This window comes from Macaca nemestrina, chromosome 1 (genome assembly GCF_043159975.1).
Source record: "Macaca nemestrina isolate mMacNem1 chromosome 1, mMacNem.hap1, whole genome shotgun sequence".
Taxonomy (NCBI): Eukaryota; Metazoa; Chordata; class Mammalia; order Primates; family Cercopithecidae; genus Macaca; species Macaca nemestrina.
In genome coordinates this window covers 62192032-62332924 of record NC_092125.1, presented here as the reverse complement: position 1 = coordinate 62332924, position 140893 = coordinate 62192032, and the positions used below count along the sequence as shown (strand labels likewise).

General features: G+C 50.1%; 4 protein-coding genes and 1 long non-coding RNA gene across 21 annotated transcripts; 3 read left to right on the top strand and 2 right to left on the bottom strand.

Moving 5' to 3' along the window:
* Window positions 1-9336: 9336 nt before the first annotated feature.
* LOC105484787 (renin) lies at window positions 9337-19930 on the top strand. The gene is made up of 10 exons (XM_011746734.2): window positions 9337-9483; window positions 12578-12728; window positions 13303-13426; window positions 14077-14195; window positions 15174-15370; window positions 17400-17408; window positions 17967-18086; window positions 18431-18572; window positions 18832-18930; window positions 19572-19930. The coding sequence occupies exons 1-10, from the start codon at window positions 9386-9388 to the stop codon at window positions 19731-19733; spliced, it is 1221 nt and encodes a 406-aa protein (XP_011745036.2). The 5' UTR covers window positions 9337-9385; the 3' UTR covers window positions 19734-19930.
* Window positions 19931-22748: 2818 nt separating this feature from the next.
* LOC105478698 (ethanolamine kinase 2) lies at window positions 22749-43374 on the top strand. Of its 12 annotated transcripts, none has more exons than XM_071078629.1 (9): window positions 22749-23154; window positions 24787-25046; window positions 27994-28116; window positions 33236-33378; window positions 34546-34629; window positions 37575-37720; window positions 40197-40270; window positions 42184-42365; window positions 43289-43374. In XM_071078629.1, the coding sequence occupies exons 1-8, from the start codon at window positions 22897-22899 to the stop codon at window positions 42254-42256; spliced, it is 1161 nt and encodes a 386-aa protein (XP_070934730.1). In that variant the 5' UTR covers window positions 22749-22896; the 3' UTR covers window positions 42257-42365; window positions 43289-43374. The 12 variants fall into 12 exon arrangements, with proteins under 12 accessions (XP_070934730.1, XP_070934736.1, XP_070934711.1 ...); XM_071078635.1 differs by lacking the exon at window positions 43289-43374 and adding an exon at window positions 43066-43198; XM_071078610.1 differs by lacking the exon at window positions 40197-40270.
* LOC105484783 (uncharacterized) lies at window positions 31844-33306 on the bottom strand. Of its 2 annotated transcripts, none has more exons than XR_011612923.1 (3): window positions 33215-33306; window positions 32437-32576; window positions 31844-32052 (listed from the first exon to the last, which is right to left on the bottom strand). It is a non-coding gene; the product is annotated as an uncharacterized lncRNA (long non-coding RNA). The 2 variants fall into 2 exon arrangements; XR_011612924.1 differs by lacking the exon at window positions 33215-33306 and adding an exon at window positions 32678-32803.
* Window positions 43375-43453: 79 nt separating the features above from the next.
* On the bottom strand, window positions 43454-101457 carry LOC105484786 (SRY-box transcription factor 13). Of its 5 annotated transcripts, none has more exons than XM_011746726.2 (14): window positions 100846-101457; window positions 61201-61417; window positions 59905-60016; window positions 59729-59815; window positions 57649-57821; window positions 57137-57205; window positions 56620-56734; window positions 52318-52403; window positions 51904-52066; window positions 51338-51447; window positions 51081-51189; window positions 50525-50668; window positions 49482-49698; window positions 43454-48490 (listed from the first exon to the last, which is right to left on the bottom strand). In XM_011746726.2, exons 2-14 carry the CDS (start codon window positions 61414-61416, stop codon window positions 48214-48216), a joined length of 1878 nt encoding a protein of 625 aa, XP_011745028.1. In that variant the 5' UTR covers window position 61417; window positions 100846-101457; the 3' UTR covers window positions 43454-48213. The 5 variants fall into 5 exon arrangements, with proteins under 5 accessions (XP_011745028.1, XP_011745033.1, XP_011745032.1 ...); XM_011746731.2 differs by having other exon boundaries at window positions 51093-51189; XM_011746730.2 differs by having other exon boundaries at window positions 56620-56731.
* A 31872-nt stretch (window positions 101458-133329) lies between these two features.
* LOC139356607 (putative uncharacterized protein encoded by LINC00303) lies at window positions 133330-136952 on the top strand. Its single transcript, XM_071070809.1, is given in 5 exon segments — window positions 133330-133444; window positions 133834-133944; window positions 134163-134230; window positions 134232-134293; window positions 136333-136952. Coding segments are annotated over 5 exon segments (459 nt in total). The 5' UTR covers window positions 133330-133440; the 3' UTR covers window positions 136547-136952.
* The last annotated feature ends 3941 nt before the right edge of the window (window positions 136953-140893 follow it).

The following is a 140893-nucleotide window of genomic DNA, read 5'->3' as shown; positions in this document are numbered from 1 at the left end:
GCCCCAAACAAAGAGTCAAGCTACCTTTTAAGTATTTCGGCAGGGAGAGGAGGAGGAGGAGAGGGAGGGAGGGAAGGAGGAGGAAAAAAGAGAAAAACTTCTCACCTGGTCCTCATTCTCCTCCAGCTATCACCCTCTTTCCCCTTTTTTACTCCTCCACATTTCAAAATAGCTGCCTACACTATGCTGTCTTCATCTTCTTACTTTCTATCCTAGTCTGTTCAGGCTGCTATGAAAAAATATCATAAACTGGGTAGCTTATAAACCACAGAAACTTATCTCTCAGTTCCGAAGTCTAAGATGTTCAAGATCAATATTGGCAGATTTGGTGTCTGGTTAGGGCCTTTGTCCTGGTTCATGAATGGCATCTTCTTGCTGTGGTTTACATGGTGGAAGGAGAAAAAAGAGCTCCCCTGGGCCCCTTTTTTAAAGGCATTAATCCCATCAGGACTTAATCACCTCTCCAAAGGCTCATCCTCCTAATACTATTATATTGAGGGTTATAATTTCAACCTATGAATTTTGGGGGACACAAATATTCACATCATAGCACTTCCCATCATTCATCAACCCATCCCGTCCCTGTGTGGACTCCCACACCTCTGAATCACCAAAACAGCTCCCACTGACAGCACCAGTGGCCTGCATGTCTCCATTTTAACCCAAGTCTCACCTCACCCTGCAACAGCACCTACCGTGCTCATCATCTCTCCTTAACCAGTCTCTCCCTGCAACTTCAGAGACACCTGCTGCTCTTCTCCTTCCCCTGTGGCCACTCCTTTGGGGTCTCCTCTGCAAATTTCTCCTCTGCTCCTTGTCCATTAAAGCTTAGAGTCCAGGGCTTTCTTGCTGCCCACCTTCTTCCTGGTTAATTTCATTCTTACCTGTCGCATTAATCACCAATTGCAAATAACATATAAAACTTTCACCCAGGTTTATTTATGCACCTGCCATTTGATATCACCCCTGAGACATCTCAAAGGAGATCCATACTCAACAGTTCCTCAAACTCATGGTCTCTCCAACCCTCTTCCCCTTCTGAAATCCTGGTTCTCTTCCATTCACTCTGTGTACCCAGAGTGCCTCCAAAAACCAATCTCTTCCTCACTCTATATCCAATCTGTCACCAAGTCCTGCAGATTCTATTTCCTAAATTTCTCTCAAATCCCTCCAATCTTTCTCATCTTCACCATGCCCACGTACGCTAGTCCAAGCTAGTTCTAGCACCATGACCTCCTAACTGGTATATGCCATGCTACTCTGGACCCATCCCAACTCCTTGCTAGTCCACACTGCAGCTGAAACACATGCAAAACACATCTAATTACATCATTCCCTTCTTCTTCTTCTTCTTTTTTTTTTTTTTTTTTTGAGACAAAATCTTGCTCTTGTTCCCCAGGCTGGAGTGCAATGGCACAATCTTGGCTCACTGGAACCTCCACCTCCTGGGTTCAAGCAATTCTCCTGCCTCAGCCTCCCGAGTAGCTGGGATTACAGGTGCCTGCCACCATGCCCGGCTAATTTTTGTATTTTTACTAGAGACAGGGTTTCACCATGTTGGCCAGGCTGGTCTCGAACTCCAGATGTCAGGTGATCCGCCCACCTTGGCCTCCCAAAGTGCTGGGATTACAGGCGTGAGCCACCACGCCTGGCCCATCATTCCTTTCTTAACCTGTCTGCAAAACATCTAATTACATCATTCCCTTCTTAAGGGGTCAACAGCTTCCTGTGGCTCTTATGGTAAACATAGAACTTCCTAACATGGGATGCAAGAACATTTATGGTTTGACACTCAGCTCATCTATGTACTGGGTTCTGGGCCACACAGCCTAAACTTACAGTCTGACTCTGGCCCTTATTGCCAGTGGGACCCTGGGCAAGTTACCTTCTGAATCCTCTTGTGCCTCAATGTCCTCATCTGTAAAATAGTGATATAACGCTACTACCTCATATGGTTATGTGAGAATTAAGTGCATTAAACACCTAGAGTGGTATCTTGCACATAGTAAGTATTTGATGAGTGTTAGCTCTTTCAGTTCCTGCCTCTGGCCACATCTCTCACCCTACTCTCTCTCATCTCTCTGTTCTAGACATGCTGGCTTTTTTGTTTTTATTGACACCATGCTTCCTCTCTCCACAGGGCCTTTGCATGTTCTGTTCCTGCTGGGACTCTATTTATTTGTCTTCAGCTATTCATTGCCAATGCAGCCTTCAGATCACAATGCAAGTATAATTTTGGGGTTGAGGGGGAGCTTCCTGGAGTTCCCTGACTGGCACTAGTCATCAGCGCTATTTTATATTTATGTATGATGATAATAATCTCTCTCTTCCACAAGACTATGGGATCCATAAACAAGAGCAGAAATTGTGTTTATTTTTGTGAGCTTTGTAACTCCAGCATCTAGCAGAGTGCCTCACATTATAATAAAGGCTTCATGAATATTTGCTAGTAAATGAAAGAAGATTGAAAGAGCAGTTTAGGGGTGCTTCGTAAATGTTCATTTAATCTGACAAGGTACCCCTACCATGAAGGATCTAAAAGTATTCCCCTGTCCCCAAGTAATTCCCCCACTCCCAACCACAGTTCCTGAAAAATCACCACTAGGGTCCATCGTTTGGAAAGGGCCTTATTATCTCTGAGGTCAAAGCACATTAATTATCCAAAACATTAGCCACAGAGATGAGCTCCTCTCATTTCCTGTACTGCCCACAGCTGGTGTAGAGGGCAACACCCTGGAGGCACAGAACATTAGAATATTAGAGTATCAGAACATGAAGACACCCTTGGGGCCATCCAGCCATCTGTTTCACTTTACAGATTTGGAAACTGAGGTCCAAAGAGGGGAAGGGAGGGATTCAATTTCACACAGCAAATTCATGGTAGAATGAAGACTAGGATCCAAGTCCCTGACCACCAACCCAGGGCTCTTTGCACTGCCCATTGCAGTTCACTAGTTCATGCATTTAATAAATATTAAGCACCACTGTGGGCAAAAATCATATTCATACATACATAAAGAACTCTGCTGCAAAAGCAGCTAAGTTGGTGCTCTCATAGAAGGGCTTGTAGCCATGCTGTGGAAGCCTACAGGAGAAAGCAGTCAATTCCAGGCTGAGTCAGGGTCTGCTTCATGGAGGAGGGGGTAATGTTTGAAGTGGACCCTAAAAAATAATCAGGGAAAAGCCAGGATAAGCATCTTAGCCTGAATAAATAGCACCCATCCTGGGATTTGGGGACCAGATGTCTGTTTGGGGAGCTGTCCTTGACTGCTTGTAAAGCTACGGGGAAACAAATGGGGCAGAGAATCAGGACCTAAAAGGAAGTTAGAGCCAAGCAGAAAGAGGAGAATAAGCTGGAAGATCAGCTGCCCTACCTCTATTTGGCAGAAGCTTTCCAAAACCCGGAAGACTGCCCTTCTCTCCCACCATTAGTAGGTCAACAGAGGATAGACAACCCCTCCTCCCCCAGCTCCCTGCTTCCAGAGGATTATGTAACCAAGTCCAAGCTCACACCACTCACCGCACAACAGCAAAGGCAAAGAAAGCAACCCTATTCAGAAAACCAAGAAGATAGTGGACTAGCATCATAAAGAACCATCTGAAGTCGGCATGAGTTTTAGGCTCCTTTTTACATTAAGGGGAGGGGAAGAGGAAGGGGTTGGGATCAAGAGGTGTTTGATGACCACAGACATCTGGATGCCAGCAAGGGTCTGAGAAGGTTGTAAAAGTTCTTTTTCCTAGGTCAGGTCACAATATTCCTATAAATCTTTAAAATAACATTGTTATTTGTCTGTATTCTTCCTTATCTCCTTGTGGGTTAGTTTGGGGAAAAGAACTGTTATCATTTCTTTAAGTTGAACTGCAAGCTAATCTCCTATAATTAGCTGGTCTATGTACAGAGCTAAGCAGAAGCTTTTAACCTAAAGGATATTACCCCTGGAGTTCAGAGGCAAAATGGAGTCAGTCATGCTAAGCTTCCCTCCACTATTTCAATTTCCCCATTGTTAAAGGTTCATCCCACAGTCTTGTGGGACTGGGGACAATGGGACATCATCTCACCTGGCTACTTCCTGTCAAACAGGGTCTACAAGGGGTGACTATGGAATGAAACCATTTGACCTGGCTAAGGAAATATTTCATAGTGCCATTTTTAGGAACAATGATCATGGGCATTTCCCTTTTTGCTTTGATAGTTTTAGTGAGACTTGCACAATCTTTGTTTACACAGTAGATAATAAGTTTTACTAGAATGTAGGCCACCATGACTAAAAGAAGAACATCAAGGCTGAATTTAAGAATGCCTCCCAAGATTACTAGGAATCCAGGAGAATAGGTCTGTAAAGCAGTCTCTGTAAGTGCCCCCAGATTAAGCCTGCTTTGGTGTTCTAAGGTTTGTTAAAGCCAGGTAGCCTGTTGTCTAATTGTATCAATATGGGGCTATAGAGGAGGAATTAAGCTAGCAGCAGGTGGCTAGAGATGCCATTTGGTAAGTAGAAAGTAGGCTTGCAGGCTTGTGGGTTCTTCTTATTGCTTTCATGTAGTGTCTAATGAGGGGCTGCATAAGAAAGAATCATGGGGCCTCTGGGTATGGAGTTATGAATTGGATCCTATGTGTGATTTGAAAAACCAGATTCCATAAATCTAATGCCCAAGAGGCTACATGACTAAAATCATGTGTACAGGAACAACTATAGGATCAGAGTGGTCACATATTGAGCAAGGTTTAAGATGACAAATCCGGCAGTGTAATATGCTAGTGAAAGAGGCAATAGACTGAGAAATCCTAACTGAAAAGTTGTCTTGCCAAGGAAACAAAAATCCCTAAAGGACATGCAAGACACATAGAGGGTACATTTTCATTTTACTTATCTTTTGGTGAAAGAGTAGCTTTCGGTCTTTTAAGTGCTCACAAGCCCACTGTTTTCTGGTTTCTGGGTTAGTGGGGTGTCTTCTGGTGGTGCTGCCTTGACCTGAGTATAATGTGCACATGGCTTTACTCCAGCAAGTTTAACTGAGGAATGTGTGTTCACAAGCAGCTCAAAAACCCTTGTCCACTTGGCAGCAAATTGGTGTTCAGGTCCTTGTTCTTTCCAGGTATTTGGGAGGACCCAATTTCCCAATTGAAAAGGATGTAGGACCACATCTGTTGGATGAGTGGTCCTGCTAGAAGCAAACTCACGAACAGAAGTTAGTATAGTGCCTAGAGTCTTAACATTTGGTAATTGCCAAATCTCTTAAAACATCAGTTGGTTCTCCCACCATGACGGAAACCTAGAATGGGCTACCAGATAATATTTCAAAAGGGCTCAATTTGAACCAACTTGAGGGAGCCACTCAAATCCACAACAGCAAACAGCCACATCTTATCCCAAGTCAAACATTTCTTGATATATTTTGGCAATGCTTCTTTTTAGAGTATGGTTCATCTTTTCTGTTTTTCCCATGGATTGTAGTCTCCAAGATGATAATCTAAAGGTTTCAGGAAGAGACAAGTCACAACACCCCCTCCTGTAGCCATCATAGACAGTCTTCTTTGAATTAAGGTAGGCGGGTATTAACTACAGCATATGTGGCCCCTGTATCAATAAGAAAGTCAGTAAGTCTGTTCCCCACTGTCAATTTTACCCAGGGCTCCTGGGACTATGACAGCAGTTGGCTAAGCATACATATTCAATGTATGTATGTTACAGGAGAAGCTACAAATATTTATGAAGGTGATCCTGACACATGCATATTGTACAAACATGCATGTTACATATGACCCATGTTTGCCTTGAGGTGAAAACATAACATTTAAATGTACTACAATTAGGCCCTGTACATCAAATCAGAACACAAAGGCATGAAAATGCACAATCTCTATAACCAGCCAGAACCAGTTCATGGCCAGCAGTCTTCTTATCAGGAGAAAATTAGTGAAATCAGTCTTTCGTTTAATCAAAGCTATAGTTTGGCTGGTGGAACTGGGGTTCAGTTAGTCAGCATGTATGAACTGGATGAGTTGCAATTGTTTTAATATTGTTTGTCTTAAGGCCAGTGCTTGCTTGGCTGCTAGAGAAAAAGAGAAACCTTGTGTCGTTGAGAATATAACTTATTCTTTAAGTGTAGCGATGCATGACTTAACTCTTGCCTGGCATGGCCTCAGGTCCTGTTTATAATTTGGTATTTTATTGCCATAAAATTTCAGTTATGTCAGTCTTATGACCTCTATTTTAACATTCGTGTTGATTAGTTGTTGTATCTAAACCACAAAAGGGAGAGGGTATAATGAGGTGTCTCTGACTTCTCATCACATTATACCTGAAGACTAAGTTTTTAAGGTTTGTCTGGGGTCCCCTTAGCCAAGAGGGGGGTCATTCTGTCAGTGGGGGGCTTAAGATTGTATTTTTAGTTGACATTCTCCCATTTGGCCAAGATATACCAACGGCAGCATAAATGGCCAAACTTTTATTTGTTCCACATTGTTGCTGGGGGTGTTGTGGCTACCTGCCCCAGGTCCATCATATCCCTTGGTAGGATCCCTGTGGCCAAGGAACTCAAAGCCAAAAGACTTGTATTCAATTAAATGTTTTAGGCCAGATGGTAATGGAGGTGGGCAAGCATTCATTAACCCTTAAAACCTTTTAAATAACGTAAGAGCCAAAACCAAAAGCCAAATAGCAAAGTTACAAAACTGACCTTTCTATAAGTTCTGTGTGTTGAACCATCAGCTGTTTAGGCATCTGTGTACCTATATTTGGAGGATCTGAACTAATTCTACTCCTTAAAAGCAAAATTAGTACATCAAAAAGTGTTTTGTGCCTACCTCTCCCATGATAGTCCTTGGGCCCAGAGGGATTGAATAGTTTTTTAAATCCTGGAGATACTAGGTACAGAGAGAAAGGTAAACCCAATTTCTATAAGCTATAAATAGCTCAAAAAGAAAAAAGGCAGGCCAGGCACAGTGGCTCATGCCTGTAATCCCAGTACTTTGGGAGGCCAAGGCGGGTGGATCATGAGGTCAGGAGATCAAGACCATCCTTGCTAACACGGTGAAACCCTGTCTCTACTAAAAATACAAAAAATTAGCCAGGCATGGTGGCACATGCCTGTAGTCCCAGCTACTCGGGAGACTGAGACAGGAGAATGGTGTGAACCTGGGAGGTGGAGCTTGCAGTGAGCCGAGATCATGCCACTGTACTGCAGCCTGGGTGACAGAGTGAGACTCCATCCAAAAAAAAAAAAAAGGCTTTCTTGACTCTGGAAAACAAAACATGAAGAATTACAACATTTCAAACTTAATTTAGAATTAGATTTTGAGGACATTTATCAAATATGTTAAAGCCTCAAAACATTTGATCAAAACAGAACCACAGGTCTTTTTAAAATAAGTTATTCATTTCACAAAAGTAATAATCCAAAGACTTTAATAGCAATACAGAAAGTTACATGAATATAAAAACTTAACCTTTCTAAAGTTCAGTTTTCCTAAGTAATCAAAAATCTGATGAAGATAACATAAGAATTAGGAATTATCTTGAGAAAATGTAAAATCTTTCCCTTTTTTTTTTTTTTTTTTTTTGGGACAGGGTCTCACTCTGTCATCCAGGTGGAAGTGCAGTGGCACAATCATAACTCACTACAGCCTTGAACTCCTGGACTCAAGTGATCCTCCTGCCTCAGCCTCCCCAGTAGCTAAGACTACAGGCACGCACCACCACAAACAGCTAATTTTTTTTTCAGAGATGGGGTCTTGCTATGTTGCCCAGGCTGGTCTTGAATGAGCTTCAAGTGAGCCTCCTACCTCATCCTCCCAAAGCACTAGGATTACAGGCATGAGTCACTGCTGCCCAGCCTAAAATAATTGTTTTTTAGGCCAGCTATCAAAAACGCAAAGAAAAATTTTCTGTAGTGTGATTGCTTCTCCTTATGGGAAGCCCATTTAGATAACCTGTAACTCAAACCTGATGAAAACAATACTTGAATGTAATCAGACACAGAAAGACTGTTCAAGGCCATGAGTAGCTGAGTCCAAGCTCATATTACTTGCCACACAACAGCCAATAAGTCTAGAGACAAGGTGTTGTGGCAAGGAAAGCTACCTTATTCAGAGAACCAGAAAACCAAGAAGATGGTGGACCATCATCATAAAGAACCATCTGAAGTCAGCACGAATGTTAGGCTGTTTTTTGTATTAAGGGAAGGGGAAGAAGAAGGGGATTGCGATCACGAGGTGACTGATGACCACAGACACCTGGGTGGCAGCAAGGGTCTGAGGAGGTTGTAAAGCTTCCTTTTTCTAGGTCAGGTCACAATGTTCCTATAAATCTTTAACATAACATTGTTATTTGTCTGTATATTTCCTTATCTCCTTGGGGGTTAGTTTGGGGAAAGGAACTGTTACCATCTTTTTAAAGTTGAACTGCAAGCTAAACTCCTATAACTAGCTGGTCTATGTACAGAGTTAAGCAGAAAATTTTAACCTAAAGGATATTACCCCTGGGGGTCAGAGGCAAAATGGAGTCAGTCATGCTAAGTCTCCCTCCACTCTTTTTCTTTTTTGAGATGGAATTTCACTCTTATTGCCCAGGCCGGAGTGCAGTGGCATGATCTCAGCTCACTGCAATCTCCGCCTCCTGGGTTGAAGCAATTCTCTTGCCTCAGCCTCCCAAGTAGCTGAGATTACAGGTGTCCACCACCACACTCAGCTAATTTTTGTAGTTTAGTGGAGATGGGGTTTCACCATGTTGGTCAGGCTGGTCTGGAACTCCTGACCTCAGGTGATCTAACCACCTCAGCCTCCCAAAGTACTGGAACAGGTGTAAGCCACCGTGCCCGGTCCCTCCACTCTTATAATTAAACCAGCTGTTGCGTCTCCCGCCAAGAAACCAATTGTGAAGATTCACCATGTTCTAGACGGGAAAACGGCTGTAGACTGGGAGAGGCCAGTCAGGGACAAAGCCAAAGTTAATATAGAGGATGGAGCTCCTAGGGTATAGGGGTTGGGTCTGGACTAGGGAGCTGGAAACCTAGGTTTTATGCTTGTCCCGGTTTTGACATTGGCCCTGAGCAGTGCTGTTTCTCATCAGCCTCTGCCTGTTCCAGGGGTCACAGGGCCAAGCCAGATAGAGGGTTGCTAGCGTCACTGGACACAAGATTGCTTTCCCACAGCTCCCCTTCCTCCAGCCCCTCTGCTCCACATCCGGAAACCTGGGTACCCTTCACCCACCTAGCTCTGTCCCACAGTGAGATTTATTGCTGGCTGCCCTGCCATCTGCCCCAGGGTAATAAATCAGGGCAGAGCAGAATTGCAATCACCCCAAGCATGGAGTGTATAAAAGGGGAAGGGCTAAGGGAGCCACAGAACCTCAGTGGATCTCAGAGAGAGCCCCAGACTGAGGAAAGGATGGACGGATGGAGAAGAATGCTTCGCTGGGGACTGCTGCTGCTGCTCTGGGGCTCCTGCACCTTCGGTCTCCCGACAGACACCACCACCTTTAAACGGTAATTGGTAACTCAGGCAGAGAAGGGATGGGAGGGGTGCAGGGTTCCCACCTTCCCAACACCCTGACTTTTCCACGTGTGCTGTCATTCAATCCTTACAATCAGCTGGACAGGGAGGTATGGACCTGTTCAGAGAGGTCAGGTGACTTGCCCAATAAATGACACTAGTAGTCAGATCTGGAAGCTGTGTCTTTCGCTTCCTGCCCAGAGCACCATGCTAACTAAGCACTGTAGAGAACTCAGAAGTATTAGGACATGCCCCTTGCCCTTGAGGAGCTCACAGCCTGAATATTAAGAAGTGTATGGGTGGCTGGGCGCTGTGGCTCCTGCCTGTAATCCCAGCCCTTTGGGAGGGCGAGGCAGATCACTTGAGGTCAGGAGTTTGAGACCAGCCTGGCCAACATGGGGAAACCCTGTCTCTACTAAAAATACAAAAATCAGATGGGCGTGGTGGCAGGCACTTGTAATTCCCAGCTACTTGGCAGGCTGAGGCAGGAGAATCGTTTGAGCCTGGGAGGCGGAGGTTGCTGAGCCAAGATCGTGCCACTGCACTCCAGCCTGAGTGACAGAGTGAGACTCCATCTAAGAAAAAAATGGGGGTGGGGGGTGGGGCATGGGTACAGTCTGAGCCACTGCACTCCAGCCTGGGTGATAGAGCCAGATCTTATCTAAAAAAGAAAAAAAAAAAAAGGTTGAAGAAGGGGAATAGACAGCATTTGAGAGAAGGCCTCACAGAGAAAGGGGCTTTCAATCTGGGGACAGCAGATGTGACCAGCAGTCCTGAAGGTAGGAAGGCACATTTTAATCACGGTAATACTTGCTAAGCCTATAAAATGCTTAGGGTGTCACAGGATCTTTTCACATGTCTCATCTCAAGTCATGCCCCCAACAACTCAGCATTCCCACTTTGCAGATGAGGACACTGAGGCTCAGGGAGGTGATATGTAAGAGGCTAAGCCTCAACACACACTGGGCCTTTTGCTTCCCAAACTGCTTTCCCTTGCTCTGAGGCTCTCAGAGAGTAACTGCTGGGTTGTGAGCACTGGGTAAGAGGATGGGTACTTCAAAGCAGCTGCACCCCAGGATAAAGGCAGAGGAAAGTAAAAACATCTTCCCCTGCTGTTATCCAAAAGAGAAAAAGAATGGAATTGGGCAAGGGGTGGAGAGGGAATCCAGCTTTTGAAACAGAATTATAGGAATTTTGCTACCTGCTATGTGCAGAGCATCATGTGAGGCACTTGGGACAGCTGAATGAATGAGCTGCTTCTCAAGGTGAACATGTACATATATATGCTCACAATTTACATGTATTGAGCAGTGGGCACATGGTTTCATCTGCACAGTGACTCTGAGGTAGGTACTACCATTAGGCTCATTTTTAGAGGGTTTAATGGAGACTTAGAAGAGGCCCAGAGAGGTTAGGTAGCTTTCTCAGAATCACACAGGTGGTAAGGGGATTCAGGCATGCCCCCTGCAACCACTGTCTTCACCACCATATGGCACCAGTTCCACATGCTGTACAGTGCAGGCTGTGAGACCCAAGGAAAAACAGAGCAGAGGCCCAAGGGAAGGTGAGGCCAGTGTGGGCTGGAGGCCTTGGGGCAAGCTTCTTGGAGGTGGGTGTACATGTTGGGGCTTGGAGGACTAAAGAACCTGGGGGGAAAAGGAAGGGGAGAAGGAAAGGATTTTCTGAAAAGGAAATGGCAAAAAGTAAAAGTCCAAACCATAGGGAGCTGTGAGTAAATAATGGGAAATGCAACCTCTTTGGGGTCAAACCTCTGACCCTCCATTTTCCCATCTGTAACGTGGGAGTAATAAAATCATCCACCTTATGAAAGCAAATAAAATAATGATTGTGAAAATATTTTGGTAACAGTCAACTGAGATAGGAAGATCACAAATCATTTCTGTTACGATACCATGCTGATAGGCATAAACGTTGCATTCATGTCCATGGGCAAAATGAGAGTAAGTAGAATGCATGGGACGCAGGAAGGATGTAGGAAGGAAAGGGTAGTGTAAGTATAGGAGGACTGGCCGCTGAGAAGAAAGTAGAAGAAAGAGGGAATCTCCCTGTGTATGGGAAAGTCTATTGCAGAGTCAACTTGGGCTTCCATCCTGGGACCTTCCGGTGAACAGCTAGAGACATCTTCCTCTGGGCTTTGGCGAACAGCCTTTACGTCGGGACCCAGGGGGCCCTATATGGGAAATAAGGCCAGTCACATGCTCTGAATCCCTGCTTCAACATTTCTGAGTCACCTTTGTCCCCGTGAGCCTTCATTTTTCTCATCTATAAAATGGATGACAGCTAGCTTGTTGGAGAGCTCTCAGTAGCAACTCAGTAGAGTCAGTTTCCCAGGTCTCTTTCATTCTGCCTCTCAAAGGTGATGGGAAAACATCTGGACAAGAAGCCAAGGGACTGGGACACATCTCTCCAAGGACAAGGTGCATGGTACTCTGAAGATGCTGGCCTCTCTCTATGCCCAACCCAGCTCAGGGGATCCTCTCCACCACAGCCCTGGTTGGGTGCCTGTCCCCTGGTGTCCTGGAGACCTTGCAGCTGCTGTGGGCATCTGCTGCCACCTAGTGGCCTCCCATGGCACTGTCTCCCCACCAGCCCCTAGTTTTGACAGGGGCACTCCCTGGCATTCATCTCTTCAGAGGGAATGTCTGTGCCTATTTCCCGTCTGTCCTCCTGCCAGCTGGAGTTCCTTAAAAGCAGTCATGATCGTTATCTTTCTAGCTCCAGTTTCCAGCACAGTGAGGCACAAAGTAGTTGTTCAGCAGGTGATTATGGAATAAATGAATGAACGGACCAATAAACAAACAGCCTTGTCTAATTAAAATTAGGCAACAGAAGGAAGTCACTTCAGGGTTATTTAATCCGCGGGCAGCTGACTCCTCTAAATTGACTCTTGACAAGAGGTAACTCTTATAAATGCTCCAGAGGCCTTCAGGGACAGAGGTGATTTCCAGGTGACTGGGCTAACATTAAAGGTGGTTGTACTAAAAGCAGGGATTTGGCCTCAGGGACTCTACCGTTATGGTGGGGGTACAGCACTTTTCTATTTTTGCTTCCTCCACCATGAGCCAGGATCTTCCTCAAGAGGATGCCCTCAATCCGAGAAAGCCTGAAGGAACGAGGTGTGGACATGGCCAGACTTGGTCCCGAGTGGAGCCAGCCCATGAAGAGGCTGGCCCTTGGCAACACCACCTCCTCCGTGATCCTCACCAACTACATGGATGTGAGTGCCTGGCCCAGCCCCTCGCTCCCTCCCTCCCTGTCTCTTTTCCCCCACGGACCTAGGGCTTTCTTTGCCACAAGACTCTCCCTTCCTATGCTGTGTTTGACGAAGGCGCTGAGGAACATTCCCATTTTCTGGTTGGAAAGCCTGAGCACAGAAGACAGGAAAGCACTCAGGGGCCATTCAGGGGCAGGGTTAGGTTTGGAACTCAGCCCAGGCCTTAAGCCAGGTGTCACAGGTGGGTGGGAAGGGGTGTGTGACTCAGGTGGAGGTTTCTGTGACCTGGTCCAGCACAGTCTGACAGCTTCCTGCCCCAGTAGATTCTCAAGGGTCAAGTTCGCATCCTGCTTCATTCTCAATGTTTTGATTTCGCCATTTTGTCTTACTAAGATTCCCACTTTCTGGGATGCCATGGGGCGATGCTAAGCCTCCTACCAGTTCCTGCAGGACAGCAGAAACCCCGAGAGGCTATAGGACCTCACCTGGGCGAAATCTTACCCTGACAGCCAAGAGTGAAGCCAGACAAGACCCCAAGACCCTGAGCCCCTCCAGCCCTCTCTTTTTACCCCCACAGACCCAGTACTATGGCGAGATTGGCATCGGCACCCCACCCCAGACCTTCAAAGTCGTCTTTGACACTGGTTCGTCCAACGTTTGGGTGCCCTCCTCCAAGTGCAGCCGTCTCTACACTGCCTGTGGTGAGATCTAAGACCCACAGTGCCTCTCCTCAATCCCCCTGCCCTACTGTGCATGAGCAATCCTGCCCCACACCTAGCTCCCATCCCTCTTGCCACCAAGGGAGTGCCTTCCTCTCTGCCTCTGTACCCACTGACCCTGACACTTAAGGGAGAGAGGAAGATGTCTCCCATTTTTCTGATATAGCCACCAAGGTTTTTAAAAAAAAAAAAAAAAGAAAGAAAGAAAGCTCCAAGAATCCCTGACCACCCAGAAGGCTACTTCCCAGTCTTCCTGAGATTGAGACAGGACTGAATTCTCAAACCCATCCCAGGCACTCGGAACTCTTCCATCCCTAGTCTTAATCAACAACCTCTTACTGGGCACTTACTCTGTGCCCAGCATCTTCTCTGGCGTTATCAGTGTTAGTGATTACTTTACATTCCTTCATTTAGGACAAAATTATCGAGGTATGGGCACATTAGGGGGGCCCAAGAAACCCAGTCCTTGATTGATGAAGCACATATTCCAAGCCTCCTGACCCTAGAGTCACTCGTCCCTGTACCTAAGCTAAGTCCTAAGCCACACCAGCCATACCCACAATGCACCCTGCCTCTGAGTCCCCCTGTCTGGGCCACTCTTGGACAAACCTAAGCCTCTGTCCCCCTGCCAGTGTATCACAAGCTCTTCGATGCTTCGGATTCCTCCAGCTACAAGCACAATGGAACGGAACTCACCCTCCGCTATTCAACAGGGACAGTCAGTGGCTTTCTGAGCCAGGACATCATCACCGTAAGTGGGGTTGCCCTAGGTCATCTGCTCCCAACCCCTTCTGTCCCCAGGCCTCTCCTGACCCTCCAGGGGCCATACCTGCGGGGAGGTGCACTGCAGCCCACTTGGAGCCTGGGGAGCTGAGGAGCACCCTGCTCTGCCACATCTGGCTGTTGCTGCAAAGCAGCAGTACCTATGGGGGAGCAAGCTTGGGCTACAGGCTTAACTGTTGGGTGGTTTATGGACGTTTTTGCATCTGACTTGCACGTAGGGTTGTCGTGAGCCCCATGGCTGCAGTCAAGTAACTTGCCCAAGTTCACCAGCTCTGACTGGGCTACACCCTAGACTAAAATCCAGGGTCAGGGTCAGGCTGAGTTTTAGGGTCAGGCATAGGTTTTAAGGTCACAGTTGAGGTTGACTCTGGGATTCAGGTCAAGTCCTGCTTTTTTTTTTTATTTGGCCCATGACTGACCCTTTCCTCATTCTGGAGTTTCTCAGGCCCTGCTCCATCAGAGTTAGGGGAGGGGCACACATGGGGCCTGACAGAAAATCAGGGTGATTCCTGCCTCCCTCCCTTTTTCTGTGAACTCAGATATAAAGAAGGGAGAAGGGCAAGGTTGGCTGTGCTGAAGAAACCCTCGCCCATGATAAGCGTGGGGGCCAAGACCTAGTCCTGCCGGGCACGAAAGGCGGGCCACTGGGGAGGGGGAGGCGCTCTTGGCAGCTTTCCTTTTGCTGCTTGGCAGGACCACCCTCTCAGCCTCTGCTGTCCAATCCCTGGTCAACTCCAGCTCTCTCTCGGCTCTGTGGCACAGACGTATTGGCATACACATTGGCGTACACAGAGTGTGTGCATGCAGAGTTGAGGAAACACTCTTACCCCAAATTCTGTACCCTGAAGCCTGTGTGGCCCTGGGATCCCTAGTGTGGAAGCCCAGACCAGACTCCAGCCAAGGAGCGGGCAGTGGGCTTGGTCTCCTCTGGTCCTTCCTCCCACAGGTGGGTGGAATCACAGTGACACAGATGTTTGGAGAGGTCACGGAGATGCCTGCCTTACCCTTCATGCTGGCCGAGTTTGATGGGGTTGTGGGCATGGGCTTCATTGAACAGGCCATTGGCAGGGTCACCCCTATCTTCGACAACATCCTCTCCCAAGGGGTGCTAAAAGAGGACGTCTTCTCTTTCTACTACAACAGGTGGGGACTGGGACTCCAGGGGCTGAGGTGGGGGGAGAGGAGGGGAGAAGAGCTGGGGAGTGGAAGGAGAGCCTGGGCCAGAATTGTTAAGCGTTTGTGATTAGATGACCGTCAATCAATATCTAGAGCTGTACTAGCCAATGTGGAAGGCACCATTGAAATTTAAATTAATTCAATACAGTTAAGCATCAATTAAGCATTCAACTGGTGGCTCTTAGTTGCACTAGCCACATGTCAAATGTCTGGCAGCCGCGGTGGCTAGTAACTACGGTTTTGGACAGTGCAGATAGAGAACATTCCCAGCTTGGCAGGACATTCTAATGGACAGTACCACTCTGGAGCAAGAGGAGATGCAAGGTGGGGATGATGGGAAATAAGGGATTACTGTGACCTGGAGCCCTGCCTGTGAGGGCCATGGCTCCTCCCACACAGAGACAGCCAACTTCAGTCATCCATTAGATCCTTCATTTGTTTGCCCACTCATCAGTTCAGTAAATGCTATGTGCCAAGCACTGTGCCAGGCTCTGGGGGTGCAGCAGTGAACACAGTGAACAAGGCAGAATCTGTACTCCCCTACCCACATAGAGCTTACAGGCTAACAGGGAAGACAAGACATATTCCAATGTAATGAGTGTCACAGGCAGGCAGCGAGTGTGGTGCTGAAAACCATGGATGCTTTTCAATTCTAGGCTGAGCTTATGTGCAGCTCAGCCAGCGCTGGGGAAGCTGTTGTCAGCTCTTGAGCAGGGTTGGGCTCTACTCCAAACTGCTGGACTCAGAAAGATGGCATGAGTTGGAGACAAGAGAGCTCGAGGCAAAAGGGGCCAGGTGCAGTGGCTCATGCCTGTAATCCCAGTACTTCGAGAGGCCAAGGCAAGAGGATCGCTTGAGCCCAGGAGTTAAGGCTGCAGTGAACAGTGATTATGCCACTGCACTCCAGCTTAGGCAACAGAGTGAGATCCAGTCTCAGGAAAAAAAAAAAAAAAAGTCAAAAGGGTAAGAACATGAGGCCAGTGGCAAAAAGAATAGAGGAGAGGATCAGAGTTCAGAAAAATCTCACAGTAAAACAGAGAGGAGTCTCTGGTGTGGTGATAGAAAGGGAGGCCTTGAGAAAACACCAATTGGTGGCTCTGCAGTCAGGGGTCGCCTTTAGAAGAGCCATTTTAGAGGAGGTGGGGGCAAGGCCAGATGGCAAGCAGTTAAGAGGTGGATGACGTGGGTATCAGGAAGTGGAGGTCATGAGATGTAGGTTGCCCTGGGACATTCAACAGGGAAGGGAATGGGGGGTGGCGTGGGGGGTGAGATCCAGAAGCAGAAAAGGAAGGGTGGGTGTTTTTAAATGCTAGAGGATGCTCAAGTGATGCCTGTAGGTGGAGGAAGAAGCCAATGGAAAGAAAGAGATTTAAAATGTGGAAAGAAGAGGAGCTAAATGGGGGCACTGGAGTTTGAAGGCCATGAAGGAGATGAGGTTCCAGCAGACAGGAAGAAGCCAGGCTCTGCAGAGGAGAGGGCTGGCTTCTTCCTTTATCTTGGGATGGGAAGGAGGGAACATCCAGAGACATCCTGAAGTATTGAGAGAGAGGCAGTAGGGAATTTGTGCTAGCACATACACATACATTCCGAATTTATAAAAACACAAGTAGTTTGCAGTTGCACAAAATAACATATGCACACCTACACACCCATGCACACATGTGCATGTGTGAATTCCAGTATGAATTCTGGACAAACACATCACACACACATGCACGCCCTGGAGACTAGGCCTACAGTAGTCCCTGAGCCAAGCGCAGTGTGGAGGAAAGGAAGGCGAGGGGAATCAGCTCCAGACGGGGCACCAGGAGCCTGGCTCCAGTCCCCCACTTGTTCACTCATGGACTGGGTAACTTCAGGCAAGTGACTTCGCCTCTTAGTGATTCCATTGCCTGAAGGGCAAAGAGAGTAGATAACACCCACCCTGCCAAACAGCAGGGCTGATGAGGCTGGCAGGAAATGAAGCTTCCTTTCTGCTGTCTCTCTTTCTCTGCAGAGATTCCGAGTAAGGAGACAAAACCCCCACATGGCTGTGACCTTCCAGTACTCCCTGAGCACCTGACCCAGAATTCCACATGCCACCGGCCCAAAACTCGCATCAGCAAGCCCAGCCTCCGCTAGATGCCGAAGTTCTCTGTCCCTCCTTCCTGCTCTCTCCATGCCCCCTGCCCACATCCAACAGCCTCCTCAGGGTCCCCTCCCCTGCACCTGCTCAATCAGCAGCAACCCAAGAGTGAGGGGCGTCCATTTGTGTCTTGTTCACATCCACTCACTGTTCTTGTACCTGCTCCTTTTCTGTGACCTCTCTGGGGATGCTTTTTGGGGAACAGCTGGACTACCCTGGAACAACCTCTGGCTGGGCTTGGGGAGGGGAAGAAAGGCAGAGAAGCAGTATGTTCCGCATGCTTCCCAACGACAGCTCTGAGCCTGGCTGTCTGTCCCATATTCCGCTGCCCTAGAGCCCTCTGTCCTGCCTGGCACACTTGTGCAACCTTCCCCGATTGCCTGAGTTGCTGGGTCCCGGAGGTTATGGGTTTCCAAGAGCTTCTGATCTTTCCTTTAGGAATGCCCAGTCGCTGGGAGGACAGATTGTGCTGGGAGGCAGCGACCCCCAGCATTACGAAGGGAATTTCCACTATATCAACCTCATCAAGACTGGCGTCTGGCAGATTCAAATGAAGGGGTCAGAAATCCTCAACCCTCTCTGGGCTCCAAAAATTGCTGATGTCATTGAGGTTGGGGAGGGTGGGAAGGATAGCGTTACCATCCTGCCCTCTTTCCAAATGCAGCCACTTCTTAAGCACAGCCACCATTTGCTCTCTGCCTGCTCTGTCCAGGCTGGGGAACACAGAAGGGAAGGGCCTGGGGAGAAGTGGTGGAGGGCGACAGTACCTTCCCTCCTCCATTCACTGCCTCAACGGGCCACCACTGTGGCCTCCACCCACCCACCCACACTCAGGAAGGACATGCAGCCTGGAGGTGCCCCATCAGCCTTCTGTCTGTCTGTCTGACTGTGGCCTCCCCCAGGGTGTCTGTGGGGTCATCCACCTTGCTCTGTGAAGACGGCTGCCTGGCATTGGTGGACACTGGTGCATCCTACATCTCAGGTTCTACCAGCTCCATAGAGAAGCTCATGGAGGCCTTGGGGGCCAAGAAGAGGCTGTTCGATGTAAGAAGCCAAAGAGGGAAGGTGCTGCGGGTGGGGGGAGCGCCACCTGGTATCGGCTCACAAATCCCCCAGGCAGATGAGGCCATCTCAGGCCTTTGCTTGTTCACCTCACACTCTCCACACGTGTGGCTGGTCACCCATGGGGCGGGGCACTGTGCCCAACCCTCTCCAGCAGAGAGGCCAGGCCACCAACGTAGGACTCCTCGTCTGCTGAGATGTCTTCCATACTCAAGGAGGCTCCCTTTGCCCCCCACCCCAGTATGTCGTGAAGTGTAACGAGGGCCCTACACTCCCTGACATCTCTTTCCACCTGGGAGGCAAAGAATACACGCTCACCAGCGCGGACTATGTATTTCAGGTGAGGTTCGAGTCGGCCCCCTCGGTGGCAGGGAGGAAGGCTGGACAGAGACCCTCAAAGGGGGACAGATTACAATGCATAGATCATGTTAGAACTGTAGTTCTCAAACTTGGCTGTGCATGTCACCTGGAGAGCTTTGAAAAATCCTGGTACCTGGGCCACATCCCATACCTATTAAATTAGAACCTCTAGAAGTGGCACCTGGGGTTCAGTTTCCCTAGGTGATTCCAATGTGTGGCCATATTTGGGCATCACTGTGCCTGTTCCCTCATGTCCAGTTTCTCATCAAATACTCCCAATAATCCTATGCTCCTATATTCTTATCCTCTTTTCATAATCAGTAGGCTTAGAGAAGTTGAATAACTTGTCTAGGATCAGAAGCTAAGGCAAACTGTAATCTCCTGAAGGAAGCACGGTGCCTGATGTATTGTTTGCCTGGCATCTAGCACAGGGGCTAAACACAGGAGGGGTGCAGTCCACAATGGGGCAAAATGGCCAAGATGTGAGGGAGGCCCAGTGTGGCTAGGGGAGAGATGGAGGTGAGAAGGGGAATGTTGCTGGAGACAGTTGCTAGGGTCAGGCAAGGTGAAAGGAAAACGGTCATGTGCTGGGTATGGAGAAACTCTCCCCCTTCCTGCCAGGAATCCTACAGTAGTAAAAAGCTGTGCACACTGGCCATCCATGCCATGGATATCCCACCACCCACTGGACCCACCTGGGCCCTGGGCGCCACCTTCATCCGAAAGTTCTACACAGAGTTTGATCGGCGTAACAACCGCATTGGCTTCGCCTTGGCCCACTAAGGCCCCCTGCCGCCCAGGCAGGCCCAGCCTTCAGCCCTGGCCCAGAGCGGGAACACTCTCTGAGATGCCCCTCTGCCTGGGCTTATGCCCTCACATGGAGACACTGGATGTGGAGCTCCTGCTGGATGCGTGCCCTGACCCCTGCACCTGCCCTTCCCTGCTTTGAGGCCAAACAGAATAAAGACTTCATGTTCACAGCCTGTCGCATCCGGGTTCACTAGGGTTTAGAACAGAAGGAGGGGCTGCATGATCATGTGTGGACAGGAATGTGACACGGACAAGCTACACATTCGCCTCACACACAGGTTCTTGCATGCAGGGATTGTGCCATCCATCGGCCATCAACAGGACTCAGGTAGAGCTATTTACACAACCTCGGGTGGGAAGTCTGAAGAGAGCCGGAACCAAGCTCCCTCTAGTCCCTCAGGGACCAAGGCCAATGCTGTGGCAGTAGACTGCGGGTCAGAAAGTTCACCCAGCTCACAGAAGCCAGCTCTGAGTTCAGACTGCTCTGCTGAGCATGTCAGCCCTGTCTCTTGTCCCTGCAAAACTCCCCTCAGCTCTCCTTATCCACTGCAGATGCCCCCGCCCTGCCCCATGTAGCCATTTACACAGGCATTCTAAGGCACTACCACCTAAAATCATAGAACACCAGAGATCCAGGCAATACTTCCACTTTACAGGTGGGGAAACTGAGGCCCAGAGAATGGAAGGCCTCGCCCAAGATTACTTGGTTAAGAATCAAGTAGTGAAGAATGCTGAAAGATAGTGAAGAATCAAGACCGGAACCCAGCCTGTCTGACTTGGGTCCTGGAGGCTTTCCGCCTCATCATAAGCAGTTGGTACTGTCATACGTACAGTGCTTCATGCACGCTGGTACGGGGCCACATGCACAAGCACACAGGTGCACACACACTGCTATCCTCCATCCCATCCACCAGGGACTCCTCAGACTGCAGTCTCTTCTCCCATTCTCACTCCTTGGGCTGTCTTCAGGGCCTGTGTAACTTGGGGAATGAGAAATCAGCATGCACCTGGAGCCACTGAAGTCATCACTCTTCACCATAGTTGCTCACCTCTCTTTTGACAGAAAGTCGTGAGGCACTGAATGGCTCAACCAGGCCCTCAGTACCTCTAGGAGCCATCTGCAAGAATCCCTGAGCAGTGCCAAGTGCCAGAGCCTAGGCTTCAGGACCCTGGACTCCCACTTATTCTCCATGTTCCCTTGTCCTGCGCAGCTGTACTTCCTGACTGCAAAGGAAGTGTTGGAGGCCATTGTCTTTTCCAGCTCCATCCTGGAGCTCCACGAACTTAAGAAGGCAGGCATGACTCCCATTATCTCCTTCACTGTCCAATATGGTAGGCACATGTGGCTATTTACACTAAAATTAAAAGTAATTAAAATTGAATAAAATCGGCAGGGCGCGGTGGCTCACACCTATAATCCCAGCACTTTGGGAGGCTGAGGAGGGTGGATTACCTGAGGTCAGGAGTTCAAGACCAACCTGACCAACATGGAGAAACCCCCATCTCTATTAAAAATATAAAATTAGCCAGGCATTGTGGCACATGCCTGTAATCCCAGCTACTCGAGAGGCTGAGGCAGGAGAATCGCTTGAACCCGGGAGGCGGAGGTTGTGGTGAGCAGAGATCGCACCATTGCACTCCAGCAGCCTGGGCAACATGAGCGAAATCCCGTCTCAAAAGAAAAAAAATTGAATAAAATCAACATGGCTAGTGGTCACTGCATTGGACAGCAGATATAGAACATTTTCATCACTGCAGAAGTTCTGCTAGGCACAGCTGGATTCTGGACAGCAATAAGCATAGGAGCCTCGTAGTCAACAGGTTCTGGGATAGGCCAAAGGGATAACTGGGAAAATAGGAAAGGGCCCATTCTCTGAAGGTGCTTTTCTGGGTGGGGCAGTGAGAGACAGTGACTACTGAGATCCCTGAGGCCTCACTACAGCAAACAGGGCTGGCAGCCAACAGAGCCCTGCTCAGGAGTTGGAAGAGAATGACCAAAGGAGAATCTGGCTAGTAGAGGGACTTGCCCCTGAGCCGGCCTCGCCTCTCTCCATGTCTCCTCCCTGCAGCAACTCTGCCCTGGGACACCTTGTCACCCCTTCCCCCTACTTCTCAACCCCCAGCCATCACCACGCCCTGCTTTGGCCCTGCAGCTGTGCCAGGCCTTTAGCTCTCCTCCCCAGGACACACGCAGGGTCTGTCCACTTCACACCCCAAATGCCCAGCAAAGCACTGGGCTCGGGGACACCCACTTGCCTACTACCTGGCCCCATTCACATGCTCTGGATGGGACGGAGGCTTTAACTCAGCCTTGCCCCAATTCCTGCCCAGGAAATGCCCAAACACTCCAACGCCCTGGCTGTTCAGTGGCCTGCCAGGGGACAGCGCAGTCTGCTGGACTGGCACACTCTCACCCCAACGCTATCACCCAATGTTCCCTCTCCAAGGGCTGTGTTTCTGTCGGGGATGGGAGGTTGCCTGGGTGGTGGGTGGAGGCTCTCTGCAGGGAAGGACCTTTGAGATGTAGCAGGGGCCGCCCCTGCAGAGCCATTTCCCGGGGTCCGGGGACTGAGAGACAGAGAGCAGGGGCACAGAGGGGCGAGCCAAGTTGACGTCGTGGGAGCAGCGGATCTCTCTATTCCAGGATGAGATGGGGGCGCGGGACAAGCCCTCCCCCGCCTCCGCCCTAGGCTACCGGGAGAGAGCTGGAGTGTCGCGGCCTCGGAGGCCGGGAAGCCAGCCCCGGCGGGGACCCGAGCGGGGCGGAGCCAGCAGAGGCCCCACCCCCGGCGTCACCGGCCCCCAGGGGGGCGTCGCCCCCATCCAGCGCTCCAGGTAGCGGCGGCCGCAGCTGCCGGCGGTGGCTGGCTGCGCTCCCCAGCGGCCCTCGGGCCGGGGCGGGGGCGGGCCGGGGGCGTTCCCGCGGGCTGCCGCCCGTGATGTCACAATCGCGGCGGGCCGCAGCGCTCCGGGGTCGGCGGTGGGCGGCGGGCCGCGAGCCGGCGATCGAAGCGGGCAGCTCGCGCCTGAGTCATGGACTTCCCCTGGCCCCTCCTCTACCACTCCCACTCCCTCGCCGGGCCCCCCCGCCGGGGCTAGCGTCCGCCGCGGCTCCGAGGGGGTGGGGCTGCTGGGAATGGCTGTGCCCCCTTCGGCCCCTCAGCCGCGAGCGTCCTTTCACCTGAGGAGGCACACGCCTTGCCCGCAGTGCTCATGGGGCATGGAGGAGAAGGCGGCGGCCAGCGCCGGCTGCCGGGAGCCGCCGGGCCCCCCGAGGGCCGCCGCCGTCGCGTACTTCGGCATTTCCGTGGACCCGGACGACATCCTTCCCGGGGCCCTGCGCCTCATTCAGGAGCTGCGGCCGCATTGGAAACCCGAGCAAGTTCGGACCAAGGTAGCGGAGTGGGCGCGGGGCCGAGGATGGGGTCCTGCCAGGGCTGCCAGGGGGATGCGGGGACCCCGTCCTCGCATCCTTCCGGGTGTTGGTCCCAGGGGTGAGCGGCTGCTGCGCAAGAAAGGTTTGGAACGTGGTTGTGTACGGATTTATTTCGTCCCTAAGCAAAACTAGGCTCACACCTCCCTCGGCCCTGCACACGCCCCCCTCCTCCTGGGGCTCTTAGGCACGCCGGGTGGCCACCTGCCCACTGTCGGCATGCTGGGTGTGCGGGCCGCACCCCCGTCGCTGCGTGCTGGTGCCCCTCACTGCCCAGAAGCGCGTACCCAGCCAGCTCTGAAACCTGAGGAAGCGGGAACTTTTAAGAGACCCCCCCACAGCTATACCCCGTGCACTGCTGCCCCTTCTCCACCCCACGGTGGGAGCAAATCCTCCAGGCTCTGAGCTACCCCTGTGTTTCCCAGGAGCCACCCTGTGGAATTCCAGCTAGCACTCAGCTCCTCACCATCGCTGCAGGCTCAGGCTCAGGCTCAGGCTCAGCACCCCCACACAGGCCATCTTCCCCAGCCCCAGCTGGACACAGGTCCCGGGACATACCTGTGAGCAGAGCCACTTACTGAGCCTTAGGCTAACTCCCCAGCCGACTACCTCCAGCCCCGCTGTGGGCTGCCTGTGGAGGAAGGTGCCGAGTGGGGCGCTTGTAGCTTTTGCTGGAATGGTAGCGGCTCCATGCAGATGGGCATTCTGGGGTGGGGTGGGGGCAAAGTTGTGGGGAGGTTCTAAACCAAGTGTGGAGGCTGACAGAACCCGCCCTGGGGGAGGGAGTAGCGTTTTCAAAAGGAAAGGCCCAGTTTGGTATAAGACTGTCAAGACATCAAGCAGGCCTGAGGTTAATTCCAGCACTGACCTAACGTGCCATCTGCCAGTCCCTCCCCTCTCCTGCCTCAGTTTCCCTACCTAGAATTGGTTCAGATGACCTCTAAGGCCCTCCCAGCTCTGTTACATTGTGCTCTACAAATTCTATGGTTCCTTTCTCCTTATCACCCTGCTGCGCAGAGAACCTTGCTCGCAGCCCAGTTGTCTCCTGTCTCTTCCGGTAAGGACCTCTGGCCACTAAAGTCCTGGGATGGGTGCCAACCTCAGTACCCTCCTTGTACCTCCACCACTGGATGGGGCAAGGGGTAGAGCAGAGCCCACTGCCTGGCACAAGGTGAGAGGCAGCTGGTCAGGACATAGTGTTCTGGGCAACTCCCAGCCCTCCCCTGCCACATTCTGGTCCCTGTCGTTTCTTTCCATACTGGGATGGAGGGTAAGAAGTAGGAGGGGGCTTCTACCTCCCAAGTAGTGTGGAAATTTCTCCACTGCCAAATCCCATTCACTAGAGGCAGACCCAGGAGTGTGTGGGAGCTGAACCCACTACCATTTTTTTTCTTGAACTCATAGAGACTGGAGACCCCCAAGGTTGGGGACAGAGTGGAGCATGAGTGACTGGGCTAAAGCACGGGGGGGCTTGGGGTGGCTGTGCTCAGCATTCAAACGAGCACCTCCTGCTGGAGCTACCGAGTCCAGGGGAGAGACCAGAGAGATCCTGCCCCACCTACCCACCCACGCACTGTCCTCTCCCCATGCTAGCGCTTCACGGATGGCATCACCAACAAGCTGGTGGCCTGCTACGTGGAGGAGGACATGCAGGACTGCGTGCTGGTCCGGGTGTATGGGGAGCGGACGGAGCTGCTGGTGGACCGGGAGAATGAGGTCAGAAACTTCCAGCTGCTGCGAGCACACGGCTGTGCCCCCAGACTCTACTGCACCTTCCAGAATGGGCTGTGCTATGAGTACATGCAGGGTGTGGCCCTGGGGCCTGAGCACATCCGTGAGCCCCGGCTTTTCAGGTGAGGAGGGTGCCAGGGCCTCTGTCTCTACTATTCTTCAGGCCTCGGGCTTGGAAATCCTTGGCATGCGGGGTCCATGGTAGAGAGCTGTAAGAGCTGTGAGTTCCCTGAAATTGCATGAAAAAATGCATGTTTATATGCATCGCTCTGCAGAGAGGGGCTGCTGCTTTCTACAGATTTGAAGTGGTGCCTGCTAGAAGGATGAGTTCTGGGGGAGGAAAGGAAGAATTGTGATGAACATGGGAGCAGAGGACCTGGTTCCCTAAGTGCGGTAGAGATCTGCTTCCTGGCACCATGCCTCAAATCTCTGCCCACTCCAAGTCTGACCTGGAAACATCTCAGAGCCTTAGAAACGAAATGTGAGCCAGATCCCCAGGGCACTCAGGGTTTTCTACCTCTGTCTCTGTTTGTCAAGGAAAATGGGCCCTATCCAGGGTACGCATGGTTTTACCTGCCCAGGGAGATGCTATCTCTTCTGCCAGTCTGAGCTCCTTCCGGGTTCCCTGACGAAGTGGGAACCCAGGTTTGGGGAACTGTCAAGGCCTCCTTTCAAAGGCTCACAAGAATCTGTGGCTCCTGGGGAGCCCCTCCCAGTAAATGCTTGGATGTGTAGGGCCCAGGAACTGGACTTTTCCTTCAAGCCCTGGGAATGCTGTGGAGACTGGAAAGGGGGAGGACCAAAGAAGGACCCCTAGCATCTCCCTCTCCTCTGTGCCAAAATAAGGATGGCAAGGAGTGTCCTCCTGCCTCCCTCCAATGCCATGAGCCACATGGAGGGCACCGAGGCTTGAGTGAGGCCCGAGGCAGGCTGGGGTTTACTCCTGACACTGGGACAGTGGCACGGGGGTCTGCCTAGGAGCCTTGGCATCTGCCCAGGCTAATCCAAGGGGAAGGAGGCCTTGCATACTGAGGGGAAGCAAGCCCACCTGGGTGTAGAGCAAGAAGCTTCTTTGCTTCCTCACCTGCCACCCACTTAACCCCAAATGCACCTGGCTCTGTTTGTGCACGCCTTCTGCAGGGACTTAGAAGAAGAGGATCTGAGAGCTCTTCCACCTCCATGCTCATAAGCGGCTGGTCAGGCGGGATATTTGAGTTGTATATTGTAGCTCTGTGTGTGTGTGTGTGTGTGTGTGTGTATGTATGTCTTGAGAGTGTGACAGGCATACAAACCTATGCAGGGGTGTTTGCAGGCTCCAGCTGAACAGTTCCAATAGGACCCAGACTAGAGATGTGAAGTCAGAGTAGGGTACAAGGGACCCTGTCCTGACTTCTGCCACTGCACTCCCCCCAGCTCTCCCTCAGTCTGGTGCATATAAGCTCAGATATTAACAGGTCGTCACCACTCCCAGGATCCCTCTACCTCCGTGTATCCGATGCTGTCACTCATCCTCTCACGCAAACAATTACCATTGTCAAGAAGATTGAAGGTGGATTTAGGTTCCATAAGAAGAACGTGGCACCTGGGGTAGAGCCCAAAATTGGGATAGGTGTAGGAGGTAGGCCCTTCCTTGATAGTTTTCCCAGGATAGACCATCATCCCTCTGGGTGAAGGTGAATGTCTGTGGGGGAGGCCTCCAGGAGCCACCCTCTACATGTTCCCTTGAACCCCACCCCCAACCTCGGCCTGCTGAGGCTTTGTAGCATGAAAATGCTGAGTGTTGAGGTTACTTTCATTGCTATTCCAGACAACGGACCTATTGATATTCAAGAAAACGCTCTGTTCATGCTCTGTTCCGAATCTTCCTTTGGGAAGGGAAGGCCTGAGTCTCAGGTCTCTTTCCCTGCCTTGCCCAAACCCTGGCGGGCTCCCTTCTGCCCCAGGGCCTCTGGCCTTTGAAAGAAAGCACAGCCTTCCTCTCTCACCCACAAGGTTGCTGCCACACCCCTTGTCTCCCACCCTTTAGGAGGTGGGAGTCTTGGGGGCTTCCAGAGGAACCCCAAAACTGCTCTGTTATCCCAATAGGGTATGGCCTGCCTCTTCCCGGGGCCTTGCAAGAGAGAGAATGTCCCTGGAACAGCTTGGTAACAAGGTTTCAAACAGCCAATGCCTTTGTTGTCTTTCCCAGTGATTGTTATTCGAGCAACAGGCAGAGGCTGTATGTTGGAAGGAAGCTGAATGTTGGAGTCTTAGCAGACGGTTGGGGGGTGGGACAGCAGAAGGGAAGACTGGCAGAGGACTGGGAGGGCCTAGCTGAGACACAGGGCCTCAGGCGATGGGGTCTTTATCAAGGCCCTCCTTCTCTGACCGGTCAGTCTTCCACTCACCCCCACCTTCTCCCAGCAACCTTCCCTACCACCACTCCTCTCCTGAGACCTTGGATAATGTCCACAGGAGAACTTGAAAATAGAACGCTGGCTTGTTTTGCGTCCTTGGCACCCAGCCGCCAGCATCAACTCCCTATAGCAGAGGAAGGGGCTGCCCTGGTCCAGCCTGTTTCCCTCCCCACCTTGGCCAGGCTGATAAGAGGCGGGCATTTCTTCCCTGCCTGGCATCACTACCCCCTGATCTCTTGGTGCAAAGTGACCTATGTTCACGTCCCCTGAGAGGATGGATCAGAGTCTGGGGAGAGGAGGGCCCGGCCCACCCCGCCCCCATCCCCAGGTGCCCGTCTGTTCTCAGGAGTTGCTATGGGTACACTGGGGTAGAACAAGGCCACTGACCTGTGACCAACAGCCCCACTGCTCTGCCCTTCTGCTCCCTGAGGCAGCCCCAGCCTGGCACTGGAAAGGGAGCTGCCAGACTAAGGTCTTAATTCATTTTCCTCCCTTGTGCTGAGACCTTCCTTCTGCAGGACCTGTGCTCCTAAGGGACTTGCAATCGTCCCATCCTTGACCTTCTGGCTAGTGCCCTGGTGGGCCTGGAGGGCCCCTATCTGGCCAGCAGGGGATGAGTGGGGAAGGCAATGTCCCAGCACTGATGCTCTACTCTTCCTGTTCCCTGCTGTAGGTTAATCGCCTTAGAAATGGCAAAGATTCATACTATCCACGCCAACGGCAGCCTGCCCAAGCCCACCCTCTGGCACAAGATGTACAATTATTTCACGCTTGTGAAGAACGAGATCAACCCCAGGTACAAAGATCTGGGAGGGTCCAAGGCTGCCTTAATATGATCTCCCTTCCCCATCCTTTTGGCTCCAGCCCACCCTGCTAGGAGGTTTAAGGGCTCAGGTCCCGGGGAGGAGGCTGGGGAGTTTCTCCTGCAGTCCCTTCAGTCCTAGTTGCTAAGCCTCTGTCTCCAAGCAGAGTTGGGCCCGCTGACTAAGGAGCTTAGATGAGCAGTTTTATACCCATGTGCTCATTTCTCCGTCACTCTGTGCTTGTGGCAGGGACCAGGGTTGGGGACAACATTTCCCCATTTTACTTAGAGGATGCTGAAGCTCAGAGACTGAGCTTGGCCCAGTGTTATGGGACTTGTGAAAGGCAGGGCTTCTGTTTCCCAGCCCAGGGCTCTTTCCACCTGCCCTGCCTTCTGAACCATGAGCAGGGCAGGGCCCTCAGAATGAGGTGGGACTGAGCTTAGCAACAGTCAGAAGAACTCAACTCATCAGCTGACAAGCCCTTGGAGACATCAAGGTTCCTGCTACTTCCCAAGACCCCTCTTGTCCCCATGTGCCTTAGGGGACCCTGCCCCCACCTTGCTCAGACTGACAGCTTGCTGCTTCCCTCACTGCTCTTCACAGGAAAGGAGATAGTCCACCCATCCTGACATTGCCCTTCCCCGATAAGACAGAGTTCCCTGAGTTTTCCCTTAAGCACTCTGACCAGCAACCTGAGAGTCCTCCGAGCCTTTAGACACCTGACTCCCCAGCACACCCTGACTGCCGAGGAAAGGATGGAGGCCTGGAGGAAAGCGTGGTGTCTTGCCTTCCTTCCTCCAAAAAAAAGGCAGTAGTGAGTCTCTGCTTCCTTCACGCTCCCTGCTGGGCTTGGCCATCACCCGTCTTCCAAATGTTCATGGGAGTAGGGTGCAGAAGAGGTTTGAGGTGAAGGGTGTGTCTTCTCTCTTCCAATAATAATTAACTCTATCCCCATTTTGAGTATGTCTCTGTCACACGCATGCATGACTTTATCTGCATCATCCCAGCCATGCTTATCTAGCACTGCTTTGGGACTATTTGTCCAAGGTGGCCCAGGCCTGCCCTCTCTTTGACCATGTTCAGACCTTGTATGTCAAATATTCTTTCTGGGACAAGGACCTCCTTTTCCCTTAGGGCTAGAACAGTTCATAGAGAACAGGTACTTCCAACCCTTCAGCCCACAGCTCTTATTTGACAGATGGAAAGCCGAGGCCCAGGGAGGGGATGGGACCTGCCCAAGGTCGCTGATCAGTGGCAGCTTAGCAACTAGAGCCAGGCTTCTGGTGCTCAGACATAATCCTTGATACTGCAGCTTCCTTTGACTGTGCTGTCACTGTGTGACCTTGGGGGTAACCTTATTGGGAGGGAGTAATCCTGGGAGAAGAGCTGGCCCAATCTCTTTGCTCTTGTCACACCTTTGAACCTTGGACAAACCAAGTTGCTTAACTTCTTTGAGCCTCTTTAGGGGATGATCCATGCTCTAAGCTGCCTGAGTGCCCAAAAGCAGAACAATGATGAGCAATCATTTAGACGAGATAAGCACCTGGAGCTCCAGGCATTGCCTAATAACCCTGAATTATTCGATCCTTCATTTCACAGACATTGATTGACTGGAATTTAAAACAATTTAAAAACGAATGTGACACTGGCCCTGCCCTCAAAGAGCTTAAGAGCCATCTAGGTACACAGGACATGCCCATACACAGCTGCAAAATAAGGCAGGGTGTGTAATGTATGCTGGGTATGCTGGGAGTGGGAGAACCAGGGAAAGTTGTCTTGGCAGAGTTGGCATGGCAGAAATGAGCAGGGAGGCTACTCCAACTGGAGGAGATGGCTGGAGCAGGGTTTGCTCCTGAGTGACGAGTAGATGAGGTTGGCTGGAGCAGATCTTTGGGAGGACCTGGGAAGGGTCTAGGGGCAGGGGTGAACTACAGAGTTGGAGCTAGGTGGTAAGGGGCCTTAAATGTCAGGCTAAGTAGCCAAGATTTAATTTAGCAAGTAGTGGGAAGTCATGAAGATGTTTGCGTCAGAGATTCAGGCCAGTAACCTGACCAGGACTGGGCTTTAGGAAGAAAGTCCTCTAGCATCATGAGAGACAGATTGGTGGGGGAGAGTGGATTTGAGGTAGGGAGACCAGTTGGGAGTGATGTAATTAAGTGGACAAGATCTAGGACTAGGATTCCCAAACTTTGAGCATAAGATTCCCCTGAAGTGCCCAACTTTGGAGATCGATTGAGAGGTCTTGCATTTGCACCCTAGGAAACGGCTTTTTTTTTTTTTTTTTTTTTTTTTTGCTCTGTCGCCCAGGCTGGAGTGCAGTGGGATGATCTCGGCTCACCACAACCTCTGTTTCCCAGGCTCAACTGATTCTTCTGCCTCAGCCTCCCAAGTAGCTGGGATTACCGGTGCCCGCCATCATGCCCTGCTAATTTTTGTGTTTTTAGTAGAGACAAGGTTTCGCCATGTTGGCCAGGCTGGTCTTGAACTCCTGGCCTCAAGTGATCCACCTGCCACAGCCTCTTAAAGTGCTGAGATTAAGCCACTGTGCCCTGCCAGGAAGCCACATTTTGATAGGCACCCCAGGTGATTCTGAGGCAAGTGATAGAGGCAAGGGATTGAGGAATATTGCCCTAGGGCAACTTGAGGTGGCGGATGGAGAATAGGATGTGTCGGAGACTTGTGGAAATAGATTCGGTAGCCTCATTGTCGGACACGGATGTGTCCAGAGTGGCTGGGAGAACGTGGGGCGGATAACTGGGTCGGGCATCACGAGGAGATACCGGTGGGTTGGTTGGTGGGAGGGCAAAGGGATAAGCCAGTAAGCTCAAATGCCTAGAAAGAGCCCTGTGGGGAGAAAGTACTCTTGCCTGTCCAGATCTTGACAGCAGAGTAGAGACTGGCCAGGCAGCAGTCCTGATATCAGGAGGAACCCCAAGGCTTCCCTGCAGAGACCTCCAGCCCCCTCCTCCCCTTCCTGCTGGCCCTGGGGCAGAGGAGCAGGAGGAGCAGTTTTTCCTGGGCAGTGTTTCTGGGATGCGGTGGTGGTTATTCTTCTGCCAATTACGCCTTGAAAGAGCCCCGTGGTGGCCAGACTGAAGGTAGCGAAGCTGGCGATGTTTCAAGTGCTCAGGGAGGGAAGCAGAGCAGTGAGGGAGGGCCCGGGGAGATAGAAGGCCAGGATTGTTCCCACAGTAACCATCTGCATGGCCTTGGGGTGGGCAGGGTGGGGTTCAGACTGAGGTCAGGGATAGAGCAGCAGGCATCCTGGATGTCAGAGCCATGTTTTTCAGGCCAGGACCTGAGCAAACCAAAGGAACCCTCCTAATCTCTTTTGATGGTCTCAGTCCAAGAAAAAAATATAAAAGGAATCTTAAAAGGTAGCTTCTTAAGGAGAGCCAGGACTGAAACACATCTTACGCAGACCTGTCAGCACAGATAAACTCCAGGAAGCATGGGGGAGGCCTCCCCCATATCATCCCTCCCAGCAGACTCCCTGGACTCAGAGGGGCCTTTGCAGAGCCTCTGAGGGGCACCCAGGCCATCAGAGAGAGTGCACAGCCCTCACAATTAGGAGACTCCATTCGATTTGGATCCTTGGAGGGGTTGAGGACTACTTTCCCTAGATGAAGAAGTAAAGGATCCAGCAGCACAAGAGGTATCTGGAGGCTGAGAGGAAGTCTCTTTCCTCCCTTGAGCCTCAGTTTCCCCATGGGGCTGGACTAGATGACCTCAGATCTTCTTGAGCTTTGACCTTCTCAAAGCCTGAAAGGGACCCTGTGCTCTCTTCCTTCTCCGGAGGGGACAGAGGAGTGCCTCAGTGGCTGAATACGCTTCCTCATGTTCTGGTCCCTGGGCTGGGTGAGGGAGTGATCGGTCTGTCCTGTGGGAAGGTGAGAGAGGGCCGTCCTCCTCTATGTGCTCTTGCTACCCTGGACAGAGAAACACAAACAGGTGACACAGGAATGGAGATAAAAGCCCAGCCTCCTCCCCTCTGCCCATTGGTGGTTCTAGGTTTTTAAGGACTGTGGTGTTTGGCCTTTTCAGTGTACACAGACCTGTGTGCCTCCTGGGGACCAAAGTTCAGAGCATGCAGGCACAGTGGACCCTCATCAGACTTCCACATGGCCTCTGATAACTTGATTGATTGGCTGATTTCTTCATTCCTCAACATGTGTTTCTTTCAGCAGAAATGGCTGCTGAGTGCATGGGATGGGGGTGGGGCAGGAGGAGAGGTGGACCCATGCATCTTTGTTCATTGCCCCCAAGTTGCACTTGCATGGTCTGGCAGGGGTCTGGGACAAGGGAACACTTACTCATAACTCAAAGTAGAAGGGACGAGTCACTGGGGAGCCACAAAGCAAGCATGCTCTCATTGAAGGCTTTAATGTTCCTTTGACAGTGTAGGAGTGAGCTAAAGAAGCTCTTGGTTTGCTTTCTCATGTGAGCCGATGGTCTGTTTGTGAAATGAGAGGTTAGACCAGACCGTCTCTCTGGTCCTTTCTACCTGTGACATGGTCAGCTGCTGGGGTGAGAGGGGGGCACACCAGGATATACCTCTGCGTCCTCAAGAGAGCTCCGTTGCTCCAGCTCCCTGCCAGGGCACTACTCTTCCTGCCGGGGAGGATCTTTGTGGGACTCAGCTCGACTTAGGGAGCTGCACTTCCTCCTGGGGAGTTTTCCCAGCATCCCAAGAGCAGGTCTGTTTTGCATCTCTCCCCACTGCTCCTTGTTCTTAGTCTGGAATCCCCGAGTCTGGACACTCATTCTCACCTGCCTTGTCCTTTCCCTGTGTCTCTTTCCTTACCCTCCTGTCCATTTCACAAAGTAGCAGGGATGCCCTTAGTCAGTGACTTTATGCCCTGCCTCATGCTTTTATGCCCATGTCTTTATCAGCTTCCTAGTGTAACCAGAGGAGTCAGAAGGGCAGGACACCTCAGTGCCATTTTACAGATGACAAAAGTGAGGGTCTAAGAGATTGGCCTTTTTTCCAAGGCCCCCCCTGCAGTAAGACAGAGGGAGTGATGAGGCTCAAACTCAGGGCTCTTGAGGCCAAGCACCTGCCTGTCTATCAGCCCTCCCTTCACTGGCTACCTTTTTTTTGCAACTGCCCAGCCTTTCTGCAGATGTCCCTAAGGTAGAGGTGTTGGAACAGGAGCTGGCCTGGCTGAAGGAGCATCTGTCCCAGCTGGAGTCCCCTGTGGTGTTTTGTCACAATGATCTGCTCTGCAAGAATATCATCTATGACAGCATCAAAGGTATGGCTTTTCTGGCCCCGGGGCAGTAGCAGGGCTTTGGTTGGTTGGTTAGCTGGCTTCATGGATCTGTTCCTCTGGCTGGCACTTGGACAAGCAAAAGGAGACCTGGATTTAGGTCTTAAGTTAATTTGTAGGAGGGAAGGGGGAAAGGAAATAAAAAATTCCTACTTTGAAAAGTCTGCGCCAAGGGCCAGGCACAGTGGCTCATGCCTATAATCCTAGCACTTTGGGAGGCCAAGGCATGTGAATTGCTTAAGCCCAGGAATTCAAGACCAGCCCAGGCAGTGTGGTGAGACCCTGTCTCTACAAAAAAAAATACACAAAACTTTTCCTGGTTTGGTGGTACATGCCTATAGTCCTAGCTCCTTGGGAGGCTGAGGCAGGAGGATCACTTGAGCCTGGGAGGCGGAGGTTGCCGTGAGCCATGATGGAGCCACTATACTCCAGCCTGGGCAACAGAGCAAGAACCTATTAAAAAAAAAAAAAAAAAAAAAGTCTGGCCAGGCGCGGTGGCTCATGCCTGTAATCCCAGCACTTTGGGAGGTCGAGATCACAAGGTCAGGAGTTCAAGACCAGCCTGGCCAACATGGTGAAACCCTCCCCGTCTCTACTAAAAATACAAAAATTAGCCAGGCATCGTGGCATGCACCTGTAATCCCAGTTACTCAGGAGGCTGAGGCAGAAGAATCGCTTGAACCAGGGAGGCACAGGTTGGAGTGAGCTGAGATCAAGCCACCGTACTCTAGCCTGGGCGACAGAGCGAGACTCTGTCTCAAAACAAAAAGACAAAACCAAACAAAAAAAGTCTGTAAAGAAAGAGAGAGAGAACGAACACCTCCTGGTGTTGCTGATGAGAGCATCACCCCAGGGGGTATTAATACTTAGCTTTATTCCTGATCCTTAGCCATGCTGAGGACAGCTGTCTTTAGATGAGGAGAGCCTGAAGATCCAGCTGTGTGAGAGGGACACTGGGAACTAGGAAGGGCAGATGGATGGATGGATGGAAAGAAGTAGCTTAGAAGACTGCTGCAGTGATGGGGTTGGGCAGGGTTGCTGCAGAGGCTGGCATCACTCAGTGGGTGCATCCCAGAGGTCTGCAGAAGCTTGACCAGGCTCTGTTGCCAGATCTCCTGGGCCAACTCTCATCGACTCTCCTCTACTTCATAGGTCACGTGCGGTTCATTGACTATGAATATGCTGGCTACAACTACCAAGCTTTTGACATTGGCAACCATTTCAACGAGTTTGCAGGTGAGAGGGGCATTACTACAGTCATGTGCTTTGTAGTGGTGTTTCAGTCAATGACGGACCGCATATAGATGGTGGTCCTATGAGATTACTGTATATTTACGGTAATAGATACCATTTTTTTTTTTTTTGAGACGGAGTCTTGCTCTGTCGCCCAGGCTGAAGGCTGGAGTGCAGTGGCGTGATCTCAGCTCACTGCAAGCTCTGCCCCCCAGGTTCACACCGATCTCCTGCCTCAGCCTCCCATGTAGCTGGGACTAGAGGCACCCGCATAGGTACCATATTTTTACTGTACCTTTTCTATGTTTGGATAAGTTTAGATACATAAATACTTAGCATTGTGTTACAGTTACCTACAGTATTCAGTACAGTAACATGCTGTACAGGTTTGTAGCCCAGGAGCAATACCATGCAGCCTAGGTGTGTAGTAGGCTGTCCCATCTAGGTTTGTGTAAGTACACTCTGATGATCACACAAAATCACCCGATGGTGCATTTCTCAGAAGGTATCCCTGTCATTAGGCAATACAGGACTAGATTTGACCAATGTTCAAAGCACCCTCTTTAGGGTGGGGACCAGGGCCAGGGTATGGGGAGGGTGGAGGCTAGATAGCTCTTGTCCTCCAAAATATCACAGCTTGAGGGGTTAAGGCACAGCCTGCTCTTAGAGAGTTCCAAGTCTCATTGGGGGAAGCAGGACTCACATACACACAGCAGACCTCTCCTAGCCCATATGGCACTTTGGTACAAATTAGGAAAATGTGACCTCTGTAGGATCCTGAAGATACTCAGCTTGGTACATGAATTAGAAAAAGACCCCTTCCTCCAGGTCGACACAGCTTAGACGATTGCTGCAGCTTGGCCAGCACAGCACAGGATGACTTCAGCCTCCACTCCTTTGTCCAAGCTCCTTTATGCCCAGTACAATTGTACATGGGGGCCTTACATGCAGACAAGGAGCAGAACAAGCTACAAGTAGCTGTTTGCCTGGTGGCCTGATGAGAATCATCTAAGTAGAATCTAAGTATGTGCTATGTAATTTGACTCCCTAAGTTCAGTTTCTGGCTTTGCTGCTTATTGGCTGTGTGACCCTTGGGCAGTTTATTTACCCTCTCTGTGCCCCTATAAAATGGAGATGATGATAGTACCCACCTCATAGTGTTGATATGAGACACACACACACACATATGTGTGACACATACTAGGCATTGTATTGGCGTTTGCTGCTGTGATTAGACTGGGAAGCTTTCCGGGAGTGGGGATGGGAGAGGCAGGATGGGGGGTGATTCCTAGGGGTGGGCAGGTGCTCTATAAAGGCATAGTATGCACAATGGAACCATCTGTGTAGAGGAAGCAGGGCAGGATTTTCCAGCTTGAGGGTTAATTAGATGGGACCGAGGAGGCAACTCACATGGGACAGAGCTGGACACTGGGGCTGGAGAGCTGTCCCCAGACTAGCACGGTGAGGTGTTCCCATGATGGGGTGAGGCCCTGTGGCTCAGGATAGGAGAGGCATGCCCAGGCCAACTGGAGAGCCACTGTCCAGCCCCATCAGGCCAATTGTGTTCCTTCTGGAACCCCAGGTGATCAATCTGTCGAGCAATGATTATACCTGAGAGTACCCCTAGGAACCCCCAGGGCGATGGAGCCTCAGCTGGGCAGAGCAGGTGATCCTCGGGGTGTGGCATGGAGCAGAGGCTGGCACTGGCAGGGCCCTGGGTCTGGGAATTCTTGGCTGCCAGGCTCACTGGCCTTTCCACAAGGGATAATTCTTAAGCATTTTAAGTCCTCCTCGCCCACGGCACAGAGCAAAGTCCAACTGGAATTTCTCCAAAGGGGTAGATTGCAGCCTGCTCCCAAGTTGAGAATGGAGGAGGAAGAACCTAGCCTGGGGGAAGGGAGAGAGCTGGGGAGATCCCGACCTGGGGAGAGGGGCCTCATGGCTGCGCAGGAGTGAGGAAGACACAGTTCTGGGCATTGGGAGATGGAGTTCCAGCCCTCACTCTGCCTCTAACCACCATATGACCTTGGGTACATTTCTTCTCCTCTCTGGGCCTCCGTTTCTACATCTGTTCCAGGAGATTCTTTTCTAGCCACACTCCTGGAGCCTCAGGAGACTGCATATGTTTCTCCAGGGATATAAAGGAAGCTTGAGAAGGACAAGAAGAAGAGGAAGGAGGGAACCCTGGAGAAGGTGGCCCAGTCCTGGTCCTCCTGTCTTAAACCACTTCTTTCTGTACCAGCTTTGAAGCTGTGGTTTCTTCCACCATGCCCGGGATGAGCTGGTGGTACTGGGCTGGCAGCTGGAGGGCTATGGCGGGGCTGGAAGGAACCAGAGCCATCCGATCCATGGGTTCCCAGCCTGGCTACACATCAGAGCCATCTAGGGAACTGGACTGGGGTGGGGGTGCTCTCCAGGTGATGTTTTTAAATAGCCTCTTAACACCAGGAAGCCATATTTGATATCCCTACATGAAGTCCCTTCATTTGATAAATGAAGAAATTTCGGCCAGTGATAGGAAAGGGTTCCCCCTAAGGCTAACAAGGTTAGCATAAGACCTAGGGCTAGTAATGCTGATCCAGTGCTTTTCACTGAGGGCCTCCTGCACATGGTCATTTTTGTGCAGGGGTTGGGAGAGACAGTGGTGCTGTCTTGAGGGGTTCCCGTCACTCCCAAGACAGTGTCTTGCCCCTTAACCAGTCTGCCTCTCTCTCTCTGCTTTCCTCAATCCCACAGAAGCAGTGCTCCTAGCTGGGATGGGGTAGACCCCACACTAGCTGAGTTTCATACTCAAAGAAGCTGCCTTCTCAGGGCCGCCTCTTTAGGCACAGCCCCACAGGTCAAAGGAGATGGGAGTTTGAGGGGAGAAGGGAACACCTACCGAGCTTGAGGAGACCCTAGGTGGGCTCATCTCCAAGCAACTTGTGTCTGGCCTGCCTCCCCATCAGGCGTGAATGAGGTGGATTACTGCCTGTACCCGGCGCGGGAGACCCAGCTGCAGTGGCTGCGCTACTACCTGCAGGCACAAAAGGGGATGGCCGTGACCCCCAGGGAGGTGGAAAGGCTCTACGTGCAAGTCAACAAGTTTGCCCTGGTGAGTGCCTTGTGACTAGGGCTGGCACAGGAAAGGAATCAGCAGGAGGGACTGGTGACCCAACTAGCCTCCTACCCAGAGCCCAAGGTCAGGTGAGAGCCTGGGGACACCCATCCCCAGCCCCTGACCCCACCCTAGAGGTGAAGCCTGGTAAGAGCTGTCTTAGGCAGCCCTTAATACTTGATGCCCTGTTCCCTGCTCCCCAAGCCCCACCAAGTCTAGGCTCTCTCCTTTCTAGAGAAATACTTCCAAGAAATATCCTAGCGTCCTATGTTAGCAATTCCCTTGTTTGAATAAGTAGTTCTTTCTACTGTCTAACCTCAGCCCTTCATGTTGCAGTTAAATTCATCCATATATATACTCTTTTTTTTTTTTTTTTTTTTTTTGAGGCAGAGTCTCACTCTTGTTGACCAGGCTGGAGAGCAATGGCACTATCTCGGCTCACTGCAACCTCTGCCTCTCAGGTTCAAGCCATTCTCCTGCGCTCAGCCTCCCAAGTAACTGGGATTACAGGCATGTACCACCACACCCAGCTAGTTTTTTTGTATTTTTAGTAGAGACAGGGTTTCACAATGTTGGCCAGGCTGGTCTTGAACTCCTGACCTCAGGTGATTAGCCCACCTCTGCCTCCCAAAGTGTTGGGATTATAGGAGTGAACCACTGCGCCCGGCATACATACATACATATATATTGTGTGTATATATATATATGTATATATACTTTTTTTGAGATAGGGTCCCACTCTGTTATCCAGGCTGGAGCACAGTGACACAATCGTAGCTCACTGCTGCCTTAAACTCCCAGGCTCAAGCGATCCTCCCACCTCAGCCTCCTGAGTAGCTAGGATTACAGGTGTGTGCCACCACGCCTGGCTAATTTCTTTGAACTTATTGTAGAGATAGGGTATTGCTATGTTGCCCAGGCTGGTCTCTAATTCCTGGCCTCAAATGATCCTCCCACCTCAGCCTTCCGAGTAGCTAAGGTTATAGGCGTGAGCTACCATAACCTTTAGAGAAGATAGAGAATGTCAAGCTCTAATCCTTCTTTGTAACTACCTCCACTGACTCAGCACTCTAAGTAAACTTTTCCCGACAGGCTCTTCCTGCTCAAATGACTGTGCTGTCAGTTCTCAATTTTGAATGCCCCTTATCCAAGGTGCTGGTTCATGCCAAGTCTCCACTGGTGTGTGCCCAGGGGTTCCTAACTAGCCTCATTAATGTCAGCTGTGCATAAGAAGACAAGGCAGCTGCTTTGAATTTCACAGTACAGAAGAGAGCTAAATACAATCTTTACTTTTCTGTAATTTCAGAATCCCTATTCTGTTTTCCTCACTGAGTCTACATTAGGTTCTTCCTCCTCAGTCTTTAGACTTTAAGACCTTAAGAACAAGCCTTCCTCTTGCTAAGTTTTTTAGTGATCATTCATATGTGCTAGCTTATCTATGCCCCTTTTAAGGAATGGAAAGGAAATAAAGTGGAGGGAGGTACTTTGTAGCCAACCCCTGAGTGAGGAAGACTCTGGGATGGGGTGGGAATGGGATGGGAGAGCCACAAGGGTTGGGGGACGCACATGGGAAAGCGATGGCATCACTAGTGTTTGTTCAGGGGTAGACAGGAACCACAGCTCCCTGGCTTGATTTTATTTTAGATTCAGAGGTCCACATGCAGGTTTGCTATATAGGTAACCTGCCTGTCACCGGGGTTTGGTGTACAGATTGTTCCATCACCCAGGTAATAAGCATAGTGTGACAGGTAGTTTTTTGATCCTCACCCTCCTCCCACCCAATCCCTGGCTTCTTGAGCCTGAGGTGACCTGGGCCTGGTGGGTACCTCTAGCCACAAGGAAAGCACAGTTTGATGCTTAGCAAATGCCCAGACTTGGGGAATTCTTGTTTCCATATCTAGGTTCATTTTCCAACCTAACCAGCCTCCCAGTAGAAGAGAGGAAAAGGCGTGGAGGAGGTTAGTGTAGGGATCTTCCAGCAGACATGTGGCCAGGGCACTGCTGCCCATCACTCTTCCTTCCCTGCACCTTCCTGAAGAGCACCAGTCCCCACTGGCCATTAGGCATAAGCTCTGGCTTAGGGGTTCATCTCGGCCTGGATACCTTGGCCTTGAAGACTCCAAGAGATCTCCCTGGGTAGGGAAGAGACCAGAGGTGGAATGTGGGTCCTGCTTAGGTTGTGGGAACCCCCCAAAATTCCTCACTACTGACTACCTGCCTTAGGGTTGGTAAACATTCGGGCCTTGGTAGAACTGGCTCTGCCCCCCCTTTCTCTAGAAGGAGTGGAGGCTCCCAATGCTGTGCAGTGACTTGGCCTCCAGAATTTCCCCAGCTTGTGCTAGGGAGACCCCATCACATCTCTTCCAGGGTCCTAGCTGTGTGTCTTCCACAATGACTGCATCCCTCCAGCGCTGTAGAGTTGGAAACAGGCATGGGGAGATTGCCAGGCTGACCCTCTCTGGTCTGTTTCCAGGCGTCTCACTTCTTCTGGGCTCTCTGGGCCCTCATCCAGAACCAGTACTCCACCATCCACTTTGATTTCCTCAGGTGAGTGCAGGGGGTGATGGGGGGGCGTGGAGAAAAGGGAGAGCCTTGGTTGAGCCCAGGGTGTGGGCAAAGTACAGCCCAGGCAGAATGCCCAGAGTCCGCTCCCTTGCTCTGCTGACTTGCCCCCGTTCTAGCTCATTTCCAGTGGGGCCGCTATCCCCAGGGGATGCCAGGAAAGTACCACTCTGAAAAGAGAAGTGTCACATCCTCCCTGTTCCTCACAGGAGGTCTGCTAGTCCCCACCAAATCCTGCTGCCTACTCCACTCCCTGCCCTGCTGCCAGCGCACCTATCCACGGAGCCTGGTGGTAGATGCAATCGTTGAAAATCAGTCTGAACAATCGCAGATCCTACCTCGTTTTAACAGCAGAGAGGACAGAGGTCCAGAGCGCAGAAGTGACTTGCTGAAGCCATGCAGTGGTTAAGTGTTTGCCATGCTGCCTTCTGGTTGGGCGACAGACCCAGCTACTCCTTCAGTGGCTCCTAGTGATATATAGGGACTGTAGCTAGCTGCTGCTTGTGTATTGATGATTCAGGGAGTCCCTGTCCTGTGACGTTCCTATGTCCCTAAGGGCCAGGAATCATTTCTCCATTCTGATCCAGGGCCTTGCCCTTCTCCTTCTCACCCACCTTCAGCTGAAAGGGAATCACTAGCCTGGTTTCAAAGTGTTCACAACTATTAGAGAAATGCAAATGAAAAGCATAGTGAGATGTCGCCTCACACCCATTAGGATGGCTGCTATTAAAAAACAGAAGATAATAATTGTTGGTAAGGATGTGCAGGAATTGAAACCTTTCTGCACCATTGGTGGGAATGTAAAATGGTGAGCTACTATGGAAAACAGTAGGGTGGTTCCTCAAAAATAAAAATATAAGAACCGTATGATCCAGCAATCGCATTTCTGGGTGGGTAGCCAAAATAATTGAAAGCAAACTCTCAGAGAAATATTTATATACCTATGTTCACAGCAACATTATTCTTGGCACAGTAGCCAAGAGATGGAAGCAACCCGGATGTCTGCCAACAGATGAATGAATGAATAAAATACGGTCTATACATACGATAGAATATTACTCAGCCTTAAAAACGAAGGAAATCGTGTCACTTGCTACAACATGGATGAATCTTGAGGACATTATGCTAAATAAGCCAGTCATGAAAAGACAAATATGGTTCTATAAGAGATAACTAAAGCGGTCAAATCCATAGAAACCAGAATTGTTGCCAGGGGGTGGGGAGAGGGAGCAATGGAGAGTATCGCTTAATAGGTCTGGTTTCGGTTGTCCAGAAGGAAAAAGTTGTAGATATTCATTTGCACAGCAATATGTATATAAGAACTGTAAAACCAAAACTCCAAACAAGCATGTTTGTGGAAGGGTTTCTCTAGTCTGATCTAAAAAGAAAAAAAAAATGTAGTTGCAATAAAAAAAAAAAAAAAAAATAGGCTGGGCGCAGTGGCTCATGCCTGTATTCCCAGTAATTTGGGAGGCCATGGCGGGCAGATTGCTTGAGCTCAGGAGTTCGAGATCAGCCTGGGCAACATGGTGAAACCCCATCTCTACAAAAAATACAAAAATTAACCAGGTGTGGTGGCGTGCACCTGTAATCCCAGTTATTCTGGAGGCTAAGTGGAAGGATCATCAGAGCCCGGGAGGCAGAGTTTGCAGTGAGCCAAGATCATGCCATTGCACTCCAGCCTGGGTGACAGAGCCAGACCCTGTCTCAAAACAAATAAATATTAAACATTTAAAAAGAAGCAAAAGAAATAATAATACTAACCAGTCTGGGTTAGGGTTGATCTGCTCAGACTTAGATAGGCCTAGAGCCACTGAGAAACTTTATGATGTGAGCACCCCCAGCAGGGCCCACCTGGCTTTCTTCCTCACACCCAGCTTCCTTCTGTCTTCCCCCAGGTACGCAGTGATCCGATTCAACCAGTACTTCAAGGTGAAGCCTCAAGTGTCAGCCTTGGAGATGCCAAAGTGACCAGCCACCCCATCCCTCCCCTACCCATCCGTCTGGCCAGACCTGTTCCCCAGAGCTCAATTCTGCGCTCTGGGGTCCACACCCTTGGACAAGGTGGGAGAGGGGACAGGTGGGTGTCCAGGGAGAAGGCTCTGTCCCTGCCGCCAGCCCCCAGTGGTTGCCACTGAAGACCTCATTCTCCTGTCTGGAGGGGCTGATAGGACCCCCTTCTGGGGGTCCCCTTCACCCCACCAGGCTTGGGAGGAAGTGCCTGCAGCCAGGTCCTGGACCATAACCACCCCTGGGAAACACATCATTCCCAGCCTCAGGCCCTGCTGGAATTGGGGCTGCCTTATATGTGTGTTTACCCCTTCCTGGCCTGGGGAAGGAGGCGGGGAGGGCTCCTTTCTACCTCCAGTGCCCTGAGCCTCCAGTCCGTCTCCCCCTGCATGCCCCACGTGGGAGGTGCTGAGCTCCAAACCAGCATCACACCAACTCTGACACATGGATGTACATATCTTGGTGACGGGTGGGGGCCAAGAATTGAGCATGACATCTTCCCCAGCAGCCACCTCATCTGAGACCCCTCACCTTCCCCAAACCAGATCCAATCAAACCTCACCCCGAGGAAACATGCTCCCCAACGTGCTCTCCTGTGCTTCTGTTTTGTCCCCCTGCTGAGGGGACAGGAGAGGGAGTGGTGAGGCCCTGGACCTCCAGAGCCTGGCTCTGCTTCGCGCTGTGGCTTGGTCAGAGGGGACGTGGCCAAGGGTGAGGTGGCCAAAACCAGAACCAGCAGTCTCCTGCCTTGTTCCCTCCCTGGCCCTCAGGCCCTCCTTCCAGGGATGTGTCTCCAGCTCTACTTTATGTCCTGAAGCTGACCCAAGGTCTTCCTATCTGGGAATGCCTAGTGGGAGCCAAGAGGATGGGGTGGGGGCCAGGGCCCCCCAGGGTCCAGCGTGGGAGAGCCTGGGCAGGATCCCATCAGAAAGGTGCTGACTCAGCTGGTTGCCCGGACACTCAACAGCCTCCACCTCCTTTCTGCCCTCACAGCTCCTGGGGCCTTCCTGGCTCTGGCCCAGAAAGTGATTCATTTGTAAATTATCATGGTTTTCTGCATTAAAATGCTCATTTCCGGACTGCTGTGTCTGAGTGACAATGGTGAGGAACTGACCCCTGCGTGGGGGCTGAGGGGTGCTGTAACCCCTCCTGATGTCCACCTGGGCTTCATGCTGAAGTCAAGGTAGCCACCTGCACACATCCTCCTGTGCACCTAGCTCCGAAGGCTCTGGGCAGGGCCCCTATTTCTCTCACTCAGCTTCTCTGCCTTTGACTCTCTTGGTAGAACCTACCAGTCAAACCTGGTAAAGCGCTGCTTAGAGGGAACTAGGCTGTGGATTACAAGGACTTTGGCTGACTCGGGACATGAACCAGTGACATCCTAAAAAGAAGTGCTCAGGACATCTTTCTGGGTCATCTCTGGCTCCCAGCTGTCGGTGGGGTGGGGAAGGGGCTGCTCTGCCTGAGAACAGGCAGGAGTGATTTCTGGAACCAATCCGTCACTTTCTCAGAAGGCCAGAGGGAAGGAAGAGCAGAAACTCAAAGATGAGAAGGAGGCACCCCTCTTAGCAGCCCAGTCACTCCGGCTGTACTTCCCAGGCTGTGCACCAGGCAGCAGCTGCTCCAGGACTGCCCCCCTGCCAGTAAGTGCCCAGTGCCCTTAGGGGCAGCAGAGGCAACAGCAGCAGCAGCCTGCCAGGTGGACTCTGGTTGTTTGGCTTTTGCCTGCAAAAAGCACCCTGGTGCCATGGCAACCACTGGAGCTGGCACCTTCAAGGTCATGGTGATCCAGCATAGCCAGGCCTTCTATGGGCAGCAGCCTTGGGGGTTACCAGTGGGGGGGACATGGGCGAAAGAGGTGCCCAGACATAGGGATGGTGCCAAGGCTGGTCAAGTAGGGGCTCCCTGGGGGTCACCCGTGGGGTCAGGTGGTCACAGCCACGACCTGTCTGGACTAAACAGCAGTGTCCCCGCTCCTTGTTCCTCTCCGAGCCACCTCTGGAATTGAGGGCAGAATTAACACTGTGAAGCCAGCTTTGTTTCCAGCCTCCTGGGCCTTGATGCTGTTGCGCTGGAGACAAGTGTCCTACTGGTGAGTAGGGAATGGCTGGGACAGAGCCCCCCCCAAGTATTATCCTGTGCCCCTAAGGCCCTGGCCACCATCTGCATGGGAAGGAATTAACAGCAGCCATCATCCCACTGCTGCCTCTAAGAAGGTATTCTCATTCCCCCAGCCCTCCGGCGGAGTGAGCTGGTGTGGTGGCAGGGAACACAATCCTGTCCCCCAAAGACTGCGAGTTCCTCCTTCGCTCCTTTCACTGCCACCCCAGGCTAACCAGCACTCCTGCCCTCCTGGCTGAACACCGGGCCTGGGAGCCTCCCAAGTGTGATCTGGGCTCCACCCCCTCGGGCCCCTTCCAAGACTCTTAGCAAAGAGCTCTAGTTAAAGGACACCCGGGCATATCCATCTTCCCAACGGGCTCTGCCCCACGGTCTCTGCCGGAGACGCACGGAAGGGACGAACTTGTGGCCCAGCTTTCCCGGTAATGACCACGCCACTCTGCTCCTGGCCTCTGCAACCACCTGGCCCCATCCTGCCTCTCATGGGACAGGGGGTGGGGCTCCATGGCCCGCTACTGTGTCTCAGCAGATGGAATAAGGCAGGCAAGACAAGAGCACTTGGAGAAGGGAAGAGGAACTCAGGACCGACAGGTGGGAATGAGCCAGGTTAGGAGAGTCTTGAGACTGGCAGGACCTGGTTTGGAAAAGTGGAGGAGGCCGAGGGCCGAGGGCGGAGCGGGGAGGGGATAGACAGTGGGAGGTGCAATGAGCAGCTCTCCATCGTGACCACCAGGGGGCAGGCGCCACCGCCAGCTCCTCCTCCCACATCTGCCTGCATCTTTTCCAGATATGGCGTGAGGAGGGAAAAGGAGAGGAGGCTCTGAGAACCTGGGCTGGGGAAAAAACAGCCAGCCAGCATCCAGGACGCTCCGCAGACCAAATGGCTGGGCGCTTAATTCTTGGGCAGTCTCTATTCCACACCCTCCCAACTTTGTAGTCCTAGAATCGACCACACCTGCCCTCTCTCACCACTACCCTCTCCAATCTAGAAATCCCTCCACCAGGACTCAAGAGCTTGAGGACTTCCCGAGTTGGGAAGTTCACTCTTATTTGTGGAAAAGGTGTTCTTTATGTCAAGACAGCCTTGAACCTCATCCAAGAGCTGAAGTTCTGCCTCATGAGCTTTGTGGAATACTACTTTGCCCACCTGGCAGCTTTGGAGAAAGCAATCCTGTCCTTTCTGTCCAACTCTGTCTTGTTTTCTAGAGGAAACATGCCTGACCCTTCTGAAGACTCCTCTAAGGACAATGTCCACCAGGATCCCTCCTGTGCTCCTCCATGTGGGGTGCCTGCTTTGGGGCCCCTCCATTGTGAGGCCAGACTTCCCTAGTGACGAGGTGAGGTAGGGCATGCTGCCCCTGGGACTAGGTCTGTGTGGGGTTCACTGGACCATCACCTCCCTTGTTGTGAACACAAACCTCTATTAATTCAGCCCAAGTCCAACTCTTCCACAAGAACTGCCATTCGGTTTTGCTGTCCCCACTCTATACTGATGGGATTAATTTTTCACCACAAGATTTGTCTCTCTAAAGCCTGGTTAATATGCATTTTTGAGGCATTTCAGTCCGTCATCCGGCCCTTGCAGGCCTATTACTTCTCCCAATGTGATAACTAGGTCTGAAGTGTTCATTCAAAGCATGTGTCATGGAGAGCCTGAAGCATTATCATTAGAGACCCTGCTTCATTAATTAGCATTGTGGGGGCCTCAGCTGGGCTTCAGGGTAAACCTTTGTGAGCCCTTTTCTGAGAAAAGGATCCACAGCTTTCATTAGAGTCTCAAAGGGCTCCTTCTCTGAATAAGAACCAGGTATAAGGTTTAATCTTGTTGTTAGATGAGGACAATGAGGCCCCAAAGGAGAGACCTGGCTCCCACTCCCCAACCCCAGCCATGTGGCCAGTTCTAGGGAGACCCTGAGCTTCCTGACTCCTATTACAGTGCTCTTACTATTGCCTTCTTAGGATCCGGGTGGCCTCACCTCCTCAAGGTAGGGGCATTCAGTGTGGGCTCTGTGGTCACTCAGGTCACTCACAGACCTGGCCTGGGATTCCCTTGCATGAAGCCGATTCCTACGAAGCCCCAGGCCTGAAGCTTTTGCAGGCTGCCACCAGGGGACAGTGGTGCCCAGGCTGGTGGCGTATTTAGGAATTCTGGACTTAAGCCAGCCTCCCTCCTCCCCTGCACAAGGGCCAGATTCTGAAATGATCTGTCTTTATTATGTCATCAGAAAACAAAAAAATCCCCCGAGTGTAAACAGGAGAAATGTGCTGGTTAAGTTACTCATCATTATCTTATTATTAACAAAATAAAGCACTATCTATGTTTACAGTCATAAAAAAAGAAACAGCCTGGAGAGAAGTGGGGGCTTTGAAGATGAAGAGAAGACGGGGGCAGACACAGACTCCACATCTGGCCCTGTGGGATTTGGGGTTCCCATACTGATCCGTGGGCTGTTTAGATCTTTAGAGTTAGGTGACAATGGGATTTGATTTCCTTAGGGAACAAACTTTGTGAAACCAATCAGAGGCTGAGATCCAGTCCCCAGTATAGAGTGGGGGAGGGGACAGCCGGCAGGTGAGGAGCAGGGCTGGGTGGGAGAGGCTGAAGCCCAGGAGTCTTCTCCACCTCTTCCAAGAATGGGGAGCCCCCCGCCCTGTGCTCATGAGGGAGGAATAAAGACCAGCTGCCATGGAGAGCCCCTCTCCAGGGCCTCTGACGCTGGCAGGAAGGGGAGCACCATCAATCCTCCTGTCCCGACTCCCTCATGGGATCAGGTTGGGACCAGGGGCGGGGGCACCAGGACAAAGCCCCTTGGAGGCCGAGGCACATTCCCATGCTGATCAGAGCTAAAAATGGCTCCGTGGGAACTGACTGGCAGAGCCAGGGAGGGAGTGAAGGGGAGGGCAGGAGGAGGTCAGGGAGGCTGATGAGCCCAGGGCAGACCAGGGGCCTACACAGACCCAGAGAATCTAGAGGGCAAAGGGAGCACGGACAGACACCAAGAAAGAGAGAAATAAAGGGCCTTGCAGAGAGACAAGGCCAGAGAGAGACAGAAATGCACACAAGGAAACACAGAACCTGAGACACCCAGACTGACAAAGAGGTAGCAATTTGGGGACAAAGAGAAGCACAGAAAGAGGCTCCCGGAGAAGAAGGAGTGGCATCGAGAGACACACCCACAGGAACTCAGCAACAGTGCCTGGCACGTAGTGGGCACTCAATAAATATCTTGTGCAATGAATGAACAGATGAAACACACACACGTGCACACGCACACACACAGCAGCCAGAGGCGCAACGGGCTTGGCAGAGATGAAAACAGCAAGGGACAGCCAGACCCTTTCGCACAAAGTGCAAAGCGATCCTGGTGATAGACGAGCAGTCTGGGGGAGTGTGGGGGGGGTGTTGGTCCCACAGTGGCTGGTCCAGCCAGGACAAGAATGGAAACAAAGCATGTGACCCCAGGGAGACAGGTCAGTAGCCGCCATACCCCAGGTGAATAGACCTGCAAGAGAGGAGAGTCACACAGTGTCCCCTGGCCATGAGCCCTAAAGGCTGAGGTGCTCAGCCAGCTCAGCCCATGGCCATATTGCAGTTCCTGCCCACCCAGGCCAACAGCTCCTCAGGAAGGGAGGGCACCTCTCCCCTCATGAATGTATCTACAAGTGCACAGCTTTGCCCATCTCTGGGGCATGAACAAGTCCAAGTACCAACATAGTCTTAGGTTGGCTGGCTGTGCCCATCGGGTTGGGACGAGGTCTTCCCCAGAGGAGAAGGGGCCGGGCCCACCCAGCCAGGATCAGTCTGTGAGCACCACCAACTCCCCATCGCTCTTCTCTTCGCCCTCCGAGTCCTCGTCCTCGCTGTACCGGTACATCTCGCCATCAGCCACCGAGTGCCTGTCATCTGCGCCCTCGCCCTCCTCTCGGAGGCTGCAGGTGTTGACGATCACAGGCATGTTGGGGTCCAGGCTACGAGGGACATAGTGCTCCACCAGTGGCTGTGCCAGCGGCATGCCTGCCGCCCGAGGGTACAGGACATCCGAGGAGCTCATCTGCACCTGGCCAGCCTGCGGGCTGTGGGGCAGAGAAGGGGCATGGTGACGGATGCACACTTGATTCAACCCCAAACCCATCTCCCCTCCAAGCCTCCTCAAAGTGTGCACTCCCACTCCACACACTCTTGACTGTGACTTATATACCCTGCCCCCAGCCTGCTTTCTGATGGCCAGATTCACTGAACCTACAACCCTGCAGATGACCTGCAGACCCAGGGCCATAGATGTGTTCAACAGACAATATTCTTGGAGGATCATGTTCGAATCCAGTTTTTAGAAACTGTGTATTTTGTTTTCTTTACTTATATTTAGAGACAGAGTCATGCTGTGTCACCCATGCTGGAGAACAGTGTGCAATCACAGCTGACTGCAGTGTCAGCCTCTCAGGCTCAAGTGATCCTCCTGCCTCAGCCTCCCGAGTAGCTGGGACTACAGGTGTGCACCACCACACCAGGCTAATTTTATTTAAAGATGAGATTTCACTACGTTGCCCAGGCTGGTCCCAAACTCCTGAGCTCAAGGGATCCTCCTGCCTCAGCCTCCCAAAGTGCTGGCATTACAGGTGTGTGTCACCACACCAGGTAGAAATTGTATATTTTAAATGCCCTGGGAGATGTCCTGTTTAAAGGAATAGACTAGGGTGCTTGCTTTAGTCAAGTCAGGAACCTTTCTGTGTGATGAATACTTTTATTTCTAGCACCTTTGAATTTCTATTGAGTTCACTGGCAGTGGGATCTACAGGCACTTTCTCCAGGTCCATGTGGCCAGTCCTCCAGTCACATTCCTATATCCTCAGCCACTGAGTAGTCACCACAGTCACATACATAGCCATACACAGTCGAGTCGCACGTGCAGGCTCAACTACACACAGATAACACACACACATAGGCATCCACACAGCACCCCTGGGGTCACACACAAAGGCAGGCCACACACTGACACCCAGCCACTTATGAGAGCTACGCATGCACACACAGTCTCCTGGCTGCCTGTGGCAGGGGCCTGCTCACGGGATCACGTAGCTCTGGCGGGCATCCTGACGCCGGGTCCTCATCAGGGCCTTGTACTCCCCCACACGCAGCCGCTTGCCCTCCACGATGCAGGTGCGCTTAGGCCGTGGCTTGTACTTGTAGTCAGGATACTTCTCCAGGTGCTGCCGGCTCAGCCGTGCCTGTTCCTCATAGTAGGGCTGCTTCTCCTGGTTGGTCATGGACTTCCAGCGAGATCCTGACCCAACCCCCCAGGGGCAGGCAGTCAGTGCTGGGCTGTGCTGACCACCCCAAGCCCCATGCAGGACCTGAGAAGATCTTGGTCCCCAAGTAGGTCCACAAGATAATATATGTGCAAGCACTCAGCAAGGGCCTGGCCCGATATGGGTGCTCCTTGGACGTTGGGCAAATGAATGAATGAAGTTAGCCTGTATAGGGGTATCCAATTGCCAGCTTACGACTCAGTATCCACCCATGTTCCTAACAATGCAGCAACTTCCTTGAGCCTCTCTGGCCTGCCTGATTTTCATAAACAAAAGAGCAGCCACCTCCGGCCTTCAACAACCCAGACAGGCTCCCTGCTCAGGGCAAAATACCTGATGTCTCAGTCGACAAGAGTCCTGCCCTGCGCTGACACCACAGGAGCCTCAGTCTTGAAAACAACTGCCCCCTCGAGCCCCATCTGCCCTGCCCGACGTCCCTCTGTGGCCACAAGTAAGGACATGTAACTAAAAAAAATCTTTCTAGTGACAGCCCAGAACACTAGTCTCTCCTGTTTTCTGCCAGAGCAAGGGTCTGGACAAACATTTAGATCACGAGTACTAAAGAATGTAAACACACACACACATTCCTTGAGTTCTTGAGGACAGATGCTACCAAACACGTCAGTGGTAAGACCCCAGGACCCAGCTGCCCTCACATCCCCAGCAACTCCTGCACCCTTATCATCAGATTCTACTGGAGTCCAACACAGTATGGAACATCACCAGGCACGCCCTAAATAGACCCAGCTGGCTCCCGCAACCAGGTCATACTGAACCATGGCCCCAGCCACTGGCCCTTACCAAGGATCTTGCTGATGCTGGAGTTGTGCATGTCTGGGAAGGCTTGCAGGATCTTCCTCCGCTCGTCCTTGGCCCACACCATGAAGGCGTTCATGGGCCTCTTGATGTGGCTGCTGTTTCGGGACTCGGGGAAGTGGCGGGAGCCTGGGAGACAGGAGTGAAGTCAGCCAGGCAGCCTGTCTGGGATCCCAAGAGTGCCCCAGGGCCAGCAGAGAGACGTCCCCTACTTGACCAGCAGGAGGCACTGAGGAGGCTCCCACAGCAGTCAGCCAAGGAGGAGCAAGGCAGGAGCAGATGGGGCAGAAGAAACAGCAAGTCATCAGCAGAGGCCCAAGAAAATCACAGCGGTACGGCCTCAAGAGAGAGCAGAAACTCAGCAGCCACAAAACTTAGGAAAGCAGACTCAGAGACAGAGCCAACAGACACATAATGGGACAGCGGAGGCACACACACCTCGAAAGGACCCAACAGACCAAGGGAGGGAAGAGATCAGAGGCAGACACAGCCTGTCCTGGCAGGATACAGAGTTGGGCCCTCCTGCCCATCAGCCCCGCACCTGAGCCCTCACCATCCATGTCACAGCTCAGCATGGCTTCCTCCAGTGGGTGCACGCAGCCGTCTTCCAGCCGCTCCTTGGCTGGGGATGAGTCCAGGCTGATGAGGTCCTAGATTGACAGGGGCAACCTGACATCAGCCTCTGCTGCATCACCCCACTCCTCTCCCTGCTCCTCTCTTGGTGGCCTCAGACTGTGTCTTCCACCCCTGGCCACCATTTGTTGCTGCCTCCAGGTTCAGGGGAGTGGGGGACCTTACCTTACGGAAGGGGGTGTTGGGGGAGCCTTCCAAGGCCCCACTGTGGCTGTGCAGCAGCTGCCGAGCATCCTGGATGGCTTTGGTGACAGCATCCCCTTCACCAAGGAAGCCTGTGGGAGAGGGCAGAAGGGACGGAAGAGAAGCGAGAGAAGCTGAGGGCATCAGCCCAGTGTGAGTCCAAATTCCATCAGCCTCCCGCCATGCCACTCCCATGAGGCACCTGAGTTACTGTTCCCTCCTGTCCTTCCGCGGGGCGGCTGCATTGCACGTCCTCAAGGGGATGCCACTTACACTGGCTATTTGTTGTGCATGTCAATAGACTAGAAATGAGAATCGTACCCCCTGGAACTGTGCGACTCTGGCCTGAATCCCTGATGCTTGGAACACCCAGAGAGATTATGATGAGGGAGAGGAGGAAAGGGATCTTCTGCTAAGAGCAAGTCTAACGCCTTGTTTGATAAAATCTGGAACCCAGGGAGGAGAAGGGACCTGCTCAAGGTCACATCATGCCGCTGGCCCTCCCCTAAAGAGGGCTGAGGGACAAGTGCAGGCAGCAGGAGGCTTACCCAGAGGCAGGCTCGGGGGGCTGGACTGCAGGTCCCGCGTGGGGCCTCCATGGCTGGGGGGGCGGGGCGCACAGTTGCTCATCTTCAGGCTTGGGGAGCTGGAGGTGTTGGGCAGCTCAGGAGCCTTGGGCTTGGCTGTGAGGTTCAGGGGCTGGGAGGGCTCCTGAGGGAGACCCGGCAGGTCAGAGGATGACAGACACCAAAGGAGACTCCCACAGCAGGACAGAGAGGAAGGGAGGTGAGCATACCCAGAACACACAAGGAGATGGACAGAAAAGCGGGCGCAGAAGGAGCAGGTGAACAAGAACACAGGATGCCAGGGCTCACCAGTCCACACCCCGCAGTCCCCTAACACGGCAGCCGGCCGTCATAAGCTCGAGAGGGAGCCCCAGGCCGGTGGGTAAAGGGCGGTACCTGCAGGGGGTGGTGGGCGGCCATGGCCCCAGGCCTCTTCACCACTGGGGCAGGGGGGCTGTGCAGCAGCTGCAGCGGATACTCCACTATGGAAAAGGCGGCAAGGAGAAAAGTCCTGGATGAGCACAGAACAGCAGACACCCTGCTTGACGAGGTCCCAGCACCACAAGGTGGGCAATAGCTCGGAGCTGGGCCAGCTTGGTTCCAACCACTGCCCTCCCCAGCCCCAAAGCACTGCTGGGTGGCTCCTATCCCCTCACCCCACACTGCCCCTCTGCACGCTGACTGGTATCTTCAGCGGGTTCCCGCCCTTCCCAACTCACTCTAAATAGAGTTTCCCAGATTCTAGAGTCCCATCCAATGGCACAATGAGAGAGGGTACACCATCTATTCATCCAACAGCTACTTTTATTTTGTACCTACTGGGCACAGGGCACAAAAGCGGCTGCCTGTTGTGTAGAACGTCTCATGTGTATCATCTCACAATAATACATTGTATGTGATATGTAACGGGCTGAATACATCATCATCCCATTTTACAGAAAAGAAATGAAAACCTTAGAAGTCAAATGGGGCCAGGTGTGGTGGCTCACGCCTAGCACTTTGGGAAGCTGAGGTGGGAAGACTGTTTGAGGCCAAGAATTTAAGACCAATCTGGCCAACATAGCAAGACCCCCATATCTATTATGAAGAATTTAAGCCAGGTGCAGTGGCTCATGCCTGTAATCCTAGCACTTTGGGAGGCCAAGGTGAGTGGATCACAAGGTCAGGAGTTCAAGACCAGCCTGACCAGCATGACCAACAAGGTAAAACCCCATCCCTACTAAAAATACAAAAATTAGCTGGGCATGGTGGCAAGCGCCTGTGATCCCAGATATTCAGGAGGCTGAGGCAGGAGAATCACTTGAACCCAGGAGGCGGAGGTTGCAGTGAGCTGAGATCACACAACTGCACTCCAGCCTGAAAGACAGAGTAAGACTCTGTTTCAAAAAAAAAAATTTTAAATTTTCAAAACTAAAAAAATAAAAAGAAGAAGAAAAATGTGTTGCCCACAGAGCTACGAAATGGCAGCATCAGGATTTGAACCCAGGACCTCTAGACTCCACAGCCTTTCCTTCTCCTTGACATGGCACTCCTACCTACCCTATCTCACTCCCAGGCCCAGCATCCAGGTGGAGAGGTGGAGAGATAGGCCACATGTAGAAATCACGAAGTGCATGGCAGGTGGTGATGAGAGCCACACAGGCAGAACACCAGTGAACTCTGCTCCAGCGGGGTAACTAGAGCAGGCTCCCTGTGGGAGCCGAGGTGTGCGCTAGTGCCTGCAGCATGGGCAGGATTCGGGCAGGTGGAGATGGGGTGGTGGCGTGTGTGAGGGTGAGCTGTGAGGAATGAGGCCGGCCATGAGGGCCGGGTTGGCTCCCAGGCCCTTGAAGGCCGAGGTCAGGAGTGTGGAGCCCATGCTGTGGGTACAGAGCACCGTGTAAGGTTTGTGAGCTAGGGAGGGCCACTGTTTGCAGTCAGCTTTTGCAAGGGACCTTGCTTGCTTAGTTTCTGGAGCAAACAAAGAGGGAGGCAGCCGTGCCAGTCCCAGGCTCCCACACCTTATTTACTGCCTCACTTGCCCAGAAAGCAGTTGAGGGCCCTATCCCTGACCGGATCACTGTCCCCTTGCTTCCACGGCTCTCCTCCACATTCATGGGGAGTTGCAATGGTTTGGAATTACCCCGTCCTCCACCTTCAACCTTCTCCACTCCACATTCCCCCAGCTAACTGGAAACTTCCACATTGGGCCTGTCTTAGTCCACTCAGGCTGTTGAAACAAAGTGCCATAAACTGGACAGCTTACAGACCTCAGAAATTCATTCCTCAGTTCTGAAGGGGAATTTGCTTCAGAATGAATTATACCTTGAGTCTTACCTATAACTGATTTGAGATTTATTATTATTTTTGTCGGTTATGCGACAGGGCCTCACTCTGTCTCTGTATGTCTCGCTCTGTCTCCCAAGAGGGTATACAGTGGTGCAATCGTAGCTCACTACAGCCTTGTCCCCCTGGGCTCATGCAATCCTCCTGCCTCAGCCTCCCAAGTAGCTGGGACCACAGGCACAGGCCACCATGCTGGGCTTTTTTTTTTTTCTGTAGTGACAGGGTCTCACTTTGTTGCCCACGCTGGTCTTGAACTCCTGGCATCAAGCAGTCCTCCTGCCTCAGCCTCCCAAAGTGCTGGGATTATAGACATGAATCACTGCGCCCAGCCTAGGTGAGATTAGATGAGGCTCTGGACTTGAAACTTTTGAACTGATGCTGGAACAAGTTAAGATTTGGGTGCCTATTGGGATGGAATGAATTGCATTTTGCATATGACTAGAAAATGACCTGGGGAGAGTCTGGGGCAGGATGCTATGGTCTGAATGTTTGTGCCCCTCTATGTTGAAATCTAATTCCCAATGTGATAGAATTAGGATGTGGGACCTTTGGGGGGTGACTGGGTCATGAGGGTGGAGCCCTCAGGAATGAGATTGGAGGCCTGAGGGAGCCTGTTTACCCCTTTCACCACCTGAGGACACAGTGAGAGACGCCATCTGTGAACCAGAAAGTCGGCCCTCACCAGACACCGAATATGCTGGCTTCATGATCTTGAAATTCCCAGCCCCCAGAACTGTATGTGAGGAATAAACGTCTGTTGTTTATGAGCCACCCAGTCCATGGTGTCTTTTTACAGCCCCTGAATGGATGAAGATGGGGCCTGGCTTTCTCAGTCCTTCGTGTTTCCCCTTCACACCACCCTACAGTGCCCGGCCAAAACCACGCAGGAGCGGAGAGCGGGTGGGACTGAGCAGTCTACCCAAGCCCACAGCCTACAGGCCTCAGGGAATTTCCTCTTCTGTCTCTTTCTCACCTGTGGAACAGGGACGATGAACTAGCACAGGTTGCCTTTAAAGCTGTCCACACTCCTGGGGTAATTATGGGCAGCGTCTCTGCCCTGTCCCCATAACTCTCTGTCACTGCCCTAGTTCAGGTATCATCCCCTATTACTAGAATCACCTCAGCAGGTCCTGCTTCTGGCCTCCACTCCCTACTCCTCAAAGCCAGAATGACACACTCACTACTCTAACGTTCACATGCACCCACGGCCTAGAAAATAAATCCCAGACTCCATGCTCCGTCCCCAACTGCCCTGCACCATCAGGTCCCACACCCTTGTCTGACACATGGCCAGTCTGCTGAATTTCAGTGATGGGGTGACATGGTGTAGGCAGGGGCAAGAGTGTGACATGGCCAGAGTGACATGGTGTAGGCAGGGGCAAGAGTGTGAAGATAGGAATCGTGGCTGTTAGAATTTGGGAGATGTTGGCTCATGCCCATAATCCCAGCACTTTGGGAGGCTGAGGCGGGAGGATCACTTGAGGTCAGGAGACCAGCCTGGGCAACATGGCGAGACTTTGTCTCTACTAAAAATACAAAAATTAGCCAGGCATAGTGGTGTGCACCTGTAATTCCAGCCACTCGGGAGGCTGAGGCAGGAGAATTGCTTGAACATGGGAGGCGGAGGTTGCAGCAGTGGGCTGAGATTACACCATTGCACTCCAGAGCCCAGGTGACAGAACAAGTGAGACTCTGTCTCTCAAAACACAAACAAACAAACAAAAAAGAATTTGGGAGATTTATAAACCCCAGTTAATATTCCAGATTTTTTTTTTTAAAATGGAGTCTCGCTCTGTCACCCAGATTGGAGTGCAGTGGTGCAATCTCAGTTCACTGCAACCTCCACTTCCCAGGTTCAAGCGTTTCTCCTGCCTCAGACTTCTGAGTAGCTGGGACTACAAGCATGCACCACCATACCCAGCTAATTTTTGTATTTTTAGTAAAGATGGGGTTTCACCATGTTGGCCAGGCTGGCCCCAAACTCCTGACCTCAAGTGATCCACCCATTTTGGCCTCCCAAAGTGCTGGGATTACAGGCGTGAGCCACCGTACCCGGCAATATTCCAGATATTAATATTCTGGCACAGTAAATATACTCGAATTGGGGAGACTAGACCTGGATTGCTACATCATTTTACATCTGGAAAGGGCTTTATGGTTTTTCAGTGTGCTATTTCTTTTCATTCTCCCAGTGAAGTTCAGTGAAATTCAGCAAGATTCAGAAAAAGAGGATTATTCTTCCACCAGACAGATCCAAAACTGAGGCCCAGGAAGTTCACATAGCAAATTAATGGATGAGAGTCGCTCCAGGGCGCTTTCCCTGACCTCAGGACAGGTTGGCTGCCATGCTGGAACCTCCCTTCTCTCACTCACCTGGTTTGCAGGGAATGGGCTGAATGGGTAAGGCCAGCTGGGAGTCGGGGGTGACAGGCAGAGGTTGGTGGCTTGGGGGGAAGGCTGGGATCATGACATAAGGCATGTTAACCTGCTGAAGGCAAAGAAACGCTGTGTGAGTCCCCAGGGACCCAAAGAGCTACCCAACTATGGTCAGCCTATGACACAGAGAATGGACCCATGGACAAGAGGCACAGGGGATAAAGCAGGGACAGTTTTCTAAAGGATCCCACTGACCCTAGGCCACCTCTGTGGGCCCCTGTCTACCTGCCCTCAGATCTCAGCTGGGGAGGAAGACAGGCCGGGCTCCTCCCTCAAATCAGGGAAGGAAGACAGGTTGGAGGCTAGAACAGAAATAACCCTCCTCGGGTCAAGCCTGAGTGATTCTGCTCTGGTGCTTTAACTCGGTGCACATCCCCTGTCCCCAGCACCCTCCAGGCTGGTGTCAACTCCCTCAACCACCTCCCATGCCTCTCTGGGTCTCCCTTCCGGTTACCTGGATCTGCTGCTGAAGGAGGTTGATCTTATGCTGCTGCTGAATCAGCTGCTGCTGCTGCTTTGCAATCTGGGAGAGGGAAAGAGTGGGCAGAGGGGGTCACGGACATTAGCCCTGGGGCCCAGAGCCTGCCCAGCCCTAACCACGCCCTGCTTTCTACAGTGGGGCAAACCGCGGAGTGGGGTGCCAGTAGGGAGCAGAGCAGTCAGCCCTCAGAATTGGTTCTCCTTTTGTAGGAAGCTCATCCCTCCCTCCAGGACCAGGAGGCTGGGTAGGAAGTTGCAAGCTGCTCTTCCTGCAGAGTCCCTTTCATACCCTCCTACCCTGACCCCGCACAAGGGCTCATGAATCAGTCCAGGTGGGAATCCTACAGCCCCTGGCCATAGACCCTGCCCCGCCTGCCCCCAGGCCCCAGCTTGCACTGGTGAGGCCTGCCCCTAAGGCACCCTTCTCTAGGTCCTGACACACTCCTTTTCCTGGAAAGAAAGCCACACCCACCGAACAGGACCTACCTGCTCCTGCTGCTGCCGGGCAAGCTCCATCTGCTGCTGCTGCTTCTCAAACAGCATGGCAGCCATGTTCTTCTGCTCCGAGTGGGCTGTCAGGAGCTGGTCCCGCAGGGTGGACAGCTGGTGGATCATGACCAGAAGCTGGAGCTCCTTCTCTGCTAGGCTCTCTTGGGTCCCTGCTCCACAGTGAAACAGCCCCCATTGAGACTTTTTATTTGTTCATCTGTACATCCATCCATCTATCCACCCATCTATCAAAAACTTATTGAGCAATTGCTATGTCCCAGGACCATTAGGGGCTGAGCCACAGAGATGATGACACAAGATGCTTGCCTTGAAGGGGGTTCTTCATGTTGCTACCTGGCAACTACTAGCCTAGAAGTTCTCCCCTATTAGCCACGAATTCCAGGCCCCCTGAAAATGCTGACAGTGGGACGTCTCAGCCCCAGAGCCCTGGGCCTCTTGAATGTCCTCGAGTGCTCAGCACCACACAGGGTCAGGGCGGACAACCATCCCATCAGAGGGATCCAGTGGGACACACTCCGGCTTTGAAGCAAGACAGCTCTGGGGTCAATTCCCATTTCCACCCGTGCTGCCTCTGAGCTGTTAGGCAAGTTACCAATTTCTCTGCACTTTAGGGTTTTTAGAGTCTGTTAAGTGGGCATAATAACAGTCACTTCAGAGGGTTACTGTGAGGGATAAATGAGCTAATAGAGGTCAGGTTTGGTGGCTCACGCCTATAATCCCAGCACTTTAGGAGGCCAAGGCAGGTGGATCACTTGAGGTCAGGAGTTCAAGACCAGCCTGAACAACACGGTAAAACTCCATCTCTATAAAAATGCAAAAATTAGCTGGGTGTGGTGGCACATGCCTGTAATCCCAACTACTCGGGAGACTGAGGCAGGAGAAGTGCTTGAACCCAGGAGACGAAGTTTGCAGTGAGCCAAGATCGCACCACTATATTCCAGCCTGGGCAACAGAGCCAGCTGTCTCCAGGAAAAAAAAAAAAAAAAAAAAAGAAGCACTAACATATACAAAGCTCTTAGTCCAGGATCTGGAACGTGGTCCTCAACCAATAAATGTTAGTGCTTCCCTGACCTCCAGTTTTGCTCCTGTCTGATGCAGCAGTTTATTCCTGAGTGCCTGGCCACAGACCTTTTTTTTCCTTTTTTCTTTTTTTTTTTTAAACATTGGAATCACTCAGGGATCCTTTGAGAAGTATAGAGGCCCAGGCCCCTACCATGCCCCAGGGTTCCCATTCAATAGGTGGGGGTGGAGCCTGAGCATCTCTATGGTTTTAAAGTTCCCTCTGTGGGTGTGATGGATGACAATGCAAAAATGATCATTCTGGCTGGGTGCGGTGGGTGGCTCATGTCTGCAGTTCCAGCAATTTGAGATGCCAAGGTGGGAGGACTGCCTGAGCCCATGGGGTCTGAGACCAGCCTGGGCAACATAGTAAGACGACATCATCTCTACTAAAAAATATATAAAAATTAGCCTGGCTTGGTGGCAGGTGCCTGTGTTCCCAGCTACTCAGGGGTCTGAGATGGGAGGATCACTCAGGAGGTTGAGGCTGCAGTGAGTCAAGATTGTGCCTCTGCACTCCAGCCTGGGCAACATAAGGAGACGGTATCTCCAAAACCCCCCCCCCAAAAAAAAGCAAAAACAAAACAAAAAAATCACTCTAAGGAACCCAAGCCCATTAATCACTACTTCTCATTCACTTAGTGAGGTCCAACTGACCTAGAATTAATTAGAGTGAAAGGGAACTTTCTGCTCATGTTGCGGTTAGACCTGGGAAGTGGCAATGACATGCCTGAAGTCACAAGGGTGCCTGGTGAGAGCCCAGATTCAGAGTCATGGGATTTGATTCCTACCAGGCCTCTCCTGCATGGGATGAGTGAGACCTAATGCTTGGGGCCCCCAGGCGAGGGATGGTGATGACCCCTAAGGCCAGGCAGGAGCCAGATGGCACAGGACAGGTATGAGGGTACCAAGAACTGCCCTACAGAGCCAGGCTGCATGACCAGACCAGAAGAGAGATGGGGTTCAAACATCTCCCCCACCCCCGACAGGCCTTCACCTTTGACATCTTTGGCTTCCATAGAGTTCCTTCCTAGAAACCTCTCCTTCCAGTCACTGGACAACAGCTTCTCGATGGCTGGCACCACTGGAAGACAGCAAAGGGGTGAGGAATAACCGTCTTAACAACACCTTCCTGCCTCAGGCTTCTGCTTCTAACTAGGGCAGACATCCTACCTTCTTTCAAATTTCGGTTGAAGTCCAGCTTCTCCTGGCTTCCAGAGGCAGCCTCCGACGCTCCTGGTCTCTTGGGTTCCGGGGACCCATTACCCTCTGGAGAGCTACAGTCCTGCAAGACATACTGAATTGTCACCATCACCCCCAGGAGAAGGGGACAGGCTGCAGGGAGGGCTGGGAACCCCAAAGATGTGTACCCTGAGGGATCCCAGCCCTATCCAGGTCCTACTTCTCCATTCAGTAGGCCCCTTTGACCTCTACCTGCCCAAGCTTTGTTTAGGAAAAGAACAGAAGATTTCAAAACAAAAGACCTGGGTTTCAGTCTAGGCTCAGTGACTCACACAATGCTTGATCCCACACAAGTCCCTCAACTGCTCTGAACCTGACTTCCCTCTTTTGAAAATGGAAATATTAATACCTCCTCTGTCACAGGATTGTTGCTGGGATCAAGGGAGTTAATGCATGTGAATGAGGTTTGCCATTGCAATCAGGGGCCAAAAGTCACCTACTAATTATTACTCCCTTGAACACACCCACTACACCAGCAGGGCTGCAAAGGGGAGCAGGCAGGGGCTGGCAAAAGTTACTCAAACTCCCCACTGCCTGCCTCACTCCTCTCATCAAAGTCCTCCCCATTCTTTAAGGCCTAGCTTGAGGCTCTACTTCTCCAGGAAGTCTTCCTCGATCACCAGTGCCCCCACCCTCCAACACCCTCCTCCAGGCTGGATTCTTTCTTAGAGCCCATAACTCTCCTCATTTTCACTTATTTGGATTTTAATTATATGTTACCTTTTTACATCTCCTATATGAAATCAGAATTTGTAGCAGTTGCAAGAATCCTTATTAATCATGTAGCTCAATTCTCTTGTTTTAAGGGTGAAGAACCGTATCATCTTTAACAGTGACCTAATTCTTGCTTGGGTAATTAGGTTGATTTTCCCAAATCACCTGAAAAAGCTGGTAGATGACTTTTAAGCCAGACTTTAGCATGTGTGTTCTATCTCCCCATCTAGTCCTCAGAAACAAGGACTGGGTCACACATAGGTGAACAGTCACTATCAAGAGAGTGAGTGAGTGCAGGCGTGAATCCAGGTCCTGCTCTGATAGGTGACTCTGCTTCCAGCCTCAGACTGAACTTGGCAGTGCCTCCCTGCTTCCCTGCACAGCGTCTTACCCCTATGATCACCATTTCTGCCTGTATCTGCTGCCATCTAGGGGAGTGGGCCTGCCCAGTCTAGCAGAGAGCCCAGGTACAGCGCATGGGTGTGAGGATGGAGGCAGGGCGGGAACACTGACCCAGGAGCCCCTGAAAACCTGGGCTGGAGCTTGGGGGTCAGCACTATCCTGAGAGGCCCGGGCTGGGTCTCCAGGCTGAGGTTCAGCGGCAGTGGCTGAGCCCTGGGGGGCCTCATGGCAAGGCTCTTTCTTCTCCTCTGACTTGATGGTGCAGTTCACCATGGTGCCAACGCCATCCAGGGCCAGCTGGGCAGAGATGGGGCTCCTCATGGACATCCTGGGGGAGGGACAGAGTGAGCTGAGGTGAGTCCCCGGTCATAAACTTCCGCCCAGAGGCAGTGATCCTACTGTTTGCTCCCCTGACCCCACCCAAGTGCCTCCTGGTGCCCATCACACGGGCACACTCACGGAAAGGGCAAGCCTACTTATGAACCCACAGAAAAAAATCAGCAAAGGCTCTTGTATCCCTCATGCTTTTTTGTTTTTTGCTTTTTAAACAAAAAGTTCTAGAGAAAAGTGGGCCCATGCTTCCGCACGCGCTGCCTGTGTAATGCTGGGACTACAGGACTAGTGGACTGACCAGCCCAACTAACGAGGCCAGATACTGACTGGCTGTCTCTGAGCCCAACAGAGTTGGGAAGAGAGAGAGAGAGAGAGAGAGAGAGAGAGAGAGACAGTGCGCATCTGTCTGTGTATGTTTGTATGTATACAAATGCTTCCCTGCCCCGACTCCCTCACTCTGTTACCTAGTCTGGAGTGCAGGGGTACGATCTCAGCTTACTGCAACCTCTGCCTCCTGGGTTCAAGTGATTCTCCTGCCTCAGCCTCCCGAGTAGCTGGAATTACCACGCACCACCATCCCCAACTAATATTTGTGTTTTTAGTAGATATGGGGTTTTGCCATGTTGGCCAAGCTGGTCTCCAACTTCTGACCTCAGGTGATCTGCCCACCTCGGCCTCCCAAAGTGCTGGAATTACAGGCGTAAGCCACCATGCCCAGCCTACAAATGCATTTTTATAATTAGTTTCCAAAACTTAAAAGTCAAGAGATAGCACATAAAAATCTAAATTTGAACTTCTAGCTCAATTGTCGTTGTGGCAAATATTGGCTGGAATTGAGTAATGGGTATTTCTTATGGACAGGCCAGTCTACCTTAGCCTCTACACTCCTACTACTCCCCAAAAAGGAAACCAAGTATTAACTATATAAGACATATAGTCTTCTATATATAAGACATATAGTCGTCTTCTTACAGTGGAGACAAGGTAAAAGTAAATGATTTCTTACTTCATGCATCTATCAAAAGGGGGGAAATAGCCAGGTATGGTGGTTCATGCCTGTAATCCCAGTTACTCAAGAGGCTGAGGAAGGGGCATCACTTGAGGTCAGGTGTTTGAAGACAGTCTGGACAACCTAGTGAGACTCCCATCTCTTTAAATAAAAAAAAGGGGGGGGGTGGACAGAGGGGAATAACAGACTGAGATGATTGGCTTTACAAAAAATATTTTCCAATATCTAGCTAGAATCTCTCATTTAGAGTATGGCCACTATAGGCATTTGAGTTTGCAGTTCCTAGTTTAAGCACCTGGTATACCTGGCAGACCCTCTTGAGACTCTGCACCTGCTGTTCCTTTCCTGTCACATCACTGCCTGGGACATCTGAGGAGCTGAGCAATCGTAGCATCTCAGGGAGTGGTTTCCAGGGGTCATGCCAGGCTTGGGCAGAGCAGCAGATGCCTATCCTCCAAAGTCACTGGGGCACGCATCTAGAGATGCGCTCTGGAGTCTAGTGGGAACACACAGCAGGTTCCAGCTACGCATGGGTCCTGCCTCAGCTACTGACTAGCCCAGTGACCTAAGGCAAGTTGCTTAGCTGCTCTGTACTTCAAGTTTCCTCACCTGTAAAATGAGCATAGTAAGAGTCCCTACTCTACAGGGCGGCCATAAGAACTAGGAGTTGATATTTATATGGTACTTAGAACAGTTCGTGGCACCAGTAAGCACTGATCTGGTGTTTTGTTGTTTTCTTGTGTATTACATTTCCAAATACCATCACATGATCTGGTGTTTGTTAAACCACTACTAGTTGGAATGCAGTATAAGGACCAGCAGCTTCAGTATGCCTTGGGGGCTTGAGAGGCAAAGTCACGGGTCCCGCCCACCAGAATCTCTGGGAGTAGGCCCTCCAGGTGATTCTGATATGCACGAGTTAGAAAAGCACTGTTAAATAATTTTTAAAATTTTTTTTTTGCATGGAGATTAGATGTTTGTAAGGTATGTAAGGCTAGGATTAGGAGGTATGTAAGGCTAAAATCAGATATAGTAAAAATATCCCTACAGTAAAAAATTCCTTAAACATCCCAGGCGCAGTATGGTATTTAAATATTGCATCAACTATGTATGGATGCATTTGGATAGATTGCATCAACTCTGTAAAATGTTTGTTATGTATTATGAAACATGTATTGTATATAATAGAGTACATGTAGAGTATTTTAAATAAGTAAATATTATAATTGAATAAAATATATACAATCAGTCCTCTGTATCATAGGTTCCACATCCATGGACTCAACCAACCTCAGATCGAAAATATTTAAAAAAGAAATTTCATCTGTCCTGGGCATGTAGACTTGTCATTATTCCCTAGACAATACAGGGCAAAAACTATTTACATATGATTTATATTATATTAGGTATTATAAATAATCTAGAGGCACAGGGGCTTATGCCTGTAATCTCAACACTTTGAGATGCTGAGGTGGGAGGATTGCTTGAGGCCAGGAATATTGTATTTTTTTTGTAGAGACAGGGTCTTGCTATGCTGCCCATGAGCCTGAGCAACATAGCAAGACCCTGCCTCTACAAAAGAATACGAAATTTAGCTGGGGGTGGCATGCGCCTGTAGTCCTAGCTACTCAGGAGGGTGAGGCTGGAGGATTCGCTTGAGGCCAGCAGTTTGAAGCTGCCAAAATTAAGCCACCGCACTCCACTCAGGGTGACAGAGTAAGACCCTATCTCAAAAATAATAACAACTGGCCGGACGTGTTGGTTCATGCCTGTAATTCCAGCACTTTGGGAGGCCGAGGTGGGTGGAGCACCTGAAGTCGGGAGCTCAAGACCAGCCTGACCAACATGGAGAAACCCCGTCTCTACTAAAAATACAAAATTAGGCAGGCATGGTGGTGCATGCCTGTAATCCCAGCTACTCAGGAAGCTGAGGCAGGAGTATTGCTTGAACCTGGGAGGCGGAGGTTGTGGTGAGCAGAGATGGCACCATTGCACTCCAGCCTGGGCAACAAGAGTGAAACTCTTGTCTCAAAAATAATAATAATGATAATAATAACAATAAATAAAAATAAGGTATACGGAAGGATGTGCATAAGTTATATGCAAATACTATGCCGTTCTATATCAGGGACTTGAACATCAGCACATTTTGGTACCTTTGGGGGTCCTGAAACCAACCATCTCAGATACAGTGGGATGACTAGACAGTCTTACATCACTTAATAGCATAAACATGTTCTGAGAAATGCATCACCAGGCAATTTCTTTGTTATTCAAACCTCATAGAGTATGTTTACACAAACCTAGATGGTACAGCCTACTCCACACCTCGGCTGGATGGTATAGCCTATTGCTCCCAGGCTACAAACCTGTACAGCATGTTACGTACTGAATACTGTAGGCAATTGTAATGCAATGGTTAAATATTTGTGTATCCAAACATCCAAATATAGAAAAGCTATAGCAAAAATACAGTAGTAGAATCTTGCAGGACCACCGTCCTACATGTGTTCGGTCGTTGATGGAGACGTTGGTGGGAAGGCAGCGCATGAGTGCATGTGTATTTGATTTGATTTCACCTTGCCGATCAGATCAGACTCTCCTGCTCACCCACTTTCAAAGTGTAGGGTTCCCCAGGGGCTGGGCCCCAGGATAGGGCACTGCAGAGAGGGGCCTCCCTGACCGTAAGAAGAAAGGCCCCATCCCACCTAGATGCAGAGAAGAGAAGAGACCCCGGCCCAGCTCGCTCTGCGGTCCCCTCCTGCAGCCCAGGGGCCTGGAGAGCGTCCAGGAAGCAGGCGGCTCAGCCCATCCGGGCACCGGGAGGGGCTCAGAGCCAGGCCGAGAGCAGGGGGGTGAGAAGTGGGAGTGGGCGCAGTCGGGGAGGGGGTTTTATCCTGAAGCCGAAGGCAGCAATTACATAACAAACAAACCCTGGGCTCAAGCTGTGAATTAATCAAACCGCTGAAAATAAAACCTTCCTCTCAGGAACTTCAGACAAAAGAAATGAAAACAACCAGGCTGGCTGGAAAATAAAAGGCAGCAGCACTGAATGGGGGACAAAAGGAAGCCAGACAATAGGGTGTTGGACAAAAGCAATAAAGCCAAAGGAAGTGTGACAGGCGCACAATGCGGGCCTGTGGGCCTCTGATCCGTCGGCTCTGCACCACCTCACTCACACCCACCGCGGGCACAGGCCGGCCACCGGGTCCCTCCTCACTCCAGACTTGGGTCCTAAGGGTCTCTCCTTCATTCTGTCCCAACTTCAGGGGCTTCCAGCTCCTACCTCGAAGCCTTCCTGCCGCAGCCCAGAAATCCCAGCAGCAGCCGCAGCCTCCGGGAGCATGGTCAGATGAGCGGGACACAAAAGTCCAAGGTCTCCCCAGTTGGGGATGGTGAACAACCATCCATCCCTGGAGCTGATGGTGGAGGCAAAGGAGGCCATCATCTGTCCTAATTAACCCTAGGACTGCACGGCCCAAGATTGCAGCCACTTGCCACACGTGGCTACTAAGCACTTATAATGCAGCCAGTCCCAACGGAAATGTGCTGTGAGCATCAAACCCACCCCAGGTTTCGAAGGCTTAGTACACAGAATAGAATGTAACTAAGAATAGAATTCTTAGTACACAGAATAAAATAGCTCATTAATAATGGTTACTGATTACAAGTTGAAATTCTTTCTGGATAAGTTGGGTTAGAGAAAATACATCACTAAAATTCATTTCACCTATTTCTTTTTATACTTTTTTATGTAGCTACTAGCAAATATTACACATGCAATTCCCATTATATTTCTGTTGGACAGCGCTGCATTAGGACACCTCCTCCCTTTGAGCTTTTACACACACTTAGCCTCCATGGTCCCTCCAGCCAGGCACCATGGATCACCCTTATATTAGGGAGCCTGTCTCCTGGCCCTCTCAGCGGCCTACCCTGGCCTCCAGCACAAAGACAATGGCTCCTGGTGACCAGCCAAGCCAGCTTAGAGGTGTCAGTCTGTTCACTAGGGCTTGGTGCCCACCAGATAACCCTGCCCAGACAAGGGCCCTTCCATCCTCACAGGTGTCTGGCTCAACGGCAGGTGCTGGGCACTGGCCCTTAGTTGGTAATCCTCTGGGCCCACTTGTCTGTGAAAAGGCAACAGCCCAGGCGCAGTGCCACCCCGCCCCCACTGGAGAGCATCTCTGGGTCTCACCTTTGGGGGAGAGGGTCCCTGGGTACCTCTTTTACCTCCCTCTCCCCCTCCCCAAGCACAGGTCTGCTTGAGAAGAGCAGCTCCTTTCCCTGCCCTGTCTGGTCTTAAGGGAACCAAGCCCCAGCCTGCCATGGCCCAGAAAGAGCAGGTGTCTCTGTGAAGAGCATCAGTGCCAGGCTCCAGATCCTATAACCATCCCAGAGAGGGGAGTGACGGCCCCATGATCAACTGGATAAGGGAGGAAAGGGAGCGCGATGGAAAGAGAGGGGTCGTGATGTGGTCACTGCTCTGTCACTCTGCAGCTGGGGGTCTCTGCACAGTCTGTTTCACCCCTGCAAGCTGTGTCTGTAAAACAAGGGTCCTGGAGGGAGTCAGGGGACAACTTGGAAGACCCACAGGGTTTGAATCCAACAACCTGGGTTTAAATTCCTGCCCTGCCACAGGCTAACATGTGTGAACCTAGTCAAGTTAATTAACCTCCCTTAGCCTGTCTCCTCATCCTTACAATGAGCACAATAACCCATATCGCACTGGTGTCCATGAAGATTAAATAATACAGGGTGAATATCTATCTACAAGTTGTGCACAGTCCAAGATGCTCTGAGAGTCAAGTGGTTGAGAGAAAAGACTCTAGAGTCAGATAGACTTGGGTACCTTTGAATCCCAACTCTGACCAATCATTGCTGTGCAACCTTGGGCAAGTAACTTAACTTCTCTGCGCCCATTTCCTCCTCAGTAAAATGGGAATAAGAAACTCAACGTGGAGAGATGAATCTTCTGTTGACAACACCAGACCCTATCAGAGTGCCTATTTTACAATCTCATGGCACTTTGAACTTGACCTTAAAAGTATTTGTCACAGTTGGTAATGATACCTTTACACACTTAATTTATTTTGGAGTCGCCAGGCGCGGTGGCTCATGGCTGTACTCCCAGCACTTTGGGAAGCTGAGGCAGGCAGATCATCTGAGGTCAGGAGTTTGAGATCAGCTTGACCAACATGGTGAAACCCTGACTCTAGTAAAAACACAAAATTAGCCAGGTGTGTAATCCCAGGTACTTGGGAGGCTGAGGCAGGAGAATCGCTTGAACCTGTGAAGCAGAAGTTGTAGTCAGTTGAGATCGCGCCACTGCACTCCAGCCTGGGCAACAACAGCGAAAACTCGGTCTCAAGAAAAAAAAAAAATTATTTTGGATTCACCCAGTAGCCAAAAATGTACCTGTTTCTGCTCATCATTGTAGCTCCAGAGCCTAGCACAGTGCCTGAAACACAGTAGGTGCTCAATAAATATTCTTAGAATGACAAGAGAGTGACAAAGAGTTCAGCAGCACAGCACAAAGCAGGTCTGGATGCTTAACAGGTGATGGATACTGCTACGACTATTAGACAGCTCCTGCTCTCTCAGGCTTTTCTCCCACACCCAATTATCCTCTGCTGTCTCTTCCTTGGGTCTAAGTTCTTCCTTGTGAGTTTCCTAAATACCCCAAGCAGCAAAGTGAGTCCATTTCCTTTTCTTTTTACCTTGGGTCAGATAAGAAACAGTTTCCATACTTTTTAGATTTAAAGACCCCGTTGGAGTCCACCCTTAAGTCTCCCTTTAGACTTTGCAGAAACTAAAATAATCCCTCAAGTTCCTTTACTCCTTTGTTACACAGCATGCTCCTTGCTTCAGTGATTTTCCATGTGGCTCCGCAGGAGGTTTTAAGGTCAGTAACCTCAAACTCCGCTGTCCCAAAATGCCCAGAAGCCAGAGAACCCTGGGTCCACAGGATACAGGCATTACTGGGCTCCCTCGGTTTCCACCCTAGTCTGATGCCTTGTGGTCAGAGGCCACAAGTCCATAGGGTAGCCCATCAGCCCCTCGCTCGGATGGAAGTGCTCCTGTGTGCCCGGTTTCCTCTCTTGCCCAACCTTAACACATTTTACAAACAGAGAAACTGAGGTCAGGAGATGTCGAGTTCACACAGCTTTTTGGGCAGCACTGCTTCAAGACTATATAGAATGGCCGGGCGTGGTGGCTCATACCTGTAATCCCAGCACTTTGGGAGGCCGAGGCGGGTGGATCACCTGAGTTCGGGAGTTCAAGACCAGCCTGGCCAACACGGTAAAACCCCATCTCCACCAAAAATACAAAAATTAGCCAGGCATGGTGGTGCACGCCTGTAATCCCAGCTACTCAGGAGGCTGAGGCAGGAGAATCGCTCGAACCCAGGAGGCGGAGGTTGCAGTGAGCCGAGATCGCACTGCTGCACTCCAGCCTGGGTGACTGAGTGAGACTCTGTCTCAAAAACAAACAAACAAACAAAAAAAGACTGTATAGAGTCAGAGGCCGTCAGCCAGCTGGGGCGCTGAGCAGCATCTCCGCTCTGCCCTCCCTTCCTTCTCAGGAACCCACCTCACAATCCCTCTTCCGTTCTTCTTCCTCCTTGGTCTTATCTCACCCAAGCGAGCATCCTTAAGAAGTGAAGACCGCGAAGGAGAAGGCTCCAGCCATCTTCACCCTTGACACGCAGAGCCTTGAGTCTCAGCTGGTGCCTGCCAGGCCCTGGGGCCCCCAAATCCAGCACCTGGGACAAGGTATAGAGAGGCACCTGCCTCCAAGGAGCGACAGTGGCTCAAAGCATGGCCCTTATATGACAAAGCCCGCTGCAGGTGCCAATCCTCTTCCTTTCTCCTCCCCACAACCAGCCCCGTCACGGCCCCTCTGACCCCCACCAACCCACAGGTGCACACACACCTAGCCCCTTTCTGCCCCAAACAAATCACCAGCCACTTCCTCTTCTAACCAGTCAACCACCGACCCTGTTGGATTGGAATCAAAGGAGTTTTTACTGTCAGCCCTTCCTCCCTCCACAACGACAGTCTTCCCCCCCACAAAAAATATCTAGATGAAGATAAAGATAGAGATAAATTCCAGTCATCGTAGCATGACGGGTGACTCAGACGCTGGGGTACAGGAAGCCTGAACAGACAGGCAGACCCTCTGAGAGGGCCAATGGCTACACTTCCCCACTGGGCACACACTAAGCCCCCTCCACTGCTGGCTCCCACTCCCAAGCTTGCCCTGAGTGGGTGGTGCCAAGGGGCATCACCAGGGAAAGAGATCCATGCAGCAGGGGTGGGGCAGGGCTTGAGTCCCAGGGGAATGCCACTTCCTCTGAAAGCCTCCAGAGAGCTGAGAACCTCAGGCTGCCCTAAACAATAGCCCAAGGCGTGGGTGCCCAGAACAGTGCCCCGGTGCCACATCCTGCCATTCTTCTCACAGACCACACCCTGCCACCCTTCCTGGCTACACCCGATCCTATCTCTAATGTTTACTCAGAGCTGGGAGCTGGACTGGCTGCAGGCTTGGGACAAAGCTTTCCTAAGAGTCCCTCTCTCCCTTTCCAGCCTCTGTGGGCCCTGGGGGGGATCAGATCCAGGGCACGGCCAGTCTGGTCTAGCCCAGCTCAGGGGGGCCACAGCCAACACTCCCTCAGCTGTTTCCCGGTTGGCCAGGGTGGCCAGGGTGGCATTCACCTGGTAGAGCGGCCAACACCAGACAGCGGCTGGGTAAACTCCCAAGCATGGGAGAAGAGGTGCTTCCCTGCAGCGCCCCAGGGACAGAATCACAGTCCAGCCTGAGCTTCTGTGGCTGCCGGGACTCAGCTGACCCTGGCCCAAGGGCACAAAGGAAAGCAGTGGCCAGGGAGAGACTATAGCTGTGATGTTCCCACCTGGTCCTCAGGCCTTGGAGGCATCTGAGTCTTCTCCCAACCCAGTGAGTGGGTCGAGAAAGAGACAGATGGGGCTGCTTAAAAGCGCCGCTGGGGCTCCCAGTGTGATGTGGGCCTCCAGAAGGCCCAAACTGAAAAGAGGTCAACAGTGTCTCCAGGAGGCCCCTCTCTGGAGGCCTTCCTGCCTCTAGGACCTGAGCCTGTCTCCAGGTTCTCCTGCACCCCAACAGTGCTAGAAGGCAGGGACAGGCCTTATCCTTGTCTCCCAATGGCAAGGCCAAGCCTGTGTCCTGGACAGGTGAGCACCTCTGGCTTCCTGCAGGGACAGTGCTCATCCTAGGGCCAGGAGATGCAGAAATTGTGCAGCTGAGGCTGACTGGCCATGTCAAAGGCCCCTTGGGGGATAGCCCTGAATATTGACCAAAGGAATGGGAGGCAAAAAGCAAGCATGCAGTGGTACAGCACTTACTTGGCTGCAAACACTAAGTGAAAGGCTCTTCATTCACATCCCTGCTTAATCCTCACAAGAACACTACAAAGACTAAGGCTCAGAGGGCTAGAACGCCCTACTCAGGGCCCAGTAGAAGTAGCATTTGAACTCAGGCCTCACTGATGTCTAAATCCACATCGTTTCATTTATCCGCTGATGCCCTGGCCACTCTCCTCAGCGCGAAATAACAGGCTCTGGTCCAGCAAAGATAGAATGGCCACTGTCTTCACCTCTTATAGGACTGCGGTTTTTTTTGACTTGAGTCATGGCCAAGGAAAACCTAGGCAAAAGAAACCCAGGCAGCTCTGGGAACTTAGGGAAAAGACTTCACCTCTCAAAACTTCCATTCTTCATGTGTAAAAGAGAGATTCCAAGAACTATTTTGTAAGTAAGAGATAAGGTATAATTATAGAATCTGGTACAGAATATACGTTCAGGGAAGGAGGTAAGGAGAGAGAGCCCTAAAGGAGGAAGGAGTCCCTCTCCCTCCCTACCCTCAAGGGCAAGGGGGAGAAGGACTGGCAGCCTATTCTCCTCCCCAGCCAGCCCACCTCTTCTGGAGGCAGGTGGGTGGGTGTGATGACCCAGCATTGCTGGGAGGCATCCTGGTGTGGCTAATGGAAAAAGGACTTTGTCACATGGACCTGTGTCTGAAGACTAGCTCTGTTACGTACCACTAGATGTGTGACCATGAGGAAGTTTCAGTTTCTCTATCTCTAAAATGGAACAAATAATACCTACCCCATAGAGGTAGAGAAGACTGAATATGACGGTGTTTGTGAAAATCAAAAAAATGTTTGCTCCCTGACCCACCGCCCCCCCCTTCCCCCGCATGGTCAAACAGGCAGAAGACGTGCACCTGCGGAACACCGGGGCCCGCCACCCTCTTCCTCCTCCATCTGCTCCATGTAGGGCTCCCTCCCTAGCCTAGGTTATCAGTTTTCTGAATGCCCTGTTGATGTCCCCAACCACCCTGGAAGCCCCAGCAGGTGCCCCACAGTGCAAACAGGCGGAAAGGCTACAAATCTGCCAAGGAAGCCCCACATTCGCAGCGCCACCGCTTATCTGGCCAAGCCACGGTGCCTTCCCTTCCTCGACTGATGACACAAAAGCTCTGCAGAACTCATGAGCTCCCTCATTTCCTCTGGAGCCCACGAGGGTGAAGTGCTATTCCATTAACCCTTGCAGCCTTCTGCCAACCCCAGAGGGAGAGGAAGGTGGGTACTACAGGGATGACCACAGACAGGGGAAAGGACAAGTGCAACCAGTCTGCAAACAGCCATCTTTACCTGCCAGGCTGATGAAATCTCACCTTTGCCAAACACTCCTTCTCCCAGTACTGGGGTAGGCGGGGCAGCATTGGCTTCTGCTTGGTGACAAGTCTAAGCCATGTAGACTAAGCCCTCACAGTACGTGGTGAAATGAGGCTCCGGAAGACACGCAGAATTGGTTCAAACCCAGTATCCCTCTTAACTAGCCAAGTAGTTTAACTCTCTCAGCCTCACCATGTTGCCCAGGCTGGTCCTGAACTCCTGGGCTCAAATGACGCTCCTGTCTTTATTTATAACTGGGACAAATAGTAATATATACTCACTAGTGAGGTTTCAAAGAGTAAACAAGACAACACAGGCAAAGCCCAGTGCCTGGCACACAGCCGTACTGAACAACCGTAATGGACATTTTATCATTGTCATCTAGATTAGGAGGTGAAGGGTGGAAAAGTGGGAAGCCACTGGGTTCTAGGTAACCCAGTGAATACTTGAGACTTAACCTCTTCACACCTCAGATTCATTGTCTGAAATGGGGGCTAATAATACCTCCTCTCATGCTTGCTGGAGAACTGATAAGTTATTATATAGAAAATACTTAGCACAATGTCTGGCACAAAGCAGACTGGCACTTAGTATTGTGGTAGCTAAATGAAGGACTATGCTTCCAGCCAGACCATTCAGCCCCAAACCAGTATGTTTCCAAGGCCTCCTGCCACCTTTTTTTTTTTTTTTTATAAAGATGGAATCTCACTATGTTGCCCAGGCTGGTCTTGAACACCTGGGCTTCCTGCCTCAGCCTCCCAAAATGCTAGGATTACAGGCGTGAGCCACCGCGCCCAGCCATCTAAGGCCCTTCTTAAATGTATTTCAAATATCAGCCTCTATGCATCTGTGAGCCCATAGCCCACTCCCAAAATGAGCACTTCCACACAGCATCCTGGCATCCCAAGGGCTCAGGAAAGGTTTCTCTCCCTCTTCCCACCGCAGGCACCCAACTCACTGCAGAGGCAGGAGAAATGGGTCCACGATCCAGATGGGTAAGTGGTACAAGAAAGGAAGAGGAGTCAGTACATTTCATTCACCAGGAAAGCCACCAGGCAGTGTTGACAGGCGCACAGCCTTGAATGCAAATAGTCAGCAAACATACTTCGGCCTCGTCCTCTCCTCCCTGGGATTGTCTCCCTAACGCTCCAGAAAACAATATATACCTTGACAGAAGGTCTAGGGGCTCCCTAAGAGATTCAAGCATCTAGCTCCCAGCTTGGGCAGCCCTTGAGGAGGTGAGCAGCAGCCCTGCGATCACGGTGGCCAAGGCCCCAAGCCAGACTGGCACACCAGCTTCCCGCTGGCGCAGCCCGCTTAAGCCTATGGTGTCGCCCACCCCAGGGGTTCTAGGTGGGACAACACTCGTGCCTCATGTAAGCCTAATCACCACTAGCTCCCCTAACACAAGCTCGCTCATCGGACACCCCATTTTAGCAGCTCTTGCTCAGGCAGCATTCATTCTTCCAGTGAACAAAGTGTTCCATTCTTTTTCTCTCCAAAGGCTGCACTTCCTCTCCCATTATCTACCCTATTGTCAGACAAGCCTGCCACTAAAGCAAGATTTCTTCTTTCATTTTGTTATTTTCATGGTCCTCTTTATTTGTGGGTGGCTGTTTGTTTTTCCTGGCTTTGGTGCCTTTTCAAAAAGGGCAGGGAAGCAAAGGGAGAGAAGTAGCTTAGTCTCTGTTTTCATCTACAATGTTCATCAAACAATCCCCAAAGCAGCCAGCTTTCACCCCAATCTGCCCAGAACCCCGCTTTCCATCACCAGCACCCTTTGGAAACTGAGGCAGGGCCACCTCAACCAAGACTTGGCCAAGGGGTGAGATGAAATACGACCTAGGAAGGGATCCTGACACATGGAACCCACAATACTAATAATAGTAAAATGAATAATGGTGACATTCAAGATTATTTAGCAAGGGAATCATGGGCACTGACCAATCCACTGAGGCTCTTGGGACAATCAGATGAATTGGCAGTTGCCAGCCACAAACAACTGGCTGAGTCACACTGGTATGTGGCGAAAGACCCCAATTATGGCTAACTATTTTTTAGAGATGGGGTCTTACTCTGTCACCCAGGCTGGAGTACAGTGGCACAATCACAGCTCACTACAGCCTCTCAACCTCCCAGGATCAAGTAATCCTCCCACCTCAGCCTCCTAAGTAGCTGGAACTACAGGTGCATGCCATCATGCCCAGCTAATTTATTTTTTGTAGCGACAGGGTCTTGCTATGTTGCCCAGACTGGTCTTGAACTCCTGGCCTCAAGCTATCCTCCCGCCTTGGCCTCTCAAAATGCTGAGGTTATAGGCATAAGCCACCATGCCCGGCCTATGACTAACGTTTATTGAGCTTTTACTGTGTGCCAAGCACTGTTTGAATCACTTTTACTTATATTAATTCATTTAATCTTTATAATAATCATCTGAAGTAGATCATATTATCATCTCTACTTTACAGATGAAAAACTTGAGATGCTGGCTGGATGCAGTGGCACACACCTGTAATCCCAGCACTTTGGGAGGCCAAAGTGGGGGAATTGTTTGAGCCCAAGAGTTTGAGACCAGTCTGGGCAACATGATAAAACCCCATCTCTACAAAAAATACAAAAATTTGCCAGGCGTGGTGAGGCATGCCTGTACCCCAAGCTACTCAGAAGGATGGCTTGAGTACAGGAGGCTGGGGCTGCAGTGAGCCATGATCATGCCACTGCACTTGAGCCTAAGCTACAGAGACCCTGTCTTAAAAAAAAAAAAAAAAAAAAAGCCAGAAAAAGAAAAAGAAACTGAGACACCAACATGATTTGAGCCCAGGCAGTCTAGCGTTAGAATCCACCTCTCAACCAGACCATAGGAATCAACGACTTATAAGCTAAGCATAATCTATAAGGATTTAGCCTTTTAATTCCTTCATTAGTCTTATGAGATAGCTACTATGAGGACACAGAGGTGTAAGGAGCCATTGCCCAAGGTCATAGCCAGTGAGTAGTGACCAAGAAACTGAACCCAGAGACTGGCTAATGAGTCTCCTCTTTTAAGTGTTGGATTATACTGGCTTCTCTTCTACTAGTCAGAGGTCCCAAGAGTCATGGAAGGTTATCTCCTGGAGTCCCCACCCTCCCACCTCTGCTGGGCCAGTGCTGCTCCCACGATGGAAGTCAAGGGAACCAGGCCCTTTGCCCTGGTACAGATGATGCAAGGGAAGTAATAGTCAACCTGGGGCAGGAAAACCCCTGGTTTCACAGGCTACAAGCTTCGCTCACTCCTGCCAGCTATGCCAAGGGACCAGGTGAACATGGGTGAGAAGCTCAATGGAGCCTGCCTGCGCCACTTGCAGACACAAGGTGACTCAAAGCCAGAGTCCTACCCACAGTATCTTCCCCATGAATGAGGTTTCTCGTGAACAAAGGGCAGCATTCTGGAGGGCTCCGGGCTGCCCAGACCCTGACTCCCCTTACATTCATCACCCGTCTGTATTCTGGCCAGTCCTCCCCACCACCTATGCCCACATCTCCCGGTTAGCTTCGCATTCATTCCTGAACTTTCAATAGCATCAGGCAGAGCTGAGTGTTTAGTAGACCCTGGCAACACATATGCCTAATGAATAGTTGTAGTCACTCTTATTTTATCAGTTTTTTCCTAAATATAAAAGGAGTGTGTGCTTACCATAGAAAATCTGCAAAAAAAAAAAATTTTTTTTTTTTTTGCTCTGTCGCACAGGCTGGAGTGCAGTGGCACCATCTCAGCTCACTACAACCTCTCTGCCTCCTGGGTTCAAGCAATTCTCCTGCCTCAGCCTCCCGAATAGCTGGGATTATAGGCATGCACCTCCACGCCCGGCTAATTTTGTATTTTTAGTAGAGACGGGGTTTCTCCATGTTGGTCAGGCTAGTTTCGAACTCCCGACCTCAGGTGATCTGCCCACCTCAGGCTCCCAAAGTGCTGGGATTACAGGCATGAGCCACTGCGCCTGGCCCCAGCTAATTTTTGTATTTTTAGTAGAGACAGGGTTTCACCATGTTGGCCAGGCTGGTCTTGATCTCCTGAGCTCAAGTGATCCAACCTCCTCCGCCTCCCAAAGTGCTGGGATTACAGGCGTGAGCCACCGCGTCCAACCAATCTGCAAAATTTAAAATAACATAAAGAAAGCAGGTTGGGCAATGATGACTCACATCTGTAATCCCAGCACTTTGGAAGGTTGAGGTGGGTGGACTGCTTGAGCTCAGGAGTTTGAGATCACCCTAGGCAACATGGCGAAGTCCCATCTCTACAAAAAATATGAAAAAATTCCCCAGGTGTGGTGGCACACACCTGTAGTCCCAGCTACTAAGGAGGCTAAGGTGGGAGGATCACTTGAGGTTGAGGCTGCAGTGAGCCATGATCACGCCACTGCACTCCAGCCTGGGCAACAGAGCAGGATCCTGTCTCCAAAAATAAATTTAAATTTAAATTTAAAAATAAGAAAACAATTTTAAAAATCACCCATTTCACATCCAGGAGGTGGCCACTGATCACAGTTTGGCCTATTTCTATCAAACCTTTTTTTCTGAAGGTGGTTTTGTTTTTCACTCATAAGCAAGATTTTTTTTGTTTTTGTTTTTGTTTGTTGTTGTTTTTTTGAGAAGGAGTTTCGCTTTTGTTGCCCAGGCTGGAATGCAATGGTGCAATCTTGGCTCACTGCAACCTCCACCTTCTGGGTTCAAGTAATTCTCCTGCCTCAGCCTCCTGAGTAGCTGGGATTACAGGCATGTGCCACCAAGCCCAGCTAATTTTGTATTTTTAGTAGCGGTGAGGTTTCTCCATGTTGGTCGGGCTAGTCTCAAACTCCCAAGCTCAGGCGATCCACCCGCCTCGGCCTCCCAAAGTGCTGGGATTACAGGCATGAGCCACTGCGCCCGGCCTCATAAGCAAGTTTTATATTTATTTTCTCCCCCTTAATAGTACATCAGCAGTTTTCACGTTACCAAAAACTGGGTATTAAAAATTATTTGTAAAGCCGTATTTAATGGCTGCACATCTCCCACTCTATGGCTGCATCATGATTTCCTTTATCCCCATGCCCCATGGTTGAAATGATTCAACTCTTTCAATTTCACATTACTGAAACCTCCTCCTGACCCCTAGGGACGTCCACCCTCCCAACACCTCTGCCAGGTCACAGCCACTCTGCTGCTGTGACAGGAGGGAAGGCAGGGCCCCTAACAGTCAGTGGACCTCGCCTGCCCTCTCTTGATGGGCTGGAGACAAAGGGGTTTAGGACAGAGAATGGAAGCCAGGACGGGGCTAGAAAGCCTGGGCCCAAGGGCCTCTGCAATGCCGCCGCACGTATCTGTGTTTCTCCGGCCTTGACTTCCCCTTAAAAGATAAAGAGCACAATGGATTTTCACTTCACACCCAACAGGATGGCTATTATCCAAAAAAAGAAGGACAAAGAAGAAAAAGAAAAGAAAGAGCAGGAGGAGAATTGGCAAGGATGTAGAGAATTTCTGATGGGAATGTAAAATGAAAAGTGGTGTAGCTGCTATGAAAAACAGATGGAAGCCTGGGCAACATGGTGAAACCTCATCTCTACAGAAAATACAAAAATTAGCTGGACGTGGTGGCTCACGCCTATAATCCCAGCACTTTGGGAGGCTGAGGCGGGTGGATCACGAGGTCAGGAGTTCAAGACCAGCCTGGCCAACATGGTGAAATCCTGTGTCTACTAAAAATACAAAAATTAGCCAGGTGTGGTGGCACCTGCCTGTAATCCCAGGTACTTGGGAGGCTGATGCATGAGAATTGCTTGAGCCCAGGAGGTGGAGGCTGCAGTGAGCCGACATCCCACCACTGCACTCTAACCTGGGCGACAGAGCAAGACTCTGTCTCAAAAATAAATAAACACAAAAATTAGCTGGGCATGGTGGCATACACCTGTGGTCTCAGCTACTTGGGAGACTGAGGTGGGAGGATCGCTTGAGCCTGGGAGGTTGATGCTGCAGTGAGCTGTGATCATGCCACTGTACTCCAACCTGGGAGACGGAGTGAGACCCTGTGGAAAGAAAGAAAGAGAAAGAAAGAAAGAGAGAAAGAGAGAAAGAGAGAAAGAGAGGAAGGAAGGAAGGAAAGAAGGAAGGAAGGAAGGAACGAAGGAAGGAAGGAAGGAAGGAAGGAAGGAAGGAAGGAAGGAAGGAAGGAAGGAAGGAAGGAAGGAAGGAAGGGAGGGAGGGAAGGAGGATAGAAGGAAAGAAGGAAAGAAAAGAAAAATAGGATGGCGGCTCCTCAAGAAATTAGATACAGAATTACCATATGATCCAGCAATTCCAATTCTGGGGATGTACCCCCAGAACTCATAGCAATATTACTCACAACAGCCAAAATGGGAAACAACTGAAGTGTCCATCAATGGATGAATGAATCAACACAGTAGGATATATACATGCAATGGAATATCATCGGCCCTAAGCTGGAAGGCAATCTTGACACATCTATGATGTAGACAAATATTGAAGACATTATGTTAACTGAAATTAGCCAGTCACAAAAGGTCAAATATTATATGAGTCTACTTATGTGAGGTACTTAGAATAGCTAAATTCATAGAGACAGAAAGTGGAATAGAGTTACAGGGGCTGGAGTGAGAGAGGAAGGGGAAGCTATTGTTTAATGGGAACAGAGTTTCAGTTTGGGAAGATGAAAAAGTTTCATGGACAGATGGTGGTGATGGTTGCAAAACAATGTGAATGGACTTAATGCCTCTGAACTACACATTTAAAAACTGTAAATTTTACATTATGTCTACTTTAATCCAATTTTTTTAAAAATGGAGAGAACAAAAAACTGCTAATAAGTTATGCTTTCAGGGCATCTTTAATCTGCAAATGGGCAGAGGCGAGACCATAAACACAGCCTCATCGACTGGCGAGGGGACACCATGGGGGCAGCAGGGCTGGGGAACGGCTGCCTTGGGAGAACCTGTGTTCACAAGGCCATAATTAACATCCCTAATTGAAGTGTCTAGAAGCAGCGAGACCCAGACAGTGCCAGACCTGCCCGACCAACTAGAAGGCCTTCCCTCACTACCTCTAGAAACAATTAAAGGCTTCCGTGCACAACCCAGAGACAAGGTGTATTTAGGATTTCTCAGCAGAGAGTTAAAGGGACCCGGACGACAAGAAGATAGGGATAGAGGGAGAGATTCAGTCTTCCCCTAAAATCAGTTCCTCGACTTTCCTGGAAATTCTTTCCCGTCGGACGTCCATCTTAGAGTTGGCGGTTTCAAGGCAAGCACTGAGCTGACGCCTGTTTCCAGAACAGCTCTGCCCCTGCCTTGCCGTACAACCCTGGGAGACCTACTGTACGGCTCAGGACCCGTGGAAGAAGGTTTACTCCTGCTGCCCTCCCCGCCTGGAGAGGACACAGCACAGTGGTCCAGACCGAAGCTCTAAACCAGAAGGTCTGTGCTCATAGAAGGGAGTGGCAAGACGGAGGCCACCTGGGGAGAGGAAGAGGACTGGGCAGCCTTCCCAGTTTGCAGGGACTCATCCATTTGAGGTCACAGATGCTGGCTTCTGTGGGCCACCCAAGCCATCCTTTTCCTTTTCAATGAATGACAGGCAAGCCCCAAAGTCCCACTAGCCCTACGGTTCATTTGATGCTTCCATTTTCTGATTTGGTGCTTTACTGGCAAACATTATCCCAATTCCCACTTAACCAACAACACATCACAGGGTTTGCTGTGTCTACAGGAGCTGCCCGTGCTCCATGGTGTGATTAAGAGTGCAGGCCGAGCTGACGGCAGCCCACCCCAAGGGAGCCTTGGGAATTTTCTGTGGAGACTGAGAAAGCCACCGGCATCTTTGTTCACCTCTGTCCAAAGAGGGAGACAGATGAGCATCCCTTCCTGGCCCTCTCTCTGCCTCCATTGGGCCATTAGAGCTCCCTGCAGTGCTTCCCTTCCCCCACTGCCTGCAGACCTGACCCAAGGGAAGGGGGTCAACAACGGGGTCACTGAAGGCGCCCAGCTCAAAAACAGCTCAGTTGCTTAGGAAGAATTTAACCCTGTCCCTCCTGGCTCATGACTCTTCACCTTCACAGATCTACCTGTATGGAGGGGAAAAAATAATTGCAGAGAGGGTCTAGAAGGGCCCAGGTGAGAGGTCTGTGGTGTGTGCCAAGGAAAAAGCAGAGGGCTCGAGTTTGAGCGTCAACTCTGCCACAAACTCAATGTACGATCCTGGGCTCATCTGATTTCTCTGAGCCTCATCTTTCCCATCCGTAAACTGGAAGTCAAAACACACGCACCAGATCCCTAGGAGACTCGGCATACTTATTTTCTAAATGTCAACGCCCTTTACACACTTGGTTTGTAAAGCCCCATACATGTGTAAGGATTCTGATGCCTTTAACTCACTACGGGGCCTGGGACAAACCACCCAGCCTTTCAGGTCTCAGTTTTTCCATTTGCATATGGAATGAATTATTACTTCTTCTCTGAGAGACAAAAGTATAGGTAGGGGAGGGCTCCCAGGACTTTAACGCAATGGAAATAAAAGTGTTGCTAAGCTTCTGACTTCCATGTTCGAGTTGTAGCCCAGGGCAGGCCACATACGGAAGCTCCTCATCAGAAAGATGATGACAGTGCCTGCTATTTGCTGAGTGGTAACAACAAGCTAAACACTTCACAGATATTTTCTGCAGGGACAAAACCCATTGTATAGATGAGGAAACTGAGGCTTACTTGAAGACAGAATTCCACTTACGGTATGCCTGACTCCAAAGTTCCAAACCATAGCACAAGATATTTGAGAAGAGGTTACTTTCCACAGACACTCCAAACCCCAATTAACCCTCTCCGCCTGCTGGAGCTGGGTGCCAAGGGGACAGCCACATGGTCAGGGGAGGGGTGCCCCCCACACCCATGCCACCGCCCTCACTTCCTCTCAGGCCCTGCAGGCATCATCCTGAGCACCCAGGGTCCAAAGGTCAGGTGCAGGCTGTTTATTATTATAAATTGCAATTCACCCACAGTTGGGTTTTGTGAATGCGTTTTGTGAATGCAGTAGCTTCATGCCTCAAAGCAGTCCCTCAAAACTGTATGTAAATTCCATAGGTTTCACAGAAATCAATCCTATGTAGTGTAGAACTGTCCCCTTAGTGACCAGTTAGGGTGGGAAGAAAAGGCAGTGTGCTCTCAGCCAGACTCTCATTTCAGTCACACCTGGGAACGCCCTACCTACAGCTAGCACGTGAGAAACAGTTTCTTTCCTTCTCTGGGCTGATCCCTGGGGCCAGCATGGCGAAGTCCATGCCCCAGTCCACCTCCCCCATGTCCCCACATCCCCATGCTGATACACTTGGGACACCAGCTCTCACCCTTGCTTCTTTGACTGAATGGGGGTCACTCCAATAACAGAATAACCACAGCAACAAATAGCAAGGGCAGCCAACACCTGGATAAGATTCCCACGCACTATTCTAGACACTTCTCATGTGACCCTTTTAATGTTCTCTCTTCTCAAGTGAGAGCATCGTGATTAATGGCATTTCACAGTTAGGAAGCGGAAACACAGAGAAGCTAAGTAACTTGACCCATGCTGCACAGCGAATCTGCAAGTAGCAACCATAGGAGGTGTTACAGGAGACAGTGCCTGTCCCCACCACACACCAGGAAGCTGCTTCCCCTCCTTTCCCAGACCCCACAGAGGCCATGCCCATGACCCTAGGAGGAGCGGCCCCCCAAGTCCAAGTAGGCCCAGGAGAGCTGAACTGTCCCCACCCCAGGACAGACTTCAACAACCACCACCACAGCGACCATCACACTAATATCAGCTCCCACTTACCAGAGCCTTTGATAGTCCAGGTCCTATACTAAGGGCCATAATATATACATCACTTCATTAAATCCTTTTAATCTCACAAAGTAGGTGTTATTTTTTTTCCCACTTTGTAGGTGAGAAAACTAGGGTTTAAGAAGGTTCTGAGGCCACAAGTGGTGGCTCACACTTGTAATTCAAGCACTTTGGGAGGTCAAGTCAGGAGGATTGCTTGAGCCTAGGAGGTTAAGGCTGCAGTGGGCCATGACCATGCCACTGCACTCCAGCCTGAGCGACAGAGCAAAACCTTGTCTCAAAAAAAAAAGTTCTGGGCCAGGTGTGGTGGGCCCACACCTGTAATCCAGCACACTTCAGGAGACCAAGGTGGACTTTGAAGACTAGCCTGGGCAACATAGCAAGACCTTGTTTCTACAAAAAAGCTTAAAAATTAGCCGTGTGTAGTAGCACGCGCCTAAGTCACAACTAGAATCACTTGAGCCCAGGAGCTCAAGGCTGCAGTGAGCTAGCGTCGTGCCACTGCACTCCAGCCTGGGCAAAGAAACAAAGAGAGAAAGAAAAAAAGTGAAAAAGAGAAGGAAAAGGAAGGAAAGAAAAAAGAAGATAGAAAGAAAGGCAGACCGAAAGAGAACGAAAGAAAGCATGAACTAATGAACGAACGAAAGAAAGGAAAGAAACAAAGAAAGAAAGAGCCAAAGCTAAGAAAGAGGCGGCTCACGCCTATGATCCCAGCACTTTGGGAGCTCAGGTGGGAGGGCTGCTTGAGCTCAGGAGTACAAGACCAGCCTGTGCAATATAGTGAGACCCCCATCTAAAACACACACACACACACACACACACACACACACACACAGAAAAAGAAAAAAGTTCTGTTATTTGCCAGAAATCACAGGGCTCAGAAGCAGAGCCAGGACTCAAACCCCAGTCTGATTTCACCTTGCCCCCAGCCTTCCGACCCAAGGCTACAGAGATGGGAAAGAGGCTTTGTTCCAACAATGAGCTGTTTCACCTCCCCAGACAGCATCTCTGAGGGTGGGGTCTGATCCCCTCACCCCTAGCCTTGCCCAGTGCCTTTCACACAATGAGGTCTTGGTAAAGCTTATCCACTGGATGAGTATCTCATTCATTCAAAAATATACCAAACCATTGGTTTTAAAAAGACATCTAGAGAGCAATATTCCTTGATCCTGAACAATGTAAGCATGCCCATGCTGGAAACTGCTCGTGCTGGATATCCCAGGAAAGCTGGCCACACTGATTCGTTTGGGTCCCAGTGGGACCAAAGCCGTGAGCAGCACTGGTCAGGGCAGACAAGGAAAAACGACTTGTCTTTTTCCCAGGGTGGCAGCCCTGGGAACCCACTAGCCCTGGGAGGGAAGGGAAAGTTGTCTCAGTTACCAGGCAGTTCAATACGGAAGGCAGCAAAAACGTCTTTGAATGGAAAGGAAAAGAACAGGGTTCTGTTGGAATTTTTTGCAGGACAATGAGAGAGCAGCTTCAGCCTGAATGAATGAGCCACCCATTCTGAAAGTTCTCTGACAGATCCTCTGGTTCCCCATTGTCAACAAAGTCCTAGCTCCTCGGCCTGTGTCCAAGGTTCCTTCTGACATGGATGGTCTCCGCCTAACTGCAATCTAAACTAACACCATCCCTTCCCACCCCAGAGAGGCTCCTCTGCCTCTGTAAGTCACCAGTGTTCCTTACAGCACCTAGTACAAAGGTGCCCTACAGATGCTCATCAGCAGAACACTGGGTCCAGAATCCATGCTCAACACACACTTACCAAATTCCCCCATGCTGAATCGAATCTGAGTTCATCCTTTCCTGAACCTCTGGCAAGAGTCTTGAGCTTGGCCGGGTATGGTGGCTCATGTCTGTAATCTCAGCACTTTGGGAGGCCGAGGTGGGTGGATCACTTGAGGCCAGGAGTTCAAGACCAGCCTGGTCAACATAGTGAAACCCTGTCTCTACTAAAAATACAAAAAAGTTAGCCGGGTATCGTGGCACACACCTGTAATCCCAGCTACTTGGGAGGCCGAGGCAGGAGAATCACTTGAACCCTGGAGGCGGAGGTTGCAGTCATGCCACTACACTCCAGCCTGGACGACAGAGTGAGACTACATCTCAAAAAAAACAGTCTTGAGCTAGTCAGGAAGGAGGCTGTCAACCCAGAGAACAGAGGACAAGTAACCAGCCTCAGGGTTAAGTGGCCACCAGCTCGGTGTGGAGGATAACAATAGTTCAAACCTCACAGCTGGAAACTAGGCCCATGATCTCCCTGCCTAACACCCTCTCTCCCCGACTGCCCAACACACACATTCTCTGTGCTGGCTCTTCCTAGAGTCCCACCAGAGCTTCTTATCCTTCCAGTGAATCTGCCCTTCAACAACCATCCAATGGCACCCAGCTTGGAGATGTGGCTGGGATGCAAAAAATCACTACTGAAGGGTTCACTCTCCTCTAAGCAGCCTGGGCTCTCACCAGAGGCCCAGCCATAAGGCAGAGGCCCCGGGGGCTTCAGGCACCACCATCCTGGTCGGACAGAGTTCCTCCTACTAGAGTTCCCTGCTGTCTGGCACCATGGCCCTCTGCGCAATGCTGGCCCCTTGAAGACTAGATGATGTAGCTATGTCTAGTCAAAGCCACAGTTGGGAAGAGAATGAGGGAAAATGGGAAGAATGAGACCAACTTACGTGACAAGTGGATGGAGGTAAGGGACGCACCTCCAGGAATGGGGACCAGTGATGAGCCCTGGGCAATGTGGAGGCCAGCTCAGTGGAGGGGGTGCCACAGGTGTTGCCCCTGCCCTCTCTTCCGGGACCCCCTGCACCCACACAGCCCTGGTGCCCGCAGGGCTCTATCTACTGCCCTGATCTCACAGCCGCCAAGTGAAATTCCACCAGCTCAGCACTTTTGCAGAGAGGGGGTTGTTTTGCTTTTGCACCATTCTTTCCACAGGGTGGCCGCCTTGCCTGCTACCCCTCTTCCAGGGTCCCCTCACACAGCTGCTCCCCTGTTACTCGGAGCGATCTCCCCAGGCCCCACTGCCTCAAGAAACTACGATTTTGTTCCAAGCATCACTGCCCTGACCTCATTTCACACAGAGAAATCTGGAGCCTGAGGCCCGGCGGGCATGAGAGTGGGAGGGAAGCCCATTCACCCTGCTCCCCAGGGCTGTCTGGGCTCGCATGGGAATGCCATGCCGTCTAGAGGAGCGCCTCCCCACGCAGGGCTGGGCTCAAAATGCCCTGTGCTAAAACCGTCCTCTAGCACAGGCCAAGACACCACACACTCAGTCATAAAATTGTTGATCTGCTCCTCTTTCCTGTCCAGCCTCTTCCCCACCCCACCCCCATGCATCTTCCCCCAACACTGGAGAACAGAATGTGCTTGGCTGGAGACCCGGATGTAATAAATTGCTAGTAACAGAGACTCAATCTGAAAAACAAATTAATACAAGGCCTAGCTCTTCCTTTCTGCTCCTCTCATTCTCAACACTGTTTCCTGCAAGGCCAAGCAGAGAAAGAAATGCCTCCCTGGTCACAGTCGCTGAGAGGGAAATCAATTCCTCCCACCCTCGGGACCACCAGAGGCTCCCCTCAACCCACCAGCATCTCCCTTCATGAGCTCAAAAGCCAGGTCCCGAGAAGCCTGCACGGTATGTATTTGTCTGAACTCTAATTGAGCTTTTGCTTCACATTTAATGGGCACCTGCTGACTGCCAGGCATGGTGCCCTGATCCCTGACTAGGCGAGGTGGTGGCCGCTGGGGTGGGGTGAGGAGGGGAGGCTGGGCCTGTGCATCCAGCTCTCTGTGCTAAGCCCAGAGAGGTCAGGTCTGATCTCATCTGATCAGACCAGTTCGACAGCAGGAAGGACCCCTACCCCACACTGACTGTTCCCAGTCACCTACCCCTCTGTCCGGGAGTGGGGGTAATGGAACAAGAGTAAGAAGACACAGACAGGCACAAAAAGGCAGAACCAGCCATCTCTGGAAAGAACAAGAGTAAAAGGCAAATCTGAATGTGCCTGGGGATAGATTATAAAATGATGCTTAGCGTACTGGTTATATGCAAATAGCATGTAAATATGGACAAAGCCCCTGGAAAAATCTGAGTGTCCCCGCTGCTCTTTCTGCCTCGCTCTGTTTCTTACTTGGGCAGTTTCCAAGGCTCCAAAGGGAGTCATCTGACCACCTGGCCAGGAGAACCCAGAGTAGTGTCCCCAGCCTAATCGACCAGCATCCCCTTTACACCAATGCCTCTCCTTGGTGTCAGCCCACCTTGTGGCTATCTGAGAAACATGACCTCAGGGGAAGAAGAGAAAACAGGGCTAAGTCCAGAGCCAAGGTGGGAAGTGAGGGAGGAGAAAGTAAATGAGGGCCCTATAAGCACACATCCTTCCAGATCCAGTCTCAGGATGGTTCCCTGTGACTGTCAGGAGACCCAGTGGGCTCCAGACATTGCTCGATGCCCCGGCCCTTCCCATCACCAGTTCCCCAAAACCAATGGCAAGACACTAGGGCAGGAGGCCAGGGGACTCTGAAGCAAGATCTCAGTGTGGGTTGTCACTTGTTCTGAACATACTGCATAGACCAGCCTCATTCCTGCAGATCCACAGCCAGGTGGGACTCTGGAAGCCCCACCACCTAGATGGTTCCCAATTCCCTTATCTGCCAAATTTGAGGATTAGATGCTCCCTGCCCTTCCGAACTAGGTTTTATGAGGTACCCCTGAGACAAGCCCCACAGAAGCATCCCGTGCGGGGCTGTGGGAAAGTGTCTGACTCTACATCTGAGCTTTTAAACTGCAGCAAAAACTGCCAGTGTGGTTGTCATCACCCTCATCTAACTCCATTTCCAGCGAACCAGAATTCTTATTTTATATCAAGAGGACTCAAAATGCTCCCTTCCCAAGTTGCTGATGGGGGAAGTGAGGCTCCAAGTGGCTAAGTGGCAGCCCTGAGGGTATATAGGCCATTAGCAGTAGAAGCTAGACCAGGGCCTGTGTGCCCTCAGGGCTGTCAGTCAGCGGTAGAAGCACCGGCCCCAGCAACCCCCCCCCCCCCGGAAACACCAGCACAGCCAGAAAGGGGAGATGTCAGGGAGCCCCCATAAGAAAAGGTGGGACAGAAGGCCCTACCGCCTCATGCGCAGGGAGCAGCCCCTGGGAAACTACAGGAAGGTCCTGGAACAGACAGTTGCAGCCACCATGGAGTCAGGCTCCCTCCTCTTCAGTCCAGTAGGGTCCAGCTGGTGCCCCTGGGAAGGCGGGCACCTGACCCCTCTGTATAAGGCAAGCAGTCCTAGGCCTCTCAGCCTGACTTATCTACCCAGGTGATGGGCAGCCTGGCCCTTTTGCGTCTGCAGAAGTCATGGAAGGAGAAAGACCATTGTCTCCTTGTTACAGATCTAGAGACCAAGGCCCAGACAGGCTTCGGACATGCGCCAGATCACAGAGGGACCTAAATAGCTACCATTAACTGTGCACCCAGCACACATCTTTCTCTAACCGGTACCATCAGCCTGCCACAAGGGAGAACCATTATCCCATTTTATGGATAAAGAAAACATGGCTCAAAGAAATTAGAAATTAAATGGCTCCACATCTGGTAGGCTGCACAGGCCCTCCACACCTGGCCCAGGCCACCCCTCCAGCTGTGCTCACAACCATATACTTCAGGCACACACTCATACTTTCACACCTCACATGGTGTCTCTGCCTAGAAGGCACTTCCTACATTCTTTCTTTCTTTCTTCCTTTTTGAGACAGAGTCTCACTCTGTCACCCAGGCTGGAGTAGCTGAGACTACAGGCGCCCGTCACCACGCCCGGCTAATTTTGTTTTTGTATTTTTAGTAGAGACGGGGTTTCACCGTGTTAGCCAGGATGGTCTCAATCTCCTGACCTCGTGATCTGCCCGCCTCGGCCTCCCAAAGTGCTGGGATTACAGGCGTGAGCCACCATGCCTGGCTCTTTTTTTTTTTTAACATGCACTTTCTGCTTTTGTAATTCCCACATTCTTGACCAGCAAACTCTTATATCTCACTCAAAACTCAGCCTAGATGTCCTTTATAAGTCCCTTCCAAACAATCGTAGAAGAGTTCATTATTTCTCCAGGGCATCCTAGAGACCTTGGACATCACTGGTGTCTAGTACTTAACCAACCTGCCATTATTTGTTTACCTCTCTACCCGCCAGGCTCTGACTAGATTTGAGTCCTTAATATGCTCTCAGGAAGAGGGACAATAGCAGGCATCTTTTAAATGGTCCTTACTATATGTCGGGCACTGTTTTACATCCTTTCTCTATACTTTACATCTTTACATTTCACCATCACAATAGCCCCATGAGCCTGCGGCAGGTACAGTTGCTATCATCTCTATGGTTAGGTTAGATTTCTTACCCAAGATCACACAGACAGCCTGGCTCCAGAAGCTGCCTGTCTGTCTATACTGGTACTGTATTATTCTCCATGTCCTCCCCAGTTCCTAGTGCAGTGGCTGGCACACAGTAGGTGCTCTGTAAAGGTCTGCTTTAGAAATAGGTGAGCAGGAAGGAGGGTTGCCACACCCCGGCCACCTCCTGCCCTAAATCCCACCTGGAATCCCTTAGGTCTCACCCTAGCTTCCATCACTCCTGACGTTCACCACATCTTTCTTCCCCAAAGCCCCAGATGCTTTCCCATCTCCCATCCATTTCACGTTTGGGTGTCCCAGGGGGAAGAGATCTTGCTGTCTTTCCAGCAAGGAAACTGAGACAAACAGAGACCTCAGAGCTAGTGGATTCGCTCAGAGGCAGATTTCCTGCCTCTCGGGCTAATGCGCCCCACCCCCACATGGTCCGGTCTCACCTCTGTCTCAAGCAAGAACAACAAACTCTGAGAGGCAGGGGGTGAATCTGGAAGACAGCACCCCCTTGCTGACCAGGTCACTGATCTCTGGGCGGGGTCTGAGAGGAGGGAGGAGGGGGGCGGCTCCCTGGGGCCAGGAAGGAGGAGACAAGAGGCCCTTTGTGTCTACAGAGCTCCTGAGACACCTGTTCTCGCCTCCTGCCTGCCTGTGGCCTCCCTCCCGGCCCAGCCTGTGTGCGGCCTTGTTTATCCTGCAGCCCTGGCAGCTAGGCCCAGCCTGCTCCCAGCGTGGGGCTCCAGCAGCCCCTGCCAGCACCTGCCTGGTCCTGGCAGCCCTGGAGGCTGCTGGCCAAGCACAATCACCCTGCTGTTGACACAGTTGTTGATTTTCGGGAGGGTAGGGAGGGACAGGAGGAGAGAGGCAGCAATGGCATTTAATGCCAGCCTGGCTAATTTGCAGTTGGCCCTAGCAATCCTGCACCCCCCACAGCTGCCTGCGAGAGGCTTGGGGTTTCAATCCCCCAGCAGCTTGGGCCACACACCACACAGTGCCCAAGTCCCGCTTGAACCCACAGCACCACACCACAGGCAGCCCCCATCCCCAGGGCCCCCATAGGCAGGGCCCCCATGTATGTTAGTGCACACCAAAACCCTCCTCCCCTGTGCTGGCACACACAACTTGTAGCTGAATAAGGCCCCTGAGCTCTGGGAGCCCCTGGCCACCTTGTCTTCAAATGCCCAGTACTCACTCTCCCCGCAAAGTCATAGTGTGCCCGGGTCCTTGGTGAGGAATAGGACCATCTGATATGCCCTTAGAGGCCCAGGTGGGGCTGCTGGGAGATGTGGAGGGGACCTGCACTTATGACCTTCTCCTCCCTCTGACCTGTTCTCTCCCCCCACCCTCCAGGTCTTTATGTTATGTCTTTCAGGGAACTTTCCCTGGTTGCCCAAATCTGGTGTGGGCGCTCCCGAAGCATCCTGCCCTGTCCCTCCCTCCCCTCGGTTTGTCAGTACCGGTATCAGTTACTTACTTCACTTTCTCAAAGCTGTGTAAGGGCTGTGCTGGCCTCATGGTCTTTCAGCCCCAGCCCAGGGTGGCCCGGCATAGCCACAAGGCAGGTGCTCCCTACATACCTGCCTCAGGGACGGAGGACCGGAGAAGGCCCCTACAGGCCCCAACATCCATTCCATCTCCACCCCAAGTTCCTGCTTTTCAATCACCTCTTGGATTAGTAAGGCCCCGTGGCTGCTTAAAAGGCCAATGTGCTTCTGGAGTTACCTGTTAATCTGTCCATGCACCTAGATTGGTAAAGCTAACTAGCCAAGCTATCTCCTTAGAGATCAAGGAGCACGGATCCTGAAGGGCAAGGAATGGATGAATTTAGATGGTGGGAGGTGGAGAGAGAAGGCAGGGATATAGAGAAGACCCTGTGAGTTGAGGAACAGAAGAAGGGCCTGGGGCAGGGGTTGCTATCAGGTGAGGCAGAAACTTCCCCTCTTCCCCATGTGCCTCCTTTCAGTCTTACATGCCCCATCTGAGAGCTCCTAAACCCCATCAGTCCTGGCTCCGCAGTCAGGAGGTCCCTTACACCTGTGGCCAATTGGCCCAAGAGGGCTCAGGCTCAATAAAGGGTGTCAACGGTCCAACAGACCCTCTCTAAACTGCCAAACACACCAACACTCACACACAACCCCCCTTCCCCCCCCAACACACACACACAATTCTGGTTCTCCAAACTTCAAGTTAATCAGTGCCCAGAAAAGGGCAACACAGATAGCCAAAATCAGTCCCAAATGGAGAGTGCCACCATGGTGAGGAGTATGGATCTAAGGTCAGGTGAACCCAGTAGAAGAAAAGGGGAATTTACATTACGAAAACCAAAGGTTCCTGATGCTTTCAGCCAGTTCCAACAGGCCGTTGTGTACAGTTGTACAGACCGTGCATTGCACAACTCTAAGACAGGCCCATTCACCTAGACTTGTAACCCATTTCAAGGATTCTCTGGCCGAGAGCAGTCAAGTCCATCCCTTGTCTACCTCAGATATGAAAGAGAAAGCCCTGTTGCTACCCACCTCTACCTAAGTCAAGATTTGACACAGGTCCCCTTCCTCTGTTCTCTGACCCTGTTTCCTGTTCTGGTCCCTAGGAGTTTACTGACTAAGGTACCTTACCCAACTAAGAGGAGAGGCCTCCTCTCCCTGCCCCACCAGCCCCAGTTAGGGAGCCCACCATTGAGTCTTTCTCAACCACTCTTCTCTTCCTCAGCTCCTTGCCCTGGCCAGACACTGCCATATTAAGTGCTCCTGGGCAAGGGGGATGGCTGGGGTTCCATGATTGCCCTGGAAACCAAGTTGATAGCAAAAGGAGGGAAGGGGGTGATAGCCTACTACCGGCCCTCCCCAGATATACTGGGATTAAAACCCCAACCTGCTTGGGGCACCGGAAGCTGTGGAGCTGTTCTGCTTCTTCCTTTTTCTTCCATTCTACTCTCCCTTCCTTCTTGACATCTGTCTAATGTCCCCACTGTCTCCCTGGAGTTCTCAGAGGCCCCGCCTGGTTCCCACGGGTCGGAAGCGCCTGGTCGGGGTCTCAAGAGCACAGGCCCCTACCTGTCTGCACACATAAACACATACACCACACCTGGCCCTCCACACACACACTCATCACACTCACAGATACACACATCACACTCAGTCCTCCACAAACGCACACACACCTGGCCCTCCACACACACACACACACACCACTCACATTACAATCACACACACATCACACTTAGCCACCTCTCCCCACCACATACACACACCCCACCAGCAGCCGAGAAACAAGGAGCCACACAAGCCTGAGAAATGGCAGGGACTGAAGGGGCCACTCCCTCTGCTTTCAAGAGCACCCTATTCAAGCCCCACTGCCCTCACCCCACCTGCCTGAGTGCCGGCTGTACCTGCACACAGGCTTCCTTCCACCCCTCCTCATTACCTTTTATTCCCCCTTCTTTCCCCACCCTACCCCACCCTCCTGGAACAGGCCCGAACCAAAACCTCACAGGGATGGTTGAGTGACTTCAGACTCCAGTAGGGCTGGAGGGTGGGGAGAGGTTGTTCGCGTGAGGGTGAGGGACCTCACACCCCGCACAGGCTGAGGGCTGAGACAGAAAACCCTCCTCACCCTCCACTCTGAGGAATGCCAGGTCCTGCCTTGTGTGGCCAGGCAAGAGTTAATGCTTTTAAGTCAGTGTGAAGGCAGCTCACGCCAAGGCTCCCCTCCCTGTCTGGCCTTTCCTAGGCCCCAGGGCCAAAGCAGGAGGCCCCATGAGTCCCGGGCAACCCCCCCACCCCTGCCCCCAGAGCCCGCCAGGGGGTCCATGGGGCCCACTCAGTTGTCATCGTGAAAGGGCATCAGCCCAGTCTGACACATTTCCACAACCACTCCTCCTGCCAGATCCCTCTTAGCACTGGTCAAGCCGTGCCTCCTCTTGGTCTTCCGTGGAAACAAACACGATGACATTTCTGTTTCACTATCTAGCAATATTAGATGTATTTTAAATCCTTTTCATCCTGATGACAAAGGTGCTACACATTGTTGTATTACTTTTAGAGACTACAGAAATAAGAAAATGAATATGAGCCACGATCTTTGAAAAAAAAAAAAGAAGTCATGGCCGGGCACGGTGGCTCACGCCTGTAATCCCAGCACTTTGGGAGGCCAAGGCGGGCGGATCACCTGAGGTCTGGAATTCGAGACCAGCCTGATCAACACAGAGAAATCCCGTCTCTATTAAAAATACAAAAAATTAGCCGGGCATGGTAGCGCATGCCTGTAATCCCAGCTACTCCGGAGGCTGAGGCAGGAGAATCGCTTAAACCTGGGAGGTGGAGGTTGCTGTGAGCCGAGATGGCCCTATTGCACACACCAGCCTGGCCAACAAGAGCAAAACTCCGTTTCAAAAAAAAAAAAAGAGGCCAACAAAGAATATTGACCACCCCCAGCTACAGGAGCTGGAGTTAGAGCTGCTCTGCCTGCTGCACCTCCTCTAACTCAGCACCTGTCCCGCATGCTGGACTTACAAGAAAACCTTCAAATGGCTAGTCCTGGACCCCCACAGCACCTGCCTTTCTCTGCACCAACTCAGCACAGGACCTGAGTCTGCATCGGGGCACCATCAGCCATACCTGGGAGCAGGCCCTGCCCCCAGATTCCTCACCCCCTTTGTTGGGGGATGGGAGGGGGCGGGACCAAGGTCCTCTGGGAACTAGTTCTCACCCCATCTTGTTCCACAGGCTGCACATTCCATTCTCAGTCAAGCAGGGGGCGGGGACTGGGGGAGGTAAGGCAGAGGGGAGGAGAACAGTCTGGCCTCCTCTGGGGCGGATCCCCCAGGGAGCTCTGGGCTTGGCAGGCAGGGATTAGGACCAAAACCACCAGAGCGGGAGGGGAGCCAGGAGGGCTCCTGCCCAGTCTGTGGCCCCTTCTCTCTCCTCTCAAGCCAAAACACTGACACCCTAGCTTGGACATGTCCCCGGAAGACACAGGGGGACAATGTCGGGGGGTAACACTAATACCCTTCCCCCCAACCCTGCCCCAATCCCTGGGGCAGTTTATGGGGCTTCATGCCAAGGCTATTTAAATGCTAAGGCCACCATTGCGGGGAGAGTGGAGGGAACTGAATTCCAAATTTGATGACTTCCCAGTGTCAGACTTCCTGTGACCAAAAGGGTGTGGGTATCAAAAGCTATTTGGGAAGAAAGGTGGCAGCTGGAGATACTGTCCCCACTTCTAACTTCTTTTCCTCTACTGTGCCATACACATTCCTTTCCCCCCAAAAAAACACCCCTGGCTGAAGCCCTCAACATGTGGGTACAGATCTCGGGACGTCTCCTAGCGTGGCACATCCTGTGTACACTCAGCACTCTGAGATACCAGGCCACACACACAACACATCCTGGGGCTTTGGTTTGCCCATGGATGACCTCAGGAGGAGGCAGAGGAAACCTCAGCCACTTCCTCCTCACCTCACAGCCTCTAGGAGGTCTGACCACTGCTGCTGTTCCATCTGAGACCATTGAGATCCTCCCTGACAGCACCACAATGTGCTCCTGCCAGGAGTGAGCAGGGAGGCAGGCCTCAGGGCCTCCTTCACAAAAGACGCAGTCCATGGAAGGAGAGGGGTCTTCCAAAAGCAAGAAGGACCTCCTGCCACCCACTAAGGCAGGAGAGCCACCTGGAGTAGCAGGTTGTAGCTACAAGGTTCTATGCTGTGAGGCCAGGCTTGGTGGTTCTCACCTGTAATCCCAGCACTTTGAGAGGCTGAGGTGGGCGGATCACCTGAGGTCAGGAGTTTGAGATCAGCCATGGCCAACACAGTGAAACCCCATCTCTCCTAAAAATACAAAAATTAGCCAGGCATGGTGGCGCACGCCTGTAATCTCAGCTACTCAGGAGACGGAGGCAGAATTGCTTGAATCCAGAAGGCGGAGGTTGCAGTGAGCCAAGATTGCACCACTGCACTCAGGCCTGGGAGGCAGGGCAAGATTCTGTCTCAAAAAAAAAAAAAAAAAAGGTTCTAATGCTGTGGACTACACAGACTGGGCAGATTTTTTTTTTTTTTTTTTTTTTTTTGGGACAGAGTCTTGCTCTGACACCCAGGCTGAAGTGCAGTGGTGGAGTGATCTAGGCCCCAGGTTCACACCATTCTTCTGCCTCCGCCTCCCCAGCAGCTGGGACTACAGGTGCACACCGCCACACCCGGCTACTTTTTTTGTATTTTTAGTAGAGACAGGGTTCCACCGTGTTAGCCAGAATGGTCTCGATCTCCTGACCTCGTGATCCGCCCACCTCAGTCTCCCAAAGTGCTGGGATTACAGGCGCGAGCCACCGCGCCTGGCTCAGAAATCTTTTCCTAGGGGAGCTGCAAAGGCTTCATCATCATGGGGCTTTAAGTTGGGTCCATGGCATACAAGTGCTCTTAGGAGGGAACTACCGTATCACTGCTCCTCCGAGAAAGTATTTACATTTTTTAAAGAGCAGTCACTCTTGATCAGAGAAGCTGACGGAGGTCGGAGGAACCCTGCTGAGCTGGCCTGCAGCAATCTTTGAACCAAGTCTTCCCAAGAACTAAGGAAAGGCCAGTCAAAAGGCAGGCAGTCACCGAGGCAAAGACCACCATCCAGAGCATGCCTTCCTGCTTCGGGGCAGGGAGCTGACAGGAGAGGGAAAGCAATCCTCCATGGGTCTAGTTCCCCATCTGGTAAAAGGCATTGTGATGGCCTCCCTGGCTGACACATCCGGGTTCCAGAAAGGGGACTAGCAAAGGGTGAGGACCGCAACGAGTTCAGGCAGGAGCGAGCCCTCTTAAGCAAACACTGAGCACAAAAATAACTCCCATTCAAAGCACGATTTACTGTGTGCCTGGCCGGCCCTCCCAGCACAGAGCCCTTTTCAAACACTCAGCTTCACCCCTGAATGTGGCTGGGGGAGGGGGCTCAGGAGCACAGCTGCATTTGAATTCCACTTTTTCCGGTGGTGTCAGCTTCCTGGAGACTTACCCAGGGGAGCTGCCCAATAAGGACCAATCTCAAAGCACCCCCAGAGAGGAGAAAACCTTTGTAGTTTCCAGTGTCAGCCTCTCAAGGGCAAGGACACCTAGATCCCTTGGTGGAATAGGCCTAGCTCAACCAACACTTGTCTGGTAATAGCAAACCCCAGCTTACTATTCGTGGAGCGCTGTTGCTATAGACATCATCAGCCATTAGCCTCCCAACAGTTCTAAGAGGAAGGTATTGGCCGGGGGCGGTGGCTTGCGTCTGTAATCCCAGCACTTTGGGAGGCCGAGGTGGGCAGATCACCTGAGGTCAGGAGTCCAAGACCAGCCTGGCCAACATGGCAAAACCTCGTCTCTACTAAAAATACAAAAATTAGCCGGGCGTCATGGCACGTGCCTGTAGTCCCAGCAACTCAGGAGGCTGAGGCAGGAGAATCACTTCAACCTGGGAGGCGGAGGTTGCAGTGAGCTGAGATTACACACTGCATGATGAGTGAGACTCTGTTGCCAAAAAAAAAAAAAAAACATTAGCCGGACGTGGTGGTGGGTGCCTGTAATCCCAGCTACTCAAGAGGCTGAGGCAGAAGAATCACTTGAACCTGGGAGGCAGAGGTTGCAGTGAGCCGAGATCGCGCCATTTGCACTCCAGCCCAGGCAACAAAATCGAAATTCCATCTCCAAAAAAAAAAAAAAGGAAGGTATTATCACTGTTACCGTCCCATTTCACAGGAGGGAAAACAGAGGCTCGGAGATGTTATGGGACAAATATTTCTCCTGACCCTAAATCCTTCTCACTGTGGATGTGTTTTCCTAAGTCTACCAATTACCACAGTAGCAAAATGTCCACTATGGGACTCTCCCACCAGAAGGAATGACGGGGATAAGGGTGCAGGTGGAACGTGGGGTATTTTCCAGAGCCGAGGCAGCACTGAACATCATCCATGACTGACCCTGGCACTCTTGATCACAAAATCTGAGTTGGAGGTGGAAAGCCCTCCCCAAGCAAGTCTAATCCAAGTCATCAAGTCAGCCTCCTAACTTGCCTGATTCCATCCTTGCTCTCCTTGAAGCTCTTCACTACTTAGCAGCCAAAGTGATCTCTCTGTTGTACATATTTTTCACTTATGAAAGTAATTTGGCCGGGTGCTGTGGCTCACACCTAGAATCCCAGCACTTTGGGAGGCCGAGGATGGTGGGATCATTTGAGGTCAGGAGTTCGAGACCAGCCAAACCAACATAGTGAAATACTGTCTCTACTAAAAATACAAAAAAATTAGCCAGGTGTGGTGGCACACACCTGTAGTCCCAGCTACTCAGGAGGCTGAGGCAGGAGAATCACTTGAACTCGGCAGGTGGAGGTTACAGTGAGCCAAGATCACACCACTGCACTCCAGCCTGGGCGACAGAGTGAGAGTCCATCTCAAAACAAACAAACAAACAAGCAAACAAATAAAAATAATTCATGACCATTGTAGAAAAGTAAAAAAACAAATGGGAGATAAGGAAATTAAAACCATCCATATGTCTAGGATCCAGAGCTAACCTCTTGTAAATATTCTGATGCATCCTCCCAGATTCCGTCCATGCGTGTGTGCACGATGGCCATGTGTACACTTGCAATTCTCTGTACAAGACTAAGACTGTACTCTGCAGTTTTATATCCTGATTTTGTCACTTCTTATGTAATTTTCCAGGTTATAAACTGCTATTAACCACGTTTTGGGGAGGTTTTGGGGGTATGGTTTGTATACCCACCCGGTACTAAATTCAGAAAGGACGAAAGGTCTACAGAAAAAACAATCTTTTCTCCATCCCATCCCTCAGCCACCATTTCCCTCCCTTGGGGCAACTAGTCCCAAATAATCTTTTAAAATCATGGAGCAGATCATGTCACTCCCCTACTTAAAACTCTCTGATGGCTTGCCATCACCCTGCAATAAAATCCAGGCTCCTAATCAGTCTTACTCTCTGGCTCTCCTCTGATTTCTCTGATTTCTCCAGTCTCTCCTCTCCAGCCACATAGCTGTTGCCCCTGTTCTGGCCTTAGGGGGTTTCATTTGCTATTCCCTCTGCCTGCAATCCCCCATCTCCAGGTCTTTATGTAGCTGGCTCCTCACCCTTCAAGGCCTGGGCTGAGCTGTCCTCTCCCCCAGGTGGCCTTCACTGGCCTCCCAATCTAGGGCCACCACTGCCTGACCTACGTATGTTTTCTATCACATCACCCTGTGGTATTTCTTTCACATGGCATGTCATAGTCTGATAGTCTTGGTTACTTAAAATTATTTACTGTCTGTCTCCCCACAATAGAAAGACGCCTCTTTGAAGGCAGGCACGCTGCCTGTCTTGTTCTCCCCTGTTATCCCACTGCGTAGCACAGGCCCTGGCACATAGCAGGTGGTCAACAATTTCTGTTGAAGGAGTGAATGGGGTGACTGCAGTGTCAGTTGTCATAACTAAAAACTGCCAATTGCAGGATCGCCAACACGAAGAAGCAACCTTCTGGCCATCCCCCACATGCCTGGGGTGGAGGTTGGAGGGTCTGAGAAAGGAGGACAGGAGCCTGTTGTCCAAGGCAGTGTGGCTGGACAGCAGCACCCTGTTCTTCCTCCTGGTTCCTCAGCTCACCCCTTACCTCTGCTATGCATTTGCAGAATCCCAAATCAGACAAGGAACTTATGACAAACCCAAATTCCTAGAAAATCCTCCAACTGCAAGTGGAAAGTTGGAGGTGACACTTTTGCCCCTCACCCCAAATCCCACATCCAGTCTACCCAGGCAGCTGTGCTATTCCATGTTTCCAGGTGAGTCCAGCAGCAGGAGACACAGACGCTACCCAGGGAGCAGGGCTCCTCCTGGGACAGTCCCAGCCCATCCCACCTGATTCTTCCCCTGGGCCCCTGACACTTGGGCTCTTCTCTCTAGAAATTCACCCAGCCCCAGAGACACAAATGCACATCCAATCCTGATCCAGCAGCCCAGGCTGAGGATGCTCAAGGGACACCCTTTTGGAGACACTTCCTTCCTGGGACCTGATTTCCATGGAGAGAACACTGCAGTTGAGCCAAGATTGATTTTTAAGAATGAGGAAGGGAGGGAATGAAATGCTTTCACGAAAATTGTGAAGGGAGGGAGAAAGGAAGGAAACAAGAAACAAGAAAAAAGACTCAAGAAGATGGCAGTAGACAAGGAATAAGAAGGATAAGTTTGATCTGAGGGGCTGGAATCAGGAAAGGGTGGGAGAGAGTACAAGATCTCCTCGTCTCCAGAAGTGGGCGATATTATAATCGATTCGTTGAGCACAAACGCCAAGTGCTCTTCTGGGCTCTGTACAAGGTCAGTTAAATAATAATGGCAATAACAGCTAATATTTATCTAGCACTTATTATGTACCAGGCACTGTTCTCAGTTTCACTTTATTAAGGCTTTTAATCCTCAAGTCAACCCCTTGAAGCGTTCATATTAACCCTATTTTGTGGCTGAGGAAACTGAGGCACAGAGGTTAAGTTAAATTGCCCACAGCCACACCGCCAGGGGCATCCGGGATCTAACTCCAGCTCCAGGACTCTTAACCACTAGGCTATATTTGGCCCTCAATGATCCAGGTAGGTGGGTCCCTACCCTCCTGGAGATCATGCCTTCCAAACCAGTATCTCCCAAACGATCACGACATGCCAGTTTCAAAGATGGCTGCTTACTCTACCCATTTCGCATGCGGGAAAGTCCGAACCCACGCTGCCCATCGATAGGGGAACTGGAATCCAAATGTGCTGAATCCCAGCATCTTGCGAGGTGCTTTCTAATGAAGCACAGTAGAAACAGGGGTCAGCCTCAGGCCCTGACTCCCGACTGCGCCGAGGCGCGGATTACGGAGTCGGGGAGCCTGGGAGCCGGGGAGCGGGAGAAAAGGAGCTAGCGGGCTGGCGCCGCGTCGGACGGGTCCGAAAACAGAACCGCGGAAGGCAGGGAGACCGCCCCAAGCCCAGGGCAGAGAGCAGAGGGCAGAGAGCGGCCTGGCTCGACGGAGAGCGCCGCCCGGCCAGAACCAAGCTTGCCTCCCAGGACTGCGAAACGAACAGACTTATGCACCCATCTTTGAAACCGGCATGTCGTGATCGTTTGGGGGATACCGGTTTGGAAGGCATGAACTCCGGGAAGTAGGGACCCACCTACTTGGACTACTGAGAGCCAAGTACAGCCTAGTGGTCAAGAGCCAGCAGCATCGTCTCTGGCCGTCTTTGGCCAGACCCCTTCGCCAGCGCCAGCGCCGAGGCGTCCTGCCCGGAAATTCCCAGAGAGTCAAAGCAAACTTCCCAGGAAAACTCTTCGGCTTCCTCCAAGCCTCTGTCACCGTGGCGGCTGCCAAGAGCGCCAGCGGAGTCTTTGCAGCTGCCGCGGGCCCTCCAGGGCGGGAGCCGCCGCTCCAGCGTTCGGGGTCCTCCCGGAAAGGTCCAGGGCTGAAGTTCAAAATTCACTTCCCGCCCAGGCCCGGCTCACTGCCCCGCCCGGTACTCTCCGGCAACCCCCACGTCTCTTGCCTTCTCCAGCTCCAGTTAGTCCTGGAGCGCCTCCAGCCTGAAGACCCATGCGGGCAGCTGGGCGAATCCCGCGGGCGATCCCTGCGCGCCTGGGGACTGGAAGCAGCCAGAGCAGGCGCACACACACAACCTTGTGTGTGCGTGTGTGTTTACGTACGGAACGCGCGGGGTGGGAAAACAATGGCGAGCCGCTGGGAACTGAGTGACTACCCGCTCCGCATCTCCCTACCTCTAGGCGCGATCAGCGTTTGCAGCGGAATCGGGATGAAAAGGCTCACCTACGATATCCCAGGGCGGGAGGTGTGGGTAGTAAAAAGCAGCCTGGGGTGGGGGTGGGGGTGGGACGGGAGCAGCCGGAGCAGAAAACAAACAGGATGCGGCGCCAGTCTGGTCCGCTGGGGAACGACCCTGAAACCGCGGTAAGGGGCGCGCGTCTGTCCCCCAGCACCCCACGCAACCATGGCGGAGGAGCTCTGCGCCTCGTCGCAGGCACCTGAGCCCCACGCAGGACGCGCGCAGGTCGCCTCGGCTTCCCACTGAGAAATCCTTGAACTAGGCGCATAGTCGGGCTAATGAGAAAGACATAGTCCTCTGCGGTCGGCGAGGAGCGGGTTGAGGGTGCACCCTAAGCTCGACCCGCGTGGTGAACGCGCGCGCGCGCACACACACACACACACAAACACACACACACACACACAGCCACGCACTGCCTTACAGGCTGCCACCCCTTTCCACAAGGACCCAAGTCGGCCAGGGAGGAGCCGCCTCTGCCCAGGGTTGTTGGGGGTAGGTGAGGGTCCGTCCCTCCTCGAAAAACTTTGCACGGGGTGGAAACTCGCAGGGAAGAGAGCCGGTGGCTGCCCAGAAACGTAGGGGCGCAAGTGTCAAACTTCAGCGGGCTGGGGAGATGGGCGCGACGGCGCGATCATGGCGCGGAGGGGTGCACTTACTACTCAGCCAGGCGCGGGGCTCGGGGCTCGGGGCTCGCGGCTCCGCGCTCCTGCTCCAACTCCGTGCGGTCCTCGCGGCTGGCAGCCTACGCTTCCCGCTCACATGCCCCCGCGACGCCGCGGGCGGGCCGGGTTGGTGAGGCTGGGCTGGGAGGGGGCACGCCCCCCGCCGTCGGCCGGGGAGTAGCTGCGGACCCACGGCCACCCTGGGTCCGCGCCCCACGGGGGGCCGCCGTCCCGGGCGGCGAGCTTGGTTCCGGCCGGGCGGCGCCCTCTCCACCGAGCCAGGCCGCTCTCTGCCCTCTGCCCTCTGCCCTGGGTTTGCGGCCGTCTCCCTGCCTTCCGCGGTCCTGCTCCGCCACTAGTCCGACGCGCAGCCGGCCGGCCCGCCCTGCTCTCCGGCTCTCCGGCTATCCGGCTCCACGCTCAGCGCCTCGGCTTGGTTCCGAGTCAGGGCCTACGAGGCTGACCGCTGAGCTCTGGGCTCAGACCCGGGCTCGCCGGTTCTGGACCCGGGTTCCAGGACCCGTGCTCACACAGTTCAATTCCAAGCCGGGACTGGAGCAGGGCGCTCGCTGCTCGCCGCTGCGAGGCTACTGGACAGCCTAGAGGAGAAAGAGGGAGGGAGACTGAGAGCGCGCAGGGGGAGGGGGGAGGAGGGAGGGAGGGAGGGTGGGGACATGCAGAAGAAGGGAGGGACAGAGTTTCCTCCTCCTCCCTGCAGCCGGGTCCATCCAGGCATCAACAGCTGGAAACCTCTGTTGGAAAGGAGAAAGCTTAAGGTTTCCGGGCGGCGGTGGAGGGTGGAGGTGGAGTGAGGGGGTGTAGAGAAGAGAAGAAAGAAGGATTCTGCCCGCTCCCACTGCCCAGGTATGCAGATCGCTACAGAGAATCTTCACTCCTTGAAGCTAGACCTAAGAAGTTACTGGTCCAACTCCAAGCCTCCTAGCCCCTCCAGACAGATAGCCTGAACTCGGGGTTTTTAAATAACCCATTTCTCTGGGAACCTGATCTCGGCCGGGCGCGGTGGCTCACGCCTGTAATCCCAGCAATTTGGGAGGCCGAGGCGGGCGGATCACTAGGTCAGGAGATCGAGACAATCCTGGCTAATATGGTGAAACCCCGTCTCTACTAAAAATACAAAAAATTAGCCGGGCGTGATGGCACGCGCCTGTAACACCCGTACTCGGAAGGCTAAGGCAGGAGAATCGCTTGAACCCGGGAGTCAGAGGTTGCAGTGAGCCAAGATCGAGCCATTGCACTCCAGCCTGGGCGACAGAGCGAGACTCGGCTCAAAAAACAAACAAACAAACAAGCAAACAAAAAACCTGATCTCACCTGTAGCTAGATGGATTCCTGATATCTCCAACCACTCCCTAATCCTGTCATTTGCAGCCTCTCATATAAATCTCTTATTTTCTCCTGTCCCATTATATGGGAGGGTGGGGGAGAATACAGAGTTGGTTTCGGTTCATTCAACATATTTATCAAATGTCCACATGTGACCGGGCGCGGTGGCTCATGCCTTTAATCCCAGCACTTTGGGAGGCCAAGGCAGGGTATCACCTGAGGTTAGGAGTTTGAGACCAGCCTGGTGAAACCCCCTCTCTACTAAAAATACAAAAATTAGCCAGGTGTGGTGGTGCATGCCTGTAACTCCAACTACTGGAGAGGCTGAGGCAGAAGAATTGCTTGAACCTGGGAGGCGGAGGTTGCAGTGAGTGGAGAACGCACCACCGCACTCCAGCCTGGGCAACAGAGTGAGACTCCATCTCCAAAAAAAAAAAACATCTACATATGCCTGGCTTACCTGAGTGCTGGGGACACGAAGACAAATGAGACAGTGTCCTTCCCTTTCTGGATTCTGATTTTGTAAAGGAATGGGTGAATATACCATTGCAGTGAAGTGGAGAGGGCTAAGATAGGGCAGGCAAATGGGCACAGGGCCACCAAAGACACTGGGGTATGGGGACTGGAACCAGAGTCTTCTTGGGGGAGGTGGCATCTGAAATGGGTCTTGGAAGGACCTGTGGGTGTAGGGCAGATTAAGAGTGACAATCATGGACCTACTAAGAAGTCTATGCCCACAGTGTGGGTGGCCAGTGTGTTCAAAGGTGATGGTCAGCAAGGCTCTCAAGGCCTTCTAAGGACTCATCCTTGCCCACTGCTTTGCCTGGCTAACTCCTTTCATCTTTTAGGTCTCAGCCTAGACATCAACTTTCCCTGAAGCCTTTCTTGATGGCCATATCTGGGCCAGGTGCCCCATCTGTGGGCTCTGGAAAAATCCCCACTTGTAGATAATATGGTAACCATTCATTTGTCTGTCTGCCCTGCTGGACTGTAAGCTCCGCAAGGGCAGGGATGTATCTCTCCAGTGTGCCTAGCCAGGGATTGAGAAAGAGCATAAATACTTATTGATCAATACTTGTTGATGGAAGGAAATGGGGAGCCACTGAAGGATTCTAAGCAAGGCCTCAGATGCCATCAATCTAGCTGGAGATAGGAAGGAGGCCAGTGACCAGACAATAACAGTGACCAGGGTAAAAATGATGCAGGCCTGAGCTAAGCTGGGAGTAGGAGGAATGGAAAGGAGAAAACAGGTGGGTGTAAGAGAGTGGGAGAAGCCAACATTAAGGGCCTGATGTTTGGGATAACTATGGATGAAGCCATCCTAGAAACCATGAAAGGGTTACCCAAGTTGCCAGATGTAGTGGCTCATGCATGTAATCCCAGCACTTTGGAAGTCCGAGGCAGGCGGATCACCTGAGGTCAGGAGTTTGAAACCAGTCTGACCAACATGGAGAAACCCAGTCTCTACTAAAAATACAAAATTAGCCGGGCGTGGTGGTGCATGCCTGTAATCCCAGCTAATCGGGAGGCTGAGGCAGGAGAATTGCTTGAACCCCAGGAGGCAGAGGTTAAGGTGAGCTAAGATCGCGCCACTGCACTCCAGCCTGGGCAACAAGAGCGAAACTCCGTCTCAAAAAAAAAAAAAAAAAGAAAAGGTTACCCAAGTGCCACCAAGACTTTCCTCCTCCCAGACAACATGCCTGTGTTTTCCATGTATCTGGTTGTTTTTCTCTGGCCCCTGATCATCTTCACGGAGGCAGCTTGACCGTGGGTCCCTCCCTGTAGCTGTCCTTAGTAACAGCAGATTGAGAGAGGAAGAGCAAAGATCAGCCCTTCCAAACACTGCCACCAAATTAAGGTATAAAGTGTCTCCCTACTGGGTCTTAGACACAATACTATTTTCCTATATGATATCTACTTGTACCTTATCCCAATTCTGTGAGGTTGGTGTCATCCCCATTTTATTTTATTTTTTAATTTAATTTAATTCCATCTCTTTGCAAGTCCCTGAGTACCTGGAATCCCATTCTAGAGATGAGAAAAATGAAGCTCCAGTTAGTGGTAAGAGGAAGTTATCTGATTGAAGATTCTAGATTTTCTCTACTACCGCACCATTTCCCAGGAACAACTATCAAATGTACACGATTTAACTCAGTCAGCCTCTCCTTGAAACACTCACTTCATGAGTCCACAAGTCTCCTGAGTCCTCCCACCTCACTGGCTGCTCTTTCCCAGCCACCCTTGTTTATGTTCCCTCCTCCATTCTGGTCTCCAGGTGGGCATTCCCTGTGGGCTCTCTCCTGCACCCCATTTTCCTCCTACCACCTCTCCCTAGGTAAAATTTTGTCCTTTTCCATAGCTTTAAGTACCAACTATGTGGTGATGATTCTCCAAATTATTTAATATCCAAGACTATTATCCAACCACACACTTGATGTTTCTACTCAAGGGCCTCACAGGCATTGTAACCATAATGGGCCCACTGCCTGAGGGCCTGCAAGTCAATACACCAACTACCAGGGTTGCAACAGAAAAAAAATTTTAAACGCAAGGCTGAACAAGGAAAGGAGAGAAAACCTCAATTCTGCTTCTCCAAAGAGTTGGGGGCTAGGGATTTTAAGGGGTCTGGAGTGGGCCGAGGTATGGGGATCACTGTGGATGAGTTGAAGAGTACGGAGAGTCAGGGAGATGAAGAAACTGCATTCTCATGCTGATTACTGTCCTCCGTGAGGGTCTTCCAACTGGTGGCATCAGCCATTCTGCTGGAACTCAAGAGCTAAAAACATCTTAAGCAAATCTTAAACAAAAGCCTTATGATTCCAACGTCAGTGATCCTATCTATAGGAACAATGGGGATGCAAATCGATTCTTCAACAAAAGCCTTATGATTCTAACATCAGAAGTCCTATCTATAGGAACAATGGGGATGTAAATGGTCAGTATCTGGACTTTTAGCAACAAGGAAGTGCGTCAAAGTGCAACCTAATTAATGCTTTTTCTTTCTTTCTTTCTTTTTTGAGACAGGATCTTGCTCTGTCACCCAGGCTGGAGTGTACTGGTGAAGTCACGGCTCACTGCAGTCTCAACCTCCTGGGTTCAAGGGATCCTTCCACCTCAGCCTCCCAAGTAGCTGGGACTACATATACAGGCATGAGCCACCCTGCCTGGCTTATTGTTTTTCTTTTTGTGTAGAGACAAGGTCGCGCTATGTTGCCCAGGCTAATCTCAAATTCCTGGGCTCAAGTGATCCTCTCACCTTGGCCTCCCAGAGTACTGGGATTACAGGTGTGAGCCACCGCACTTGCTCATTAAGGTTAAATTATAACTGTATTTCTGTCCAGAACCTAGCGTGTATTACTTGCTAACCCTGTGAGGATGGCTTCCACATCCTAACCCTGACATTGAACCTTTAACCATCATCCCCAACCCAGTACCATCTTCTTTCCCATCCAGTAAATGGCATCACCACTTACCTAATGGCTCAAGTCAAAAACCTAGCCATCATTTATGATTGTTTTTTGCTCATCTAATCAATTTAGTGAGTCATTGGCCTATCTCCAAAAATATATCCCAATCCATCCATTCCTCTGTCTTTACCACCCCACCCTAGTCCAGGCCACCATTACCTACCGCTCAGATAGACTACAACAGTCTCACCTGCAGTGACATCATTTCACTGAGGCTGCTTATATCTGCATGACTATAATATTTGTTCCAGAAATTTCTTCCCCAGGAAGGTAAGAATGTAAACCAGTAAATAACTTCATTATTTCCTTCAGGAACTTCCTGAAAATCAATTTATCTGAACAATAGACTGCTCAAACAGCCCTCTTCTTGGAACAACAGTTTGCTTAACTGGGCAAACTAGTAGCTTATCAAACAATTGTTTATTCTTCAAGACCCTCCCTTCACCATGTCCTCCAATCCTAAACTGTTACAAATTTTGCCAAATCCCAATCAGATCCCCATATTGAAAGATCTGCCTTGAACTAGACTTCAAATCCTATAAAAATCTTTACACCTGGAAAGTTCTTCCCCAAACCCTCCTCTTCCTAAAGTGGGCACCTTTTCACCCTCTTGTCTCTTCTCATCTCCCCCTTTCCTGCCATATAAAATCATCCTCTACCCCATCCCACCTTTATTCTGTTTCTCAGTCCTGTTTGCTTCCTTCATAGCACTTACCACAGTTGCACTTATTTTATCTGTTTTCTTGTATTTTTCTTTTTCTTTTTCTTTTCTTTTTTTTTTTTTTTTTTTTTTGGTGACAGAGTTTCTCTCTGTCACTCTGGCTGGAGTGCAGTGGTGCGATCTCTATTCACCACAACCTCCGCTTCCTGGGCTCAAGCAATTCTCCTGCCTTAGCCTCCTGAGTAGCTGGTATTATAGGCGCACGCCACTACCGCCTGGCTAATTTTTGTACTTTTAGTAAAGACGGAGTTTCACCATGTTGGCCGGGCTGGTCTTAAACTCCTGGCCTCAAATGATTCACCCACCTCGGCCTCCCAAAGTGCTGGGATTACAGGCGTAAGCCACCGTGCCTGGCTTCTTGTATTTTTCCTGCTTCCCTTTAGACTGTAGGCTCTGTGAGGGGGGACCTTGTCTGCTCTAGTCTCCGTTTAATGTCCAGAATACCTGCTGAAGGAAAGACTCTGCTTGGCTTCCGGGAGTGGGGGCTCCGAGGGCTCCCCTCTGATTTGTGTGTGGCCATAGCCTGAAACACAGGTGGGGGTTGCGGTGCCCAGATGTGCTGGGTTTCTGATTTTCCCTTTAACCTCCAAGGTTAGAGACAAGGTGTAAAATGCAAATGCCCTTGGGAGAGATAATAAAATAATTAAATTCACAAAATGGTGTGAATTACTTTCCTCAAGCACCAGGGTGAAAGCTCTGAGAGAAAAAGCAAGAGCCCACGGGTTGACAACAGGAAGAAGCATAGTGAAATCCTGGTCTCACTGCTCTGCTTCAAGACGGTCCTGCCTGTTCCCTCACCCACCCCCACCTAACCCAGGGCCATTTTCCCTGCAAAGCTTAGAAACAGGGTGCTTGTAGGTCGGGTCAGTCACGTCAGGATAGGCCCAGCCTCATGAGGTTTGTCTGGTACCAACTCTTCATCCTTCTGTCTGAGCAAGTGCTTTTCCACATCTCTATAGCTAGAGATGTGAGTCAGAGGTGCCCCACTCAGGGGATCTTGCACCATGGCACAGCCCGTGGGGCTTCTTCTCAGAGGCAAGCACTGCCTTCAGGCTGACCTGAGGTGGGCTTCTACCCACTTCTACTTGGGCTTTTCTAGGGAGTCACACTCAGGTATGGAGCCCATCAAGAAAGTAACAGATTAAGTCACAGCTGTTTCATTTGCCTATCAGAATCTGACAGTACAAGATCTGGAAGGAATCGGCCTTCCAGAACCATCTCCTCTAGCTCCCTCTTTGTGCAATAGAGAAGACTGAGGCACAAGGAGGAGGGATAGCTCACTCCAGCCTGCACACTACACACGGGACTCCCTGAAGCTATCAGCCGCTCTGTGAAGACCGGGACAGTTCCTTTCACAGATGAGGAAAAAGACACTCAGAGAGGGGAGGGAAATTTCCCAAGACCACGCAGTGAAGGGGCACCATCGGACATCTGAACCCAGGTTTTCTGGTCCTCAGATCCATGCTTTGTCCAGCATACCATGCTGCCTTGCTGCTTTTGGGATTTTCTGGTCCTTGGAATCTGAAACATATAATAAACAGCAGCTGAGTAGTATTCCGTACCCTAGATTCTAGCCTAGACCCTAGAAGTAGAAGCAGCTCTCTGCTTTCCATATGCCAGTCAGCCTCCTGTTTCTTTTTTTTTTTTTTTTTGAGACGGAGTCTTGCTCTGTTGCCCAGGCTGGAGTGCAGTGGCGCGATCTCGGCTCACTGCAAGCTCCGCCTCCCAGGTTCACGCTATTCTCCTGCCTCAGCCTCCCGAGTAGCTGGGACTACAGGCGCCCGCCACCTCGCCCGGCTAGTTTTTTGTATTTTTTAGTAGAGACGGGGTTTCACCGTGTTAGCCAGGATGGTCTTGATCTCCTGACCTCGTGATCCGCCCGTCTCGGCCTCCCAAAGTGCTGGGATTACAGGCTTGAGCCACCGCGCCCGGCCCAGCCTCCTGTTTGAGTGGCAGACTTTCTCCCAAGGACAGAGGACCCAACCCATACCACCACTCCTTAACATGCAGGCGCAGAAACATGCAGGGACCCCACTCAGTGTGTGGGTTCAGCTAATGTTGGTGACTTGAGTCCTTTTTACACATACACACACACACACAGACACACACACGCACACTTCTAGAGCTTTTCCACTCCATCTTCATGTGTTCAGCTGCCACAGGAAATGAGCTTGGGAAGAGGGCTGGAGTAGTCATTCTCACCTCCAGGGCTAGTGCACACTCTCTGTGAATGTAATTATCTGGAGTCCTAAGTGTAGGGCCAACAATCAGGCCGCATGTCTTCCTGATCTACTTGGAATGGGGGCAATGCAAAGACAGGGCCACTTCCCCCTGCGAGGACGCCCACATGCGTGTGAATACGCACAATAGTGGTTTTTTTTCATTCTCTTCTGTCTCTTCCCACAGAGAGGGGCCACTGGGCCCCACCAGAAAAGGCAGGTGATTGAGGGAGGGAGGAAAAGACATGCGGAAGGTGCTTCCCTCCCAGAAGTCTGCGCCATTTAGAAAATCCTGAGGCCGTCTCCTCAGTCTCTTTTCCTCCCCATAACTACCACCTGGCTCACAGTGTCCCACACTCACCCCCAAACTTTTTTTAAAGCCCTATTTCCTGCCCTGAGGAGACCTAGATCCCCATCCTGGGAGGGACTGGCGACAATGAACAAAGGCACCATGGAGTAAAGACAATTAACAATCCAGAAAAGAGGGGAAAGAGAGGCTTTGTTCTGGTCTCCATGGCAACAGTGGGGTGGGGGAGAGGGGAGGATGAAGGAGGAGGAGGAAGAGAAGGGGCATCCAGAGAGGCTGATACTTTCACTTTCCTTTCATCCCTCCCCTCTCCGCCCCTTTGGGTTTCTGCCAGGGATCCCAAAGGAAACAGGGTTGGGACAGGCCAAGTCTGAAGGCTAGAGATTAGAGGTGGGCAACTCCAAGATTCATGCCTTAGTTGAGAACTCACTGAGGAGTTAAGGCTAGACAGGAAGCTCTGGGGACTGAATCAAAGGTATTTGAGCTCTTCCTCCTCTTTTTCCAAAAGGCTTACCTTGTGCCCAAGAACTGTACCCAAAGATTAAGTGTCTGCCCTGGATGGACACCTCACGGTCAAAAAACTTGGTCGCTTCTGCATCCCTTCTCATTAGGATGTGGTGAAAAGTGAAGACAGGACTGTCTACACAGCTTGCAGGATCCGGTACAAAATAAAATGTTCCAAAATTAGTCCGGTGGCTCACACCTGTAATCTCAGCACTTTGGGAGGTTGAGATGGGTGGATCACTTGAGGCCAGGAGTTCAAGACCAGCTGGCCAACATGGTGAAACCCCATCTCTACTAAAAATACAAAAATTACCCTGGCATAGTGGCATACACCTGTAGTCCCAGCAACTTGGGAGGCTGAGGAGAAGAATCGCTTGAACCCAAGAGGTGGAGATTGTGCCACTGCACTCCAGCCTGGGCGACAGCGACCCGTGAGACCCTGTCTCAAAAAAAGAAGCAAGAAGGAAGGTAGGAAGGAAGGAAGGAAGGAAGGAAGGAAGGAAGGAAGGAAGGAAGGAAGGAAGGAAGGAAGGAGAGAAAGAGAAAAGTAAGGAAGAAAGAAAGATAAAAAAAGAAAGAGAAGAAAGAAAAGAAAAAAGAAAAGAGGGAGGGAAGGAGGGAAGGAAGGAAGGAAGAAGAGAAAGAAAGAGAAAAGAAAGAAATAAAAAGGAAGAAAGAAAGATGAAAGAGAAAGAAAGAAAGAAAGAAAGAAAAAGAAAGAAAGAAAGAGAAAGAAAGAAAGAAAGAAAGGGAAAGAAAGAAAAGAGAAGAGAAAGGGAAGGAGGGAAGGAAGGAAGGAAGGAAGGGAAAAGAAGGAAATGTTCCAAAATTGTTAAGAATTTCAAGATGGCAAAAGCAGAGCACCAAGTGCAGGGCCCTCTGAGCACAGTGTACAGGTTGCACATCCATAAAGCCAGCCCTGTCAGGAGGAGCTTGGGGCTGGGCTCTGTCTGCCTGCTCAATGTGTGTGTGCGTGCGTGTGTGTGTGTGAGAGAGAGAGAGAGAGACCTCTCCACTGCACACATTTCTGAGTGTGCGCTATGGTCTAGATGATGGTGTCCCCTCAAATTCATGTGTTGAAACTTAATCCCCACTGGGATCCCATTAAGATGTGAGACCTTAGAGGGGTGATTAGGTCATGAAAGCGGACTCCTCATGAATGAGATTAGTGCCCTTATGAAAGAGGCTTGAGGGAGCTGTTTGCCCCTTCAACCATGTGGAGGACACAGATGGTGCCAGCTAGGAAGACTGGGCCCTCCTAAGACCCTGAATCTGCCAGCATCTTGATCTCAGACTTTCTGGCTTCTAGAATTTTGAACAATACCTTTCTGTTGTTTATAAATTACCTAGTCTAAGGTGTTTTGTTAACAGCCTAAATGGATTAAGATATTCACTTTTGAAGCAAGAGAGAAACCAAGTACAGAAAACCCATTCCCAAGAGTAGGGTGTTCTAGTAACCAGTGTTGACCAGCTATCCCAGGCTTCCCTCTTTGGAAAAGGCAGAAGACGGTGAGATGTACAAAGCTCCAAAATCCTGCTGAAGAACTATCAGGTTTCTATCCTAGGGGATTTAGAAAACACCTTCAATCTCACAAGGTGTTGCTCCCAGGAGCAGAAGTTTCTTGGCATGAGCAGCCAAGCACATCAGGCCTGGCCTCGTGGGTAGGCCTCTTCATTAGCCATAGGAGAACAGACCTCCAGAACATTTCTTGCTCTCAGCAAACCTAACATCATAAGAGAAAATGGGTTAGGGACTCTGGAGACCTGTCCTTCTAGGGCTCAGCCTCACTGCCCTGTGGGTCCAAGTGAAATAAAAAATATTACTCAGAAACTAAAATCAAGGGGGAAAAAAAGTCAGTTGTGTCGGAGGCCCCAAATCAGGCAAGAAAGAGGTCAGAGATCCTGCTTTCTGCCCTCACCTCTCTGCCCAAAGGGATCCTCCCAGGGACTTCTTACAGGGTTGCTGTTATGGGCTGAATTCTGTCCTCCTCTACTCCTCAAATTCACGTGTTCTAACTCTCAGCACCTTAGAATGTGATCGTATTTGGAGACAGGGTCTTTACAGAGGTAATTAAATTAAAACCGGATCATGAGAGTGGGTCCAAATCCAATGTGACTGGTGTCCTTATAAGATGGTATTTGGATGCAGAGACATACAAAGAGATGCTGATGCGAAGAGTCACAGACAGAAGACAGTCATGTACAAGCTAAGCAGAGAGGCCTGGAACAGGTATTTCCCCCAGAAAGAACCAACCTGCTTACACCTTGACCATGGATTTCTACTCTCTAGAATGTGAGAAAATAAATTTCTGTTGTTTAAGCCACCCTGTCTATAACAGTTTGTTAGGGGAACCCTAGCAAATTAATATGTAGAGACTTAAATGCTGGGAGGTCTGCATAGCCTTCGGTTGCCTGGACTCAAAGAATGCATCTGAATGAGGGATATGTTTGTACTTATATTGCAGCATTATTTTAACTTGAAGCAAAATTGATCTATTACTCCCTTCCCTCATAGCTCAGTCTTTTAAATTTTTTATTTCTTTTGGTATTGGTTGAATACATTTTATTGTTTTAATCCCTTTAGTCTTTTTATTTTTCTGGTTTTAATGATTTTACTTATCTCAGTCATTTTTAATCTCTGTTTTGTCTTTCTTCTAGCTATTTTATACTATTTTCTTTGATCTCATCTTATCTTCTAGATTTATTGTTATTGTATTATCTTTTTATTCCACATCTTTTATTTCTAACCTTTGCCTTGTCATGTCTTTGTTCTATCTTTTAATGTCTTTTTAGCTTATTTGGTTTATTTTTAGTTCATATTATCACTTTATTGCCTGCCGCCCTCTTTTTTTTTAACTGTTTTTACCATCTTTTTTATTTCTTCTTAGTTTACTTTATCTTTTTATTGACTGTTGTATTAGCTTCCATTTTTTACTGTTTTCAATTCTCTCTGCTTATTAAATGCAGAGGCTGGAAACACAGCCCTCAGGGGAGAGCTTTGAGGCTAACCCAGGCCCCAAGTGGAGGAGGAGGCTGGATGCCCTCTCTGCCTTCTGGAGTGGGCCCTCCCAACCACCCCTTCTGGACGCTCCATTTGCACCAAAGCTGGCCCCTCCTGTCTATAAGGATTAATCTGTGTAATATAAGAGATCTTGGGGAAAAACTCCATCAGGAAGATACGTATTGTGAAAACCCATCTGAACTGCTGGAACAGCCTGGCTTTCTCACATCATATGCCATTGAATTGCTCTGTGTGCATCTGAAATGTACCATCACTGGACATTAGACCAAACCTATAAAAAGAGCATATTACTTGTCAGGGTGGGTGTGGTAGGTAGGAAATTTCACTTTGGGAAGAGCTCTCAACATACCTCTTTAGGTTTAATTTTACCAACAACAATAACAGGAACACAGTGGAAGGCCTGGTACGGTGGCTCACACCTGTAATCCCAGCACTTTGGGAGGCTGAGGAGGGTGGATCATAACGTCAAGAGATCAAGACCATCCTGGCCAACATGGTGAAACCCCGTCTCTACTGAAAATACAAAAATTAGCCTGGCGTGGTTGTGCTGTAGTCCCAGCTACTGGGGAGACTGAGGCAGGAGAATCACTTGAGCCCAGGAGGCGGAGGTTGCAGTGAGCCAAGATTGTGCCACTGCTTTCTTGCCTGGAGACAGAGTGAGAGTCCATCTCAAAAAAAAAAAAAAAAAAAAAAAAAAACTAAAACAAACAAACAGAATACAGTGGACTGTGGACTGAATCCTAGCAGCACAAGTTTTTGGGAGGAAGCGCAGTGAAGTATTTTCTGGAATTCTTCTTACATCTAGCTGCCTCTCATTTATTCATTCACCTGATAAATATGTGTTGGAACCCTCCTATATGCCAAAGCTCTGCTAGGCAAGGAAGACAAAGTACTGACCAAAAAGAGTGAAGCTCCTTGCTATAACATAAGTCTAATAAAAGGATGTTTATCTATTACCAATCTTATTTGCCTTCCTTTAGGCAAGATTACAGGAGGTTCTTATGTCATAGATTGGTAATTGTCCCCAGGTATCTGTTTTTTCCTTCTAGAATAATTTAAGTCTTAGCTAAGAAAATAATGATAAGTTAAAAGGTTGCATATAGCCGGGTGCGGTGGCTCACGCCTATAATCCCAGCACTTTGGGAGGCCAAGGCAGGTGGATCACTGAAGTTGGGAGTTCGAGACCAGTCTGACCAACATGGAGAAACCCTGTCTCTACTAAAAACACAAAATTAGCCAGGTGTGGTGGTGCATGCCTGTAATCCCAGCTACTTGGGAGGCCGAGGCAGGAGAACCGCTTGAACCCGGAAGGTGAAGGTTGTGGTGAGCCAAGATATCCTAGCCTCCCTTGCAGCTAAGTACGGCCATGTCTCTAGGTTCTGCCCTATAGGAACGTAAGCAAAGGGCTACTTGCTTCCTGGTTTGGCCCTATAGGACCTAAACAGAGGGATGCATACTTCCTGGTTCTACTCTATAGGACCTGAGCATAGGGATATATGCAACTTCCTGGTTATGGCCGTTAAAGGAAAGGGTATATTCTGCCCATTCTCTCTTTCTCCCTTCTGCTGGCTGGAATGCAGGCATGGTGGCTGGAGCTATAGCTGGTATCCTAAGCCAAAAACTGAGAAAAGGGCGTTGAAAATGGGTGAGGGCCAGGCACAGTGGCTCATGTCTGTAATCCCAGTAGTCTGGGAGGCAGAGAAGGGTGGATCACTTGAGGTCAGGAGTTCAAAACTAGCCTGGCCAACATGTCAAAATCCTGTCATTACTAAAAATACAAAAATTAACTGGGTGTGATGGCGTGCACCTGTAGTCCCAGCTACTCAGGAGGCTGAGGCAGAAGAAATGCATGAATCTGGGAGGTGGAGATTGCAGTGAGCTGAGATCGATGCCACTGCACCACTCCAGCTTGGGCGACAGAGCGAGACTCTGTCTCAAAAAGAAAAAAAAAAAAAAAGAAAAGAAAAAAGAAAAGAAAAGAAAATGGGTGAGGAATCTGGGTTCCTGATACCATGGAGCCTCCATAAAGCCCTGTAGTGCTTATTTTTGGACAATTACCTGAGAGACAAATAAACGGCTATCTTGTGTAATCCACTGTGACATTGGCCTTTGTTACTGCACCTGAATCAGTTCTCTTTGACATGTAGTTCTCCCTGAAAAAATCTTCTTTTATTTTGAGAGCCAAGGAGTACATGGCAATCCTTAAATCATATCCTTCTAGAAAATAATTAGATATATCCCTGCTGGGTATGTAGGGCTCTGTAGGTAAGAGCCCTTCCTTGTCACCAGGGTGCATGATGGTGGGTGATCTTCCACACTTCATAGCTCGGCCTCTGAGTCTGCACAAGCCTGCTGATTGTGTTCTGTTCTCTTCAGTCTCAGAAAAATTAGCAGGGTTCTTAGCACCTGTCCAACTTTTTTTTTGTTTTTGTTTTTTTTTGTTTTTTGAGACAGCCTCGTGCTGTTGCCCAGGCTGGAGTGCAGTGGCACGATCTTGGCTCACTGCAACCTTGGCCTCCCAGATTCAAGCGATTTTCCTGCCTCAGCCTTTCAAGTAGCTGGGATTACAGACGTGTACCACCATGCCTAGCTAATTTTTGTATTTTTAGTAGAGATGGGGTTTCACCCTCTTGGCCAGGCTGGTCTCGAACTCCTGTTCTTAAGTGATCCACCTGCCTTGACCCCCCAAAGTGTTGGGATTACAGGTATAAGTCACTTGGCCTACAGGTTCCCACTTTAAATATATTTTTCATGACAGACTAGCTATGCAAGCTGAAGAATCTATTCTGTTAAAAGCCAACTTTCATCAATGAAATCTATACCAATAGCCATATGACCCCTGCACCCCCAATCAACAACATGATTCCTTTCCAAATCTTCAATAATTGGCTTAGAACTCCAAGTTAGCCCTTGAAATGTTTACTTCCACACTACCCAGTTACATTTTCAGGGATTTCTTCAGCTGTCGAAGGTAACTCCCAGAGCCCTGCCCCTCTGCAGACAGAGGTTGTCTGCAGATTCCTCCACCACAGAATACTCTGTTGAACCTAACACTGTGAATTTGGCCTTGCTCTTTTACTCAGTAAGATGACAATAGCTCCTCATCCCCCACTCACCTCTGTCTTATTCATGGCTACATCCCAGTCTCTAGAATAAGCAATGTAAAAGTCATACTCCTGCATAATTCCAAACTGTCAAAGGATACATCCTTCCAGAAGATTTTTTTTTTTTTTTTTTTTTTTGAGACAGAGTCTTGACCTGTTGCCCAAGCTAAAGTGCAATGGCATGATCTGGGCTCACTGCAACCTCCATCTCCCAGGTTCAAGTGATTCTCCTGCCTCAGCCTCCTGAGTAGCTGGGACTACAGGCACGTGCCACCACGCCTGGCTTATTTTTGTATCTTAATAGAGACGGGGTTTCACCATGTTGGCCAGGCTGGTCTCAAACTCTTGACCTTGTGATCCGCCTGCCTTGGCCTCCAAAGTGCTGGGATTACAGGCGTGAGCCACCTCGGCCGGCCGACAATTTTTTGAAGTTGCCTTCTAATATCTAAGATATTTCTCCCAGCAAGGGACTGGATTGGGTTCTCAATAAAAACTCCCATTACTTTTTTTTGCTTGTTTGTTTTCTTTTCTTTTTTTAACTGCATATGTGTAGGTCTAACCATTATTTTTTATTTTAGTATATAATAGTACAATATCTTTAAAGGGGACAAGATTCTAGAAAATAATTTCATTTCTAAGAATTAGGACTTTTTCCTTACAGTTCTGTGTAGAAAATGAGGCAAAGATGGATTGACCATTTTAATCTCAATGCCACTAAACTTCCAGATTTTTTTTTCCAACTGATTCTTGTTTATTATTGTAACTTAAAATAAGAGAATCGAGGCATGCTGCTAACTTCAGATATTATCCAGTGATTTTTTAAAAATTTTTCTGCCTATAAAAGTTAACTCTTTTTTTTCTTTTAAATATACTTTAAGTTCTAGGGTACATGTGCACATCGTGCAGGTTTGTTACATAAGTACACTTGTGCCATGTTGGTGTGCTGCACCCATCAACTCGTCAGCACCCATCAACTCGTCATTTACATCAGGTATAACTCCCAATGCCATCCCTCTCCCCACCCGCCTCCCCATAATAGGTCTTGGTGTGTGATGTTCCCCTTCCCCAGTCCAAGTGATCTCATTGTTCAATTCCCACCTATAAGTGATAACATGCGGTGTTTGGTTTTCTGTTCTTGTGATAGTTTGCTGAGAATGATGGTTTCCAGCTGCATCCATATCCCTACAAAGGACACAAACTCATCCTTTTTTATGGCTGCATAGTATTCCATGGTGTATATGTGCCACATTTTCTTAATCCAGTCTGTCAACTTCCAGATTCTTAAAATTGTAGTCAGCCCACAAAGATATCTGTGGTACTAAATCTCCAGGATGGCCCCCAGTGATCCCCCTCTTGGTGTTCATGTCCTTACTCTTGAGTAATCCCTTTCCATTTCCATTGAGTGTGGGCTGGACTTTGTGACTCACTTCTTTTTTTTTTTTTTTTTTTTTTTTGAGATGGAGTCTTGCTTTGTTGCCCAGGCTAGAGTGTAATGGCACGATCTCGGCTCACTGCAACCTCCGCCTCCCGGGTTCAAGCAGTTCTCCTGCCTTAGCCTCCTGATTAGCTGGGATTACAGGTGCCCGCCACCACACCCGTCTAATTTTTGTATTTTTAGTAGAGACGGGGTTTCACTTTGTTGGTCAGGCTGGTCTCAAACTCCTGATCTCAAGTGATCCACTCTCCTCGGCCTCCCAAAGGAGGCTGGGATTACAGGAGTGAGCCACTGTGCCCAGCTATGACTCACTTCTAATGAATAGAATAAGGCAGAAGTTACAATGTGGGATGAACCAGGTCATAAAATGCAAAGTGGCATTTCAATCATTTGCTGTGGGGTAAGCTGCGCACCATATCAAGCAGCTCTGTAGAAAGACCCACATGGCAAGGAACTGAGGCCTCCCGCCCACAGCAAGGTGAGTGAGCTTGGAATAAGATCCTCTAGGCCCAGACAAGTCTTCAGAGACTGCAACCCCAGCCAATAGTTTCATGAAAAACCTCATGAGAGACCCTGAACCAGAATCACTCAGCTAAGCCACTCCCAAATTCCTGACCCACAGAAACTGTGTAAGATGAAAAATATTTATGAAGTCACTAAGTTTTGGGGTAACTTGTTATGCAGCAATAGATAAGGAGAGAATAGAAAAGGATGTCAATATCGCTAAGCTAACTCTATAGCTTCTTTTTTGTTTATTTGTTTGTTTGAGATGGAGTCTTGCTCTGTCACCCAGGCTGGAGTGCAGTGGTGCGATCTAGGCTCCCTGCAACCTCTGCCTCCGGGTTCAAGTGATTCTCCTGCCTCCGCCTCCCCAAGTAGCTGGGACTACAGGTGCACACTACCACGCCCAGCTAATCTTTGTGTTTCTGGTGGAGACAGGGTTTCGCCATGTTGGCCGGGCTGGTCTTGAACTCCTGACCTCAGGTGATCCGCCCACCTCAGCCTCCCAAAATGCTGGGATTACAAGCGTGAGCCACCTCTCCTGGCCGATAACTCTACAGCTTCTAAATATATTTACCGTCTACGGATGAGATCAGCCACTTGCAAAATAGAAAATCAATAAATGGGAATCTGAGAGAATATTTATTCTCTGGAAAGCATGATTGAATCATCTGCATAATCTGTGTTTTCCCAATCCTCATAGACACTGAATTAGCTAATTGATTAATTGGTGGCTGCTTGAGACTTGCATTGCTTTCCATTGGCCTTATTTAGACAAATTTTTAGTAGATTCACAAAGCTCTTTCTGGAGTGAAAAAGTTATTTGCCTGGTGGACCTATTTTAAATGTCTTCTTTGAAGTCTTCCCTGAGCATCCCCTGCCCCCATCCTCATCTTCACATCATCCATCAGAGTTTGAATCACTTTCTCAGTGCTTTCATGGCACTCTGAGACTACCTTTGCTATGGCACTTGTCACTGCATTGACTGAGAACTTGCTACTTCCCTCATTAGGTTGGAAGATTTTTGAAAGCAAAGGCTGCAATTTATTCATCCTTGGTCTTAGAACAGCCACTGGTCCGTAGTATAAGCTCAACAAATATATCTAACATGAATGAATAAGAACATATTAATGAAGAAAGGAATGAATACATGAATAAATGAATTGATCATAGATGAAAGCTAAGTGGCCGGAGGAAAACCACTTCCGCCTCTGAATTTCTGTTCACCTATGAAATGAAAGGGGTGGACAAAATTGTGTCTAAGATCCCTTTTAACTCAAACCTTCTGTGATTTATGATTGGAGATGGGAATAGAAGCCTATGCCCTTCTATGGCCTTCAAAAAGCAATACTAGGAATAAAATGATAAAGATAAGAGTGGAAATCAGTGAAATAATAAACAGACCAACAATAAAGAAAAACAATGAAAGCAAAGGCTGTTTCCCTGAGAAGATCAATAAAATTGATAAACCTCTAGCTAGATTGATCAACAACAAAAGAGGAAAGACGAAAATACCAATATCAGGAATGAAGGGTTGGGAACATATCACTTCAGATCCTACAGACATAAAAAGGATTAAAAGGATTAAAAAGGAGTATTATTAACAACTTTATAGAATAAATTTGGCAACTTAGATAAAATGGACAAATTACTTGAAACACATACATTACCAGAACTGGCCCAAGAAGAAATAGAAAATCTGAATAGCCTTCTATATATTAAAGACTTGAAGCAGTAATTTTTAAAAACTGACAAAATTCTATCAAACACTTAAAGGTGAAATAATCCTAATCATACATCAATTATTTCAGAAAACAGAGAAAGAAGGAACATTTCCCAATTCATTTTTATGAGTCCAGTATTACCCTGATACCACAACCAAAGATATTATAAGGAGGCTGGGTATGGTGGCTCACTCCTATAATTCCAGTGCTTTGGGAGGCCTAGGTGGGCAGATCACATGAGATCAGGAGTTCGAGACCAGCCTGGCCAACATGTAGAAATCCTGTCTCCATCCACTAAAAAACACAAAAATTAGCCAGGTGTGCTTTGGGAGGCCGAGGCGGGCAGATCACCTGAGGTCGGGAGTTCAAGACCAACCTGACCAACATGGAGAAACCCCACCTCTACGAAAACTACAGCTACTCAGAAGGCTGAGGCAGGAGAATCACTTGAACCCAGGAGGTGGAGGTTGCAGTGGACAGAGATCGCACCATTGCACTCCAGCCTGGGCGATAGAGAGAGACTCTGTCTCAGAAAAAAAAAGAAAAGATAGTTTTGGCCGAAAGGGGTGGCCCATACCCATAATCCCAGCAATTTAGGAGGCCCAGGTGGAAGGATTGCTTGAGTCCAGGCATTTGAGACCAGCCTGGGCAACATAGTGAAACCCCATTTCTATTTAAGAAAAAAGCTTTTTTAAAGTTAAATTAAAAGAAAAAGACATTTCTTCCTTTATTAGCTGTATGCCCCACATTTCTATATTACCCCACTTGGTCTTGATGTATTATTTGTTTGTGTATCGTGCGGTTCTATTTGCAGAAATTTTGTTAAAGCTTTTATGCTGACATTCATGAGGAGCATTAGTCCACAGTTTTCTTTCCTTCTAATTTTTTTTTTTTTTTTTTTTTTGAGATGGAGTCTTGTTCTGTTGCCCAGGCTGGAGTGTAGTGGTGCAATCTCAGCTCACTGCAACTGCTGCCTCCCAGATTCAAGCAATTCTCCTGTCTCAGCCTCCCAAGTAGCTAGGATCACAGGCATACATCACCACACCTGGCTAATTTTTTTTTTTTTTTTTTTTCAGACAGAGTTTTGCTCTTGTTGTCCAGGCTGGAGTGCAATGGCACAATCTCAGCTCACTGCAACCTCCTCCCGGGTTCAAGTGATTCTTCTGCCACAGCCTTCTGAGTAGCTGGGATTACAGGCATGTGCCACCATGCCCAGCTAATTTTTGTATCTTTGGTAGAGATGGGTTTCACCATATTGGCCAGGCTGGTCTGGAACTCCTGACCTCAGGTGATCCACCTGCCTCAGCTTCCCAAAGTGTTGGGATTACAGGTGCGAGCCACCACACCAAGCCCAATGTGGCTTCTTTATAATGTTGATGAGGAAAATAAATCAGTTCCAGATAGAAGCCATTGTCTGCGTGGAGATTGCACATTCTCTGCATGTTTTCATGAGTTTTTCCAGGTACTCCGGTTTCCTCCCACATTCCAAAGATGTGCACAATGAGGTTAATTAGTGTGTCTAAATGACCCCAGTCTGTGTGAGTGTAGGGGTGTGTGTGAGTGAACCCTGTGATGGAATGGCAACCTGTCCATGGCTGATTCCCACCTGATGCTCTGAGCTGCTGCGACAGGGTCCAGCTGCCTGCAGCCCTGAACTGGAATAAGCAGGTTGGAAAATGAATGAATGAATATAAATTATTGTAAAATAAAAATTCATCCAGTCTATGACAATTATAAACATGCATGACAATAAATGATGCAGTTCTAAAGCACACAGTAAGCCTGAAATATTTGTTATTTTTTTTGTGTGTTTTTTTTTTTGTTTTTTTTTTTTTGAGATGGAGTCTCATTCTGTCACCCAGGCTGGAGAGAAATGGCGTGGTCTCGGTTCACTGCAATCTCTGCCTCTCAGGTTCAAGTGATTCTCCCACCTCAGCCTCCCAAGTAGGTGGGACTACAGGCACATGCCACCACACCTGGCTAATTTTTGTATTTTTAGTAGAGACAGTGTTTCACTATGTCTGCCAGGCTGGTCTCAAACTCCTGACCTTATGATCCATCCACCTTGGCCTCCCAAAGTGCTGGGATTACAGGCGTGAGCCACCGCACCCGGCCTTATTTGTTTTTTAACGGTGTGGTAGTTGGAGATGCTCCCTAGAATTTTTGCTTTTCACTTATTCCTTGATTTAACCCACTACCGCTATAGCTGCCATCACTCACTGATTCACCAAATATTGGGTAAATAATTATCTTACTTGTTTTTATTGACCTTTCTTTTATATTTTTAAAATTTTTTACAAGATAACATCTAATTTTTAAATGTCTTACTATTTTTTATTCTTACAAACATCATCATTATTATTATTTTGAGACCGAGTCTCACTCTGTCACCCATGCTGGAGTGCAGTGGCAGAATCTTAGCTCACTGAAACCTCCACCTGCCAGGTTCACACAATTCTCCTGCCTCAGCTACCCGAGTAGCTGGGATTACAAGTGTGCACCACTGTGCCTGGCTGATTTTGTATTTTTGGCAGAGATGGGGTTTCACCATGTTGGCGAGGCTGGTTTCAAACTCCTGACCTCAAGTGATCTGCCTGCCTCAGCCTCCCAAAGTGCTGGGATTACAGGTGTGAGCCACTGCTCCCAGCCCTACAAGCATTATTATTATTATTATTATTATTAGAGACAGGGTCTCACTCTGTCACCCAGGCTGGAGTGCAGTGCAATGGTGTGATCATAACTCACTGCAGCCTCGAACTCTTGGCCTCAAGCCATCCTGCTGTCTCAGCTTCCTGAATAGCTAGAACTACAGGTGCGCATTACCATATCCAGCCAATTTTTAATTTTTTTTTGTAGAGGTGAGTTCTTCCTCAGGCTGGTTTTGAACTTCTGGCCTCAAGTGATCTCCTTGGCCTCCCAAAGTGCTGGGTTACAGGCAAGAGCTACTAACTACTCCTGGCCCTAATCTTTTTTAAATATTTGTATAACTCACATTTATTTCAATATTTAATATTAGAAGTGTTGGTCAGGTGCAGTAGGTCACACAGAAACACCCTCACAGACACACCCAAACATGCTTTATCAGGTTTCTAGGTACCCTTAATCTTGTCAAGTTGACACCTAAAATAACCCATCAAATAGGAAGACTCAATATTGTTCAAATGTTAATTCTCCTAAAACTGATCTATAGATTCAATGCAATCCCAATACTAATTACCCAGTAATTTCTGCAGAAATTGACAAGCTAATTCTAAAATTTATGTGGAAACTCAAAGGGCCTAGGATATGCAAAGCCATCTTGACAAAGAAGAGCAAAGCAGGATTCATATCACCTGACTTCAAGACCTACTGTACAGCTACAGTAATCAAGTCAAGTATGATATTGGCATAAGGGTGGACACACAGATCAATAAAGCAGAACAGAGTCCAGAAATAGATCCACACATGTTTTGTCAATTGATTTTTTACAAATGTGCCAGAGTAGTTTAAAGAGGAAAGGATATCTTTTCAACAAATGATACTAGAACAACTATATAGTCTTATGGAAAAAAAATATACCTTGACTCCTACCTCGTAATACACACAAAAATAAACTAGAAAAGGATCACAGAACTAAAAATAAAAGCTAAAATGATAACATTCTAAAAGAAAACATAAAAAAATTTTTTCTGACTTTGGGGTAGGCGGTGGTTTCTTAGGACACCACAAGCATTCACTATAGAAGAAATAATAAGCCTGACTCTGTTGAAATTTGAATCTTCTGCTCTTCACATTTTTAGAAAATGAAAAGAGGCCAGGCATGGGAGCACGAATCTGTAGTCCTAGCTACTAGGGAGGTTGAGGTGGGAGGATTGCTTGAGCCCAGGGGTTGGAGGCTGCCATGAGCTATGATTATACCACTGCACTCCAGCCTGGGGGACAGACTGAGACTCTGCCTCTAAAAAAAAGAAAACAAAACAAAAAAAAAAAACAGGGAAGTCAGGCTAGGTGCAGAGGCTCATGCCTGTAATCCCAGCACTTTGAGAGGTGGAAGCAGGTGGATTACCTGTGGTCAGGAGTTCAAGAACAGCCTGGCAACGGCCGGGCGCGGTGGCTCAAGCCTGTAATCCCAGCACTTTGGGAGGCCGAGACGGGCGGATCACGAGGTCAGGAGATCGAGACCATCCTGGCTAACACAGTGAAACCCCGTCTCTACTAAAAATACAAAAACTTAGCCGGGCGAGGTGGCAGGCGCCTGTAGTCCCAGCTACTCGGGAGGCTGAGGCAGGAGAATGGCGTGAACCCGGGAGGCGGAGCTTGCAGTGAGCTGAGATCCGGCCACTGCACTCCAGCCTGGGTGACAGAGCGAGACTCCGTCTCAAAAAAAAAAAAAAAAAAAAAAAAAAAAAGAACAGCCTGGCCAACATGGTGAAACCCCGTCTCTACTAAAAATACCAAAATTAGCCAGGTGTGGTAGCACATGTCTGTAATCCCAGCTACTTGGGAGGCTGAGGCAGGAGAATCGCCTGAACCCAGGAGGCAGAGGTGGCAATGAGTCGAGATAGCGCCATTGCACTCCAGCCTGGGTAACAGAGCGAGATTCTGTCTCAAAAAAACACAAAAAACAAAAACAAAAAAACAGGGAAGTCACAGGTCACAGCCTGGGAGAAATATTTACAATGTGGATGTCAGACAAAGAATTCGTATCCAGAATATATAAAGAACACTTATAATTCAATGAAAAGAAGACAAATAATCCAATTGTTTTGTTTTGTTTTATTGAGACAGAATCTCACTCTGTCACCCAGGCTGGAATGCAGTGGCATGATCTCAGCTCATTGCAACCACTGACTCCCGGGTTCAAGCAATTTTCCTGTCTCAGCTTCCCAAGTAGCTGGGATTACAGGCGTGTGCCATCACACCTGGCTAATTTTTGTATTTTTAGTAGAGATGGGGTTTCACCATGTGGGCCAGGCTGGTCGAAAACTCCTTACCTCAATTGATCTGCCCATCTCAGCCTCCCAAAGTGTTGGAATTACAGGCATGAGCCACCACACCCTGCCAACCCAACTGTTTTTAATGGACAAAAGATTTGAACAGTCATTTCACCAAAAAAGATATATGAATGACAAATAGGCACATTAAACATCACTAATTATCAAGGAAATGCAAATTAAACCCACAATGAGACTTTACTACACTCCCAGTAGAATGATTAAAGTAAAAAAGATGGAAGCCAGGCACAGTGACTAAGGCCTGTAATCCCAGCACTTTGGGAGGCCAAGGCAGGAAGATCGCCTGAGCCCAGGAATTCGAGACCAGCCTGGGCAACGTAGGGAGACCCCATCTCTACAAAAATTTAAAAAATAGCCAGCCTTGGTGACACGAGCCTGTGGTCTCAGCTACTTGGCAGGCTGAGACAGGAGGATCGCTTGAGCCTGGAAGGTTGAGGTCGCAGTGAGCTGTGGTCACACTACTGCACTCAAGCCTGGGTGACAGAGCAAGAGCCCGCCCCAAAATAACACAGGAACACTAAACCAAACACCGCATGTTCTCACAAGCAGGAGCTGAACAATGAGAACACATGGACACAAGGAGAGGAACAACACACACTGAGGCCTGTTGGTGGGCAGGGGGAGGGAGAGCATCAGGATAAATAGCTAATGCAAGCAGGGATTAATACTTAGGCAGTGGCCAAGCACAGTGGCTCAAGGCTGTAATCCCAGCACTTTGGGAGGCCCAGGTGGGAGGATCACGAGGTCAGGAGTTTGAGAACAGCCTGGCCAACATGGTGAAACCCTGTCTCTACTAAAAATACAAAAAATAGCTAGGTGTGGTGGCAGGCGCCTGTAATCCCAGCTACTGAGGAGGCTGAGGCAGGAGAATCGCTTGAACCCGGGAGGCGGAGGTTGCAGTGAGCCGAGATCCATGTCACTGCACTCCAGCCTGGGTAACAGCAAGATTCTGTCTCAGAAAAACAAACAAACAAACAAACAAAAAACCTAGGCAATGGGTTGACAGGTGCAGCAAACCACCATGGCACAGGTTTACCTGTGTAACAAACCTGCACATCCTGCAGTTGTATCCCGCAACTTTAAATTAAATTAAATTAATTTTTTTTTTTTTTCAAAAAAAGAGCCTGCCTCAAAGAAAGAAAAGAAAAAAGATGGCTAATACCAAGAGTGCACAAAGATGTAGAGCAACTGGAACTCTTGTAAGTTTCTGGGGGTGCATGAAATGCTGCAAACACTTCGAAAAATAGTTTGGCAATTTCTTTCTTTCTTCTCTTTTTCTTTTCTTTTTCTTTTTTCTTTTCTTTTCTTTTTTTTTTTTTTTTGAGACAGCGTCTCATTCTGTCACCCAGGCTAGAGTGCAGTGGCACGATCTCGGATCAGTGTGGCCTCGACCTCCTGGGCTCAAGCAATCCTCCCACCTCAGCCTCCCAAGTATCTGGGACCACAGGTGCACACCCCCATGCCTGGCTAATGTTTTTTTAATTTTAAAAAACTTTAGTAGAGACCAGGTCCCACTATGTTGCCCAGGCTGGTCACTAACTCCTGAGATCAAGCAATTCTTCCACCTCAGCCTCCCAAAGTGCTGGGATTACAGGTGTGAGCCACTGCACCCAGCCACAATTTCTTATAAAGTTAACATACACTTACCACAAGATCCAACAATTCCCCTACTAGATATGTACCCAAGACAAATGAAAATACGTATCCACAAAGACTTTTTTTTTTTTTTTTTTTTTTTTTGAGACAGAGTCTCGCTCTGTCACCTAGGCTGGAGTGCAGTGGCGCAATCTCAGCTCACTGCGACTTCTGCCTCCGGGGTTCAAGCAATTCTCCTTGCCTCAGCCTCTTGAGTAGCTGGGATTACAGGAGCCTGTCACCACACCTGGCTGATTTCTGTATTTTTTAGTAGAGACAGGGTTTTGCCATGTTGGCCAGTCTGGTCTTGAACTTGTGACCTCAGGTGATCCGCTCACCTTGGCCACTCAAAGTGCTGGGATTACAAGCGTGAGCCACTGTGCCCAGCCACATCCACAAAGACTTGTACACAAATGTTGAAGGAAGCTTTCTTCATCACAGCCCCAAACTGAAAACAATCAAAACGTCCACCGACAGGTGAATGAATAAACAAACTGTGGTATAGCTACGCAATGGAATCTACTTGATGATAAAAAGAAACGCACTACTGATACATGCAACAACTGAGGAAAGCCACACACAAAAGAGCCCATATTCTATGCATTCATTTACATGAAAATCTCAAATTTGCAAAACTATTCAATAGTGACAGAAACCAGATCAGTGGTTGCCTGTGGCCAGTAGCTATGGAGAGACTGGCTGCAATGATGCAGGAGGGAACTTTTACAGAAATGTTTTATATCTAGATTGTGTGTTGTTTACATGGGTTTATATACATATTTGTAAAAACTCATTGAACTGTATACTTGAATCTGGTATATTTCGGCCAGGCGTGGTGGCTTATGTCTGTAATCCCAGTGCTTTGGGAGGCCAAGGAGGGAGGATTGCTTGAGGCCAGGAGTTCAAGACTAACCTGGGCAATATAGCGAGACCCCTTCACACACACACACACACACACACACACACACACACACACACACACACACACACAAAAGAAAATTAGCTGGGTATGGTGGCATATACCTGTAGTCCTAAGTACTCAGGAGGCTGAGGCAGGAGGATGGCTTGAGGCAAGGAAGTGAGGCTGCAGTGAGCTATAGTCATACCACTGCACTCCAGCCTCGCTGACAGAGTGAGATGCTATCTCCAATGAAATAAAATAAAAATGATGCATTTTTATTTCCTATTTTATTTTATATTTAACTCAATAAAGTTAATCTAAAAAGAAAGGCAGTGCTGCTTTTTCCTACACTGAGGGTTTGTAGTTTGAGGCTGTTTTTTGTGTCTCATCCTTTTATCCCTTCAGCATATTTCTTTTATTTTATTATTCTTATTTTTATTTTTATTTTTATTTTGAGAATGAATCTCACTCTGCCTCCCAGGCTGGATTGTAGTGGCGAGATCTTGGCTCACTACAACCTCTGCCTTTAGGGTTCAAGTGATTCTCCTGCCTCAGCCTCCCAAGTAGCTGGAATTACAGGTGTCTGCCCCCAGACCTCGCTAATTTTAGTATTTTTAGTAGAAACGGGGTTTCGCCATGTTGGCCAGGCTGCTCTCGAATCCCTGACCTCGGGTGATCCACTCACCTCGGCCTCCCAAACTGTTGGGATTATAGGCATGAGCCACTGTGCCTGGCCTTTCCACATATTTCTAACATCTTTTACTCCACAGCCATCTCATAGCAGGGGCTCCTTCCTCTGTGAAAGATCTCTTTTCCAGGATGTCCTCCCCAGTTCCCACGTCCTCAACCAGGACCTTTCTCCGTCAGCCTCCACAATCCAGAGCTCCTGTATCCCCTCCCAGCAAGCTCTATGGATAAGCTGTCTGCGCTTCCCTGGGTGAGGGCTCAGGGCCAAAGCTGAGCAGACTTAGCAAATTGTGTTTAGCTGATGTAGAATTGGCCCTCAACTAAATACATCATCAGCCCCAGCTCTTGCTGGGTCTTGGCAAGAGCGAGAGACTACACACAGAGTCTCTGGCACCCTTGCCTTCCTACCTTAACACTTCTCATCTTGTAGAGCACCAGGGCCAGCTTTTCCCTGGCCTGTGCATGAGGTTCCACAAATCTGGCCTAGGCCTCTTGGTCTCTACCCTACCCTGAATTCCGTCCCCTTTTCAGATCCTAGCTCGCTCTGACACAAGTTCTCTCCCTCCCCTAAGACATCATTCCATCTAAGGAATTCCAAGTAGAGACTTTGAAAACAGAGAAATCCAGGGTGGTGGCGATTCTGGTATAGGCCTCCTGATAACCCACTTTGAGGGGGGACCCAGCTGAATGCCTATTATAATTCCTTGAGAAAGAAAACCTGGGCTGCCAGAATTTCTCCCCCACCAAGTGGGGTACTCTTTGCGAGGCTCGGTGAGCTCATTGCTCACATTACTGATAGGCTTACCCTTGCTGCTACTCAGTCCCTCCCTGGGGATAAAATGCATGAATACTTTGGGGCCTAGGGAGCAATCCTAGCCAAATAGAGAGAAAGGGTGCCAGGAAAGCCAGGGAGCTTGGTTAGGACCTCAGGTCCGCATTTGTTTCTAGAGTCTTCTTTGCATCCCTGTTCCAGGGAAAGACTGAGGCATGGAATTCAGATGCACAGCAAAGGCCACAGGACTCCTGGCCAGGGACTGTGGGGATCTGGACAGTAGCATCCTTAGGGGAGCTATAGCTCTTTGCCCTGGCTTCTTGACCTCCTGCTTTTGGAAGGCAAAGAGGATGCAACTACCCTGGTCATGGGAATGGCTGGACCCCTCTGACTTGGAGACAATGGCTGGGCCAGAGCACGTGGGCGAGCCTAGGAGGCTGGCTCGGGTCTGCGGCTTCCTGGGAGGAAGTGAGGCATTGTTTCTTGGGCTGTGCGGGCCTGCTGGAACTCCAGCACAATACAGGGAGCGGTGGGTGCCAGGTCTAGCCCACCGACAATCGGGAACTTGTTTATTGCTTTAATGACCCCATGTTGGATCCACCTGGAAATAGACCTGCTAATGAGCAGAGACAGAGCTGGCACAGCCCCAAGGGAAGCCTGTCGGGCCAGCTACCCTGGAGGCGCTATGGGTGTGTGGTCTGAGACTAGGAGAGCTGGGAAGTGGAGACCTGGGTTCTGTCTGGGAAAACCACAGGGAGATCTCATGCTTCTCCACTGCTACCCACCTCTTGTTGTGGGTTACAAGAAGGTGAAGTGCGGGAAGGGGTGTGGGGCTGAGAATTCAAGGCATAGTCCATCTGCCCATTCCAGCCTTTGCTCCCAACTGCTGGTGGCCTTGGACAAGCTGTCTACACTTCCTGGGCCTTATGTCCTCATCTTTCAGGAAGGGATACCAACATCATTCCTGCTGTCTCCCCACTTCCCCAGGGTGTTGGAAGGATAAGGTAAGATCAGACACAGTAACTGCTTTGAACTCCTTGGAAGAAAAAAACCCTTTTAGACATCAAGGCTTTACACTGTTTGCTTCTTTCCCCTGTGGCTGGAGCCTGGGAGCTTGGAGAGGGATGGAGTGTCTGGGACTTGGTTTTCCTAGACTGTTGATCAGACACCTGCCAGGGACTGAGACGAAATTAAAACTTCCCCTGCATCAAGAACATCTGAGAGCCAAGAGCGGGCACTTGGGAGGGGGCAATAATGTGTTGGAGCCAGCCCATGACAGCTCACAGGAGCTCAGGAATGTTAAATCCACTGGTAGCTTGCAATTGGCTATTGTAGGAGTTTTTATTTCATAGATATCAGCAAACTCTACAAATCAAGGCTTGCTTTCTTTATTTGCTTCCTTCCTTCCTCCCTTCCTTCGTTCCTTCCTTCCTTTCTCCTTCCTTCTTCCTTCTTTCCTTTCTGCTTCCTTTCTTCTTCCTTTGTTCCTTTCTCCTTCCTTCCTTTCTCCTTCCTTCCTTCCTTCCTTCCTTCCTTTCTTCCTTCCTTCCTTCCTTTCTTCCTTCCTTCCTTCCTTCCTTCCTTCCTTCCTTCCTTCCTTCCTTCCTTCCTTCTCTCTCTCTCTCTCTCTTTCTTTCTCCCTCTCTCTCTCTTTCTCTTTCTTTTTCTTGAGAACTGGGACAGGATGTGTAGAAGACTGTGGCCCCACACTCCCTACCTAGGTCTCACCAAGCAGTCCCAACCAGGTGTGGCTTATTTGCCCTTTGAACACAGACCCCAGGAGATTGGAGGCCTCAGCAGTTGAGAAAATGGCCTCACTCCATGCAATAGTGGGACAGGAGTGGCCGTGAGATAGACGGAGGGTGCTGGAATCCAGTCCTAGGAAGAATTGGTCTCTGCTGCACCATACTGAGTTCTGAAGGTCAGGAAGCCAAACCGAAGCTCCAGCCAGGTGCTGAGTGTTTCTTTGCCCTGGTTCAAACACAGCAGTGAGTGGAGGGTCTGGGGTTGGAAGATGAAGGGAATGGGGTGAGACCACGAGGTGAACATATCAGGCATCTATGAGGACACTCTCATAGGAGCAGAACTCAGACATCCTAGGAAGTATTTAAGGAACTGCTTGCTTGCTTGTGTTTTGGGGGTTTGTTTTTAATCCAGGAAGTTTCTTTACAGGCTGAAAAGAGGTGGCCATCATCGATTCTGCTGAAGGCCTCTGGCATGGCAGGCCAGGGAGTGGGGGTGGGGGGCTGACATTGTGAGGCAGAAGGAGGAAGCTGCCAGTGACCTGGGATAGGTCAAGGCGACAGCTCTGGGCCCAGAAGCCAGGATACCCGGGTTCTAGTTCTGGCTGTGCCAGGCGATACAGGGCAAATCGCTCCCTCTCTCGCATCTCATCTGTACTCTGCAATCATCCATAGGTGATCTCTAGGGGCCCTGGCAGCATTGATGTTCTCTGACAGTTTATCTTTACTGCTCTTTGGTTTCTCTTATCAATGCCCCTACACCTATGGTGTGGCACATAAGGGCTTGAGGTCTTGTTATTGACTGAAAGTTTGTGTCTCCACCCCCTAAATTCATGTGTTGAAACTTCGATCCCCAGTGTGATGGTATTAGGAGATGGGGCCTTTGGGAGGTGATTAGGTTTAGATGAGGTCATGAGGGAGAGCCTCTAGGATTGGATTAGTGTTCTTATAAGAAGAGCCAGAGGCTGAGCGCAGTGGCTCACACCTGTAATCTCAGCACTTTGGGAAACCGAGGTGGGTGGATCACCTGAGGTCCGGAGTTTGAGACCAGTCTGGCCAACAGGGTGAAACCCCGTCTCTACAAAAGTATAAAAATTAGCTGGGGTTGATGGCAGGTGCTTCTAATCCTAGCCACTCAGGAGGCTGAGGCAGAAGAATCACTTGAACCTGGGAGGTGGAGGTTGTAGTGAGCTGGGATTGTGCCACTGCACTCCAGCCTGGGTGAGAGAGTGAGACTCTGTCTCAAAAAAAAGAAAGAAAGAAAGAAAGAAAGAAAGAAAGAAAGAAAGAAAGAAAGAAAGAAAGAAAGAAAGAAAGAAAGAAAGAAAGAAAGAAAGAAAGAAAGAAGAAGGAAGGAAGGAAGGAAGGAAGGAAGGAAGGAAGGAAGGAAGGAAGGAAGGAAGGAAAGAAAGAAAGAAAGAAAGAAAGAAAGAAAGAAAGAAAGAAAGAAAGAAAGAAAGAAAGAAAGAAGAGCCAGAGACCAGAGCCCTTTCTCCCTCTCTCCTTCATGATGTGAGGATGCAGCAAGGAGGCACAGCTTCTATCTGCAAGCCAGGAAGTAGGCCCTCACCAGAAACCAAATCTGCTCCCATCTTGAACTTCCCAACCTCCAGAGCTGCGAGGAATAAATGTCTGCTGTTTAAGCCACCTAGTCTATGGTATTATTTTTGACAGGTGTGCTTCCCTGTTCCTAGGAGATTTCTACATGCGGCATAGCCCGTCTTTCACAGTTAAAGGCATTTGCTCTGGAACTCAGGCAGTCCTGGTCTCAAATCTTGACCCTTGCCTCTTGCTAGCTGTGTAACCTAAGGTAATATGGTTTGGCTGTGTCCCCACCCAAATCTCAAATTGTAGTTCCCATAATTCCCACGTGTCATGGGAGGGACCCAATGGGAGGTAATTGAATCATGGGGATGGCTTTTTTCTGTGCTGTTCTCATGATAGTGAATAAATCTCTCACAAGATCTGATGGTTTTCTAAAGGGGAGTTCCCCTGCACATGCTCTCTCTTGCCTGCCACCCTGTAAGATGTGACTTTCTCCTCTTTCACCTTCCACCATGATTGTGAAGCTTCCCAGCCATGTGGAACTGTGAGTCCATTAAACTTTTTTTTTTTTTTTTAATACATTACCCAGTCTCAGGTATTAGCAGCATGAGAATAGACTAATACGTAGGGAATATTCACTTCTCTGCTCCTCCTGCCTCACCTGAAAAATAAGAGTGTTTGCAGTGCCCACTACCCAGGGTTCCTGGAGGACCAAGTAAGATAATTGGTGTAAATCCTTGGCACAGATTTGGGACACAGCAGGTGTGCAGCCACGTTGGCTGTGGTTATTCCATCATTCTGAGGATGCCACCACTCTGCTTTCTAGAGGAAGGTGTTGTGGCAGTCCCAGGAAGGACCTGCTGCCTAAGAGAGGTGGGGGACCTGGAATCCCCTCACCAGGGGAGGCTGTGTGTCTCCAGGCAGTCCTACCAGGGGATTTCAACCCAGCAAGTGAAAGTCACAACCCCCCAGAGGAGCCCCATTTTGTCACAGTGAAACTGCACAACTGATCTGAAGGGGAGAGTCAGGGAACTCAGGTTCTGACTCGGACTTGGCAAGTCCCTTAGCTGTGCTCGTTCTTACTTCTCTTGTTTATGAAGTCGGGCTCATCTCTGCCCTGCCTCATAGCCCAGGACAAATGAGGTCATGCTGACAAGCAAAATGAAATCAGTAAAAATCTTTTAAAGGACTCTACAAAAATAAAACGAATTATTATCACAAATCATAATAGAATTAATCTACATGGCCCAGAGCAGCCCTTTGAGATTTATTTGTGGGTAGTAGAACTTCTCTTTCCTTTTCTTTTCCAGGGAGGTTTTTTCCAGCAGGCCCCTCTGCACCTTGGGGACAGAGTGGAGCTGAATGTCCCATGTAACTCACAGTCCTGTCTTCCACCCTCCCACTCATCCCTCCACTGGGAAATCTCAATGTATTTTTAGGGAACCTCATTGCTCCCGCCCCTGTTTCCTTTCCAGGGTATGCCTGGGAAAGTTCTTAGGAACTCATGAACGGAGTCTGCTGTAAGGACGCTCTCTTTGGCCTGGGCTTTGGTCCCGGCCCACTTCCCCAGGAGGGCTGAGATGCCCGGTAGCAGTGAAGAGGAGAGTGAGAAAAATCCATGTGACCTGTCAGGGAGGGGCAGCTGCCAGAGGCCCCTAAGGAGGGAGAATGAGTAAACAGCCCAGCCACCGTCCCCAGTCCCCCTGTTCCACTTGGGTGCAGGCAGTTCAGCTTCAGAAAGCTGGGGGTGGGGCAGGTGGGTGACACATGCTCCTCTGGGAGTGGGATAAATAATCTTCAGCTGCAACAATAAAGATCAATTATGACCTAATCGCTCAGCCCGATTCCAAAAGCCCAAGGGGTGGACCTCGCCCTTCCTCTCCCTCCAGGTTTAATTATCTGAAGAGTCTTGGACTTTTATTTCTTGTTTTTTTGTTTGTTTGCTTGTTTGTTTGCACCTGGTTGATGTGTAAGTCTTAGATTTTGGGAGACCCAAAAGAGAAAGAAGATCTGTAAATAATTAAGCCAGGGGATGGCCTTCAGCACAGGAGTGTGTGTGGGCATGGGGTGGGGGTAGAGGATGTGGCAGGTTCCCCCTTGGTGCATCTGTGTGGGTTGGGTATGGGGTGAGGGCAGAGAACCAGAGCAGAGGAGAGAAGGCAGCTGAAACAGACAAGTGCTTCAGGGACAGGAATAAAATGTAGTGAGACCCGAGAGACCTTATTCCCTGACCAGTAAGGCAAGGAACATGGGGATCTCTTGTACCCAGAATTCTCCACAGTGCTCATGGCACATTTATTACAGGTGTTGTATTTTTAAATATTTATTTATTTATTATTTATTATTTTTGGGATGGAGTCTCGCTTTGTTGCCCAGGCTGGAGTGCCATGATCTCGGCTCACTGCAACCTCCACCTCCCAGGTTCAAGCGATTCCTCTACCTCAGACTCCAGAGTAGCTGGGACTACAGGTGAGTGCCACCACGCCTGGCTAATTTTTGTATTTTTAGTAGAGATGGGGTTTCACCATATTGGCCAGGCTGGTCTCGAACTCGTGACCTTGTGAGCCACTGGCCTTGGCCTGCCAAAGTGCTGGGATTATAGCCAGCACATCTGCCCTAAATATTTATTTATAAATATGTAATAGAAATATAAATATTTAATATTTATAATGTTCCAAATATTACAGGTGGTGGCAATATCCTTGAAGAGACTAAAAGAACTCAGAGCAGCACTGAACAAGCCAGCAGAGCCGTCACACTCACCCCTACAGTCTCCACAGACAAAGTCCATGAAAGCATTGGCCATTGGCTTTCACTGGCGTGGATGTGTCACCAGTGGGGTAGAGTTGTTCCTGTCTCTGACACTATTAGTTCATTCTCACACTGCTATTAAAACAAACAAACAAACAAAAAACTTAAGACTGGGTGATTTATGAAGAAGAGAGGTTTAATTGGCTCATGATTCTGCAGGCTATACAGGAAGCATCACGGCTTCTGCTTCTGGGGAGGCCTCAGAGGCTTCCAATCATGGCGGAAGCCCAAGTGGGCACAAGGAGCTCCACGTGGCCGCAGCAGGAGGAAGAGAGACAGCAGGTAGGTGCCACACACTTTCAAACAACCAGATCTCAAGAGAACTTACTATGGTGATGACAGTACCAGGGGATGGTGTTAAACCATGAGAAACCACTCCCATGACCCAATCGCCACCCACCAGGCCCCACCTCCAGCACTGGGGATTACATTTCAATGAGATTTGAGCAGGGACACACATCCAGATCATATCAGACACCATCCTTGGCCAAGTTCGGCCTGTTCAACAATGCCTCTTGCCTCTACCCAATAGCAAGTGGTGCCCACTGTGTGTCATCTCACACAACTTGCCCATGTCCACCTTCTGGACAAAAGAAATCGCTGAAATATATGTGTATCCACAGCAGTGACAAAGATCAATTTGACACAATGATCGAAATCTATAAAGGATTCATGCATGGCACACAGGTTAAAAACTCCTGCTCAGTTTGACTGGGCCCACTGGTTTTCCTTAAAGGAGTTTCGTGGTCGCAATTCATTTGTCTGGGATGTCTTCCCTGGTCTTTGTCTTCAGATAGAGGTAGCTAGAAAGTCCCTAATGGGATTTCCACATCTCCTCCACCACTTTTGCCTCTACATTCCTAAGCAACCGCTTTAGAATCATGGCCTGTTACAGCCTGAAAGAATAGTAGAGGTGATAGAATCCATTTCACAGATGAGGAAACTGAGGCATGGGGCAGGGAAGTGGCCTTCTGTCTTCTAGTTCAGTGCTCTTTTCTTACCCAAAACTGGCTCTCCTGACTCCCATTTGCTTTCTTTCTTTCTTCTTTTCTTTTTTCTTTTTTTTTTTTTTTTTTTGAGATGGTGTTTCACTCTTGTTGCCCAGGCTGGCGTGCAATGGTGCAATCTCAGCTCACTGCAACCTCTGTCTCCCGGGTTGAAGAGATTCTCCTGCCTCAGCCTTCCAAGTAGCTGGAATTACAGGCGTCCACCACCATGCCCAGCTAATTGTTTTTATTTTTAGTAGAAATGGAGTTTCACCATGTTGGCCAAGCTGGTCTCGAACTCCTGACCTCAGGTGATCCACCAGCCTCAGCCTCCCAAAGTGCTGGAATTACAGGCATGAGCCACTGTGCCCAGCCCATTTGCTTTCTAAATTATTTTCCCCCATTGGTTTTTGCTAGTTAGCTATATCTTTATTAGTGATAGTTTTACATTTTCTCCCATATCACATGGGTTTTTAAGACAATGATGGAGGCTCACCCTGGATTAAACTCTATCCCCAGGCAGCCCACAGGGAAGACAGAACACAGGTTGCCTGTGAGCCTGAGGCCCATCCCCCACCCTAGCGTTGAGGCTGCACTATGTTTTAAAATTACCTGAGTATATTTATATATTAGTGTTCTTTTCTATTTTAAAAATGCTTTCCCATTGTGCTTGGCTCACTGGGGCAGTGCTGTTCTCCTGGTTGCGCCGATAGGCTTTTCAATCAAAAACAAGAAGAAAAAAAAAACAAAAAACCCACATTTCTATTTCTTTATATATCTCTGCTTTTTCTGGAAAATACATATTTGTTGAATTGAATTGGGAAAATTTTTGAGAGAAATGTTTTTGTACCTTGTGTGTTCTGCTGTTATTGTTGTTAAATAAGTGCTTTCAGTGACAGGCCTTTCGTTCTGGAAAGGGGGTTTTTGTGTTTGGGAGGGGAGATATTCTCCATCCAGGGGGCTATGTTAGGCGTTTTGGAGTGGGAGTCACTGCCTGCAAGCCAGCGATGGCCACTGCCTTCTCATCTTTCTCTCTTCTCTCTTTCTTCTCTCCCACCAGGTTTCTGCTCCAAATTCACACACTCCCTCCTATCACCAAAGCCACCTGCCACCGCTGGCCTCCTGCATGCTGTGGGAGGAGAGCAGGGCAGACGACGTTGCCTCCCCTGACTCCAGTGGCGCGGGTTTGTGAGTCCATGGGGCGCAGATGTCCAGGGAACCATCTGACGCAGCGTGAGGGCAAGGTGATGCAGTGGCATCCCCCCTTGAGATGAGAGAAAGCTGTTCTGGGCTTCCAGTGATTGGCAGCTGAGGTCATTCCTTTGCCCACACCCCCACCCCAAGGCTGCTCCAGTGCCCCAAGTTCACCTCAAGGATCACTGCATAGCAGAAGTGAGTTTTACTTAGGTTGAGACACTCACATATAGGGAATGCAGAATAAATCCCATCCCTTCCTCAGCCAGCAGGGGCAAGGCCCCGAGAAGGAAGACATCGCGTGGGGACAGACCAACCTCAGGGGCCTCTCACAGGGCCCTCCCCATCATCACTCACCTCTCTATTCAGCAAACACTCAATGAGACAACCGTGGACCCTAGGGATGCAACGGTGAAGGAGACGCAGCCCTTCAACACCTGGCAGGGCAGAGACACTTCAACAGCCATTGCCAGCCCCAGTGAACAGTGTGATGGTAGGGAAACCCAGCATGCGACGCCCGCACTCAGCAGGGACAGCTGACAGGTGGCTGACCTTTTTTTCTTTCTTTCTTTTCTTTCTTTCTTTCTTTTTTTTTTTTAGACGGAGTCTTGCTCGGTCACCTCTGTCACCCAGGCTGGAGTACAAGGGCACGATCTCAGCTCACTGCAATCTCTGCCTCCCAGATTCAAGCGATTCTCCTGCCTCAACCTCCCGAGTAGCTGGGATTACAGGCATGCATCACCACGCCTGGCTAATTTCTGTATTTTTAGTAGAGATGGGTTTTCACCGTGTTGGTCAGGCTGGTCTCAAGCTCCTGACCTCGTGATCCGCTGGCCTCGGCCTTCCAAACTGCTGGGATTACAGGCATGAGCCACCATGCCCGGCCAGCTGACCTTTCTTTTTTTTTTTTTTTTTTTTTTTGAGACGGAGTCTCGCTCTGTCGCCCAGGCTGGAGTGCAGTGGCCAGATCTCAGCTCACTGCAAGCTCCGACTCCCGGGTTCAGGCCATTCTCCTCCCTCAGCCTCCCGAGTAGCTGGGACCACAGGCGCCCGCCACCACGCCTGGCTAATATTTTGTATTTTTTTAGTAGAGACGGGGTTTCACCATGTTAGCCAGGATGATCTTGATCTCCTGACCTCGTGATCCGCCCATCTCAGCCTCCCAAAGTGCTGGGATTACAGGCTTGAGCCACCGCGCCCGGCCAGCTGACCTTTCTTAAAAGATGTGTAGGTCTTGTTGGGTGCAGTGGCTCACACCTGTAATCCCAACAGTTTTTGGTAGGCTGAGGTGGGCAGATCGCTTGAGCCCAGGAGTTTGAGACCAGCCTTGGCAACATGATGAAACCCTGTACCTACAAAAAATACAAAAATTAGCCAGGCATGGTGGTGCAAACATGTGGTCCCAGCTACTAGGGAGGCTGATGTGGGAGGATTGCTTGAGACTGGCAGGTCAAGGCTGTAGTGAACTGTGGTCGTACCACTGCACTCCAGCCTGGGCAACAGAGCAAGACCCTGTCTCCAAAAAAAAAAAAAAGATATGTAGGTCTCAATCATCTCAACAACTGAAGAAGAGAAGCAGAAAAGGCATTCTAGGAGAAGGAACAATGTGTGAGACAGAATGACCGAAAAGCAACTTCAAGCTTCAAGTCCTGCAGAGTATGACAGGAAGCATGGGTGGCTGGGAAGCAAAGGCAGAAAATGAGAGCCACTGGGCTCATCTATTTATGCCAAGCACTGCTCTGTGTGCTGAGGGCACCATGCTGAGCAAGAGGTGCTCCCTGCTCTCATAGAGCCTCCGTTCCAGTGGGGAAGACGGTAAAAACCAACCTAATAGAGTCATAAATGCCGTGCAGAAGATGACTGCGGAGGTGGGGGCACGGCAGCTGGAAGAATCTTTCTTTCTTTCTTTCTTTCTTTCTTTCTTTCTTTCTTTCTTTCTTTCTTTCTTTCTTTCTTTCTTTCTTTCTTTCTTTCTTTCTTTTTTGAGATGGAGTCTCACTCTGTCACCTAGGCTGGAGTGCAGTGGCATGATCTCAGATCACTGCAAGCTCTGCCTCCCGGATTCACGCCATTCTCCTGCCTCAGCCTCCTGCTCAGTCCCTGTAGCTGGGACTACAGGCACCTGCCACCACACCCAGCTAATTTTTTGCATTTTTTAGTAGAGATGGGGTTTTACTGTGTTAGTCAGGATTGTCTCGATCTCCTGACCATGTGATTCACCCTCCTAGACCTACCAAAATGCTGGCATTACAGGCGTGAGCCACCGCGCCCGGCCTGCAGCTGGAAGAATCTTTCTAGGGAGAGTTGAGTGATAAGAAAGAGTCGGCCATGTGAAAATCGGGCATCCCAGGCGTAGGACACAGCTATCAAAAAGGTGCCAAGTGACACAGATGTTTAAGAATTTTTTTTTTTTAAATGGAGACCGAGTCTCACTCTGTCACCCAGGCTTGAGTACAGTGGTGCTATCTCAGCTTACTGCAACCTCCACCTCCTGGGTTCAAGCAATTCTCCTGCCTCAGCCTCCCGAGTAGCTGGAATTACAGGTGCACACCATCATGCAGCTAATTTTTGTATTTTTAGTAGAGACGGGGTTTCACCATGCTGGCCAGGCTGGTCTTGAACACTTGACCTCAAGTGATCCACCTACCTCGGCCTCCCAAAGTGCTGGGATTACAGGTGTAAGCCACCATGCCTGTCCTGTTTAAGGACATTTTTATAGGGGAACTGCTTTAAAAGACCACCCCTCTGCCAAACTCCCACCTCTCTAGTCCCTTGAAAGAGTTACTGCTGCATAACAAATTACCCCAAAACTTAGTAACATATGCATGGTGGCAACATAGTGAGACCCTATCTCAACTAAAAGTGCAAAAATTAGCTGGGCATGGTGGCACACACCTGTAGTCCTAGTTACTCAGGATGTTGAGGCACAAGAATCGCTTGAACCTGGAAGGTTGAGGTTGTGGTGAGCTGAGATTGTGCCACTGCACTGCAGCCTGGGCGACAAAGCGAGACCCTGTCTCAAAAAAAAAAGAAAGAGAGAGAGAGAGAGAAGAAAGAAAGAAAGAAAGAAAGAAAGAAAGAAAGAAAGAAAGAAAGAAAGAAAGAAAGAAAGAGAGAGAGAGAGGGAAGGAGGGAGGGAGGGAGGGAGAGAGGGAGGGAGAGAGAGAGAGAAAGGAAGGAAGGAAAGAAGGAAGGAAACAAAAAAGGAAAAGGGCATTGCAGATGTGACTAAATTAATAAATCTTGCATTAGCAGGTGTGTGCAATGTCATTACAAGACTTTTTTTTTTTTTTTTTAGACAGAGGCTGGCTCTGTCACCCAGGCCAGAGTGCAGTGGCGCAATCTCAGCTCACTGCAACCTCCACCTCTCAGGTTCAAGCAATTCTCCTGCCTCAGCCTCCCAAGTAGCTGGGATTACAGGTGCCTGCCACCACACCCAGCTAATTTTTGTATTTTTAGTAGAAACGGGGTTTTGCTGTTTTGGTCAGGCTGGTTTTGAGCTCCTGACCTGAGGTGATCCACCTGCCTGAGCCTCCCAAAGTGCCGGGATTGCAGACGTGAGCCACTGTGCCCAGCCCAGCTTCTTGTGGAAGGCTAAGAGCATCAGAGAAAGAGATGTGTTGATGGGTGCAGAGGCTGGAGTGATGCGATTGCTGTCTTTGCAGATGGAAGGAGGCCACCAGCCAAGAAATGCTGGCAGTGCCTGGAAGCTGGAAAGGCAAGGAAATGGATTTTCCCCTGGAGCCTCCAGGGGAATAATAGCACAGCCTCTACGTTGATTTTCACCCAGTCAGACACATTTTAGATTTCTGACCTACAGAATTGTAAGATAAATCTATGATCTTATAAATCACTAGGTTTGCGGTAATTTGTTAGAGCAGCAACAGGAAATTATTATGAGGATATTGGTGCCATTAAGGTATGCAGGGGAAGAAGCAGATTTGGGGACAGAAAACACTTATGTTTTAGACATGATAAGTTTATGGAGCCCAGGTGCAGTTGTGCAATAGCTGAGTATCCGAGGCTGGAACTCAGGAGGAAAGTCTGGCTGGCGGAGGATACTCGGGGACTATCAGGGTTTTAGCAGAAATGGAAACCATAAAAATGAATGAAGGATGAGACTGAGCAGAGATGGAGGATGGCAGAGGAGCCCTTGAAGGAGAGAGAGAACAATTATCCCAGATTAACTACTTCATCTCCTAACAAAGGCAGTAAAGTGATAGCATAGTGAAGACTTTAGTTTCATTCTGCTGATTCTCTGGGGCCTGTTTTTTATTTTCTAGGCTGCCTGGATCCCCAGAGTTTGTCTGGGAAGCCTCTTGAGATGGGATTATGTGCTCCTAGGATCCCAGGAGGAGGAATGGGGCAACAGCAGACACACCTATGCCTCTGCAGCAGCCGAACCGTCGTCCTGGGAGTGAGCCCCA

What these genes read in the sequence shown, in the direction of transcription:
- LOC105478698 (XM_071078606.1), top strand. Translation starts at nt 22,897, where the DNA reads ATGGCTGTGCCCCCTTCGGCCCCTCAGCCGCGAGCGTCCTTTCACCTG. An exon ending in AAGAACGAGATCAACCCCAG is followed by an intron (nt 28,117 to 33,235) that starts GTACAAAGATCT and finishes GCAACTGCCCAG; the next exon opens with CCTTTCTGCAGATGTCCCTA. An exon ending in CCATTTCAACGAGTTTGCAG is followed by an intron (nt 34,630 to 37,574) that starts GTGAGAGGGGCA and finishes CCTCCCCATCAG; the next exon opens with GCGTGAATGAGGTGGATTAC.
- LOC105484787 (XM_011746734.2), top strand. Translation starts at nt 9,386, where the DNA reads ATGGACGGATGGAGAAGAATGCTTCGCTGGGGACTGCTGCTGCTGCTC. An exon ending in GACACCACCACCTTTAAACG is followed by an intron (nt 9,484 to 12,577) that starts GTAATTGGTAAC and finishes ACCATGAGCCAG; the next exon opens with GATCTTCCTCAAGAGGATGC. An exon ending in GCGCGGACTATGTATTTCAG is followed by an intron (nt 18,931 to 19,571) that starts GTGAGGTTCGAG and finishes CCTTCCTGCCAG; the next exon opens with GAATCCTACAGTAGTAAAAA.
- LOC105484786 (XM_011746726.2), bottom strand. Translation starts at nt 61,416, where the DNA reads ATGTCCATGAGGAGCCCCATCTCTGCCCAGCTGGCCCTGGATGGCGTT. An exon ending in CAACCGAAATTTGAAAGAAG is followed by an intron (nt 59,816 to 59,904) that starts GTAGGATGTCTG and finishes GCTGTCTTCCAG; the next exon opens with TGGTGCCAGCCATCGAGAAG. An exon ending in CGCCAGAGCTACGTGATCCC is followed by an intron (nt 48,491 to 49,481) that starts GTGAGCAGGCCC and finishes TCTGCCCCACAG; the next exon opens with CCCGCAGGCTGGCCAGGTGC.